Consider the following 144,179-nt stretch of genomic DNA (forward strand, 5'->3'; position numbering starts at 1 on the left):
CCACAGACTGGTTAGACGACATGTGATGCGAACACCTCTTGCGATATACGCAGGAGGGGTAGGTCATAATCTAATGCATCTAGTTTAGGGCTCCGAGCCTCTTTTCCCCTGGGAATGGTATGTTTTGATGTCTATCATAGTTGTTTCCAGGAGGATGTTATGCATAGTATTGTTTGATTTCATTAGGCCAAGAGGGCCATTTCCCTGTCTAGTGCGGGTGCGTTTAATTGGGTTTTTGTTTTAGTGTTGTGCTGGACAAATTTCGTGGTTAGTGGACTTTGGTGGAGCCTGGAGGAGCCTTTGCTGCGATGGAAGCTTCTTGTGGCCAATCCAGGTGATATTTCTCCTTTACGAGTACTTTTCTTTCCTGTTATATGTGTATTTGTACTTGTCAAGGGGATACATTTTTGCTGGGGACCGGCAACCAAGGCATGAAGTCCCAGGTTGGGGTTAAGTATGTTTGAGGGAGGTCGGAGTAGTCATTGCCTCCTGTAAAGACATTGTCAGGCATCGAAAGACCTATTTTAGAAGAAAGTCCTAGTGGCCTAATCTGCTAGCCTGCTAGGCAGCCGTTCTAGGAGTCCTTGTTAGTAGTGAGGCAGTTAGGGAAGCATGACAGAAGATAACAATGATGATGCCAGAAACTCTGTACATCTTAAAAGCTGAATATAAATACGAAGGTGTGTAAAAAGGGGTTTTAACCCCTATCCCAACCAAAGAAAAGAAATGAAATGGAAATGAATAGGCAGTTGCTCATTGCCTTGCGAAGGCCTGGTAGGTTCCTGGGGACGAGTCAGACCCGGGGCCGATACCTTGTCTTCCTAGGGGTGGCTTCTTGCTGGAAAAAAAATTGATAAAACAAGGACGGTTGGAGCGAAAATAAAAGTGAGCGGTAGAAAAGGATTAAGTGTCACCTTGCGAGGGCTTGGTAGGTTCTTGGGTGCCGAGACAGGTCCTGCGGCCGATGCCTTGTTCTCCTTGGGTCACTACGCTCAGCTCCCTCCTTTTTACATGCCCAAGTATGTTCATCCAATACAAACCCTAAAAGAAGACATGTACTGAAAGAAAATACTCTTTGATCAGGCTATAGGAGTCCTCGCCTTGTAGGAGCTCCTCGTTGTGTTGTCTTTAGTTGGTAAGTAGTGCAGGCTACCACTTAGGGCAACCTCTTTGATAGGTTTTTTAGTTTGGCTGTGTGGGAGCAGCTGGTTAGTGACTCACTTCGGATCTTCTATTAGGTGATGCTAGGCCTAATCCTTGTGGATGTCATGCCTTGGTTCTGTCCAGGGGTAGGGGGAGCATTGTGCTGAGTTTGATTATATAATTGTTTTGTATCAGTTTGATGCTTCTTTGGTTGTTTATGTGCAGATATGTTCGTGGATTCGACGGGCTGAGTCGCCCTATCCCCTGGTCGCCAATGAGAGCGGAATTTAGGTGACGGAAAGTGCTTAAAATAGCTAAAAATTATGAATATCAAGGGAAAAATATTCAATGTCAAAGGCGGCGGCTCGATCTAGGACGATTTTAAGCGCCAAAGTGCTTTAAAGGCGCCCGAGCGACACTTGTTGATTTTTCATAATTTTTCAGACAGTCGTGCGGGTTGACACGAGCTACTGGCCAATGCGGGATGCTAAGCCGGACGTCCAAGATTTTTCAGAGCTCGATTCCGAGACCGGACGGGGAAATGGCCAAGAAACCGGTCAAGATTTGAAAAGGTGGACCAAAGTTTGGCCAAATGGGCAAGTGACCCTTGGGAGCCCAATTTTAATGTAGCATGAAAGTTTCATGCATTAGGAGGAGAAAAAATCGTGAGGATGGAGGCGCCATCAGGCGGCCGAAAAATGCGCCATGATGTTGATGCCTCCATCTCCAACCTGCAAACAAACCCCCCCAATGATCATGGACATTCATTCCCCTCTGAATCCTGACTCTATCGCCGCCCTTCACTCGCGCAATGATGCCCTCTTTGAAGATCTCTGATTTCAGTCTTTCTCTCTCCTCCCTCTCTCTCTTCTAAAGGCAACTTCATGTGGGGAGAAGAAGGAAGAAGAAAGAATGGTGGAGGCTTGTCCGGCATGGATCGGATTGCTCCACGGGCTGGAAATGGTGATTGGTGATTGTGCTGGACGTGAAGTGCTGCTGATTTCCAAATCTACAGCCATGGACATGAAACCCGAAACACGCAAATAAGCGGTAATTTAAAATTTTCAAAGGAAATTTGAGCTTTTATGGCTTTTGATGGATGAAATGTTGTTCATATGGGATAAAAATTGTTCATGTTACTGTTTTCTATGAGTTCTTGCTGGTAATTATCAAAAAATCAGAAAAATATGCATTTTGTGGTTCAAAATAATATGCTAAAACACGTAAAACATGGAAAAACAAGGGAAAATGGGAGTTTTTGGCATAAAAATGGAGAAGTAAATAGGAACATCAACTAAAATTTCATTTTTCTGCAAGAAGGAACTAAGGGCCACAGCCCATAACCTATCTTGAATTTGCAGTAATTAAATAATGCATAAAAATAAGGAAAAATACAAGAAAATGGTGAAAAAATCCTAAAAAATATGGGAAAAATACATTTTGGGTTCCAAAAAATAAGGATAAATAAGAACAATGTTTGTGGATGTTTGTGGGGACTGAAGCATGAGGATTTTCCTCAGTTCAACCCCACTTTCTTGTGCTAGTGTGGTTTTTCCCGCTTTTTATACATAAAATGGTGTCAAAATACCCTATAAATCCATCCAACGATGCAATATTTAAATGGGGAAGGGTAGAGGAGTTGAAATATGTCTAAATGCCGTGTGAGATGATGGGAAAGTTGCTGATTTCTATGCATAGCATTTAGGACGGATGATAATTAAAATCAAGAGCTTAGTAGCACGTGGATCACCTCGGTGCTAAGCCCATGCAACGAAGTACAAACGGTAGTTGGAAACCATTAAAAGAATGTTTTCGCACTTGTGCACGATACTGTTTTGCTAAATGTTTGAGCACTAGGCATCCACCAAATGCATAGAGCATGAAAAGAATTTAAAAAATATCAGTGACCAGCTCCTGGACATGCATTGCAATTGGTTTATTAGAACATGACCTACGTTGAGAGGCAGTGAGGTACCCATGCTGTAGGTAGACGCGGGTCCCAAAGGGGAAAGCAAGTGAGGAAGAAATGGTACATTCCTGGACGCGCTTATTTGGTACCTTGAGTGGATTTTGTGCGAAATGTCTATATGTTGAGCGACGCATCGAGGGGCCAATCCCCAAGGTGTAGGAGAGTCGCAAAGGGTGACAGCATTCAGTCGTAGGAGGAACCCCATGTGTATGTGATTCGAGCCTTTTGGCTATGTAAAAGGGACTCCCTCTGAGGAGTAATATTGGGTTAGGATCAATTGGACTACAACGCATTACAAACACAATGTTTAGGAAGGCAGAGATTTTGATAGACGCTCCTGGCCGCGAGGCCGAGGGGTTGTCTTATGCGTAGTGACGAGGTCCGGCTAGTGCATGAGACAGTGCCGGCCCGTTTTTAGGTCCATCTGACATTGGTATAAAAGGAGAGGACTTGTAATTTTACACATCTTTTTGACACATTAATACAATTACAGTCATTCTCTCCCATCTGGCTCACAGCTTCTATGGCTTACCCTTCTTTCTTGTCTCTCTCTCTCTAAATCTAGTCTTTCTCTCTCCTCGTCACTCTTCTTCTCTCTCTTCTTGCAATCTTTCTCTCTCTTCTGTAGTCTTCTCTCTCCTCTCTCTCTCTCCCTAGTTCTCTCTCTGACAAGATTGTAAGAAGCTGAGAATAAGGATTTAGTGTAAATAACATTGACATTATGCCATTTCACACTGACATTGGTATAAAAGGACAGGACATGTAATTTTACACATCTTTTTGACACATTAATACAATTACAGTCTTTCTCTCCCATCTTGCTCACAGCTTCTATGGCTTCTCCCTCTTTCTTGTCTTTCTCTCTCAAAATCTAGTCTTTCTCTCTCCTCGTCACTCTTCTTCTCTCTCTTCCTGCAGTATTTCTCTCTCTTCTGCTGTCTTCTCTCTCCTCTTTCTCTCTCCCTAGTTCTCTCTCTGACAAGTGATATCAGAGCATTGGTCTTTGATCCATTCTTTTCTTCTATTGTGAGTCCTATTTTCCTCTATCAAAATCAATTTTAGACAAAAATTGTACAAGACAGTGACTAGTGGAGTGCTGTAGATCATCTACAGTTAGTAAGAGACTACATCTGGAGATATCCAAGGCCAGACATGGAGGAGGATGGCTTAAATGGCAGGTCGTCACATCAAATTTCATGCAAAAATGGAGGTAATTAGGGTAAAGAAGAGTTAACTGGGCTTTGTTTGGGGTTAAACTATGGTTACTTTTCAAAAGAGGTCTTCCTTTCCTCTTTCTCCAAGCTTTTGCCAAGCTTTCATGGAGTTTGCAACAGAGATCTTCTCCTAGATTTCAGCCATGAGGTTTTTACAGGCATTTCATGCTGGAAACTTTCTTTACTCTTCATTCTTAACAAGTGGAGCACCATTATTGAAGGCTTTGAAGAGGCTTTAGAGAGCAAACTTTTCTTCTTTTTCTCCTTCTTCAAGGATTCCTTCCAGCATCAATGGTGTTTTCAACAACCTCTCTTCACAAGTATTTTGTCTTCTTCAAACCCTAAAGACAGCAGGTAGCAATGAAGATTTTTCAAAAGCTAGAGGCAAAAATGGAAGAAACCAAATGCTTTGCATGGAAGTTGCAGTACACTGATACAGATTGACATACTTGAACAGTTTGGAGAGTATTGCAACAGTCCTGGAGACCAGATCCACAGTTTCAGGTTCCATCTTGGCCAAGAACAGTCTTCTATGGTTTACATACCTAGCAAATTTCCTCTCAAGATCTAGCACAGTGCTCCATTTCTTCTTGCCGACAAGCTTTCCAAGGTTATACGGCACAGTGTTCCATTGCTTCTTCCTGGCAAGATTTTCAAGAGTTGTGGAAGTTCTCTCTCCGATGATGAAGGAGGACATTTTGCTAGAATCTGAGGGCTTGGAAGCAATGTCAGACGCCTGCGTTACACCCAGTAAAAGCCTTGAAACAACAGTATTCTATAAATCCTCGACCATATTTTTCAGCATCTTCCTTTGCTGATAGCGTGAAGGCCTCATCAAAGTCAGCCTGAAGTTTATCTACAGTGGTCGAAAGGATCTTGGCGGAGTATTGTATTTACTAGATGAGACAACTGCTTCAACTTCCTCTCCTTTGCTTTAGAATTCATAGATTTGTACTTCGGGATTCATGTGTTCTTTCACGAAGAAAAAAAGCTCTTTCGATTATGGTAAAGTGGTTTAGCATTCTTCCCAGAGTGCCATCCCAAAGAACTGATAACACTGTGATTGCAAGACTGGTGTAGCTGGGAGTAAATCTCCTGAAATCTTTTTGATAGGCAAAGAAATTGAGGTTTGAGAAATGCTCCAAGTTATAGGCTATGATGACAAAGAGCACATCTGGATCTGAGGAATTGATGTGTCTGTTTTGAGAATCACAGTCGTGTGTAGGCTCTAATGATGATGCTTCCAGAGCATCTACATCCTCTAAGAGAATTGTCAGATTTTCGTCGGTCTATTCTTCTGCATCAACATCGTCTTGAGTGCAACACTTCATCTTCTTTATCGGCAATCCAATTGTTATTGTTGCCTTTCTCGCCTCTATGAAGCATCTACAGGGTTCAACAACAACAATTGGCATTCCAGTCTGCGCCCTTGAAGCCCGCTTATTTCCAGAGAAGCACGCAGAGTTGCAGAGCTAAAGTTAAAGATTTATTGCTTCATGAAAATATCAGAACCCGACCTTGAGAACTTTAAGGCCTAGGCAATTTGCTAATGACATCAAATCAGAATCATCCAAGATGGTATCAGTCAAATCGGCTCTTCTAGCGGAAGACAGGACTAGAAAACCTAGCTTTTGATATACAATGGCATGACTGCATCTTTAGACTGACCAATTCTAAGATAGACATTGGAAGGAAGACAAACAGAAGTCACAAGGAGGAAAAACAGACTGCTCCTTCAGCTGAGGATCACATTGTAGAAGTTTATTAAAAAAAAAAGGGTTGAGGATTTATCTCTCTGAATGCCGAGGGTCAGAGGTTCAATTGAGAAGCTAACAGTAGTTGCTGGATCACATCACACACAGAAACAAAAAGGGGTTACAGGAACAAATGCTGCCCTAGATCCTCAGTCTGATGAGGCCTATGATACTGATATGCTTGAAGGCTACAGAGAATGCCACTTTGAGCTAACTAATACCCAAGAGATCAACAAACAAGTTGTCCATATTAAGTGCAATCAACTGATGATGATGAAGATCATGAAGATGATTATAATGATGTCTGTACAGCTTGACTACGCTTCAGATCACTGAGCCTGTAGAACCTATAGAATTCTGATCAACATGTTTTAGCTCTCTTGTGGAAACAACAAGTGTTGAGCCAATCACCATCTGACCCAGGCATCTAAAGGCATTAGGAGTCTCATCAACAAATCAGAAATGGTCAGAGAATGGGAGATGTAACATGCTTTACATCAATAAAATGAAGAGATGTATTTCTTATACTTTGTGCACCTGGAGCACTTGATGTCATAAGGACAGTTATACTGAGTTTTCCAAGCATTACAAATCATTTACCCAAGATGTTGGAAGCAAGTTGGATATTTCAGAAGAGCTAAGTGGACTCTTTGATATCTACTTTCAAATTTGGAAAAACATTGTAAGAGCAATTTTGTCTCCTGACATACTACTTGAGCTGTAACATTTCTACAGCAGCAAGCATGTGTAGCTCAGGATTCTGAAGTAATAAAAGGCTTGGTAATGCTGAATTAACTAAAAAGGATGCAGTTTGCACTGGCTCTGGTTCAACTCCAATAGTTGCTCGGATGTCTAAAGATGCAGGGTTATAGATTTGGAGCACATGTTCATAGTGGTAGCATAACTGAAGAAGAAAGCAACTCAGCATAACTAAAGAAGACACAGAAACAGTTCTTCCACACTTGATGATGATTCCCTCATACTTGCAAGCTATGTCGTGAAATCTGTAGCTAAACCTTTCAGACTTCAAAAGGTCTTACCAAATGCAAGCTTGATACAATTGCAAATCAATCAGTGGATAGAGGTCCTAAAATTCACCAACACAGACAAGGACAGGAACAACATATCTCTTGTTTGTAAAGTTTGGTACAAGAACCATGAGATATCTCTGCATTCTTGAGGATTTATGATTCATGATATGGCTATAGCTGACTTCTGTCATGATTTGGAATATTTTCAAAGCAATTTGACTACAATGGCAGCTGAGATCAATAGCTTCAGCTCTAGTGAACAAGGTTGGCTTCAAACACAGGCTAATATTGACAAACTTGGAGTTTTAGTTGATCGGTGTATTGCTCTTATGAAGGCGGTTATAGAAAAAAGAGCAAGACCTAAATCAAATGCTTATGCTTATGGCCAACATGTATATGTCGATGGTACACTTGAATCAAATGCTTATGCTTATGGACAATATGTATATGCTGATGGTACACACTATGATCAACATGCATGTTATGAATATGAACAGCAACAACATGCAAATGAATATGAGCAGTATGCAAGTACATCTGGAAAGCATGTTAATGCTTATAAATATGATGTACCATATCATAATGCATAGTATCATTCCATTGAACCTTGGCAGCAGAATGGCTATTATGGACAACATGCTTATGCTTATGAGCATCCACCTCTTCAGCAACATAGTTATGATTATACTTGTGAAGCTTTCTTAGTTGAGCAGCCTAGTTCTTATGGATGTGACAGTAATGGTTATGCTTATCAGTACTCTCCTAGCTTTGATCAGCAGCAAGTTCATAACTACCATGGTACCCCATATCCCAATCAGTTCATACCTCATGATTACCCAAATGTAATGATGAGTTCTTTTCCAAGTGCTGATGATGAAGAAGAGAACAATGCGCAAGCTGAACAACAAGATTTGGATAATGAACAACATGATCAACAAGAGGATGAGCAAGAAGACCAAGAAGATGTACAAGCCCAAGAAGATGTACAAGAAGGGAACAATGAAGAGCAAGATGTACAAGCTGATGGCATCTTCGTTGATGAATTACATGAGGCACAAGATACAAGCTGATGGCATCTTCGTTGATGAATCACATGAAGCACTTGCAGATGTAGATGGTTATGCTGAAGGTTTTAGACTCTTAGAGAAACCTCATGATGATATTCTTGATCATCAGTTTACACTTAATCAAGGTTTACAACAGCCATTGAACGCATTTGATAATGAGTACCTTGATCATGGTTATGATGATTGGCACATGTCTAATGATGATATAATACATGATTTGGGCATACATGAATATGAAGATGGCATTGTGCTTCCCTATGATCCGGGAGATTATGGATGTGATCATGGACTTGATTATGGGGATACTTCATCGTATCCATTTGATCCTGGTGGATTGGAGCATGTGGTTGAGAGGCATTCTATTCTCTTGGACAATCATTATGACGGAATACCTTTTGATCCAGGAGGTTTTGAGCAGGATTTTGCACCTTCATTAGGCCAACGTCCATATTGGGATTCAGAATTTTCATCTTTGAGAGGCTTATTTGGCTGAAAATTAGTCCATTTATATCTGGTTCTACTACAGACAGTTTCTAGACAGCTTACTGTTTTGGTTCAGTTTTGATTCTGATTTGATTACAAAAGAAGGATATCTATATGAGTTGCAAGTATGTCTAATGAGTTTTCTTTTGACTCATAGCACACTTGATTTGGATATGCCCATCCCAAGATATCTCCATTTTACTACAGCACGTTCTGTAGTAGACAACAAGCTATCTATTTCTTGCAGGTGTCCTTTCTTAGAGTTACGATGGTTCAGTTTTCAGTTTTATCATTTCAAAATGGATGTTCATATGGCCTATTCACTTTTCGCACTTATGATCCTCACCATTACTTACTACAAACTAGTGTTTTTCCTATTTTTGTAGCCCTTGTATCAGAGTAGTACTCTGTTTCATCTATCCTTTTCTAGTCTTTCAGGTTTGTTTTTTAGGACAAAAACTTTTGGGAAGGGATGGATTGTAAGAAGCTGAGAATAAGGATTTAGTGTAAATAACATTGACATTATGCCATGTCACGCTGACATTGGTATAAAAGGACAGGACATGTAATTTTACACATCTTTTTGACACATTAATACAATTACAGTCTTTCTCTCCCATCTTGCTCACAGCTTCTATGGCTTCTCCCTCTTTCTTGTCTTTCTCTCTCTAAATCTAGTCTTTCTCTCTCCTCGTCACTCTTCTTCTCTCTCTTCTTGCAGTCTTTGTCTCTCTTCTGCAGTCTTCTCTCTCCTCTTTCTCTCTCCCTAGTTCTCTCTCTCACAATGCGTGCCTTCCGAGCACACGTTGATGTTCACACACAGCCTGGGTACCTTCTTTTATTAAAAAAAAAACCCATCAACACTCGAAAAAAAACACCTAAAATTCTTAAAAAATCATTTAAAAATTTATACAAATTCAATTTAAAAACAAAAAAATAGTTGAAATTTTCCTTACCAAATCAGAAAAGTTTTTGGTTTATCTTGTTGGTTATAATACAGAGAATTAATTACAGAAAATCTAAATACTTGAAAATTTATTGAAAATTTAATAATAATAATAATTAAATTCGTAAAAATCATAGAAAATTCCATCAATGCATTTGACTACTTTTGGAATATTTTTATAAGTTGAAAAGGCCTTGATACATAATCACCCTATTATTTTTAGGCCAAAATGTTAAATTTTTACCTAAATTCATAAAAATTTCATTTTAAATTCTAAAAATAGACTGAAAAATTAGTGAAAAATATGATCCATTGTTAAAGCCTGATGGTTCAATTTTCACTCAGGGTTGATTGTCGAAAGCTAGTTATTAAATTTGTGTTTAAAAAAACCATACTAAATCAAACATAAAAATTTAAAAAAACAAACCACGAAAAAAAACACCTAAATAATAATAAAAATGATACTAGCACCCAAATACTAATTGGAATTAACTAAACCAAATATGACTCAACTAACCTTGCCTTCATATTTCGTTTTTTAATGAATAAGGTATTTCATTTTTTTCAGTAGTGGCTTTTGCTTTTTTGTTGGACTCATTGCATCTTGGGATCCATCCATACGCCCTCAGTTTCTTGCACACACACCCATGTTAGGTATTTATATTTCCTGCTTTATTTATTTTTTTGGTCACCCCTTAACCATGGTTAATGGTTAAAATGAACTTAAATCACCCACTTTTCCACATGCACTTGCGCCAAACACACATTTTTCTAAATAATTAAAAGTGAACCACTCATTCACTTAGCACGCGCTTCGTATGCAACAGACACATCTAAGTTTATTAAAAATGAACCTACCGTCACAAAGCACGCACTATATAAAAAGTGCTAAACACACACTTAATTTTTAATCAATGAATATGCATTTAGAGACCTGAGTCTGGGTATCCGAGTTCAAGATCCATTAAAAGCATTGTTTTAATAAATTGTAATTAATATTTTAAGAAGGAACCATTGTTTTCTTATTTAGGTTTACAACCTAATAAAATTTCACTCATTGTTAATAATTTATTAAAACGAACCCTTCACTAAAATCATTATTCTCACTGCATTTTTTTCCCTTTTCAATAAATGTGCTTCGTGGGATGCGGACGCGTAGTCTTTCAAGTTGTTATTTCTTACAGAAGTTCTAGTTATGTCCTGAGTGGATTATTGAGGTATTATGGTGTGATTGTATGATACGATTACGGGTGCGGTCTATAGTTTTCTTTTCTGCCTGATACAAGGTCTCTGGTGCATGTTTATTGCATAGCATGAAGCTTTCAATCACATATGTGTAGAGGTCATGCCGAAATTTTTCTAGGATGTGGATTGTTTGGGGTGGTCCATCAGTTAGTCACGTTTGTGTGTGCTTATTCTAGTTGATTTGTTTTTTATGGCTATTTTGTTGTTTTGGAGACATTCCCTATGATTGTCTGTGTGTGTGGTGTGTGTATAATCTATCTGAATGGCGTCTCAAGCTCCTTCTCCAGTTCAGTACGTCACATTGGTCTCTCATGATTATTCTTTATTGTTGGAGTCTGAACTTATTGGCAAAGCAGGCTTAGCCAAGTTCATCGCACTCTCATTACCACTCATCCCAGAGGATGCTGATACTTGTGATTAGTTTCTAGCCTCTTACAGTAAGAGGTCTAGTCTTGTCAGAGGAACCATTGTCCAATTGATGCCTAAAAGTTTGGGCAAGGCTCTGTCTTTACCCTATCGGGGAGACTCTTTCCCTACTACTAGACAATTGTTCTCGAATGAGGATATCCTTAAATTGTTGCAAAATCAGACACAAGGTATGTTGGATCCCAAGAAAGTTCTTACTGCTTCTAGCATTAGTGTCTCCATGATCTCCAATCCTATGTGGAAGTAGCTATGCCAATTCCTTCAAGACAGGTTTATGCCTACCAAGACACCCTCTAATTACCTTTCAAAGGAGTTGTTTACAACTTCTAGAATAGTGTTAAAAGGCATAACGATTGATTGGAGTTCCTACCTTTTGTCCAAAATGGATCAACACTTTGTTAGAGCTACCAGGGGTAATGTAACTAATGTTACATTTGGATCCTATCTTTCTGTCTTTTTGGCATATGCTGCCCCTTCGAAGGAAGTTCCTACCTTGATAGTTGATCCACTAGATGCTCCTCCCCCTATTGAACAGTCTAATGTCATCATTGAGGATCTTGATCCTATCCATCATGTGGTAGTTCAGAGGAAACACTTAAAACGAGTGGCTGAATTAGCCCCAGCTCCTCCAGTCTCCGTTCTTGATCAATCTAGTAGTCACCTACTAGTTTTCCTCACAACACCGAATCTTTTCAGAGCACATCGTGTGGGTACTCTAGAGATTTCCATCCCTTCAGTGCAACACTTGGTAACTGGAGATGCAATTCCCTTCCTATGTTAAGATGTTTAGCGTTCTGTTGAGCTCTCAGTGATTGCATGTATCCAAGAGCTCTATCCCTCTTGCTATGATGAAGTCCAACAGACCAAAGAAGAGCCGACAAAAGCAAATGCAGAGCTAGCTTCTGCTCATGAATGGTTTTCTAATCTTTGTATCCAAATGGAGCAATAGACTAAGATCATCGATGCTCAGAAAATGGAAATTTCTAGTTTGCACACTCAGTTGACTGACACTAACACTCAAGTGATTAATGTAACTGAGAAACGAGATAGATTGTTGAAAGAATCTCATGAGCTTCAGGCTTTGCTAGCTACCCAGACGGAGGAGCTTAAAATAGAAAATAACACCTTAGACCAGAGCCGAAACCAAATTCAGCACCTTAACGAGCAACTGGTCTAGTCACATTCTTCTTCACATAGCCCTATTTTGCAACTAGTTTAACCCCTGCGGACTTGGCAGTTCTCCAAAGACAGGCCGCGTTATGTCCATTGCTTCAAGCTAAAGTGGAAAGATTGCAGTCCAGGATGGATTTATTATGGTCTATATTTGAGCAATTTCAGGAGTATGTTCCTCCCTACCATTCCTTTTTTGTCCACTATCAATTGCAAAATTTGGCCTTCTATATTAAGCTCTCAACGATGGATCTACCTCTTCAAGAGGATGGTTGTGGAGTGGAGCTTGGTTTTCTGATTTGTTGTGCCCTTTGTCTACCTAGTAGATACCTTGTTTTGCTAGAAAGGATATGCTGCCTTCAATTCTTTCAGAATCCTCCAAAATCTTTTGTAGATGAATCCTTATCCATGGATCAATTTCGTAATCATCAAGCTTTCAAGAGGGATCATCTTCACTCATACCCCTGAATGTATCTTTTATGCTTCTTAATGATATATCTATTTTTTGGAGGTACCATTCAGATGGTTTTTTTGTGTTTGTGATGTATTAATTTTTATGAAATGAGTTCGTATTGGTTGAATAATTTGTTCGAGAGCTCTCTTTTCAACTATTGACACTGATGGTGATGGTGGATGGAAAGCCTACGATGCAAAGCTGAAGAACCTCTTATATCCTTTACGAATTTGTCATGACCTTCTATTGTTTATACGATGTGTTAATGCATAACGATGTTTTCCTTTAGTTGTATTCTTTCTTAGATACAGGTGATAAGTTGGGGTTTGTGATTGGATGATTTTATGAAGTGCTATTGAAGACACAAGATCAAATTAAGATCTTTATTGAAATTATATTCTTCTTTTCCTTAGGTCGTGAGGACGTTTCATTTCTAAGTGTGGGGATATGTTGAGAGTGGAAAAAGACTGAATTTTTGACTGATTTTTATTGTTCTTGAGGCCTGAATGGTTGATTTTTAATGGATTTTGAGTGATGATTAGTTGTTTTGGAAGTGTTTGAAAGTGTTTTGGATGATATTAATCATGTTATGGAAGCTCATGATGATTTTCAGTAGAAATATGAAGCTTTGTAATGTTTTGATAGGTTCTATTGAGGTTTTGATTGGTTCTGATACCTTCTGTTTAGCTTCTATTTTGTTTTGATTTTCTTCTGTATGGAGCATGGATTGATGATTGATGAAGGTTGAAATATTTTGAAAGCTTATTGAATAGTTTTTGCTAGTTTGGAATAGTTTTAGTATGAGTTATGAGGTTTTGTTGTTCTTTGATGACCTTCTGTTAACCCTCTGTCTCTGTGAGGTTTGAAGTGAAGCTCCTCGTGCCGTATTTGTGGGTGTCTAATACGACACGATAGAAGTAAAGTGCAGGTTGAAAATGAGGTGCTCGCGTCGTATTTGCTAATGACATACGAATGACCGATTCGGTGCGATAGGAGTAAAGCACGGGTTGTAAATGAGGTACTCGCATCGTTTTTTATTATGACATATGGATGACTGATACAACGCGATAGGAGAAAAGCGCGAGTCTGAAATGAAGCTCCTTTCACCGTATTTGCGGATGACATATGGATGACTGATACGTCACAATAGGAGAAAAGTGTGGGTCTGAAATGAAGCTCCTCGCACCATATTTGCGGATCATATATGAATGACCGATACGGTGCGATAGAAGTAAAGCATAGTTTGGAAATGAAGCTACTCGTACTGTATTTGCACATGACCGATAGGCGCGAATACACTGAAGCACATGTTTAAAAGTCACCTACTCGTGTTGTATTTGCGAATGACCGATGCAGGATGATGCAACAATTGTTGATCTCGACGTTGCTGTATATTCGCACTTGTGGATTCCAAAAGTGAGCCATGTAAGTTGGCATCGATCTTTTATACCTACGGGATAGGTGACATGTGGCACTGTTTTATTGGCTAGGATTTGTGCAGGCCATCCATGTGGCTGTCTACGTGGCTTTCCATGTGGCAAATATTTTTTGGTCTATATAAACAAGTAATTAGATATTTATGATTTTTTTTGCAAATTATCAAGCCTAGCTAGAGTTGAGGTCCACTTTCAGTGTTTCATATGTCAATTTGCACCATTTCATGTACCCCTTGATACGAAGCGAGGAGGTATTGTTCTTGAGGTCGCTTGCCCAATTTTGTGCCATATCGTAGATCTGCAAATACAAATTGAGGAGGCATTGTTCATGAGGTCGAGTGCACACTTTTGCACCGTATCTTGCTTTCACTCATGTCTGAACCTAAGGATGTTACAGGCTCCCAAGAGCAGGTAACCCCTACTAAGAAAAGAAGAAGATTGTCATCAGGGTCAACAAGGGCTTTTGGTTGTGATGCCTTCTCCCTTGAAATTCCCACAGCTTCCTCCCCTTATTCAGTAGCAAGTGTGGGAATGCCTAGGAAGTCTCCAATCAAAGACAAGTCACCATTGAGGGTTTCTCAGATCACAGAAGTTTCTCCATTAGAAAGGCTCCTAGACTTTCTTCTTCAAAATGGCATGGAGTTATCTTATTACAAAACTACAAAGGATATTTTCAACACTGACTGGGATATTGACCATGTATTGAACTCATGCAAAAAGTTTTTCCTGGAGGAGTTTGCGAAGTTTGAAAGTATTGCATTTTCAATAGTTGAAAAGGATGCAAAGGAATATGTTCACATACCTATTGGAAGCTCACTTTCAGAGAAGGCTTTGTTTTCAAGAAAGTGTACATCTCATTCTCTTGACCGGTTTTGTATCTTAGATTTGTTTTGTTCTGCTCATTCTAGGAAATGCAGGCTAATGTCCAAAATAACTGCATTCATTGTGTTTACTCTTGTTAAATATCCTGTTAAATTTGATGAACAATAATTAGAGGGTCCAAAATGTTCCAACTTCTACCTTTTGGATGAGGTAGCAGATGACAAGGATGCAGAGGAATGTTTAGACCTTGAGTAAAAATCATATATTGCTTGCAAACTAGATGCTTTCCAATTCTAAGCTGAGACCATTATTGAAGAAAATCATGCAAATGCAGATCTTGTATGTGACTCTTCTTTTTATATTTTTGCTTCACTTCCAACTTTCCCTATCAAGGACAAGGAATATATACTGCTAAGCAGACATCCAAAGGCTCTTCAATCTTAGGGAGGATTATTGTTTAACCATCATTGTAGAGGCTTATGATGCTGCAAATGGCATTGTTGACGTAAAAAATGAATCGAAGAAGAGTTACTTAAACTTGACACCGAAATTACGAATGACAAGTCTATTGAAGCAGGGGAAGTTACTATATGTATATCCTCTACATCATGTGCATTCAAGGCCTATTTATAAATATCCTTATCTGTGAATTTTTCTTGGATAAAACATAACCCTTTTCTATTCAATCTATAAATAACCCCTTTGTATTATACCCTTTTGTATGTAAAAAATGTATAAAAATGATAATTTAAAAATACCTTATTTTGAATCCACGTGATGCACACATATATTCATGAGTAATTTACCCGAGAGGGGATGCCCTTTCTCTTTGTTTTTGTAAGGCAAAGAATGCTAAGAAAGAGTATGGGATTACTGAAGAGGAGTTCCACGGCCTTCAAGATCAACTTGGAATTTCCCATTTTGAAAGAGAAGAGTCGCAATATGTTAAAGAATTGGAAGGTACCAATGAGACACAATCATCAATAAACATATGGAATCCAACTAAGCTAGAGAATGATGAAAATCAATTGGTATTATTATCTCGAATTTTGTAAGATATACATTAATATGTTTGATTTGAACATTCATTTAACATTTATCTTTTTTTACAGTTGGAGATTGAAGATTTTGATAACTTCTTAGGATGGGGCAAAGGGACAAGAGTTGGTATTAGTTCACTCAAAGATGTTGCACTTGGCCATTACTTAGCAAGGATTGATCCGCATGTTTTCTTGGTATTTCATAACATCTTCTCAAAGGAAGCAACATGGCCTATACTATGTATCAAGGCACTTACAAGGCTACTTGGTTTCTCTGGGTTACAATATAATGCACACAAGGTGATGTTTTTGGAGAAGACTGTGGCAATTAGGATTTTTGGTTATGATCCTGATTTCTCTACTTCTGGAGCAGGATATTTTTTGGCCCTCTTATGCTTTAGTAGCAAGCCAAACTGATATAAAATTAATATTTAGCTACAAGAGAAGAAAAATTATGCGTTATAGAGGAAATATCCTAGAGGGGAAGGATGATGTAAAGGCTACTGAGAGCTAACTTGTACTTTTTTTTCTTGAAAAATACTATGAATTCTCAAGTTGAAGTATTCATTCTTTGAAGCTATCGTCGAAAAAACCAATTGAATAACTCCTCAAGAGCATTGCTTTTTGTAACTCCTCCTCCATGTCTTGTGCTTCGAAAACAACTTGTAGGTGCTTGATAGTGAGATTTTTCCATGCCTTGGTCGCTATAAGTTGCTAGGGGGCCTTGCCCCTCCACAAAGTAAGGCCCATGGATTTGAAAGATATGCTACAAATTCATAAGAATAATGATCATTTTATGCCAATGAAAATTTTATTGAAGAAAGCTTAGATTAAATATTCTCTCTTACCAAATAAAATGAGATATCTTTTTCTCCCCATGCCTCCTTTATTGCTTCAACAAGATTTGTAATCGAACATTTGAACTCTTCTAGATACGTATAGGTTTTCATTTGTTGCTTGAGGAGCTTTAGTAAGACATCGAGGCGTCTCCAAACCTCCATCCTTAGAAATGCAAGCTGTGATGTGGTTGCAATGTTTGTCGTTATCCCACACAGCTCTCTCCAATGCTCCCAAGTAGTGCTCATCTATTTTCCTATATGGTGATCTAAAAAATGTCTAGCTTTTCAGCCTCCCATTGAGACATCATCCAAGACATCTCTTGTTTTTCCTGAAAGTGTTGGATCTTTTCTTAAGTGAACTTGACTTCCACGAAAATCCATTTTGGAAAGTAATGCCTCACATTTGTCAATACACTCATCTGATAAAGAGAAAGGCTTAATTGAGTATGCATAGTCGAGATGCAACGTGAGAAGTTTATCAATAATTCTAATCTCTGCATGTAAAGTACATATATGAACATTTGTAAGAGGAATTGAAAGAATTGGATCCCGTATATCTTCATTGTTTTTTTTAAAACTTAAATCTATAGAGTCTCTAGTTGGGGCTCTTTTTACAGGGCACAAGTTACTCCAATCTATAGACCCAACACTTTCCATGCAATAAATACAAGGATATTTTGTATTTTCCCCATTACATATTCCAAGCATACATTTGATAGTTTTCAAGTTAGCGCTCATGTGCCATTCCACGTTAAAATTACTAACCCCATCAACAACCAAAATTTCTCCTTCACTTTGAGACTAATGTTTAGAATACATGTATGAGTAAACAACCATTTTAGTGTTTGATGATTCCCAATTGGTACATGAGCTGCACCAACCCACCAAATCTCCATCTCAGACTAGAACTTATGCATTGGTACTTGACCCCCACCATTGCTGTATTCCAATACCTTGTTCATGATGTAAATGCTAACTCTTTCCATCTTTTGTCCTTTTTGAATCTGTGCTTCATCTAACTTCAAGGAAAACTTCAAAACACCGTGACACTCCTCCAATGCAAGTCTATACATGTGAACCATTGGAATCTGCACTCTTCTTAGATTAACCCATATATTGTTAAATACATTGTATTCAAAACGAGATTTTCTTTTTGTCTTTTCATATGGCATAGATGCTTCAATATGAATGTATTCCTCGAAAACTTGTGGAATCTTACGATTCATGGCAATCCTTGCAACCCATACTCTTAGGGCTCGAGGTAACCCAAATGCAGTTATTCTACTACATTTTAGATTTTTAAACCATAATCTTGAGATAGGCCAATAACCTTTTTGACTAATGCCCACAGTATCACGTCTCTATAATTTCGTTTGGTTTTACGGTGTCCTTTAAGTCCTTCACCAATTCTTTAAGAGTTGGTCCTCTCAAATCCATATTCTGAGGTGACCTAAGAATCCTCAAAATGTCATTCTTATTCATGGTCTCTTTTGAAAAATTGATTCTCTCTTCACTCTCTCGAATATTAATACTTGACATGTTAGAGACATATTTCTTTGCAAGATTCAATCTTCTTTTCTTTACTCTCTCACACAAGCTAGTTATGTTTTTTAATGGTCTTTTTCTCTCTCTTAATCCTATTCCAATTTTCTTTAAGTGTGTTAGTTTGTCTTGTAATGACTTATTAGCATTTTCCAAAACTCAATCTTATTTGTAAGCTCAGAAATGTTTGTTTGTGCAATAAATAATGCTTTTCTTATTTCATTCATTTGAGCCATGTATGTGTAAGATCTAGAGTATAACCTTTTACAATAGCCAAGCATTCCATTGTAACCTTCCCCAACATATCTCACATAGTCATGAATATTTAAAAAATTAGGAGGTTTACCTATTGAAGGATCCTTGGGATAAATATTTCCATCCACCCACAAATCTATATGTTTCTTTCTTTGAGTTCGCAATCTGTTGGCCTCCATCTCATCTGTTAGTACTCGACGATGTATACTTCTCCAAGATGAATAAATTGGATCTAGTTGGATGGTAAGTTTGTATTTGCATGTGCTCGTATCTGTATTACTTGCAAAGGTATTGCTAAACATTTTAGCATTTCAACGATCACAGTGATAAGAAACTGAGCACAAAGAAGAGAATGGCAAAAGAGAATGGAGAAAGAGTGTGGAGAAAGAGCATGCGAAAAGAAGACCCGGGAGTAGACAAACCTCGATATAGGTGGAAATTTCTCAAAAATACAAATTCTCCCAAGTTCCAAGATAAAAAACGGTCGAAAAGGTGACCCTAACATAAATTAAAGATGAGGGATATTTAATGCTGAGCTCTTTAATGAATTCAATATTCTCTCATTAATCACATCTGAGCAACAAAATTGGTGTTTTCATTCTTTCAAACTCTCAACTAATTAGCAACTTAATCATTTTATTACAAGTGCCTTTTTTAAATTGTTTTTGGCCCTAATGTCCTCTACAAGTTGCACCAGAAGGTGAGTTTGTATCGTGAGTATGCTGGGTGGCTGGTAATTCTCAAAGAGATAGACCCCTATCTCCACCACTCCCCGCCTCTTGCAGATTCAATAGAGGATGTCTTGATCTCCTTTTGTGAGATCCATTGGCCTAAATTCGATAACTTGTAAATTGCCCCACATATTTTTGGAGTGAGGCATCCTGCAATCATGATTGGTAGTACAAACTGCCACAAATGAAGAAGCATTACGAACACCAACTAGACACTAAATAGCAAAATACGCAGGCTACATACAATTGAGGCTAGTACAAACCTGACATATCTTCTATCAATCATGGGATTTTAGCCTTGATAGTTGGTTGTCTTTAGAGAAAGCAGATCTAAGGAAATGCATCATACCCATTGGGGTGTGGATAGACATGATAATTTGCTTCAGAATGTGCTCCACTTTAGTGGACAAATAGAACCCAAGAACACCATATTGGGGAATATGGGAATTTCCCATAAGTTTGGGACATGTGGTCAAATCTTTGGATTTGTCATAACTTGAACACTATAACTCCAAATCGAGTGCTATATAGCTCAATAGATTCCATTTTTCAAGCAGTTTTCAATGATAGGTAACATCATATGGTTTTGAGAAACTTATGGGCATGTTATTCGAGTGCCACCTTTTTAGTATTCAAAAATAAAAATTAGGAGATTTCCAAACTCACTAATATTGTGTTCAAGGAGCACGAGGTAGTTGCAAGCGACCATCAGTGCTTGACTGTGGCCAATCGACTGTGCCCAAAGTGCCTCCATCTTGCCTACCTCCTTCAAATCCATTTGTGCCCCTGCACTGTCTCTCTTTCTTGTGATGTGGTTCCATAATAAGCTGTCCACATTCTTGAAAATATGTATGGGATCTAATAAATGGTTAATCTGTAAGTGGGTCCAATACAAAAACTCATAGAAAACTGAGAGTCACATTCCATTTGAATGTGACTCTGTGTGGACCATTTTCAACTCATATCAGCTTTGGATGTTCATTCATACTGGAGGTCTTCCAAGAAAATCTTTGGAGCTCCAAAAGGAACACCAAGGAAAAGGGGTTTCTACTGCAAGAAAATCTATATTGTAACATCAACAAGATTTTGTTTCATTCTTTTGAGAACCACAACAAGGAAAAGAACCAATCTTCACGCACGATCATAGTAGATATCTCCCACGGATCTAATAGAATCAACCATAATCTTCAACATCTTCATAGAGTCCATCAATAGAACAAGAAACACAAAAGAATATACCACTTTTGAATGGAAATAATTACATATGATTCATCTTCATTGTTGTCATAGTTTTCTCTCTCAATCTCTCATAGATAGATACATTGTTTTGATAGAATTGGCTATCTCTGACTCTCTCTCTCTCTCTCTCTCTCTCTCAATCATTAGTACATCCTCTCCTCACTATAATGCTCAATAATCATCCTCAATAATCCTTCTTAGGTCGTGGATGCACCTCCCAGGAGGCATGGGAGGTATGAAAGGGCACTAGAGCCACTACAGTGTCTCTTCATAGCTCACTACTGTCACTTCACTCCAGTCTGCTCTTGGTCTTCAACAGCTGCTTCTTCCATTTGTTTTAGCTCTTTTGAACTTAGATTCATCCTTTCCAAAATTTAGAAAGCTTTCCCAAAGTCACACCCTCATTCCACAGAATACTTACAGAAGATCTACATAATAGAACAAAAAGGCTAGGAAACTGAATCATCTCTTTTTCGCTTATCCTCAACAAGCGCTTTGACTCCCTAAGATTTCTCCATCATGGAAGAATTTGCAGGGAGAGCTTCTTCATTATGAACCTCAACCATATAAGCGTAGGTTGAAAATGAATCCATTGGTGCACTCCATCCAGTTCTCCCTCATATACTTTGACTTGCATCATCCAATAACACAATATTAGCCAATTCCCATTTTTTGAAGACTAAAAAGGTGGCACCCAGATAAAATGTCCATAAGTTTCTCAAAACCATATGATGTGACCTATCATTGGAAAGTGGTTGAAAAATGGAATCTATTGAGCTATAGAGCGCTCGATTTGAAGTTATAGTATTCAAGTTATGACAAACCCATGTTTTATGGGAAATTCCCATATTCCCCAATATGGTGTTCAATTCAGACTTTGTTATTTTTCTCTTTTCCATACAATCTAATACTTGTTTTGAAACATGATATTTTACTTCATCCATGTCTCCTTTATGAGCTTCATCAGTCCTTTCAATTCTCAACCCATATGTGGATGCATCTATGGCAACAAATGTTTGCCTTGCATCCATCTCTTCCAACCACTTCTACATGCCACCATTTCCAAAATCTGGCTATATTGGAAGACCAGTTTTTGTTGCATGTATTTTGCCATCTTTCCAAAAGACTAACCTTTTTGCTTCCACTTCACAGTAGACTATATAATCTCGCTTTTTATACTATAAACTATCACACCAATTGCATCTCCTCTTGTATCCTTCTTTGTATGGTCTTTGGGCTATTGTTGCCTGAGCCTTCTCTTCTACCTTATCATTCAATTTTTTGACATTGGTATAGACTTCTGTCAAATTCAGCCTCAGCTTTTCTCCTATCACGTCATATCAGTCATATCCAAATATGGCGCGAGTAGCTTGATTTCGAACCCGCACTTCACTTCTTGCATGTTGTATTTGTTGTTTCTGTTTGGGGTTTAAGGTTTCTTACTTATGGTTTTAAAATATTCTAACTTTTCTCATTTTCCAACAAGTTCATGGCTAGGACAAAGCAGATTGCAAGGAAGGTGTATATAGACAACAAAGAGAGTGAGGAAGAGACAAGGCTATCACCTTCTCAATCTTTCCCTCCTGAGACTCCACCTAACCCTAGTTGCCCTCAAACTCCTGCCATGGAATCTAAGAAATCTAGTGCAAAGACAATATCTTCTCCTAACCAGAGTAAGCTTCATCATGTACAGTCCTCCCCTACAACTGCCAAGTTTCCAACCTCCCTTAGAGCCCCTATTCAACAGATAGAGAAACCTAGACCCTCTTATACCCATGGAGAAGAAGACCTTTCCAAGTCCAAGAGAAAGATAAAGTTTAGATTTTATTATGTTCAAAAATATTTTACCGAGATAAGGAAGGCACAAAGAGCTACACAGCATGTGATTCCAAAGGCAACATTTATCAAAGTTGTCAAAGGTATTTCTTATAGATTATCAAGGGTGTCGATTGAAGTTGGCATGCCAAAAAAGGTAGCTTGTAGCCATTCTTTGCCTTTAGGAGGCTGTTGAAGACTTCGTTATTGATTTTATGAATGATGCTTACATTGCTAATGCCCACACTCATAGAGTGACTTTGATGAACAAAGACTTTAGTATGGTCATCAAAATCAGGTATAGGTTTGACAAGGTGAGGCCCTTGCCCACTACTGATAAAAAAGCATTTGAGATCCTTAAGGTTCCTCCAAAATTGTCTAGGAGAGTGAAATGGCCAGTGATTGAGGAGGTGACACATTTATACCCTACAAAGGCTATCCCCAAACAAGTGTTTGCCCATCAAGAACCCGAACAAGTGTCTACCCATCAAGAATGACCACAAGAGATTAGAGAGTTAGAGGATGAAGTTTGCAAGAGGAAAATTGATGTCCTTGGTCCTGTCAATTTGAAGAGAATGGAGGAGGTATACGTACAAATGGTTGTGAATGTCTCTTGCACTTCTTCAGAAGAATACTATCTTAGTATTTTCCCTGAGGAAAAATCCATGTTTGTTAAGAAATATATTCGATTGTCAAATTCATTAGTCTTTTGTTGCATAAGGTAAGGCTTTTTGACTCAATTTTTTTAAATATGGAATGATAGTCTTATTCATTGCAACCGAAATTCCTTTGTTTTTGCTATTAGTTTTAGGGAGTTGATTGCTCCTCTTAGCCACGAAATCTCTAAAACTATATTTATCATTAATCCACTATTATCAGTGGAATTGTTTTCAAGATCCCGTTCAAACATAGAATTATTTTTTAAAACATTCAATCCAATTACAAATTATTCAACCAAACCAAAGAAAAAAGCCACTATAAGGAGATTAGATATCTTTTTAGAAAGTGATGAAGAAGTTATAAAATTGAAAGAAGACAAATAGATGAAAATGGCAAGATCCTTGTATATCTACACTTCAATTTTGTAACTCTTCATTCAATGAAAACCTTTTTGTCAAATGTAAATGTTATCAATGTTTTCATGTTTATGGCTCAAAGCTTACAATTGTGGGAGGCAAGCAACTCATACAAGAGAAAGAGCGTTCAGCTCTTTTCCCAACTATTTTACCGTTTACTTTAAACTTATATTCTAGGTATGTATAGTCTAGCATCTCCAATTTATCCCTTATATCTTTAAGATTCCAATTGGAAGTGATATTTACCTCCTTTTCTACCTCCTTTTCTATAACTTGCACCTTCAGATTGAAGGGCGTGCAATCTGTATATGAATCCAAGGGAATCCACATGCCTAGTTTAAGTTTGTATCTCATATAATCAAACCCAAAGCAAGAGTTTTTCGTGCAAGGATTGGGGGCATACAATACACCTCATGGTGTCGCCCTTATGGTCAACTTCTCTAGATTTCCAAAGCTTTCCTATAATGTTATCTAGTTCTGTTTCTGCAAATTTTCTACTTAGCCAAGATACTTTTTTTCTCTATAAGTTTGCTATTTTGAAGCAAACCACAAATATATGTAAGGGGATAAACCATGACATGCGTATTCTTCTTGAGATCCTTCTAGCTATCATGGACATTTGAATATCTTGTGAATTTAAAACTATGCATGGTTGCCTTATTAGGAACCTCCCAAACAAGAGATGAGAGACTTGGCAATGGCAAATCCTCGATATGTCAATATGTCTCCTCTTTAGACGGAACCACATATTGTGCGTAATATATAAAAATTTTTCTCTCTCTAAAAGAACCGATGGTCTCATCAGCATATATAATGTCCGCAAACTCCTTATGAATCGCATTGAAAGTTCAACTCAAACTCTCCACTTGTTGATGGAAATATATCTACAACTAAGAATTTGATATTAATACTTGCTTAAATGGAAAAAAATATCATATATGTTATCAACTTATGACTTACAATGTGTCTGTTGGCAAACACATTTGTTATGAGACAAGTGCATATCCTTGGCCATGTAAACATGTAGCACTTTGACTAACCACTCTTTATGCATAATTTTGAAAGCAATGATACGCCCTTTCCAATTATGTTTTATGTCCTCACTTTTTCTTCTTTTGACCTTGAGAGCCTTTGCAAGAGTGCAACATGGTCACTCAATCGTTTATGCAAAAGGTTTTTGGCTCCCAATTTTTGTCTACTCCTTGGCTATAGACAATGCATGATTTTATTAAACGAGACGGATGCCTTTTGGAGCCATACTTAGATTGAATTCATAGAGAAAAGTGCTCACTGAGAAAGGCAAATGAGCAAAGAAAGAAGCTAACCGAGAAAGACAAATGAACAAAGAAGAAATACTGAAAAGACTAATGAAAATATATTGGGGGCGCCAAAAGATCCCGAATTTCAAAAAAGTCATTATTAACTTCACAACATCTTTATCATAACTGATTTTGTCAAATTTTACAAGTAAATAAGGACTTCAAGACTACCAAAACATGTCAGAGTTTGGAGATTTTGGCTAAAAGAGAGGAGAGAATCATGAAGTGGACTCTACTGTCTCCAAAAAGGAGGAGACAAGAATACCATATTCTTGCACACGTGGAAAACTCTCTTTGGCCCTTTCCTTAATCCCGTGATTAACAAAAGTGCATTTTTAAAAGCATTTTTGGCCCCAACGAAGTGAAGATTGTGGGACCCGTCCATGCACAATGGATGTTCTTCTTAGAGCACTTCGTGAAGGCTTTGTGTAACAATAAGCTCTGCCACAAGGTAGCATGGCTGAAGGTTGGTTGGTGTCAAAGGCATTAGTGCATATTTCACAGTGGGTGGCTACCAACTATGGATTTAGACAATAGTATGCTATGGTCACTAAAGGATGATGATACACTGACCACAGATGTGGTGGTTAGAAATGGGATAGAATAAAGGATGGATGCTGCAATGGAGAAGAAAGTGAATTGTTTTTGTATATTACATCATGCATCTATGGAGAGGTGTCTTGTTAGGTACCAGCAAGCCAGGAAAGATAAAGAAGAAGTGCGATAGGAATTTTGACGCAATATGCACCATCGACTGATTCGATATCCTAAGGGCATGGAGGAGATGTCACGATTTATGTCTATGCGATGGTTACACGAAACTTTGAACGTAGTTTCTCACAAAGGGGTGGAAGTCTCTACTGAGGAGTGGGAATTCTCGAGGGAATGTAGTCCGAAGGTGACCACATGTGTTATAGGCTATCGTATCTAGATTTTATATGCGACAACTAATCTAATCATTTCAATGTACAATACAAAATCTGTAGTGTAGTGTGGCCGTATGGGCGAAATTTTTGCGTTGAGCGCATCGATAAAATGCACTCCATAACAGATTGTGGTGTCATGGTAAAGTTTGAGCAAGAGAGTCGATGACGAGCCATGGATCCAAACACCATGATAGATGAGATGGAGTATTTTGGGAACTTGCAAAGTGTTATCTTAGTGAAATTACCATAGCTTCTTTATGATTATATTCAATGTACAATGGTTCAAAGTAGTATTGGAAGGAGCTAGGATAACCGTTCGGCAAGGTCCTTCTAGATTTCTAAAAATAGATTTAGAGAAAAGATGGACGAATCTGTGCAACATGTTTGTCTTGCCAGCCCATTGTGAATAGATGCATGACCTATTTTTTTAAACTTTTTCATGACAGAGAAAATCACAAATGTTGAATCACTCTTACATGTGATTTTGAACAAGTAATTTTCTATCCAAGCCTAGCATGTTTTGACATGAGCTCCTCAAAGTGCAAGAGTACATGATGAAAGAAATATTCCCAGTGTGATGAGGAGAGTATGCAGGTGGAGGGGTCGATATTGTGAAGGGTGGAGGTTGAAGAGGGAGCGTGTAGAGGAGGCAGACATGGATAATGATGATAGAAAGAAAGGAGGCCAAGAATTCTTTGAGAATGAAGTGGGCTCCTCCTTTTGTGGTGACCGATCTATAGACCTTCTAGTGTATGCGAAGTTGTGCCAAGAGATTGACATGAGACTATAGTCTAGGTCATACTTGTTGCATTCACCTACTCAATTCATTGATGAATCACTTTTAAGTATACTTTAGAATATGCATTTTAAGTAGCATTATTTTTTAAAGTTATATTATCGTGCTTTACTTAAATCTTTATATTGATTATACTAACATCACTTTTTGTCTATGCAGGTTACCTTTGATGATATTTGGAGAGCAGGATGAGTGGAGGGATGAGTGACGAGGAGTTGCAGGAGATTCTCACACGTATGTCTCCAGATCAGATGGCCCAATTTAGAGATATGGCAGACCAGGAGTTGTCTCAGACACCATTGGGACATTCTATGAGATTTAATTTGGCACGCTCTGATGCTTCGATTTCCAGTAGACGAGGTCGATGCTCTAGATTGGGCCCAGATGGAGGGAGTGGTTCTAGGGGATGTTGCAGAGATGTGGATGTTGTCAGCCCGCGATCAGCTCCAAATAGGGGTGCGACTCCTTGCTCTCATACATTTTCCAAAGAGGGTGACTCATGTGGGTGTTGTGGAGGCACTGATGCAATGTCTCTGTCTCCTCGTTCTGGTGGATATGTGTCACCTTCAGGATTTGTCACACCTGTGGGGACATCTACTCTAGTAACTTTGGCTTTTGCTCTCAGCCGTTGCAAGTGGCACCCCTATGGGTGCTACTCTGAGAGATACTACCCCCGTGGGTACACCAAATGTATAGGGGTCTCCTGGTTAATGCCCAAGAGCACGATCATAGGTGGGAGAGGATACACCTTAGACGTACCCCATAGGGGTATGGATACCTTGTAGATGACAAGACACGTGCTGTGATCATGAATGATGAGGGGAGGAGGGTGATGTCTCGCATGAGAGAGTTGTCTAACAAGTTTTTAGGTACAACGTCTTGGACCATTTGAATAATATACCCAAGGGGAGCAAGGACTATATAGTGGCATCCTTGCATGAGGAGTTCTTGATACCTACCATGGCAGAGAGGTTTTTCATTGGGTGGATGATGGAGTGTATGCATGCATACATATCACATAGATAATCAAATGCACGCAAGGCACTCAAGAGTTGCATCTCAAAGCCTGAGTGGCTAGATGCAAATGATTGTTAGAGACTCAAGGAGGAGGCTATAGATTCTCCAAGTAAAGAACCCTACTTTTTGCTCAAAAACCAAGAGAGAAATTTTGCCTAACATGAAGCAAGAAGACTAATTGGGTACAATCTCCCCCCATGCCTTGTGTGAGCGCTTCACAAAGCATGTATTTAATATATTTTTCATCTCCAAGCTCAAAAATAGCCCAAATTTACAATTAGCACGCTTTTGCTTTTGTGTTTGCTTTTGTCTAAATAAAGAATAAAGCGGTTGGGCACCCAAAGAGTTGGGCTGTGCTTAAGTACAATGTCCAATAACGAATATTTAAATCGTGTGTCTATGCTCATACAAAATAATAAATATATGTCAAGCGCTTTAATGAATAAGCATGTCAAAATAAATATTGGCGTTACACCTAAGATGTGCGCCCATCAAAAATGATAATTTCTTCTAAATAACTTAAATACACGTTATCGCCCAGTGCTTTCCATTTTCTTTATAGCACTCCATCACAAATCGTGATCCCACAAGCTTGGAGACTTGATATGTAAAGAGACATGATGTCACTGCACTCATCGATAGATTGTAAGCACACGGTAGTCCAATAAGTCAATCATATTTCTTGTCCATAATTACTATTTTTAAAACATACATTATGTATGGTAGACTGATGTCTAGTTGTTCATTTTGTAGAGTTTGATACTCCTTTGCATCGGGATGAGCTTTTTGATAGTGAGGATTTGTAACTCACGCTTGGATCCATGGAGCGCATACCCTCTTCTTTTTTGGTCCAGTGATCTATGCAAGCATCTTTTATATACTATTCCTTAGATGTACTTATCATCCTTTGTATAAAGTCGTATCTTGTGATAATTACACATAGAATTTCATGTTAGTTTTGCCTCTCCTCTCTCTCTCTGTGGTTCCATGTAATGTCATGAGTTTTCATCAGCGGTCTTGTACTTATTCTATGTATTAGTCTTGTGGATTCAAGTACATTTTGCACTCATCTTGGCAACCATTGCATACCCAACATGTAATTCATTTGTAGAATATTATATAGCACATGGTACTATATGTGGTAGGGCAGCTTGCCACAAATATTTTTTTTCTCTATAACCGTCGCTATTGGCATTACTAATTTCTCTTCATGCGTCGCTATTGCCGTCACAACTTACGTCACAAACTGTCACTATTTACATCGCAAAAGCGACTCAAATAGCGACACAAATAGCAATGGTTTTTGTGATGATTTTGTAGGGACGCTTATGCCGACGGTTTTAGCAATGACGGGGGACTTTTTTATGAACATTGTGTCACTTTGAATGTCGGTATGAGGCATGTATCTTGTAGTGATTTTATCCAAGGGAAATTCACATATAACGGTATTTATAAATAGGCCTTCAACTCATGTGATATAGAGAGTATACATATAGTAATCCCCCAAATCAGATAATTAGCAAAAATATTCATGGTATGTATTATAAGTTAAATTAATTTAAAAAACACATAATTTGGACTATGCACTAGAATATCAGATGGACATTGTCATAGGCACAACTCACAATGCATGTATGCATGTTGATGATCAATTTGTTATAGGCCTATGATCATCATCAATTCAAAAGTTTTTAAACCTACTTGAAGAGTGTATTTAACTTGACCTAAGCGATGAAATTTTCAATAGATTTCGTCTCAAACATCTTCTCAAGGGCTAGATAATTTTCAAGATTTTACTTTTTTGTCTTATTTTTTGTTTCATATTGGCCTTTGAGAATTGTCCATTAGTATCAACATGTTATATCAATGTTAATATTGAGGCTTTAATGCTGATTACAATTTGACACAAGGCATCTACATCCCTTTTACTCCACGCAATCATCATTGAGATTGGCCTGAATCATCACTTGTGGATCATTGGGATCTAGGTACATGATATGCTTCACATCTCAACCTTCTACAGTATCCCATAGCTTGTAATCACTTAAGATTTCCTTCATCTTAAATATCCATAGTGTGTACTCTATGGTATCAAGCTTCCCTTTGTTCCCCCATGCAAGAAATCAAACATGAGAGGGTAGGTTTGTAGAAGCTTGTGCCATCTCTCCAAATCTCACTCAAGTCCAATTAGTTAGAGCCTACACTTTGATAGCATGTAATAATACAAAATGTAGCACTACGAATATGGAAAATAAAAGACTTTGATTATTATTTTAAATTATTACAATAGATGGCTAACACTTCCTACTATGTGCTTCTATTAGGAAAATTTGATAGCACACAAGAAAACAACAAGAGAAAATTCTCTATCTATATATAGAAAATTGTGACTCGGCAACTAAAATGAGCTACAAGATGATATGCTAAATAGAGTATTGCATATATACTTCTTTGAGCATATGATTAAAATTGACCACCACAGGATGTATATTTGGTAGGTCCATAGATTATATATGGTATTTAGTGTAATGGCCCTTCAGGCTAGGAGGATGAGCCCCCATAGAACCCCCCATAGAGGGAGGCTCACCTCCCCTTAGCACCTCTTTCTAAGAAGCTTGGTGTGAAAGTACAGGTTGTAAAGGGTCTCCATATAAGAACCGAGTGTCATAATGACTCTACACATGTATGTAACAACCAAGCTAACAATGTACCTTGAATCTCTACAATGGTTTATTACTAGGTGAATGTACTGCTCATAAACACCTTCTCCTCACATGGGGTGCTCACAAAATAGATTCGGCAATACCTACGTAGTTACATGAGGGATGGTGCATTGATCTCCAACATTGAAGAAATAGCCCTTGTTGGAATGATGAGCTACTTGTTTATGAGAAACACCAACCACTTGTTGGAATGAAAATTGTGACTACCTAAGGTCCTAGTAGTATTGGAATGATTTGTTGAGTCTCAAGACACATTAGCCTTGTGAGAGTGGCTTTTAAGGTTGCAAGAAGTAACTCCTCTCTTGCTCTGTGGTATTCAAATCTCAATTTGATATCTCCCAATTTTTTCTCAAGTGTAAGATTCTTTAAAGACCTCAGATTGTCTCTTTATTTTGTCTTAAACAAAAAAAATCATAGTAACATGACTTTTTTGTGGTCTTTGTGTTTAGGATCATGTTATTGTTGTTCTTATCACTTCTCTTAAAAGGCTATTCATCTTTATGTTCTTCTTGGATTTGAGGGTGACAGCATAAGAGGCTCAAAACTTTCTCATTGTGTTGTGGTTCTATTTGTAAGAAATAGGATAGGCATTAAGTTTTTAGGTACTTTCTCCATTGGATATTCTCTTGTTCTTGATTGAATTGTAAGAAAAAAGATAATAAACTGAAGTTCTTCTTGTTCTCTATCCTGACTATTTGAGGCATTAGAGGTTGTTTCTTTGTGTTTTCTTGGGTCGAGTTGTAAGTGGTCCACTTTTTCTATTGAATTTGACATCTAGTCAAGATTGACTACCCTTACTAGGACTCCTTCACTTCACAGCATCAAGCTATAGAAAGAATTTTCATTATTTCTTGCTCACTTTTCATTTTCTTAAGGCTTCACTAAAAGGACCATCACTTAATTTTTTCTAAACTGTTTGGGTTGACTTTAGATAAGAAATTATGTCCTATCCATTCCATGAGTATCTTGAAATAAACATCAAAGATCTCAAAATGTTCATAGAGAAACTAGAGCTAGGTTGTATCATGAAAATAATATTATATCATACCACAAAACTTTAGATCTTAAAGTATCAACTTTTGTATGAGGGCCATAATTGAATTGAGGACTATGAAACATACTTGACCAACAAAGATCCCCAATATCCTTAGAGTATAAGGCTACAAAATAGGCATTCCTAAATAGATTCAAGGGTATAGAGACCTTGCAACACCTTTGAAAGAAGATGGATCTTTACTATTGAGAGGAACAATAACTCATTGCCAACATTCTACTCCATAAGAACATGAATATCTCATTGTTTGATATTTGGTGACATTGGCTCATCATATGCTCTCTCTCCTCAATCTATAAATACAAAGTCATGAGTATGTTTAGTGCACTTCCTCTCTATCTCTCTATCTCTCCACTACTCCCTCTCTCTCTTCTCTTTAGACTCAATGTGAGAAAACTCTCCCTCTTTTTCTCAATGTACCTCAATCAAGTGACAAAATTCTCATAATAGTAAGTTCTTAGCTTTTACAAACAACCATAATAAGTGGAATAGCCACATACGATACTCTCTTGCAAGGATTATTATCATCTTCTCTCTACTCTCTACTCTCTCTCTTCTCTCTTCTTTACTCTCCTCTCTCCTCTCTTTGCTTTTCTCTCTCTTCTCTACTATGAGTCTACTATCTTTTCTCTTTTCTCAATCCTCCCTCTACTCTCTCCTCTCTTTATTCTCTCTACATTACTTTCTCTCTATCTTTTCTTTTGAATCTCTTTACTCTCTTTAATTTTTCTCTCCCCTCTCCTCTCTCCTCTCTTCTCCCTTCTCTCTCTTCCCTTCTCTCTACTCTCTCCCCTCCCTAATATCTCTCTTCTCTCTACTTCTATTCTCTAGTCTCTTCTTCTCTCTCATATTCTATCTACTCTCTTTTTCTCTCTCCTCCTCTCTACTACTCTCTACTCTCCTCTCCCTCCCTCTCTCTTTATGTTCCCTTCTCTTCTCTCTCCTAGTCTCTACTCTCTCGTCTTCTTTTCTTTATCATTCTACTCTCTACTATCTTCTCTTCCCTTCTCTAACTTTTTTCTCTACTCTCTCTCCTCTTCTCTTTTCCACTATATTCTCTTTCTTCTTTATTTCCTTCTTAACTCTATTTTTTTATCTCTTCTCTTCTCTACTCCCTCTCTCTTCTCCCTACTTCCTCTCTTCTCTCTTCTTTTACTTGCAACTCTTTTCTTCTCTCCTCTCTCCTCTCTCTATCTTCTCTCTCCTTCTCTCTACTCTCTTCTCTTTTCCTTTCTACTCTCGTCCCTCCTCTCCTCTTTTTTATCTCTCCTCTCTCTGCTCCCTCTCTCTTCTCTCTCCTATTCTCTATTCTCTTTTTCTTTCTCCTCTCTTCTCCTTTTTTCTATCTCTATATTCTCTCTTCCCTCTCCTTTCCCTATCTTCTCCCCTCTCATTTCTTTCTAGTTCCTTTGTTCTCCTTTTTTTTCTCTATCTTTCTTCTCTTTTCTCTCTCATCTCTAGTTTCTTTCCATTTTCTCTCTCCTCTCTCTACTTTATTTTTTCTCTCTCTCCTCTCCTCTCTTCTCTATCTCTCTTCTCTCTCCTACTCTCTTTTCTCTTTTCTCCTCTCTCTATTCTCTTCTATGTTCTCTTTTCTCTCTGTTGTCTTCTCTCTCCTTCTACTCTCTACTCTCTTCTCTCTCTCTACTTTATCTCTCTTCCTTCTACTCCCACTCTTCTCTCTCTTCCTCTCTACTCTCTTCACTTCTCTCTCCTCTCTCTTTTTTTCTCTCTTTTCTCTTCTCTTTCCTCATTCCTCTCTCTATTTCCTTTACTCTTTTCTTACTCACCTTTTCAATAATTTATTGATTATTTGATTTATCATTATTATTGTATATTTATCATCTCTCCTTTTTTCTCCCTACTTCCTCTCTTCTCTCTGCTCTCTCTATTCCTCCCTCTCTTCTCACTCCTATCCCCTCTCTACTCCCCCTCCTCTCTTTTTAATCATTTTTCTCTTCACTCCCTCTACTACTCAAGGGATCACTCATGGATATATGTATATATCATGTGGGTTTAAAATAAACAATTATTAAAATATCAAATTTGTACATTTTTTACAAAAAGAAGGGCACAATAGAAAGGGATTATTTACAAATTGAATAGAAAAGTTATGTTTTATTTAGAAGAAAATCACAAATAAAGATATTTATATATGAACTTTGAATGCACATGATGTAGAGGATATGTGTATAGTGAATCCCCAAAACTCTACTCTAGATGATTCCTCTACTTTACTCTCTCTCTATTTTCTCTTTGCTCTCCTCTTTTCATCCTCTCTCTACTCCCTCTCTCTATTTTCTCTATTCTCTTTCCTCTCTCCTATATCTCTAGTTTCTCTCTTCTCTCTCTACTTTGTCTCTCCTCCCTACTCTCTTCCTACTTTCTACTCCCTCTACTCTCTTTTCTCTCTCTACTTTCTCTCTTCTCTCTAGGCTTTATCCTCTCTCTCCTCTCTTTCTCTCCCTACTTTCTCTCTTTCTCTACTCTACTTTCTCTCTTATTTCTCTCTCCTCTCTCCTCTTTGCACTAGCTGACTCTCTCTCTTCTCTCTACTCCCTCTCCTCTCTCTCTACTCTCTTTTCTCTCTCCTCTATCTACTTTACTTTGTCTTGACTCTCTACTCTCTACTATCACATCTCACCTCTCTCATCTCCTCTTTCTACACTACTTTCTCTCTCCTCTCTCTATCTTTTGTCCCCCTCTTCTCTCTCTTAACTCTCATGTGTTTTTTATTAAATAAATAAATAAAAATTTAATTAAAATCAATAATCAAATATTATTTAATATTAACTCATAATTTAAAAGTTGGTGTGCATACAAAGTATGCTCAAAGATATGGATGTCCATGCATGTGATGACAAATCACTTGCTCCAAACACTCTCCTTACTATGCCAAAGTAATTTTATGTATCAAAGTAATTTATATATTGCTCTTTTCTCTCTCCCTCCCTCTCTCTCTCTCTGTGAATATTCTCCCTCATCATCCTCTCTCTCTCTCCTCTTTTCATTTCCCTCCCTTCCTCTCCTTCTCTTTCTCTTCTTTCCCTCTCCCTCTCTCTCTCTTAATCCAACCCTAAACTGCAACAAAATACAAATTTTAATCACCGTAAATCTCTTGCTTCATGGTGTAGAAAGTGAGAAAAACACAAAAATCTTTGGTTAAATGTTTTTAAAATTGGTATGACCTTCAATGTGAATACCATCAATTTTATAATTGGTGATGGTATGGCCATCACTATATGTGTCGATAAACTCTAAGTAATTTTCATCAAACATATCCATGGATATTCATGCACATTCCAACATCGATAATTATTTTGAGCATGCACACATCAAAATGTTTCATTGGTATTCCCCTCATCGCTTGTAGTATGTTTGGAAAGACTATATCTCTTTAGATCTTGGATCCTCAATACATGTGTATCGAATGATATTTGATTGATAGTTATAAGCTAATAAGTTAATTTGTACTATCTATACCTAATATATTTTGTATTCTAGCTATGAGCTAATAATGTCATGAGAAATTCTGAATATTTTGTTTATTCCTTTCTTTTCTTGTTCTTGTTATGTGTATATATCTCTTTCTTTTAAATGATTAAGTAATAACTATGTTCCAACTTCATTGTTTCCTATTGATAACCTATTGGCCATTAACATGGTCTCTCTCTAGTCCACTTAATAGTACCCAATCTTTGGATTAGGCATTTATGGCTTGCTAATGGAATATGAGGAAAATCCTAGTGATTTGGATACCCACAATCTTATTGGAAATTTTATTTTTAGCCATGAATAGCTTAAATTGTTATAGGTGTGAGCCTAGTGCTTGGAATCTACAAGAAACATCCTTTGCATGTTGTGGGGTTTCAAACTCAATCTAAAGTATGGAAGAATTGAATGGTTGAACATCAAACAACAATATGATTTAAAGAGACACTAATTAGCCTAGCTAAATATATCCTAAAATTATTATGTTATCTTTTTAGCTTACATAATGACCCCTTTGTGATATTTCTAGCTATCATTTATCACTTGCTACTCTTTGTAGTTGCAATTTTTGAAACTTGATACTTATTATGGCTTCTAAAAATGGTGCTTTTGGTGATTAGCAACAACTATATGTCAAAAGTGCACATCATAGGTACATTATAGGTGCATTATGGTTTCTATTTTTCTCTTTCACTTGTGCAAATTTACGATGTAGCCCCATCGATGATCAAGTTAACGTTTGTTTTCTTCATGCATGACTATATGGTGAGGTCTTTTGGCTGGATGGCTTTTTAGGCTAGACTTTGGCAATGTGTGATTTTGTTCACTTAAATATCTCTACCACAAGACTTGCTTTTTTTAAAAAAGATGAATTGTATGGTAAGGTCTTGGAGGAAGAGTAGTGCCTTTTCCAAGTTCTTTGTGATCTATAAATTGATTTTACTCATGATCTTGTGGTTTGGATAGCTAGTCCATCCGTGCTAGTTTGTATAACAGATTGGTTTGGATGTGACCTCAATGCACTTATTGTAGCTTAGGGTTTTATTTGTGCAATCAATGTGTTTAATTATTTATTTCTTCATACACATGTTGCAATCTAGAAAGAAAATGCATGTGTAGAAGTTTAATTAATGAAAAATACATTCAAAATTTGCATGTACTTGCAATAATTTACTTATTGATGTGTCAGAAACTAGAGAGAGGGAAGCTAACCTCCATAGAGTACATGTAACATGTGTGTTGTAGAGACTATGTATAAGCACTAGGGATAGTGTATGTGCATACTAGAGATGTAATAAATAGAGAGAGATGATGCACATGTTGAGTCAAAATTCTACATAGATAGAAATTGGAAATTTTTAGAGAGAGAGTGTGTGAGGAAGAGAGAGAGAGAGCGAGAGAGAGAGAGTCAGTGTCAGTGAGAGAGAGAGAGAGAGAGAGAGAGAGAGAGTTTGTGTCTACAAGGAAGGATAATTGGTAGAGAAGAAAATGCACATAGAAAGTGTGTACATTTAAGAAGTATAAAGAGAGACAAAACATACCCAAATTAGTGATGAGCCGAAATCAGTAGGGTATACACTCATAATGATTTACAAGCACTACAATAGAATTGACGTAGAGATGCAATACCATGATGTGGGTTTACGGACATGTCTAAGCTTGCATGGAAATACCCATTTAAAATTTTGGCATCCAAACACTACTATATGTTCCTATAAACAGGATTATATCCACAATCTACAATTGTTGTTTTGCTAAATTTGATGCCAGGAGGCATATTACACGGTGGATTCCATGCCACGGTGGATTCCGTGAGGTTTTACAGTGGATTCCTTAAACTTTTATTGTTGGGGCTCATACACAGTGGATTCTTTGTGCAAGAAGTCAATGGGGATGCCTATCCTTTTCGGGCATTTTGTTAATTTAGTGTGTACATAGGTGATTCCATAGCGGGTGATTCTACAAAATACATATTTAAATTAATAAACGTTTATGAGTTTAGAGTGCGCACTCGTGATAAATTAAGGTTAGGATTGATTTCTAACCAATTAATTTAGTTAGCTGAAGACTGCTAGGTATTCACTTTTGTCGGTTTAATTGTATTATTTTACTAACGATTGTGAATGCTTCAGTTGATGTGTAGAGATAGTAGCAGTGGCGGTGGAAAGCATCGGAGGATAGCGTGTATTCGAGTTATCATCTATATTTTTATGGGCGCATATCTTAGGCATGGCGCCTATATTTTATCACGCCTATTTATCAAGGCGTTTGATATTTATTTATTATTTTTGTATACGCATGGGTGCATGATTTAGATATTTGTATTTGGACATTGTATTGGGTATGCCTGACTTCTTGGGTGGCCATTAGCTTTATCTCTATTTGGCACAAAAGCAAACTCAAAAGCTAAAGCGTGCTATTTTGTAATTTGGGCTATTATTTGAGCTTGAAGATTATTAATACATAAAATACATGCTTTGTGGAGCGCTCACACAAGGCATGGGGGGAGATTGCACCAAATTGGTCTCTTGTTCATGTCGTGCAAGCTTCTTACATTGATTTGTGTGCAAAAAGTAGAGTTTTTTTGTTCTTGGGGACCTTTTGACGCTCACAACGTGAGCTTACGTCATCCGATCTGTGCACCAGTGGTATTAGACGAAGCTGAGATCGAGAGCTTCCAATCGCTTATCATCTTGCGTGAAGGCGGAGCTCCTGGAATGATCGAGCTCTACAGTCAGTTTCATCGCGAACGGTCGATACCGGTGGCTTCCTGGCAGTCAAGAACCTCTATCTGCAACCTCTGATCGTGAAGGACCGCAGCCTGAGGAGGTGGAGGACCACTCCTACATCTCCTTCTCCAAGATGTTTTTTTTTCACAGTCAAGAGTAAGCTTCATCCATAACCAAAAGTTCAAAAGCTTAAGTTAAAGCTTATAAGCTTAATAGTAAGCTTTATAAAGCTTACTTCAACGAAAATTGGACGATCAGTAACGCGGCATGCTAACGACGGATTCGGTGTGAAAAAATGGCCCCCCCTTAAAATTCGTCGACAGTCAGCTTCAGTCTCCTTTCTTAAGTCTAAGTCACTTAAGGTTTACAAAAGCTTAATCATCTAAGTTCTACAAGTTAACTTACTTTTGCAAGTCCTGCAAGTCCACAGAAGTCAAAACATACTTATCTCAATTACTCCCATAAAGACTGTTCCTGCGGCGCTGAAGCACAGAATCACAAAATTGCTCCCTGGAAGACTCTGTTCACATACGCAGACTTGCTGAACTAGTTTCAACAAACGCAGAAGGTCATACGTAGTTTCTACGAAGACTATGAATCCTGCAAAAAACTGCAAAAGACAAAGACTGTAAAATCCAAACAAAAATCTATAAGCCTTGTATACCCGCCTTTGAGCTACGCTCATCCCGCTAATCAGATTTCGAGAGTGTGAGGTCTTTTGGATTTTACAGGATGATGGAACAAAAATTGGATTTGATTATGATGCAGCTTGATGAAGAATGAAGAGCCCGACAAGCTTTGCAAGTTCAATTGGCCAATTTGCAACGATCTACCACCGACAAAGATAGACCGCAACCCGAAGATCTTATCCGACATACCATCGATGCGACGCTCGAAGCTCAATCCATCCGCAAAGAAACAAAGATAAGTAAAAGAAATTTCAAATTTCGTACTTTCAATGGATCTCGAGATGGAAAGACTATACTTGCATTTATCAGTCAATTTGACAATTACTTTCATAAAGAGACATATGCTGAAAAAGACAAAATTAAATGTGTCACTAACCATTTAGTCGATCGAGCATCTCTATGGTGGACTGTGGTTCGCAAGAGTATTGATTGTCCCACTACCTGGGAGAGTTTCCAAAATAAGTTTTTGCAGAATTTCCTTTCTCCTCAATTCCATGAAAAAGCCATAAAGCAATGGGATCTTCTACAACAAAGAGAATGTGAATCTATTTCCCAATACACTGAACGTTTTTGGAATGCCCTATTGCAATTACGCATGCTTGAAGACGTACCTGAAGCGACTCACAAACGCAAGTTTATGTTTGGCTTACTTGGACATTACTATGCTGAAGTCAATATGTTCAAATCAACAACCCCTGAAGATGCAATTTCCTTGGCTCATGACACTGAAGACAAGATTCGAGGAAGAGACAAGTGTCCACAACAATTTCAAGAAAATGGTAACTATGGTTCCAAGCAATTCAATTCAAATTTTAGAAGATTCAATCAAAGTCGTTTTCTTCCATCTTCACTCCGTAAGTCTTGGACACGACCACCTACTTTGCCATCAAATACCAATCCAAACCTTAAGCCATCCTCACAGCCAAATCCCAATATTCCTAGACTTCCTGCCATTGCTAACAATGTAACTAAAACCAAACCCATAGTTTGTTACAAATGCCATCAACCTGGACATCTAGCAGCCAATTGCCAATTGAAGAAACCACTTGTCCATATCAATTATCTTGGAGCAATGGAAGAAGAAGAACGCGAGGAAATGCATGACTTTACGGAAGATGAAGACGACATTGGTACTCCTTCAGATACTTTGCCAGGTATGCCAACTCCACATTCTTTGTTAACAATGAAATGTTAGTGCATGGTAAAGAAAAGATTATTTTGCATGATGATGGTAGCACACATGATTTTATTTCTGCAAAGTTAGTGAAAGAATTGAATTTACAAACTATTTCTACACATTATCGCATTAAAGGAGCATTCCTAGGCACAAGATATAATGGAACACAAGAGGTGCATAACTTAGAAATTAAAATTGGTGAATACATTGAACGTAGAAATTTCCTAGTTGTACCTTTATAGTCTAGTGATATTATCCTAGGTATACCTTGGCGTCATCAGTATAATCCTGACATAGATTATTCCACGCATTCAATTAAAATTTATTTCCAAGGAAAACAAATTACATTGCATGGTATGCACTCTTCTAATAATTTTCCACTGCTTACCCATACTTAGGCTAAATGTGCATTACGTAAAAGTAGTACATCTTATTTAATTTGGGTGAATGAACTTCAAGCTAAAGAAAAACATATGCAGCCTAGGCATAAACAATTTCTTGCTCAATTTAAAGATTGTTTTGCTGATGATTTACCACCTGGACTACCACCTTCACGACCTGAAGATCACAAAATAGATTTAATTCCTGGTACACAACCACCATGTAAAGCACCATATAGACATAACCAAATTGAACATAAAGAAATTCAAAATCAAGTAGAGGAATTGCTAAACAAAGGATTAATTAGACCTAGTAGTTCTCCATTTGGCGCACCTGTTTTATTAGTAAAGAAAAAGAATAATACTTATCGCATGTGGATTGATTATCGTTCCCTGAATAAAATTACAGTTAAGAATAGATATCCAATTCCTAGGGTAGATGATCTTATGGATAAACTACAAGGTTCTGCCATATTCAGTAAGATAGATCTTAAATCTGGTTATCATCAAGTAAGATTGGATAAATCTGATATATTCAAAACTGCATTTAGAACACGATTTGGACATTATGAATTTCTAGTGATGCCTTTTGGATTAACTAATGCACCTATTACATTTAGTCGAATGATGAATCGCGTATTTTTGAAATATCAGCATTGTGTTATAGTATTATTTGATGATATATTGGTATTCAGTAAAAATGAGAATGAGCATTATGAACATCTGTCTTTAGTTTTCAAGTTGTTAAAAGATAATCAATTGTATGCTAATCCAGAAAAGAGTGAATTCTTTCAAACAGAAATTGAATATCTAGGTCATATTGTTTCATCAGAAGGTATTAAGGTTGACCCTAAAAAGATAGAAGCAATTTTGAATTGGCCCATACCCAAAAATGTGCATGAGTTACGTTCTTTTCTAGGTCTTGCTAGTTTTTACAGAAAGTTTGTGCAAAATTTTTCATTACTTGCTTTACCTTTGACTGAACTTTTAAAGAAATGTATTGTTTATAATTGGACTAAACATCAACAAAAATCTTTTGATTTATTGAAACATGCATTAACCCATGCTCCTGTATTACAACTACCTGATTTCAATAGACCATTCTTTTTAGTAGTTACTGATGCTAGTGGATCTGGAATAGGAGCCGTACTTATGCAAGATAATCATCCCATAGCCTACTCTAGCTGTAAACTGAAACCATCTGAACTTAAATATTCTACATATGATAAAGAATCACTAGCTGTAGTACAAGCCTTACGTCAATGGAAACATTACTTAATGGGTTCTGAATTTATGATTAAAACTGACAAACAAAGCATTAGACATCTCCTTAGTCAACCCCAAATATCTGACCGACATATCAAATGGGCAGCTTTCATTCAGAGTTTTCATCCTCTTATACAATATCAACCAGGAAAAGAGAATGTAGTAGCCGACGCTTTAAGTAGAAGACCAACAATTCATAATATTTCAGTCATATCATTTGATTCCCTTATCCCTATGAAAGATACTTATTACCAGGATATTACTTTTCAATCTGATTGGAATAAATTAGTTGCAAATAATTGGATTCCTATTGATTCTCTGTCTTACAATAATGGATTCATGTTTTATGAAAAGATATTATGTGTTACAATTCCATTTAGATCATTTGTTTTGAATGAGATTCATTGTCCTCCATATCAAGGTCATAGAGGTATTATATCTACTTTGCGTACATTGACTGAAGATTTTTATTGGCCACATATGGACACTGATGTATCTAACTTTGTTTCTGAATGTTTAGTTTGTCAAAGAGTTAAAAGACACCATGGTAAACAGTATGGTTTACTGATGCCATTATCTATTCCATCACGACCATGGGAACAGATTTCTATGGACTTTATTACTGGTTTACCTAACACTAAAGCTAACCATGATATGATTTGGACTGTTGTAGACATGTTTAGCAAACAAGCATATTTCATTCCATGCAAGAAAACTCTAACTGCATCTCAAGCAGCTCAACTGTTTTTGAAAACTGTTTTCATTAATCATGGTTTACCAAAAGTTATTATTTCTGATCGTGATTCTAGATTTTATAATAATTTTTGGATTACTTTATTTGCTAACTTAGGAACAAAGATTGATTTTTCATCTGCATTTCATCCTGAAATAAATGGTCAAACAGAAGCTACTAACAATACTATTTTAGATCTTTTACGTGCTTACACTATTTCAAAACCACACACATGGGGTATACATCTACATTTACTTCAGTTTGCATATAACAATACACCACATACAGCTACAAAGAAAGCACCATTTGAAGTTATTTATGGTTATAGATTGTCTACACCTATTGCATCACTATCAAATAAAATTCAGAGTGCTGATGATATTGCTAACATGCACGCTACTATTTTTGATGAAGTTAAAGATATGATTACCAAAGCCCAGCAATCATATACAAAACAAGCAAATAAGAAAAGACAGGCCATGAATTTCAAAGTTGATGATTATGTTTGGTTACGTATAGAAAAACGTAGATCACAAAGTGTAGATAAACATCCAGTTGTGAAATTAGCACCTAGATTCTATGGACCATTCAAGATCATACACAAAATCAATGACAATGCATTTAAACTAGAACTACCACCACATTGGAAAATTCACAACACCTTTCACATTAGCTTATTACGACCCTTTAGAGGCCAATTACTTGTACACCCTGTCTATGAAAACCCACCTTTGTTAGATGAAGAGACTGAAATCCTTGAACCTGAAGCTATTATAGATACTGACTTTATGACCACTAGAACTGGCCGTAGATATTCTAGATATTTGGTCAAGTTTAAAAACCATCCTGTTGAAGAGGTCCAATGGATGCACGCTAGAGACTTAAATGCTTTCCCCACTCTGTTAGCTCCACATTGAGCTAATAGCAATTGAGGACAATTGCTATCCCACCCCGGGGGTATGATGCCAGGAGGCATATTACACGGTGGATTCCGTGCCACGGTGAATTCCGTAAACTTTTATTACCAGGGCTCATACCCAAAGTGGATTCTTTGTGCGAGAAGTCGATGGGGATGCCTATCCTTTTCGGGCGTTTTGTTAATTTAGTGTGTACATGGGTGATTCCGCAAAATACATATTTAAATTAATAAACGTTTAGGGGTTTAGAGTGCGCACTCGTGATAAATTAAGGTTAGGATTGATTTTTAACCAATTAATTTATTTAGCTAAAGACTGCTAGGTATTCACTTTTGTCGGTTTAATTGTATTATTTTACTAACGATTGTGAATGCTTCAGTTGATGTGTAGAGATAGCAGCAGTGGCGGTAGAAAGCATTGGAGGATAGCGTGTATTCGAGTTATCATCTATATTTTGATGGGCATATATCTTAGGCATGGCGCCTATATTTTGTCGCGCCTATTTATCAAGGCGTTTGATATTTATTTATTATTTTTGTATGCGCATGGGCGCACGATTTAGATATTTGTATTTGGACATTGTATTGGGTATGCGTGACTTCTTGGGCGCCCATTAGCTTTATCTCTATTTGGCACAAAAGCAAACTCAAAAGCTAAAGCGTGCTATTTTGTAATTTGGGCTATTATTTGAGCTTGAAGATGATTTATACATAAAATACATGCTTTGTGGAGCGCTCACACAAGGCATGGGGGGAGATTGCACCCAATTGGTCTCTTGTTCATGTCATGCAAGCTTCTTACATTGATTTGTGTGCAAAAAGTAGAGTTCTTTTGTTCTTAGGGACCTTCTGACGCTCACTACGTGCGCTTACGGCATCCGATCTGTGCACCAAAATTAATCATGAATATATCTGCAACCAACTCTTAAAAGCCTATGGATAGGCTATTCTTGTATTCTTATTCTTTGTCATCATTGGAGGATAAAAAAACAAAGTACACACACACACACACACACACAAAGAAATAGGGAGGGGGGAGTGAGAGAGGAAGGATGAAAGGCCTTGAAGTTCACTTAGATTCATGCAAGAATGGGTCTTTTTTGAATAGTAGACATGTCGTTTCACATGGTTTTAAAGGTCTAGGATTCTTGCTTAATATGATTTCTGACATTAATTTAAATGTGGCTACTATAGATAGATATGTGCTATAGTTAACATGAAAAATCTATTAATAAGCCAAACACCACACACTTTGTATTGGAGAATAGAAAGAAGAGCCAAAGTCAAAACATCAAAGGTATTGTATGAGAGTGGGGATAGACGAGTAGGACATGGGTTAGAATGGGAATACCCAGTTATATTGACAGGGTATATAAGGTGTTGAAAGACCCAATTAGGGCATCAGTTTATCAATAATCAAGTCTCTTTTACCCTTCCTTCCAGCTTTCATGGCTTCCCTTCTCTTTCTCTCTTGTTTCCTATATTTCTCTCTCTTTTTCTAGTCTTTCTCCCTCTTCTTCTCTCATCTTCTTCTCCTTTCTCTCTCCTCTCTGCAGTCTCTTCCTTCTCTCCTTCTCTCTCTTAGGTCTCCTTCATTACAATTGGTATTAGAGCATTGGTCTTTGATCCATTTTTCCTTCTGTTTCAATCCAATTTTTCTCCATCAAAATCAATTCCAGACAAGTACTTGACAAAGACAATGACTAGTAGAGGGTTGCAGACCATCTACAGTTAGCAAGAGGCTACATCTTGAGATCTTCAAGGTCAGATATGGAGATGGGAGGTTAAAATAGCATGTCGTCATCAAAATTTCATGTAGTTTTTGGAGGTACTTGGTAAATTAGGGTTGCAGGCTTTAGTGAAGACTAAAATCTTGGTTACTTTTTCAAATAGTAGGGTTTCTTCTTTTCTTCTCAAGCTTCTTTTCAAGTTTTCATGGAGTGCTTTTCCAAAATCCCTTCATTCTTCTTTTGCCTATGAAGATCTTGCATCTAAGGTTCCAGCATGGGAGCTTATGCATCAAGAGCTTGAAGATGAACACCATATTGGAGGGAAGAATGGCCACCTAATGCAGCAACATCCTATACTTCCAACTTTTCCTTGTCATTAGGGATTTCTTGGAGTTCACCTCTGAAATCAGTCATATCAGAATGGCCAATTAGAATATGGTCCGAATTCAAAAGAAGAGCAAGGATCTATTTCAGTGTCTTATAATCATGATTGATACATTAGGGCCAAAAACACTTCAAAAGATGTTTTTTTGTTAATCACAGGATTAAGAAAAGGTTCAAAGAGAGTTTGCCACGTGTGCAAGAATATGGTATTCTTGTCTACTCTTTTTTGGAGATAGTAGAGTCCACTTTGTGATTCTCTCCTCCTTTTTAGCCAAAATCTCCAAAGTTTGACATGTTTTGGTAGTCCCGAAGTTCTTATTTACTTATAAAATCCGACAAATGACATAATAAAGTTGCTGTGAAGTTAATGAAGATTTTTATGAAAGTCAAAAACTTTTTGGCACCCAATATATTTTCATTAGTCTTCTTAATATTCATTTTTAGTTCATTCACCTTTCTCGGTGAACTTCTTTCCTTACTTTTTAGTTCATTCATCTTTCTCGATGAGCTTCTTTCTCTACAAATTTAATTTAAGTATGGCATCCAAAAGGCGCTCATCTAGTTTAGTAAACTCTTGCACAATCTATAGCCACAAAGCTGATGAAAATTGGGAGCCAAAGATCTTTAGCATAAACGATTAGGTTGCCATGCTACCCTCTTGCCAAGGACTCTCATAAGGTGAAAAGAACAAAAAGAGAGGATATTAAACATCACTAGAAGGGACGTATAATTTCTTTCAAAATTATGCGTGAAGGGTGGTTTATCAAACTGCAACATGTTTACATGGCAAAGGATATGCACTTGCCTCCAAATGAGCGTGTTTCATAGCAAACACATTGTAAGAATTGACTTGATAATATATGTAATTTTATTTCATTTAAGGAAGTACTAATAATGAATTCCTTGTTGTAGATATATTTCTGTCAAAAAGTACTGAATGGCAACCTATGAAAAGCTCAAGTGGAACCTTCCATGAGATTCATAAGGTGTTTGCTGACATTATCTATGCTGATCAAATTGTGGGTTCTTTTTCCGAGTGAAGGTTTTTTTAATATATTATGCATGTTTCGTGGCTTTGTGCACGAGAGTCGGAATCAACTAGTGTGATTCCCTATTCAAAATCAACTCAATACATTGCTCCCTTATCCACCACATATATGAGTTAGGGTAATCTTAGCACTACGAGAAAAAATGTAACAAGTTGGTAAACTAAAAAAGGGTCCCTAAAAAAACCAACAATATGAAAGAGACTTACATTCACCCCATCTATCTTGAGTATCTTTGAATCTATTATCTTGCAGACATTTGAAAGCACTCTCTTTCCACAAAATGTATGACTTTGCAATGGTAATTCTTGTTAGAGAGAGTTATATGATTTTTTAGGATCAACAATATCCTCCATATGTGGTGTCCAAGAAGGTAGTCACCAGCCTGCCAGCACTGCAAATGGAAACATGTAGCTAAAATAGACAATCAAATAAAATAAACAATTAATAAAAAAGCAAGCAGTATTCCATTCAATCCACATTCTTCTTTGGCCATGGATACCACTTAGTTCATGAGGATAATTTCTCTAGTGAGTGTATCAGATGTAATGAAAAAAATATGGTAGTTTGTGATGGAATCAAAAGCTTTGAAAGACATCGCTATGTTTGAGCCAGATCTCGAAAACAATTCCATTGAGAACAGTGGATCAACAATACATATAATTTTAGAGATTTATTGGCTAAGAGATGCAATCAACACCCTAAAGCTAATAGCAAAAATAAAGGCGTGTTATTTACAAGCAATAGTACAATCATTCTATATAGTAAAAATTTTTAGAGTCAAAATGCCTTACCTTATGCGACAATAAACTACAGAATCTAACAATTAAATATCCCTTTTACAACTAGCATGGACTTGTCCTCAAGAGATATGCTAAGATAGTCCTCTTCCTTAGAAATGCAAGTAACATTGATAACCATTTGCCCATACACCTCACCCATTCTCTTATAATTAACAGGGCCAAGCACATCGATTTTTCTCTGGCAAACATCATCCTCGGTATCTTATTCTACTAATAATATTAAAATCTTTGTTCATTAGGGTGATCTTATGAGCATGAGGAGCAACAATGTAAGCATAATTCAAAAAGTCAATAACAAAGTCTTCAACTGCCTCCTAAAGAGAAAGAATTGCTATAAGTTACCATTTCTTTTGTAGGCCAGTTTTAGTAAACATTCTTGAAAATCTATCACAAATATCCTTGATAACTTTGATAAAAGTTGTCTTTGAAATGACATGCTGTAAAGCTCTCTTGGCCTCCCTTATCTCAGTAAAAACACTTTTACATATACCTCACTAAAACACTTCTACATATAGTAAAACCTAGATCTATTCTTTCTCCTTGGCTTGTAAGGCTCACTTCCTTGAGCAGAAGAGGGTCTAGATTGTTTTGTTGGTTAATCAAGTACTCTAGGGGAGATTGGAACCTTGGCAGTTGTCTGCTTTGTCCTTGCCATCACTGTTGCCTGAGAGAAAATGACAAGAAGAGTAATAAAAAACTATTTATTGGTATGGTCAATAGTCGGGCATGGAGAGGATAAGTTGATAGGACGCAAGAACAGCAAAGCCAAATCTTCGTAGGGTCCTATTCGCGTCGTATCATGGAGCAGTTGATACGGCACGAGCATGGCAAAGCATAATGTTTGGTACTATACTTCTCGCTCCGTATCATGGATGACTTGATATGGTGCGAGAGTGGCACAACGAAATCTTCGTGTAGGGGTCCTCCTTGCTCTGTATCGTGGAGAAGTAAACATGTGTGTGAAAAGTATAATCCCCTTGTAATGTCTTATTTATTTTAAGACCTTAAACCTATTAAAAAAATGTCAAAAAAATTCCATAAAGTTATTAGGCTCTGATTTTTTTTAAATTAAGATTTTTTTGAGCTTGTTTGCTATTTTTAAAATATTTTTAAGCAAAAAGGGCCTAGACCTCTATTTGCGTCGTATCATAATATGCTCTTTTTGGGTGATTTTTTTCGCACCGTATCATAATATGCTCTTTTTGGGTGATTTTTTTCACGTCGTATCATAATATGCTCTTTTTGGGTGATTCTTTTTGCGCCGTATCATAATATGCTCTTTTTGGGTGATTTTTTGGGTGATTTTTGGGTCATTTTTAGGCCCTTTTTGCTTAAAAATAGTTTGAAAAGAGCAAACGAGCTCCAAAAAATCTTTTAAAAAATGTAAATTTTTTTCAGAGCCTAATAAATTTATGATTTTTAAAAGAATTTTTTTGATAGGTTTAAGGTCTCACAAAAAATAAGACATTACTATAGGGGGGTTTGTACTTTGCACGTGCATGTTTACTCCTCCACGATACGGAGCGAGGAGGATCCCTACAAAGATTTTGTTGTGCCACTCTCACGCCATATCAAGTCATCCACGATATGAAGCAAGAAGTATAGTACCAAACATTATGATTTGCCACGCTCATGTTGTATCAGTTGCTCCACGATATTGTGCGAATAGGACCTTGCGAAGATTTGGCTTTGCTGCTCTCGCATTGTATCAACTTATCCTCTCCATGTCGTATCGACCATACAAGAAAATAGTTTTTTATTACTATTCGTGTCATTTTCTTAGGCATCATTAATGACAAGGACAAAGTAGATAACTGCCAAGGTTCCAATCTCCCCTAGAGTACTTGATCAACCAACAAATCAATCTAGATTCTCTTCTGCTCAAGGAAGTGAGCCTTTGAAGACAAGGAGAAAGAATATATATTGCATTTTATTATAGCTTGATTTATAAAGGTATCTTATTGTGGATTAAGGGGGAGCATATATTTCATGCTTTGTAATCCAATGTGGCATTGAGGGAGGGGATTGTTGAGAGTGTATGCATGTGAATCTTTCTAATGCTATAGAGGATAAGAGAAGCTCAGTGTGAATGGTCTTGAGGGGAAGGGGAAACCATTATGATATGGTGTGAATGGGGGGGTTGCATGATGACCCAACCCCCCTATTTGCGGCACATCATGATGGCCTATTTTTTATGATTTTCTAATGCTTTTTTGGGGTTAGGGTTTCCCCTTCCCCTCAACGCCACCAAAAAATAGGCCATCATGATATGGCACAAATAGGGGGGTTGGGTGGCGTGACCCAACTCCCCTATTCGCGCCATATCATGATAGCCTTTTCTTTTGGGGTTAGGGTTTTTCCTTCCCCTCAAGACCATTCACACTCAGCTCCCCTTATCCCTTATTGTTAAGGAGGATCCTCTTCTCATTTTTTTCTTAAAAATAGCTTTAAAATAACAAATGAGCTAAAAAATTTCAAAAAAAATTCAAAAAAAATTTAGAGTCTAATTATTATCTCAAAGAATTTTGAAGAAACAAAAAAAGTAGCTATTGAAGACTTGAAGTGAAGACTAAAGTGATAGTGATAGTACTGAGCATTGAGAGGTCACTCTAGTATCTTTGGTGTCTCTTTATATCAAACATACTTGTTGCGAGATGTATCCACGACCAAGAGGGTGTTATTGAGTGTGATTCTTTATTATTCTCATGTACTATTAAGAGATAGCATATGTGAAAGAGACAATGTATAAGAGATATGATACTATGTGATGAATTCCATTCAAAGTTGATCATTTCTTTGTGTTCTTTTGGTTTTTTGGTGATTTCTATGGTGACCATTATCCTAAAGCTTAAAAATTTTTGAGTAATTCCTTTTTTAAAAAAAATTGTACCTATCATAACATAATTTGGATCCAAAATAGACTATCTTTTTAAATATATATTGCATTAGTATATATTTTCTATAGAAATTCTATATTCTTTAAGAGCTTTAAAAATATATAAGAGATATGAATAGTTATATATTTTTGAGATAATATATATTTTTAATAATTTATTTGCTAGTCATTCTATCAATTCACTAAATTTTTTTTATTTTAGAGAGAGTATCTTCTTGAAGAGTTATGAAATATAGTTTATCTTTACTAAATAGTATATTCTATCCTTTTAAGCTATATAAAAATATTAAAGAGATATTGAATAATTATATCTATTATCATGGGTTTCATATAATAATTTGACGACTCATTTATTCAACTCCATTGATTTATCAATAGTTTATTTTATTATATAAATGACTCCACTAATAAATTTTTTATTTAACTCCATTGACTTGTCAAAAGTTCATGTTATTTCATGTAGAGAACTTTGTATAACATCATATAATACTCTTTAAAATATTTTTAAAAAATAAATAAAATCATGAATACTATAGAGTAAAGGAGATCTATAATCACAAAGATTATTTTGATGGTTTTTCTTTTGTGAAATTGAGATATATTACATTTGAAAAAAGATATACAAGGATAAAGCATCAATAATGTAGTGATGCTTTCAATAATAAAATCACTCTGCATTATAATCAGAGTTCTGAGAGAAAGAAATAGAGTCAAGTCCTTTCTATTTCTTCTTACAAATCAAGGGAAGAGATCTTAAGAGATTTGCCAAGACATGATAGCATGAGTAGTATCATCCCATGACATCAAGCCACCATTTAGGCATTGAAATCTGAAAGTGCTAATAAGAATCGTAATTGAGGATATTGAAACCCGATAGTGCTATTAAGAATCATAGTTGAGGGTATGATGAGAAAAAAAACTCCTAAGAGCTAATATCAAGTAAGAAGTATTATTATTAGGTAAATATTTTTGTTTTCCAAAAATCAAAGTACTTCCTTTCTTCTAATTATAATATATTATCCTTGTCTTATCCATTAGTGCTTGCAAAAAAGTTGATATTACAACAATGTATAATGAAGATATTCTATTTTCAAGTGCCAAGATCAATGTGAAATTTTTCACTTTCTATTCTATTAGCTTGAGGTTTATCCTTAGTATATCTATCCCTACCAATTTGTATCAACACCATGCGACTCTTTTACCCATTTTCTTATCAATCAAATTGAAGAGACAGAAGAGAAACCTTGGATTTAGTTAACAAAATCTTACAGAATGGATGTCATAGGGGTCGAAGTAAAGATGTGGCTTGAATGTCCCAACCTAGTTGGATTTGCTAGAAAACTAACAAGATGACCTCGTTTCAGGTCCATGGAGAACCGTATCTCTATAGCTCAATCGGCAAGTAAGTGGTGTTGGTCCTCTGTGTAGATAATCTTTTGATTGTTGATCACCTTCTCAAGTTTTTGTGAAAGGAGACGGAGGGAGACGAAGGGAGACCAATGCAGACTGTTGGTAAGAACTGGACGTGATTTCGGTGAGAACTTTTACAACAGAGTAAAATTTGCTTTAAGAACTAAGAAACAAAGTGAAGAGGAGAGAACGACGATTCAAATGAATGTAGATGAAAGAAGAAGCGTGATTTTGGTGGGAAACATGATAATAGAATATTAAAAAAGAAAGAATAATGACCGAAAAGTGACCCTTGACATGAGTTAATGTCCTTAAGCATTTAATGTCTGACCTCTTAAATGAATAGTATATTCTCTCATTAATCACGTCTCAATGGCTAAATTTGGAGGGTTTATTCTTTTAAAACCTCAACTAATTAGTAACTTAATCATTTTCTTACAAGTGTCATTTTTGAAACATTTTTGGCCCTAATGATTGCATATTGTACAGTGCTGTAGATGTACAGAAGCTATTGTGAGGTTCCATGTCAGCTTTAGGAGATTCTTTCATCTCGGTAGAGATGTGCTTCTTCTTCCACATCTCCACAACCTTCTTTTCCCTCCATTGTATCTCTTGATGCTTGTGACTCCTCAGATGATTTATAGATTTCACCACATCACAGCTCTTCAAAGCTAGGATATCTACATGCATCCTCTCAATGGTCTGAAGCAAGAGCAGGAGAAGATTCTCACAAGCCTCATCTTTCCCTTGTAGTACAGATATGCATGGTGACATAATGATCCTCAGTGAAGATGAAGATCCATCATTTTGTGAACTAGGGGCTTCTGTGCCTAATGGAGGTAGTAGATCAGATTAGAAGCATCTTGGATATCAGGATTCTTTCCAGCCTCAGCAACAGCCACAACTACAGATATAGCTTCCAAATTATAGACATTGAAGGCTCGACCTTCCACATTCCCTGGAAAAACAATGTAAGGTAGTCCTGGATGTTTGCTTTCTTCAGCAAGTTGCCAAATAGGAACTCCAGGCAGTGCTTGCCCAACTAATTCAGCCCTACATGCCTCCATTGCTTTTGTTGCAAGATTCTCTGTGTCATCAAGAGGTCACAACTTGTCATAATAATAGTATCCTTCCCACCAACAAGTAATGCATTGGCAGTTGTAACAGCTCGATTGATTTCTGTTTTGTAGTCTTGGGAACATAGGAGCCCACAACCACAAGCCCTCCCTTTGGATTATGGTGGATGTTGAGATCAGAACCTCGATTGAGCATGAACTAACCAGACAAAGCAATGGAAAAATATTGAAAAGCTCTTCCTCACTACATGCTTTTGAGGGAACCATGACAAGGATCATAGCTGATCAGATAGTAATCTATGGGGGCATCATTTCCCGTGTTGTCTAAGATGATTTACTCATATAAGGACCTTTTAACAATGCTCGAAGGTACCAGGTAGTAGGGCAACTAGATGATGGGGATGGCAGAGCATCATTTCTGACACTGACATGCTTCTTAGTAGCACTGACATGCCTGAAGTAACATGCTTGAAGTAAGTCTCTGTTCTTCCTCTCTAGGAAGCACAATTTTAACTGTTGCAGGTGCAACTCGTTTATGTCTTGACACTTTGGCTTCATCATTGTTGAGTCTTAGAAAGGATACAGATGTAGGCAGTAGATTATGTACATTCTTCTAGCATAGAAGCAAGTTTCCACTCGAGAGCCTACCAACTCAGGCTCTGGAGCCTTACAATCATTTTGGAAGAAATGCCTCCTACAATGGCCGGAGCACTACTTGAGAAAGGAAAAATTTTGTTCTTTAGAGCACTGATGGCTTGCCATACTTAGAAATAATGATCCTTAATTGCCAATGAAGCCATTAGAGGCTTGATGTCAGCATTTAATGCAACCTGATCTTTAATTACAAGCAAAATACCAGGGATTTACTGACCCTCCAACCAAGACATAATACGAAAGGTTTTGCGTCTGGTCTAGCCATCCTCCACAACCTTAAGGGCCATGGCAACAGGAAATGTTGTACATCTTAATGTTGAATGCCACTAAGGCACAAGTGAAGAATGCAGAAAATGTTCCTACTATAGCCATTGTCAGCAAGAGTTGAGCCCCTTTTGCCTATGCTTGGTCCACATATCAAGATAGAAGTTGTACATGCTTATAAAGTCCATGAGCAATGGAGGGGAACATTCTGCCGAATTGTTCACTTCACCTCCTCAGGGTTTCGAAAGACAGAATGTTGTTGATGGCTTATCATCACTTGAATTGCATGGGGAGATTAGTGCATGGATATTGAGCCTACACTCCATTGATGACATAGAGCTCCTATCTGAGGATGCTGTTCATGAACCTTTTGAGGTTTCTCCATTTGCTACCATTTCAGAGAAAGGCTATGCAAATGAAGTACTATGGTCCACCAGTAGACCACCAATTAGCAAGCTAAGAAATAATGGTGAAAGTAGTCCTATGAGAATGGCCATCTTGGAGAAGGACATTATTGAGACAGCACAAACAACCTTGCAAGGATCAAAGTTGTGGTGCGAAAATGACCACTCAACAAAAAAGAGATAGCTCGAAAAGAAGAGGACATTGTGACAATTGATGGGAGTGGATGTTCACTTACTGTTCATGAGCCCAAGATGAAGGTGGGACCTTACAGTCTATGTAGAAAAACATGATTTTATGTTCCATGCTATGTTGGATGATCAAGTTTCTAATGATGAGGTCTATCAAGTAAATGTGGAGCCAAATATTCCAACCATATTCCAACGTACAAAGGCAACATGCTTTGCTTATGGGCAGAGAGGCAGTGGGAAGACTTTTGTCATGTAGCCTCTACCTCTAAGGGCTTGCCAAGGCATCTTGGATTTAATGTAGCACCCAATTTACAAGCATCAGGGAGTGCAATTATGGCTTAATTTTTTTGAGATCTATGGAGGGAAGCTGTATGATCTTTTAAATGAAAGAAGGAAGCTTTACATGAGGGAAGATGGTTGTTGACAAGTTTGTATTGTGAGCTTAAAGGAATTCCATGTCGCAAATGTTGATCTTGTAAAAGATTATAATGAAAGAGGTAATGCATCAAGGAGTACAGGATCAATTGGTGCCAATGAAGAGTCTTCAAGATCACATGCTATTTTGCAGTTGGTGATAAAAAATCATTCCAACAAGAAGGAATAAAGGGGAGGAGAGTTGGTTGGAAAGTTCTCTTTTATTGACTTGGCTAGTAGTGAACGTTGTCAGAGGGGTTTTTGTCAAAACGTCTAATCCATCGAGGATTAGAGATAGAAGGAAGTAGAGATAGGAGATGGAAGAGAAGAAAAAGAATAAACAAGAGGTAAACATGATAAAGACAAAGCACAATGAATTGAATCAATATGTATTGACAAAACCTAAATTTCTTTGTCTCGTACTAATCAGAAACAGAGAGGGTAAAACCCTAGGTGACTTGGTCCAGGATCTCCTAGCTCACTTCTTCTTCTTCTTCCAGTTCAAAGTGCAGTTTTCAACTTGTCAACAACGATCGCGACGAGCGCAATTTCGCCCCTTTGTCTTTTTTATGAAAAATCCCATAACTGGCTAAAAAAGCCCTTGATTTTTGCATGCCATCCTAATCTAGAAGTTTTTCTAGCTTTTTTCAATTTGTATAATAAATAATATAAAAAATAGACTAAAATTGTCCAAATATCTAGTATTTTTGGACCATCTATGCCACGAACACTAGCACTAATGACTTAGATCACATTGACTTTCTACATCAATAAAGAAGTCAGATGATGATGCACTCTAGAGTTTTTGACACTGTGCCCGCATAGTAGCACCACATCCACCCCCTCTAAACTTGCACATCCTTTGCTATGTGCCATTGATGCACCACCCAGGTCAAACGCCCATAGCTTGAACTTGTCACTTATCATGCATATAAGAAAGCATCCCCCTGGATCATAGATCAAAATACACGACATTTGTACAACTCTTGATCCATACCTAGTAACCCCCTCTAGGTTCATAAGGCCTTGGGTGCATATCATACACTAGAGGTTGTTGAATCTCCATATACACACTATCAATACACCTATCAACAAATACATAGAAACATGCTTACTCTTTCAAAGTCCATCGTATGGGAAGTTGCTTCTGATAACCTTTTCGCTCCTCATCCAACATAAACCAAGTCTCACTTGCCTTCAACACATTCTCACCATCACCGAAAATACTGAAACAATCCATATCTTGAAGCATCTTAGAATTGTCAATCAGGGCCTCTGACAAAACATTCGAAACATTTTCTAGCTAAAGCATTACATCTAACATCTTGTAAAGACATATCCTCGAGCTCATGAACTATTTCAGAAATAATAATTACTGTATCATCTTGCAAATCATGTGCATCCAACAAGTCACTAATCTATGTTTGAGTCCCTGCATCAAGTAAAACATGATCTTCACAAACCTCTTTAGATACATTAAGAAAATCTATAAGTGCAGTGCTTGAATATTCCAGTATAGGATCTTTTAAGGCATTCGTGGTTGTCTCAATATTAGGCTGCAGCTTATATCCTGGCTGCTTGCCCTTATTTTTGCCCTCTTGTTTGCTATTCTCTTTTTGCTCCTCCTGACTGACCTCTTCCATAACATGCTCAAGAGGTGGTTGATTTGTAGCTTTAGGCTGATCCACACTTCTTCTTGTCACTCTTTTAGATGTCCATGTATTATCTTCATCTCTCTTTCGTTTTTGTTCCACAAGTACATCTGTGTTTTGTCCTTTTGCTGAATATGCATCCACTAAATATGCATCTACCAGTGATTCCCAACCAGTTATGCCACGAATGTCTTGCCCTGCATGAGACATTTCACTATCAGTAACATTTCTCTTTTCAGCTTCATGTAAATCATGTGTCCATATTTAAGCCTTTGGACCAACCATCACTTGGCCATGCATTCTATCCAACTATAGACCAAAAGTTGAAGCATGTACCGATGCATAAGCATTTCGAACAGCCAAGTCCTCCAACAACTTGTGCATACCACCCTTTCCAAAATTTAAAGCAAGAGGCAATCCCATTTCTTGGGCATAGATCTTGCCATCTTTTCAAAAGACGAGCTATCGTGCCAAGACCTCCTAATAGGTAACACAATCCTTTCTCTTATGCTGCAAACTATTACACCACATACATCTTTTTCCTGGCTTGGGGGCTGCTGCCCATCCCCTATCCTCTTGTCCTTTTTCATCCAATTTTGCAACCTTCAATTATTGAAGATCCCGCATGCCTTTGACCAATTCATCCAAGACATCTTCCATAATAGAGGGAACAATAGCATGTACAGCCATAGGGTTAGCCACAAAAGTGGGTGGCTTATTGGATACTCAAACTGTTTTGCTCGTACAAGTGATGGGACCTAAAATGGGCCGGCACTGGCTAAGGCACTAGCTGAACCTCATGCCCTCAACAAACAACCCCACCTCACGGCCTCGCGGACCATGAGCATCTGTCGAGGAATACACTATCCTAAACACTAATTATTGCGTGTTTATAGTCTGTAGTCCAACGAATGTTCCCTTTCCCGTCTCCTCAGAGGGAGACTATACATATATCGGCAATAAAATGCCACATATCACAGACACAATGACACCCCACCAGCTGATTGCAGTGGCCCTACTATAGCTCTCCAACATCTTGGGGATTGGCCCCTCGATGCGCTACTTTCATATATAGACACATTCGAAATAAACTCCCCTCTTAGTGCCAATACATTTAACATTCCAGGAATGCACTTATCCTCCCCTTTAATCCATTGTCTAGACCTACAGCTAGGTTGCTCACTCTCTCTATGTGGGTCAAGTCCTAAAGAAACCAAGTGCTATGCATCCAAGAGCTTGTAATTGATACCATTTAACGATGCTTGATGCAAATGTGTATATGATTAAGTGCTCAAACAATTGTAAAATAGCCTCATGCATTGTGCAAATCCATTCTTTTCATGTTTCCATACACTAACGCATAATTGCTGAGATGAGAGAAGACACCGAGCCTTACACTCGTGCTGTACTTCCCTTTATTTAACTTAACGTCATCCTATATGAATAATGCAGCAAATACATCAGATTTTATATTATATTTCAGCACTCAAACTTCCCTCCTCTCATATCGTTTAAGGTTTTGCCTCGTTGCATAGGTAAAGGGGTGATTTTATGTGTACTTCGCATGAAATAAGCAGTTATAAATACTCACAAAAACATGTAAATGGGGATAATTAGAGGCAAACCCTCATGATTTATCCTCATTATACACTCACAAACATATCCATAATTTTTCATAATTTTTCTCGTCCGTTTCCTATTTTTTTCCCTTTTAAAGAGTATTTTTCTTATTTTTTCCTATTTATTATCAATAAAAATGGAAGAAAACTAGCATTATTTCAGAGATGTGGCTCTTGAGTCCTTAAACAGCAAACATGTAGATTTTATTGGTGTTTCGTTTCATGCTTTTCCGATTTTAAGCCCAAAAACCCCATTTTTCCTCTAAAAACCATGCTTTTCGGGTTTTTTCCATTTATTTTTGACACTTTAAGTGTATTTTTTCCTAAGTTTTTTATTATGAAAGACTAAAACCAATAGCAAATAACATGTCCATCAATTTTCAGCCCATATGAACATTGTTAACCTCATCAAATATGAAAAAAGAGCCATTTTCTTTATAAAAATATCATTATCGTGTATTTTTTTATTATTTCGGATTTTGAAACTTGTTATAGGTCTGCAAATTAGGGCTTTTTTGATGCTCAGCCTGCCTCCACACTGCAATCTTCAACCCACCTTCAATTTGGAAGCAATCCGATACCATGCCAAACGAGCATACATTAACCGGGCTTCATTCTTCTTCACACGCAGGAACTGCCCCTTGCAGGAGAGAGAGGTGTCAAGATTGTGGGAGAGAAGGAAGGAGTCTCACTTGTAGCTTTCTCACTTACACAATGGGGGAATACACACAAAGGTGGAGGCTGAAAACAGTTTTCCTCGTCTTAGTTGTGTAAGCCAAAAAAACTCTAGTACAAAGAAATAGAAGAATACTATATATGGGTCTCAAACCAAACTCAACTAACTAAGGTGGCATACTAATTGAGCCACGAACTAGAGTAGATAAGGATAGCTGTCATCTAGCTATTATTCATGGGCGGTGTACGAACCGCATCTGCAGCTAACAAGTCGGTGACATAAATGCACAACGGTCACCCTGGCATATCACGAGTGGAGCTCGATATCTCAACACTCCCCCTCGAGCTCAATCCCAATTCCTGCACACCAAGCAGGTCTCTGAACTTGCGCAGCTTCTCTGCGCCCAATGCCTTCGTAAATATGTCAGCTACCTGATCCTCTATGGTGACATAAACTAGATCAATAAGACCTAGTAAAACCCTCTCCCGCACATAGTGATAATGCACCTCAATGTGCTTTGTTCTAGCATGATAGATTGGGTTATGTGCCAAGTATATACTGCTTATGTTATCACAATAAATGGCAACTAGCCCATCTGTAGGCTGATGCATATCATAAAGTAGCTTATGCAACCAAGCTATCTCACATGCAGCCATTGGTGCACCCCTGTACTCAGCCTCTGTGCTCGACAAGGCAATTGTAGGCTGTTTCTTGCTACTCCAAGTGACTGGAGCACTCCCAAAAGAGAACACATATCCACTGGTAGATCGTCTATCAGAAATACTACTAGCCCAATCAGCATCAGTGTATTCATGCAACTGTATCTGAACCTCAGTCTCATAAAATAGTTCATACTGCAATGTGGACTTCACATACCTGAGTATGCGTCTAGCCGCATCCAAATGCGGTTTCCTTGGAGCCTGCATAAACTAACTTACCAATCCAACAGCATAGCTCAAATCTGTCCTGGTAATAGTCATATAAATCAAACTTCCTACTATGCGTCTGTACATAGTAGGGTCTTCCAGAAGCTCACCTGCATCTGCGCTTAGCTTCACATTCTGCTCCAAAGAAATTGAAATAGGCTTACAGCCTGTCATCCCATATTTGGACAGCATGTCCAATCCATACTGCCTCTGCAAGAGCCGTATCCCACTTGGTGATCTAATCACCTCAATGCCCAAGAAATAACGCAGCTCTCCCAAATCCTTCATCTCAAACTTCTGCTTCAATAGCATTTTCACATGAAGGATATCTTCATCACTGTCACCTGTCATAATCAAATCATCAACATAAATGACAAGTAGCATAATACCTTTCTCTGTTTTTCTCACATAAAGTGAGAAATCTGCCTTGGAAATTTGAAAGCCAATAGTGACAAGATATTGTCCTATCTTGTTAGACCATGCTCTAGGTGCTTGCTTCAAGCCATACAGGGCTTTCTTCAACCTGCAAACAAACTCAGGATGAACAGCATAACCTGGTGGCTGCTCCATATAGATCTCTTCTTGCAAATCACCATGCAAGAAGGCATTCTTTACGTCCATCTGATGTAAAGACCATCCCTTTGATGCAGCCATAGCAATGACTGCTCTTACAATTGCCATCCTTGCAACCAGACTGAATGTTTCTTCATAATCAATGCCATATGTTTGTGCATACCCCTTGACTACTAATCTTGCCTTGTATCTATTCATAGAACCATCTGCATTGTGCTTCACCTTATAAACCCACTTACAACCAATTGCATTCTTATCTTTAGGCAAAGGAACCAATTTCCATGTAGCATTTGCTTCCAAGGCATCCATTTCTTCATCCATGGCTTTCTCCCATTTTTCTTTTCCCATGGCTTGCTCAAAAGAAATGGGTTCTGGTTCCTGTATCACTTTGACCATATAGGCATAGTGAATGGTTGTAAATCCATCATATTTCAGCCTATCCACAGGATACCTAGCTCTTGTAGACCTGCGCAAAGTAGGTTCACTCCCTGGTGCTCTCAAAACATCCTTGGTCTTCCTTACTCCAGGTGTAACAATAGAAGGAATACCCAACTCATCATCAATGCTCTGTTCTGAGCCACTGGATTCACCATCCACATAAGAGTGACCTGCATTCACATCAACCATGGGCTGATCTACCTTCTCTTTTCCTTTTCATGAAACTTGCATACCACTATCTGCATTGTTTTGAGGAGATTGTCCTGATCTCAATCTGCCTATCCATGGCGAAGAATGTGAACCACTGCTAGAGGATGCTCCAGGTCCACTAATATCTTGTGACTGCTGCTGTGAATTCTATGCAGCATTACCATTTTTTGCATCTACATTATCAATCACATTTACTGGTTTATACCAGCTACTCATCTCATCAAAAACATCTCTGCTCACTGTAAACTTACGAGTAGAAGGGTTATAGCATCTATACCCTTTTTCTTGCAGAGAGTAACTAATAAAGATGCACTTCTTAGCTTTTGGATCCAACTTGGATCTCAACTCATCTGGCACATGAACATAGGCAATGCAACCAAAAATTTTCAAATGAGAAATATCTGGTTTCCTACCAGTATACCTCTCCTCTGGAGTCATGCCATGTATTGCTGCAGTGGGAGTCCTGTTCATTATGTAGACTGCTGTAGCAACTGCCTCAGCCCAGTAAAAATCTGGCAGGTCTTTTTCATTGAGCATGGCACGAGATACCTCTCCAATATGCCTGTTTTTTCTTTCTGCAATTCCATTTTGCTGTGGGGTATGACTACATGAATATTGTTGCTTTATGCCATGCTCCTGCAAGAACCTTGCAAACTCATTTGAGAGGTACTCTCCCCCTCCATCTGACCTTAGGCATTTTATTTGCAGGCCTGTTTCTTTTTCAACCATAGCTTTAAGAGTTTTGAAATGCCTAAAAACTTCACTTTTCTTCTTCATAAAATACACCCAAACTTTTCTGCTATAGTCATCAATAAAAGTGACAAAATAATGAAAGCCTCCAATAGATGCAGCTTTAGTAGTCCACACATCAGAGTGGATTAATTCCAATGGCTTCTTACTCTCTTGAACATATCTAGGAAGTGGTTTCCTTGCATGTTTTCCAAATTGACAGGCTTCACATACCTTATGCATTTCTCCAACCTTGAATTTAGGCAATCCTGCAACAATATTTTGGGCTTGCATTGATTTAAGTCGCTGTACATTAACATGACCAATGCATTTATGCCAAATATCAATATCTGCAACTACACTGGTCCCATGTGCAAACATTGCTGCACTCAATTCAGGCATGTCTGCATCCAACGTAAACATTATGCCCTTCTTCTTTCCTTTTGCTATCAAGCGACCTTTATTTTTCATATCCTCAACAAAGCATCCATGAGAATTAAATCTGACCTGCAAACCCTGCTCAACCATTTGACCAACAGAAACCAGGTTCTTGGTCATATTCGGGACATGAAATACATCCGAGAGGTATTTCTTTTTTCCATCCTGCATAGACAAAGGAAATTTTCCAATCTGCACAATAGGATGTGCAGTATCATCACCAGTCTCTACAAATCCTGGTTTTTTCATTTTCCTTGCATCCTGCATCCATTCTGCATGACCTGTCATGTGGTTTGATGCACCTGAGTCAACATACCACATATCATTGCTTTCTTTTGCACTTGTCACAGAATTGGTCATGTGCTCCACCATAAACAAATGCTCATTTCTGTCATCACCCTGTCTACTAGAAGATGTATAATTCCCTTGTTGCAAATTTCCATTCATGATGTCATTCTGCTTTTTATAGCAGTCTTTAGCCATATGACCCATTTTACCACAGTAGTAGCATTCAACATTTCTTTTTTTATTTTGGCCTCTTTGCCATCCACCACGACCTCTTTGGCTCCCCTTGCCTCTAGAGTTACCACATCCTCCTCCATAGGACTGGTTTTCTTGAGTTTGCTGCATATTTTGATTTCTACCACGGCCTCTAGATCGGCCTCCTCTACCTCTGCCTCTACCTCTTCCAGCATTTGAGTAGAAGACAGCTTCTTTTGAAGTTCCTCCTGAAGAAGATGCACCACCATGTCTCTGCTCCTTAGAAATTAGAAGAGCAATCAACTCCTCAAAATCAGGAAATCTTTCACGGACGGAAATCGATGTTCGGAGCTGTGCATAATCCTTTCCTAGACCATTCAAGGTCACAGAAACTAAATCATCATCTTCCACTGGCGACCCAATGGAAGCAAGTGCATCTGTAATCTTCTTCACCTTCATGTGGTAGTCATTGATGCTCATACTTTCTCTTTGCACATTGTGCAACTCTTGCTTGAGCTGCATTTTCCTGGCTTGCGTATTTGTGCTATACATTTTTGACAAAGTATCCCATGCCTCCTTTGGCGTACTTGCATCTTAAATATGCACAATCATAGAGTCTGAAATGCTGATAGACAGCCAGTACATAACTTTCCTGGCTCTCTCATGCCATCCTTTAAATGCCTGCATTTGCTGTTGATTGGGAACATCAGGAAGAACTAGTTCTTCTTCATTTCCTGCAATGAATTCCCAATATCCTTTTCCCATAAGGAAATTCGTCATACTAAACTTCCATGCTTGGAAGTTGTTCTTGTCAAGCTTTTCAGTGACAATCTATGAAAGAGAATCAGACGCCATTACTGAACATTGCAAAAAATTCTGTCACTGCAAAAAACACAGCTTCAGCCTCACAAGGGCAAATTTGCAAAACTGAGAAAGTGGTATTTGACCACATTGTCACTTCCTAGTGACGATTTTGCATCAACAGGCAACAAGGATGATTCTGTAACTCCCAATGTCTCTGGCACAGGCATACGATGCAATTTCTATAGTAATTTTTCACCGACTTGTAGAAAAGTAATCGCACAGCAAAAAATAGGTCATTTTCTCGAGTGCATGCGAAAAACTTCCGCCTCCAAAACAGGCACTGAAATGGCCTCGAATAAAAAAAACAGGGCAACCTAGGGCTAAAGCCCTTTCCCGCAGCATATACTGCCCTCTTGTTACACCGCGAAGGATCTCTCAATCTGAGACAATGCACTCTTGCACTTTCCGGCTGTGCTACCTGCAGAGACTTGCTCCCAAACTCAAAAAATGAAAGCAACATTGGTCCTCTTACCAGAACACCGCGAACTTGGTTTGCTTTCTTGAGCTCCTTACCACGAACCAGGCTCTGATACCATGTCAAGATTGTGGGAGGGAAGGAAGGAGTCTCACTTGTAGCTTTCTCACTTACACAATGGGGGAATACACACAAAGGTGGAGGCTGAAAATAGTTTTTCTCTTCTTAGTTGTGTAAGCCAAAAAGAACTCTAGTACAAAGAAATAGAAGAACCCTATATATGGGTCTCAAACCAAACTCAACTAACTAAGGTGGCATACTAACTGAGCCACGAACTAGAGTAGATAAGGATAGCTATCATCTAGCTATTATTCATGGGCGGTGTACCAACCGCATCTGCAGCTAACAAGTCGGTGACATAAATGCACAACGGTCACCCTGGCATATCACGAGTGGAGCTCGATATCTCAACAAGAGGGAGGAGAGAGAAAGACTAAAAAATGAGATTTTTAAATCCTCCATTAAAACGGGCAAGCTTACAGCCATCTTGTTCCTCTCTCTGCCCTGATCAAGAATCTCCCTCTCCAAACGGGTTTGAATCGGAAAGGCAACGAGCAAAAATGAGGAGGCGCATTGACGCTTCCCTCTGTTGGACAGTTTTTACATTAGTTTCAAGGCTTTTATTAATCCTAAGGTTTAAAACATTAAAATAACCGGTTCATCTTTTTGTGTTCACACTGTTCCACAAGTGGATTTTTCAATTTTGAAGGCCCAAACGAACTTCGATTTGCAATCCGATTGGACAAGTGGCTTCATGGCGTCGAACTCCATCAACCTGTCATCTCCCACACACTTTATGGCTTCTCGATCCAGTAGGTGCTTTATAACACCGAACCTTGCGCAGATTAAATAGAGGGTCAAACAACCTCCGAGGCCGATTCACGAATCGAGGCTTGTGTTGGATTCTTGATGTCGAAATGCATCTAGGAAAACTCTAGCTCAGCCATCCACCACCGTTTGATTTTTCATGAAAAATGGCTCTTAAACACCTCTTGGGCAGTTTCGGACTTCAAAACGAGCTTCAACGCTTCAAGAACGGGTCCAAATCAGGTCCTCAAATCTAGCTCTCATTGGCGACCATAGGATAGGGTGACTTAGCCTGTCGAATCCCACAAATAAATATACACATAAACACAACCACAAAGAGCATCAAGCTGATATAGAATAGATACACAACAAAACAAATCATAGCTCTCACCCTACCCCCTTGTCAAAACCAAGGCTGAAATCCATGAGGAGTAAAGCTAGCATAATCTGACAGAAAGTTGAAAGCTAGTCACTAACCAACTGCTCCAACACAACCAAGCTAAAAAGAACTAGCAAAGAGGTCATCCTTAGTGGTGGTTTGAACTACCTACCGAACTAAGGAAAACTCAACTAGGAGCTCCTACTAGGCGAGGACTCATATAGTTGGATCAACAAATATTATCTTTTAGCACATTGGGTCTTTTAGCCTCTTATTTTTCATACTTGAGCGTGTAAAAAGGAGGGAGCTAAGTGTAGTGACCCAAGGAGAGCAAGGCATCGGCCTTAGGTCCTGTCTAGGTACCCAAGAACCTACCAAGCCCACTGTCAAAGAGTTTACTGTTCATGATATAAATCATGGGATTCTTATGAACACAGAAGAGTTTCACTGGAAGTTATATGAGATATTTGCATACAAAATTCAGGCATTGTTATCCAATAACCACCTTAGTTATACAAGTTCGTTTGTATTTAGCATATAATTTTCAATTATACCATGTACATTTATGAAAAATAAGTCTATGGGAACCTACAACTTGGACATCTGGAAGTAATTGACAATCCGCAGGATAAATCACATTAATTCAAGTACAAAAATATGGTCAGAACACAAGAATGATGCCAAAAACTGTCAAAAGTCCACTAGGTCCACATGGGACCAGAAGTAACTGACTTAAGTGACCAGCAAGTGACCTAGGCTAGTCAAAAAGTGACCAGGGGACTGAGCAGGGAGCAACCCGCGTTTTTTGGCGTAAAATGCGGGCTACACTGTCTGAGGCAAACTGGAGAGAGATGGAGCTATGGTGCATGAAATGGAGCATGCAAACTGAAGATTAACAGGCCCAACTACTGAAGATGCAAACATGGTGAGAGCTCCACTTCTCTGCCTCTTTGGTTTGACGAAAATGCATGCTAAAACAGTCTATAAAAGAGGGAAATCTGAGAGAAGAGTATTCAGCCTACTCTTATGCACGACTTCTCTCATCTTGTTTACCTTATTCTTGGTCCAATGAAGCTCGACTTGTACCAAGTACTTGAGTGACTTTGGGGCAAGCAAAGGGTGAGGATATTGAAGACTTATGGACTGTTATGGGCTGTAATAACTAGTCATAAACAGGGCAGCCCACTCTTATGATCCATTTTTATGAGCAAACATGGGTTTTTTATGGTTGTAATGAAGGGAAATGACCTCTTTTCTTCAGGACATTGTTCATAGATGATCAAAAGTGCTTCTTGAGTTTATGCACTCATTTTGAACATGATTATGGGCTGGAATTTTCTGTTTTAAAACAGGGCTGAAGCTAAAATTATACTTTTTCAATTCATTTCATGTATCTTTGGCCCAAATCTTGGATGCATTTGAATCTATCAACAATATACTTGTTCCAAAGGATTGAAATCCATCTATGTACATGAAATAAATGCCATTAGAGCTTGCATTTGACATTCATAAATGAATTGGGAATCTGAAAATATCCTTTATGAAATGATATATGTATCCTGAGGCATTTGATGTAATCAAGTTAGTCTTATTCCTTCTGTTCATGTATGCTAAGTACATAGTGAGAAGGCTTGAACTCTTCTTCCGTACCTAAATCATTTCTAAATTCTGGATCTTATTAAAACCCAATCCATTTTTCCTTTCTGAATCTTGAATCCTAAACTCTTCTTCTGCACCAAAAGCCCCGGTGGTAGACCTTCAACTCTTAATGCGACGACAGTGGTGAACCGGACATGAAGGTCTGTTGCGGAAGAAGAAGTCCAATGGGAGAATCATCAAGCTCGGGAGGAGATGCTTTGCAACAGTTGGTTCGTCTAATGCAAGAGAGCCAACAACAACAGCTGCAATTTCAGCACTAGTTGCAATTGCAACAACAACGGAGACAAGAAGAAGAGCGGATTGATGCTGCTGCCATTAAGGCCTTAGAAGCAGTTGGGCATGAGCTCAAGCAATTTAATGGGAAAAATGTGTCCTCTTTTATCCGCCTCTACACTGACAAGATGGTCTGCTTTGGAGTTCCTCAACATGCCTGGAGCCATTACTTTGCCCGCCTAGCTGTGCATGGTCTCCAGGACCAAATTCATGGTCTTTCCCAAAAAGATGCTGGATGGACTGTGTTCAAAAAGGCTATTTGAGAAGAATTTTTCCTTGAAGATACTGGCCTTATGACAAAGAAAATCTTCACCGAATGGGTCGAAAGGCCCAATAAGGGTCTAACTACTACTGCTCTTCATCGAGAGTTTGAAAGCAAATTTGCCCAACTAGATCCTGATGACCAACAAGGTATGGAAAGTCAAAAGATTGAATTATTTTTAAAAGCTGCAGATTCTTCTCTTCAGGAGAAATTGACTGACCGACTTGAAGACCCTGACTTTGAGTCGAGATTAAAGACTGCTTGGAGTGATGTCACTGAAGTAGTTAATATGATTGCTCGAAGAGAGCGATTGCGCCTAAGATGGGGATCAACCCTTGTAACAACTGATTCTATGAAGGAGCCTGTTCCAGCTTCTCGACCTCTTGTCTCTATGGCCGAGCAATCAAGAAATTCTGTTGTTCCTTCTCCAAAGAAGGATGTCATGGACGAGTTAATTAAAAGCATGCGGGATCTCCATCTTAATTTAACAGAAATTAATTCTAAAGTAGAAAGGCTTGATGTTAAAGTAGAAGAAAGGGGTCGGTCAACTGCCCAAAGACCTGCACGAGAAGGCTTCAAAAGATGCTGCATTTGGTGTGATAGCCTTCAGCATGACAAGAGGTAGTGCAGTGCATTCTGTGAAGCTGAAGCACAAAAATTAGTCTTTTGGAAGGATGGTAAAATTCATGCAACCAAAACCGGGCTTCCTCTTGAGCCAAACTTCGGCAACGGTGGCATGAAGAAAAGATTGGAGGATTTGGCAACAAGAACGGCCTATGCAGCTGTTGATGTTGCAACTTATGGGTTGCAAATTGAGCCAACTAATGAAATTGTTAAAACATGTAAAATTAATGCAAAATCTAAAGTGTGGACGCAGGCCTTGGAACGCATGGAGCAAGGCAAGGCAACTAAGGATGATTTAACCACTGCCAGCCAATGTATTCGAGGAAGAACCGGATGGTCCGAGCCTGTGGATTCATTTTCAGCTTTTGCCCGGTTAGCTGAAATTAATAATCAAGAAGCCATGATAGAAGAAAAGAGAAGAAGAGAAGAAGATGTTGTCGGTCCTTCTTCTTCAGGACCGACTAAACGCATAACAAGAAGCAAACCAGACCAATAGAAGGCTGTTGAAAATCCGCCACCACCAGAATTTGACATTGGAGAAGCCCCTCAAGCAAAGAAAACGGAAGGAAAAAGAAAAAGCAAACATCCCAGTTACAAGTTGCAGTCTGACATAGAGACCGCAACGGATCTTAAACGGATCCTAGAAGAAAGGATTATTGAAAGCAGAATTGAATTTACATTAGGTGAAATTCCAGGTATTGCAAAATGAGGATTTCATGATGTAATAATTGATGTAAGTAAACGAAAAAGACCATATGTTGGTGAGGAAACTGAAGAATTGTACATGCTTTTGTGCAAGTACTTCATGTGTATTTGCAGGATGAAGAAAAGCTGAAAACCCAAGGGATTCGACTAGAGGCAATCAAAGAATTGATTGCAGCCATAGAAGCCAAAGAAGAAGACATTTATGAAGCAGAAGCTGAAGAATCCATAATGGTGGAAACTTCTCAATCTAAAGTGCAGCCCATGCATAAGAAAGAGACTCTTCTTCACAACATGCAAGAAGAAAGTGAAACTCACTTTATTCCAAGTAGTCACTATTCCCATACCCATTGGGCAAGGGCGACTACTGAAATTGTTGTTAAAATCGGTGAGAAAGAAACTCCATGCATTGCCCTTATAGACCATGGTTCAGAAATTAATGTTATGTCAAGAAGTCTCTATGAGAATGGTGGATGGCCCATTGATGTGGACCCAGGGTGGCGCATCAAGGCATCCAATAACTCTTCTGGCGATCTTTATGCAGCATGTCCTTATGTACAAGTTACTATTGGTAATGTAAAAGATGAATTTCATTTCTTTGTTCAAGATTCCTGCAGTTATCCAATCATTCTTGGACAACCATTTATTTCCGAATCTCGTTTTAGAGACAAAGGCTCTTGATGATGGTTCATCATATGCTCGGATAAGAAGCAAGGATAATGATAAAGCTGTTCAATTCCTAACTGTTTGTGTTAATCACCATCGGAATAGGGATTGATTAAGAGATCATCCTGTTCCTCCTAATGCCTGAGAATTTAAGGGTTTTCGGTAGCGGTGTTATAAGTGGAGGCTATGGCAGTGCATCATGTCACAAAAAAATGCCTCCACATATGAAGGAGGCAAGGCCAAAAACTGATTTGCAGGTTTTTTCAGCCAATGGTGTGGCCTGTTATAAACAGTCTTCAGCCATGAACAGGGCTGAAAGAAAGTATTTGAGTCATATGGAGCAAGAGCTGAAGCAAATTGATATTTTACCCAAAGATGAAGAAATTTCAGGACTATTTTATGGGCTGAATTATAATGATACAATGGTTGAAATTCATACAGCCATTCATGCAGAAAATCAAGCTGAAAATCAGTCCATACAGGTATGTACATTGGATATATATGACATAATTCAAGAATTTGCAAATTATGAAGCTTTTGGACAGCCAAACAAGGATGAAGCAAGAGTAGAAACAAAGTATAAAATAGCTGATAAGAAGGTCAAGCCGGTAGCTACTCCTCTACCACTTGAAAGCGAAGGACTGGCAGAAAGGGCTTCCAAACAACCAAGCCTTTGTGATCCTAAAGATATTGGTCACCAATTTACAGCAGAAAGTCTACAAAAGCTGAAAATTGGTGACAACTCTTTTCTCTTGCCAGCTGAAAAGCAAATCTTCATGCAGATGTTAAAGAACCACGGTAAAGCTTTTTCATTTCAGCCACATGAAATTGGTTGTGTAGATCCAAGCATTATGGCACCAATGGTAATTTTTACAGTCCCCCATGTGCCTTGGAATCTTAAACCAATTTCGGTTCCAAGGGCTCATTTGCCTAAATTATTGGAGCTTTTAAATGAAAAGATAAAAATGTGAATATTGGAGCCATCTTCAGCTTCATATTCCAACCGATGGTTTACCGTACCTAAGAAGAATGGATCTTTACGATTCATTCAAGATTTGCAACCCGTCAATAAAGTCACTATAAGAAATGTTGGATCAAGACCAATTGTGGATGAGTTCGCTGAAGCATTTGCAGGAAGGGCAATCTATTCCATGGAAGACTTATATTCAAGCTATGACCAATTTCAGCTTGCTTTGGAAAGTCGTGACATTACTACAATGAAGACGCCTCTTGGCGTAGTCCGCATGCGTACTCTACCTCAAGGGGCTACAAATTCAGTAGCTCACATGATGAATGCTATGCATAAAGTATTAAGGGATTATATTCCTCAATTGACTCTTCCTTTTCTTGATGATGTTCCAATCAAAGGATGTGAAGTTCATGAGAAAAATGAAGAACTCAATGAACTTGGATGTCGAAAGTTTGTTTTTGATCATATTAATGATTGTGCTCAAATCCTATCTAAATTAGAAGAAGTTCATCTTACTCTTTCAGGAGCTAAATCTATTTTTGGAGTTGCAGAAGTCCTTGTGGTTGGTCATATGTGTGGTCCATATGGCCGAAAGCCTTCTCCATCTAAAATAAATGCAATCAACAAAATGCAAGAAGAATGTACAAATGTTTCAGAAGTGAGAAGATTTCTTGGTGCATGTGTCTTCTACCTTATTTGGATACCACATTTTGCCCATGCTGCTGAAAGTCTTTATCAGCTTCTAAGAAAGGGCCAAAGGTTTCTATGGACAAAAGAACACACTCAGGCTATTTCGGAAACTCAAGAAAATGCTGACTTCAGCTCCCACTTTAAAGAGGGCTAACTACTCTAATGGATAGCCCATTATACTCACAGTGGACACAAGTCCTATTGGAATAGGATGGGCAGTTGGTCAAGACGACCTTGAAGGCAACAGATATGTAATCCGCTTTGGAGCAAAGGTTCTTAATGAACGACAAAGAAGGTATGCTCAAATTAAAAGAGAGCTTTGGGGAGTAGTAACTGCATTAAAATGTGACAGGGAGTACTTCATGGGCGCACATGTTATAGTTGAGACAGATTGCCTTCCACTCTTGGGCATGATAGCCAACTGTTCCACTCCTGACATAGCCATGCTAAGATGGATAGTCTATATTAAATCCTTAAATCCTGATTTGAAACATATTGCAGGTAGAGATAATCCAGTTGCTGACATGCTTTCACGTGCTAGATATATGGATGAAGAAGAAATGATGGATGAAGAAGAATCAGAGTTTATAAATGAAGCTGTTAATGCAGGTACAATAAAAATTACAGCAAGAACAACAGGTTCAGCTGTTAGAACAACTGTTACATCAGCAAGGAAGGATGAATCAACTAAAGAAGGACAATGGACAGCTAGTAAACAGCATATTCCATATTTTGTTATGGTTTGTTCACACTTTAAAGAAGAATATTATGCAGATGATTGGCTAAAAATTGGCCAATTTTTGAGTACTATGACAAAGAAGGAAGAATGGACCAATGAAGAGTTTAAGAGAATTAAGATAAAAGCCTATGGTTTTTTTCTTAAAGATGGCTACCTTTGGAGGCATGCAAAAAAGAAAGGAAGGGCGCCTGTTCGTGTCTTAGGTGACAAAAAGACACAAAGACAGGTCATGCAAGAATTCCATGAAAGCCTATTGGCTGGTCATAGAGGCATATGGGGTACTTTTGCCAAAATAAAAGAGAAATTTTGGTGGCAAAACATGTATAAAGACATTGAGCATTTTGTTGAGTCTTGTCATGTTTGTCAAATGTATTCTATGGTAAAGCATAGAGATGGGCTTTAGCCTACCTATCCTTTATCCATTCACTATAGATGGGTTATTGATTTAGTAACCATGCCTACAGGAATTTGGAACATGAGATATCTAGTACTTGCTAGAGAAGATCTCACAAATCAAGTGGAAGGAAAGGCCTTGACAATAAAGTCCATTCATGTTGTTTGTAGATTTTTACTTGAAGAAGTATTTTGCAGGTATGGATGTGTTGCTAAAGTAACTGCTGATAGAGGAGAATTGGATGCCGATGAAGCTCGCCATTTCTTTGCTCAATTGGGAATTAAGCTATCTCTTACTTCAGCCTACAATCCTGAAGGCAACGGTAAGAGTGAAAGAGGCCATCAACCAATTCTTAAAGCTTTAGCAAAATCATGCAAAGGAAAGTTGAAGGAATGGCCTAAAATGCTACCATTCGCATTATGGGCTGATAGAACAACCCATAGTGTAGTGACAGGATATATGCCAGCTGAACTCATGTATGGACAGCCACCTATTATGCCTATTGAGGAATCCATTGTCACATGGAGTATCTTGCCTTGGGATGAAGGCATGAATAGGGAAGAATTGCTATCTTTACGCATAAGGCAACTTGAAAGAAGGCCAGAAGATGTTAAAATAGCCATTGAAAGGCTAAAAACAGCAAGACTAAAGAATAAGAAGAGGTTTGACAAGCACCATTGACTCCGTCCAAGAGCTATTCAAGAGAATGACTGGGTTCTTGTTTATGATAGCAGCTTGGACAATCAACATAGTGCTCATAGGAAGTTAGCCAAGCGATGGTTTGGACCATATGTTGTAAAAGTAGTACATCATAATGCTACTTACTCTTTGGTTGAAATGGATGGGACCATGATAAAGACTCCAATAGCTGGGAAACGAATCAAACTCTTCAAATGAAGAGAATCTTCAACTTATGAACTTGATGACTTAGATATAAGCCCTCTACTTGAAGACATGCAGGAAGAAAACGACTTAGGGAATGAAGATGAAGAAGAAGACCCTCCTTGACCTATAATCTTATGAAATGGCACATGCCGGAGGATGTGCAGGTTAGGAGGGGGTGAATGTCAAAGAGTGTACTATTCATGATATAAATCATGGGATTCTTATGAACACAGAAGAGTTTCACTGGAAGTTATATGAGATATTTGCATACAAAATTCAGGCATTGTTATCCAATAACCACCTTAGTTATACAAGTTCCTTTGTATTTAGCATATAATTTTCAGTTATACCATGTACATTTATGAAAAATAAGTCTATGGGAACCTACAACTTGGACATCTAGAAGTAATTGACAATTTGCAGGATAAATCACATTAATTCAAGTACAAAAATATGGTCAGAACCCAAGAATGATGCCAAAAACTGTCAAAAGTCCACTAGGTCCACATGGGACTAGAAGTAACTGACTTAAGTGACCAGCAAGTGACCTAGGCTGGTCAAAAAGTGACCAGGAACTGAGCAGGGAGCAACCCGCATTTTTCGGCGCAAAATGCAGGCTGCACCGTCTAAGGCAAATTGGAGAGAGCTGGAGCTATGGTGCATGAAATGGAGCATGCAAATTGAAAATTAACAGGCCCAACTACTGAAGATGCAAACATGGTGAGAGCTCCACTTCTCTGCCTCTTTGGTCTGACGAAAATGCATGCTAAAACAGTCTATAAAAGAGGGAAATCTGAGAGAAGAGTATTCAGCCTGCTCTTATGCATGACTTCTCTCATCTTGTTTACCTTATTCTTGGTCCAATGAAGCCCGACTTGTACCCAAGTACTTGAGTGACTTTGGGGCAAGCAAAGGGTGAGGATATTGAAGACTTATGGACTGTTATGGGCTGTAATAACCAGTCATAAACAGGGCAGCCCATTCTTATGATCCATTTTTATGAGCAAACATGGGTTTTTTATGGTTGTAATGAAGGGAAATGACCTCTTTTCTTCAGAACATTGTTCATAGATTATCAAAAGTACTTCTTCTTGAGTTTACGCACTCATTTTGAACATGATTATGGGCTGGAATTTTCTGTTTTAAAACAGGGCTGAAGCTAAAATTATACTTTTTCAATTCATTTCATGTATCTTTGGCCCAAATCTTGGATGCATTTGATTCTATCAACAATATACTTGTTCCAAAGGATTGAAATCCATCTATGTACATGAAATAAATGCCATTAGAGCTTGCATTTGACATTCATAAATGAATTGGGAATATGAAAATATCCTTTATGAAATGATGTATGTATCCTGAGGCATTTGATGTAATCAAGTTAGTCTTATTCCTTCTGTTCATGTATGCTAAGTACATAGTGAGAAGGCTTGAACTCTTCTTCCGTACCTAAATCATTTCTAAAGTCCGGATCTTATTAAAACCCAATCCATTTTTCCTTTCTGAATCTTGAATCCTAAACTCTTCTTCTGCACCAAAAGCCCCGGTGGTAGACCTTCAACTCTTAACGCGACGACACCGCGCAAGGCGACACTTAATCCTTTTCTGACGCTCACTTTTATTTTTGCTCCAACCTTCTTTTATTCTTATTTTTCTGCTAGAAGCCACCCCTAGGAAGACAAGGCATCAGCCCCGGGTCTTGTCTTGTCCCCAAGAACCTACCAGGCCTTCATAAGGCGATAAACAATAACTCAAAGATTTTTCTTTTATTTTCCATTTCTATTTTTATAGGGGTTAGCACCCCTTTTTACACACCTCTGATATTCATATATTGTTTACCAGATATTTAGGGTTTTGTCTTTTTCCATCATTATTTTAGTAGGATTCTCTAACTGCCTCACAACTAACAGGAACTCCCACAATGGCCGCCTAGCAGGTCAGCAGAATAGGGTCACTAGAACTCCCATCTAAAACAAGTCTTACAATGCCTGACAATGCCTTGCAGGAGGCAATGACTACTCAGACCTCCCCCAGACATACAGAGCCTAATCCTGGGACTTCATGCCTTGAGTGTCGGTCCCCAACAAACAAAAGAAAGTAACCCTTACACGCACATACATCATTAATTGCTTAAGGGAAAAGACTCAAACAGGGGACAAAAGCACCTCGAATGGCCACAAGAAGCTCTTTGCAGCAAAGGCTCCCTCCACCAATGACTTCTTTAACCTGTATGAAGCAATCACTACAACAAAAACCCATTAACTGTACCTGCACCAAACAGACAAATGGCCCTCTTGGCCTAAAATGGATAGTTCATTCTAATCCATGCAATATATGATCTCCTTGGCATATACAACACATCGTATCAAACTAATCAGGATAGCAAGGATAGCATAAAATAGGAGGACTAGCCTCATGCTACTCATGCGAGTCAGTTAAAAGCTTGATCTTTGCTCTTTGTAGATCCACTAGCCCAAGCCTTTCTACTGATATCTCAGTAATAATGGCCATCTCTTCTTGGGTACTATGAGCTGAATGAGTGACATCATTAGGTTGATATATCTCATCCCCTTGATCGTCATTCAAACGGATTGCTTGTCCCAACTTTCCAGTAACTCCTCCTACAAGGAGAATCATGGATTTATGATCATTCAACTCTTCTCCAATCGGACCATTACATATGTCAATGAGATGATCCAAACTAGAAAGAGCTTCAAGCCAAGACCTATCACATAGATGCATCTCAGGGCAGCGGTCCCTATTGTCAGATGTCACATTATGGCCTTTAGTTGCATCCTCTTGGAAATTCATCAAAGCATGTCTACATGCAATTTGTGGCCCTTTATCTGACACACCAATAGTATTTTTAGGGGTTTTGGGCCTCCAAACCCATCTCGTATTCCTTTTCATATTCTTAGACTGCCTCATCTACCCACATTGGTCCAATGGACTCATTGTGGATTTATCACCATTACTAGATGGCCTCACAGCCTTATGGCTTCTATTTAGTATAGGTGGACCTTTGGCATGCCGCATCTTCTCTACACAAGATGTCTTTACTTGCCTTTGTCCACTCTACAACAACCGCTTAGCCATAGGAACCATGCTTTTACTAAAAGGAATAACATCTACTCGAAAGCATGATTCATCTATAAATTGGAAAGGTCTCTCAAGAGCCTTACTAGGAGCACAACTAGAACCACTCATAGAATGCTCATCTAACCTTGTAGACCAAATGGTTCTATCCATTCCACCATCACAACTACCTCACATGGAAGTGTTGCAAGCCTTGATGGGACTTACTGAGCTTGGAATCTTTTTATCCCCAGGGGGTATATTATCCCTACTATTGCCATTTTCTGCTTGGATATTTTGGCTACCAAGGTTCCTCTCATAGGCTCCCTTGGTATCAATAAGTGAGCTGTCTCCTTGTAGAAATGGTTGGAAGCTAGGATGCACTTGTACTGAGCGGGGAAAACTCCAAACGTTTTTTCAACATCTCTGAATATGTCCCTGATAATCAATGGCATGCATCTTTGCTTCACTTAATTACTTAGGATTCTGCAGTTCCACTTGGATTTGCATGTTAATCTCTAAGCCACTCAAAAAGAGCTCACATAGCACATCACCTGGCAATGCAGTAGCTCTTCTTGGCCAAAGCCTCAGAATATCATCAAAGGCTCTAGCATATTCTTTAACAGAAGGATAGGACTCTTGTCAAATCTGCATCAGCTGCCCTAAAACTTGCGTCATAGGCACATTGTTCTCATATTCATCTAAAAATCGATCACTCAACTCCTCAAAGGATTTAATAGACCCCCTTGGGAGGCTCCAGTACCATTTTGTAGCCTCTCCCTTTAGGGTACTTGAGAATACGAGCATCCGATGAATATCATTGAACCCACTTGCAAGGTAAGTTAGGTCGTATTCTCGTAAATGTACCATCGGATCCTTATTAACCAACCCATGAAACACTGGGAGATCCCTATAAGGAGGAGGGCATTTAGTCCTTTCCTTCGGGATCAGCACTGGGCCATTAAAATCCTCGTAATTATGGTCTAACCCTAGTGTCTTAGGGTCTCCAACCTCTTCCATTTCCACCTTTACTGGTGTAGGGAGGTTAATATTATCCTTAATATCCATTTTTTCCAACTCATAAAGTAGTCTAGGGAGACCTATAGCTCTTAGCATGTCATTCCAATCCTTTCTTAGAGGATCTTCCATATCATGCCCCTTCCTAGGTAGTTCCATGATGGATTTATCTAGGAGCTTTTGCCCCTCTATTAACGCCAAGTCGAGATGGTGGAAAAAGGAAGGAAAAAGCAAAAAAAAACATGGAAAAAGAGCAAAGACACGCAGGCCACCTCCAAAGCTAAGCGGGGGCAAAAAGCGTAATTTTAAATGAAAGGCACCTCAAAAAACTTGGAAAACTCTTGTAAAAGAGCGCCAGGCTCCCTCCTGTGCCAATTGTAAAATATTAGATGGGTGTAGGCTAGAGGCATAAGGCTAGAAGAGAGAAATGGAAAAGGACCTTGCCACAATGGCCGGTCATGTAAAAAAGGGATGGGTGCCCATGGGATTTTAGGGCTTGTATATAAAGTTCAAAAAATGAATGGAAGCTCATTCTTTGGTGTGTGGCTAACAAGAGCTCTTCTCTTCTTCTCTTCTCCTCATCTTCTTGCTTGTGTGTGCTCTTAAGAGAGGGAGTGTGAGAGTGTGAGGGAGTGAGTGTGTGAGAGTGAGGGATCAAGAGGGTGAAGCTCTTCACCATCTCCTCTTCTCTTCTTCTCTTCTCTTCTCTTTTCTCACGCGCGCGGCTATGGAGGATGGAGCTTGGAGATGGAGGAGGCTTGAGGATGCTTGAGCTCGCATCTAGGATCGTGGAGCTACTGGGGTGTGCGAGAGAGGAGGCAACTCGTATCAGCATCAAGGTAAGCTCACTACACTCATAGGATCGACGATGCGTCGGCTAGGTGAGAGATAGCCATTAGAGCTCGCTTGAAACTCTTGAAGTAATAAGCGGTCCGTGGGTCTTGACGGTTGAGCGTGAGCTCCCACTACATTTTGGTTTTGTTGCCGGGACCAACAGATTCAAGCTTGAGCACTTGCGTGCCTCATATTGAGCATCGAAGTAGGGGATTCATCCCCGAAACGGAGCTTGAGATAGGTAGGAGGTTTGGGTGTTTTTGATCTTCAAAACAAGTAAGTATTTTGGGACATTTTGTTTGTTTGATGATTGGGAAACATGGAGAAATTATTTCAGTTTTTTGCTTTCGATTCTTGTTGCATTTAGCGTAGGTTAGGATTAGGAAATCGCACCGGAGAAGGGTAGGGTTTACTGTTGCAAAACAGGGCAAAAATCGTGCAAAAAATGGTAAAAATCTCGCTGGTGATGCCTAAGATCAGCAAATGAGTTATTGGGGGTATCAACACCATACCCAAGAAGGGGTATAAGAGCCAAGAGGCCAAAGGAGAGCTCATTTGTGACCATTTCAATGAGAGAGAGAGAGAGAGAGAGAGAGAGAGCCATTGCACAATTCGATCCGACGCACCATTGACGAGCCTACCGCTCTATTTAGGTATATGAATCCCTTCCCCTATCCCCCTAGATAGGATCTGGAGGTTTATGCTTGCTATGATTGATTAAATCACAAGAATCGAGCAAAATCGACCTCTCGTTGTCATCATCGTGTCGCATTCGGTCCATCTGAGCGGTCGCTTCTGGGCCGAGTCCCAGAATCAGCCCTCGGCCCTCTTTCGTTCGGCCCACTTGACCCAAAACCCTAATCGGCCCTCAGCCCAGACCTACTCAGCCCGTCTAAGTCAACCATTCGGACCATCGACTAATTCGGCCCTCGGCCCTCCCTCGACCCGTCGTCCGAGCCAAACCGTCCGAGCCAACCTGTCCGAGTGACTTTGTCCGAGTCAGCGCCTCAGCCCGTCCAAGTGACCCACTCAGACCCTGCAATTCGGACCAACTGGACTGTGTAAATTTTTATCAAATTCTTAGAAATTTGACCTGACCCAGCTAGAGCTTAGCAGCAGCGCGAACTGTCAAAAGTCCTTTTGACGCTCAGAACTTGATTCAGGCACACGGAATAGACAAAATCGTAGGGAGCAGCCGTTTAGCAGCTGGAAGTAGGCAACAGCTAGACCCAGAGACCTAGATGCAAAGCGCTGAGCAGTTAAAACCTGATTGGCCAAAAACAAACAAGGCGACATATTAGAAAAACCCTGAACCCTGTCAAGGCAGCCGGAAAATTGACCAAGTGCACAAGAATGCACTTAAGGAAATTGAAAGCCTGATTGAGCACAAGTGCACGAGAAGCGATATGCACATTGAGTGGCCATAAATTGAGGACTGTATTCAATAACTGAAGGAACTCACTTAGATAAACCACTCAACGAACCCACCAGTAGGAGAGGACCCAAGACGTAGACAAACCATCAACGCGCAAAGTAGGACCAAGCAGGTGGTGTCAACGACGTGGATTTGACAAATCTACTCAACTTGATCAACAGCTTGGTGGAGCACGACAACATGACTATGGCAGAAGGAGGCTCAGACCATAGGTCTAATGAGGAACTCGACTTGAACGTCTTCCCGGAGGCTATTTAGCAGCAGCTGGTCAGTAGAAGCTACGATGAATATGCCCGGTACGAGCACCGCGGCAGGACATCAGACGCTATCATTGCAGACCTAGAGGAAGAGAGAAAACTAGCCCACAAGGCTTTGCAATGCATAGTCGAATACAATAGGGACCAACAAGCTAGGAGCCAAAGGCAAAGCACAGAGTTGCATGAGGTACAACGAGTGTTGAACTTAGCAGGTAGAAACCAAATAGATCACGAGAGAGCCCTAGAAGGAGACTTGATGTTGAGTGAGCTTCTCATGAAGCGACTGCTAGATAACACGGCAGCAGAGCAAAGTGCCGCGGCACTAGCGACATCGCTGCTCGAAGGATTAGGAGCGAGCCAAGGCTCAAAGAGCCAGTCTAAAATCCCTATTGTTGCCAAGCAACTCGACAAATACCAACCCCACAACGATCCATATAGCTTTGTAGAGCAGTTCAAGCAAGTCTGCGAAGCCAACGGCCTCAACGACCTGACTCAACGCTCTCAAGCGTTTGGGCTCTGCTTAGGTGACAAGGGAAGGACTTGGTATACAAGCCTAGATGCCGCAAAATGAGCCAACTTCAGTGGCCTCAAGGAAATGAACTACTCGATGACAGAAAGAGAAGGATTAGCCATGGTGTTTGCTGTGAAGAAATTCCGGCACTATCTATTGGCCACACCTTTTACCTTTTTTGTGGACCATCAAGCCCTACTCTATCTAGTAAACAAACCTTGCGCTACAGGACACATAGCTCGGTGGCTTCTTCTACTCTTAGAATTCGACTTCTCCGTGGTTGTACGAAAAGGAGAATAGCACTACATGGCTGACCATATGTCACACATTCCCACGGGAGAAGCTGTTAGACAAGGCATTGTTGACGAATTACTCGACGCCCATCTATTTAACTTGTCCAGTGAGAGAGATTTATTCAAGGCTAATCTAACGCCATATTGGGCGGATGACATAGTCCAAGTGCTTGAACACGGACTGCCTGATCGACCGATAGAAAAAGCCCGACTTAAGCGATTAATCCTTAAGATCCAGCCCTATCAGCTGATCGCAGGCCAACTTTATAGGCTGGGGCAAGACGGATTGTTGCGCAGATGTGTATGCGAACATGAGATACACGATGTGCTCTCAGAGGCACACAACGGCATTGCTAGAGGGCACTTTAGCAGAGATACGACAACAGAAAGGCATTGTAATCTCAACTGTGGTGGCCCACGCTTTTCCGCAATGCAACGCGATTCGTCAAGCATTGTGATGAGTGCCAACGGACAAAAGTCCTGATTCGCAAGGATCAGATGGAGTTGACCCCAGTTATTGCACGACAACCCTGCGAAAAATGGAAAATTGACTTCATAGGACCCATCAGCCTTGCGGCACAGTATTCACAGGCCAAGTACATCATTGTGGCCCCACGGACTACCTCACGAAATGGGCAGAGGCAAGAGCGACATGAAAAAACAATGCTAGGACAACTATCGAGTTCTTATGGGTGCAAGTGATCTCACAATTCGGCTTCCCCATCAAACTAGTTACTGACCAAGGCATGCACTTCATCAACGAAGTGATAGCGCATCTCCTGTCCACCTTTCTCATCATCCATCACAAATCCTCGCCATACTACCCTCAGGCAAATGGTCAGGCAGAATCCATGAATAAGATTCTTGTCAATGTCCTAACCAAGGTGGTCTCAGCCTCACGCAGTGACTGGGACAACAAGCTGATGGTAGCTTTGTGGGCTTACCACATAGCTTATAAAACGGCTGTCGGTCAAACCCCCTTCAGGCTGACCTATGGAACTAAAGCGGTTCTACCATTAGAATTCTTTGTTCCTAGCCTGAGAATAGTACTTCAAGAACGATGGGAAGGGAAGGAGGCATGGACGCAATGCCTGGTCGAACTCGAACGCCTCTCAGAGACTCGCCTTCTAGCCACCCATGTGCTTATATGTGAGAAGGCTCGACACAAGAGTTGGTTTGACAAGCATGTCAAGCAGTGCGACTTTGAACAGGGTGACTTAGTTCTCCTCTACTTAGTTAAAGGGCATAAGCAAAAAATGAAATTTAGAGGTCTTGGACCTTTCAAAGTTCGTGCGATCAGCCGTACAGGCAATGTCGAGCTCGAGATCTTAGACGGTGAGGACATAGGCTTCTTCAATGGCAGTCATGTCAAGAAGTACTACCCTCCCACCCATCCTTTGCACGAGCCCCCGATGTTAGAACCGCCTGTCAAGATACGAGTGGCCACAATCACTGAGATTGATGATGAGGATGAGGAAGCCGTAGAGCCCGCATACCTCCATATCATGGTCACTGCAAAACAAACATGCGCTTTCAACACTTTGAGCGACGAGGGAGCAGACTTCAATGTCTTAACTCAGGATCATTGGATTCAACTTGACAGACCACCACTTCAACCCACTAATGCGAAATTAAGTCCATATGGGGCCCATTCCTACGCACTTCTCGGCAAGTGCAGAGCCACCATTTCTATCGAGTCTGAGACTGTCCCAATGATTTTTTACGTGTTGCCAAATGCTAAAAACGCAGGCACGGAGTTGCTGTTGGGGTGAACTTTCAAAAAGCAGACTCACTGCAATGTTGATTATGAGTTGGAGTGTATCCACCTCGTAATAGGCAACGTTCTCATTGTCACAGCTTTCAGCAAGGGTTGCGCGACCTCATCACTGTCCGCAATGCCACCGGTAGAAATATCCGTAAACCAAGTCCAAGGAGGGGGGTAGTGTGCGGCCGTCACCTCCCAGATTTCATGAATCACGGCCCACAACAGCAAAAGCTAAGGCCCAACAGCCTAGATTTCAATGGCAGCCTAAGCAGCCACAACCGCCGCCTAGGAGTCGACGCTCCTATCCTCATAAAACCAAAAATTCTAAACCTAGGAGGCCAAGACGCAGTCACAAAAAGCGCCGCATGATCAAGCAAAGATGGGTCCCTAAAGCCCTCTTTCATACACAAGGCTACTACGTGGGCAACACCTGGCTATGAATCCCTAAGGCCTACATGGCCAAAGGCACTACTCATACGCCGCCCTCAAGCTTGATCAACCCAAGTCCCATAAACACTCCAAACCATAAGCCATAGTGCTCTCCAAAACCACAACCATCCGACTCATCCACGCCTAAACCCAAGAGAGTCACACAAGCCTATCAGCCCAAACAACAGACTCTGTCACAAAAGTCATCACCCAACCAAGTCAATCCGACTCCCCAAATCCAACCAGAATGCAGCAGTCCATCCGTCGTGGCTGCTCATAATCCACCCATAATCCAAGTAGCCCAACTGCAGACTCAAGAACACTCCCAACCGCAACTCTTCGTTGTCACAGGCTCTAGTTCTAGCAAACCTCGACCACCCGTCGGCCTTACGACCTCCTATGAATGCAAATCCTTTTTAGAGCTGGCCATCGATCTCGCTGAGGACACCGGGGATAACGTGGTGGAATGCATTAAATGACTAGACACCATCTTCATGTCGCTAGCACTAAGCTAGGACCGCTTGGACTTAGGACTATTGGAGGAACCCTTTGCAACTGAAGTTAAAACGATGCCGCGCTCCTGGGAGACCTTTGAATTCGCATTCGCAAAAGCTTCTCGCTCCGCTGCTGAATTGCTCAACAGAGAGATCTCCAAGGAGCAAGCCATCAAATAGCGCCTCATCACGTCATACGATCAGCGAACCACTTCTGCTATCACTAATCAAGAAATCATAGCGTTATCAAAGCTCCCTGATACTGACTCCCCATTCTTGAGGCATTGGTACACTCTTACGCTGCAATGGGAAGTTGAAGGGTGCCACATAATGACCAACGCTGAGCAACGTCGCGCTATCAAAACAACAGAATACGACCCCACATATGTCGCACCAACCTCGTAGAGTGTTAACCACTCTTCGGGGCTGATCCATGGAAGAACACATCAAAGGACACCCCTAACTCGATCGCTTGTTGACTGAGGAAGAGTTACACATTGCTAGCCATGTCAACTTTGGTGACCTCCTAACATATGTTCTCACATACATCACGCAAGTGGGGATTCGACCCTTTGATTTGGACCACGAAGCTCACTTAGAATACAATCCCCAGTTCTATGATTGGCTCCTTCACAAGTAAGTCCTACACCACCATGCCGAACACCCTTGCCCTTCTGAACCTAAATCCTAGGAAGGATTCTTCTCAAGCTGGAAGGGGAGGGGGTAAGGTGAATCAAATCAGGCCAATCAAATCAAAATTAGTAAAAACATAAACATATATTATGAAAAACGGATGGGGTAGGAAAAAGGGCATGGAAACTTTGAAGTAAAGGGCAAAAAGTCAAAGTCTGAAAAGGAAAATCTACATTGGTTCTTAATGAATTCATTCAAAAAGCATAGAGTTTTTCTTTTTTAGCAATCAGCAAGTTACTATGTGGAAAGAACTAATGAAAATTACGGTTTATGACAGGAACGTAAAATGTCGCAGGAAGAAAAAGGATGACGAAGGCCGCAAGAACGAGAAAGAGGACTTGGAAAGGGCCAAAAAAGAACCCCTTAAGAAGGCCAAGGAGAGGGAGAAGAAGAAGAAATAGGAAGAAGAAAAGGAAAAGGAGGAATTACAGAAGGCAAAGAAGGCATCAAAACAGGAGGCTGAGGAGAGAAAAAAGAAGGAAAAGGAAGAAAAAGACAAAAAGGAGGAGGCTACATGCTGGTCTATCGAACAACAAAGCAGGGCAGATGAATTGGGGAATCGGAGCTCGCAAAGAGAAGAAGGGCTTGGTTCTAGCACACAGTCGCCGGAAATCGTGCCGCTCGCTGTCATTGAGGGCAAGGGCAAAGCCCAATTCACCCAATTCCTCCCCTCATGGTGCCTCCCACCGAACCAACCACCATCACTCCCAGCATCTTGACCAGTGCCGATGTTTCAAATTTCGCGGCATGGATGCAATACTTCATCAACAAAGAAATGGCCCAAGGACAAAGCACCGAAACTACAACCACAGGGAAAAAGTGGCCAACCACTGATGCAGAATCAAGGCAAGACCCTAAACGGCAGAAGGTGGAAGCCTCGACATCACCAATCCACACAATGATGACGCCACCAGCTAACTACGACGAGTACATCGCCGATCTACTCTCCCAATTGGAGAAAGCTAAGGAGGAACGAAAGATAGCTGTGGCTGAGTTGGAGGCTGAAAAGGAGTCAGTAGCTGCCTTCCAACTCAACAAAACTAGAATGATAGCCATGCAACAAAGGGAGATCTCAGATCTCAAGCAAGAAGTGAAGGCTAAGGACGATAGGGAAGAGCACTGGAGGCAGCTACTAGACAATGAAATACAGGAACTTGTGAAAATGCAGAGAGAACACAAGCTCCTGATCATGCAGTAAGAGGAGCTCATTGCAAAAACCGCCAAAGTCGAAGCGCTTATGACTGAGCTCAATGCCAAGGACGAGGAAAGAAAACAGAACAAGGAGCAGCAGCAGAACAAGATCGCGATCAGCTGAACTCCAAAAAAGAAGAACATGAGAAACTTGTCAGAGAACGGGAAGACCAAGAACAAAGGCTCACGACCGTGGCTCTAAGGCAAGGAGAGAGCCTAGAAGAGATGAACAAGAGAGCAGAGGAGTGGGCCACGTAGAATGAAAGAAGGGTGAAGGCACTGGCAGGGTGCCTTGCTCTGGTGGAAAAAGAGAAGATCATCGTAGAGAACAAGGCAGAAGCCGCCCAGGTGGCCTTCGGTGCCCAACAAAAGGCCTTCCTCAACACAATCATGGACAGTACCCACCCAGAGGAGGGAGAATTGTTGGAGGTGGCACAAAAGAAGCTTAACATTGCACGCAGAGTCCTGCATGCAGGATTGCAGATGCCACCCCAACCTGCAGAGGTTAGACTGAGCTTGGAAGAGCAAAGGAAATAGCTACTGCTGGCCGGCCTAACCCCCCAGGAAATAGATTCCATAAGATTTGAAGAGGGAGCACAACAAGGAGGCCGGCAGGGGGAGGAAGCAAAACTCGAATTCAACATGGGCAGATTCAGAGAGGATGTGATCCCACAACCCCCCTCGCCGCAATCTCAAGAGCAGCAATAGGAGGACCCATCTGTAGAGAGACAAGTTGCACTTAAAGAGAGACGCAGGAAGTTAGTCAAAGAAGCCAGGAAGCAGTTAAGGGCCAAGCTAGCCGTGCAGCTGTCCACACCCCTCCCACCTTTCCCTGATGACATCCCAGCTGGATTCCACGCAGAGCTAGTGGTTTGGGAGAGACAAGAAAAAGAAAAGAATCCATTCACCTTTAGCTTTCTCCTGCCCAACAGCCTGCGGAGGGTCTTGCCGCTTAAGGTGATGGAGGAGGTGATCATGATTGGTGGCCGACTAGGGAAAAAGTGGCTCGAAGAGAGAGAGAAGACCCCCACCTCTTGGGGAACTGAAGAGGCTGACTACTGGCAAAACAAAGTTTTTGAAGTTCCACATATAGTACAGGGCTATAAAAGCCAACCCCTGTGGAGGAGGCGAGTATGCAACATTAGTATGCTCGCTTGGATGGCATTTTGTAACACGTTGCCCTTCAAGAGGAACAACCCCACATACATGGCATACCCTCGAAGGGTAGGTGTGGATTTTGATGCCACCCTCCATGGGCGTTACGACTTTCCCATTATCTATAACTCCAATGTATTATCCTTCGAACATGCCCTCCTCTTTAACTCAGAAAGCCTAGATGACTCTATGACACACTTCCTCCCAGATTTCTCTTCATGCCCCGATCCAGCTTTTGTAACTACATGTAACTACCTTAGATTACTTAAGCTATTACTTAAGCAGGACCCGACTCCACAAGAGCGCGGCCTGCCTCCCCTCTTCTTCGACCCTAACGCCATTGACAGCTGTGCCATGGCTCATCTAATGATGAGGGCTAGTCTCCTCCCCTCTTTTTGCCTAGCCCTCCTAGAAGACATGAATGACAGCCAGTTTACTAGATGCAATCACCCTTTCCTCTCCACCACCTCTCTCCACGTCTGCATGAATCTGAAAGGATACATGCAAAGCTACCAATTTTTTAGCAAATCCATCCAACCCCTTTCCCCTCCTCATTCAGATGAAGAGAATTAGGCCCTAGCTGTCATTCCACTACTGTAATTTAAAAAAAAAAAGAAAAAGTAAAGTAAAGTAAAGTAAAAGTGAAGAAAAGAATAGCATGAAAGGAAAAGCACAAAAAACACTCTCCACTGTGACTGGACAACATAGCCCACTTGCAGAAGCACTTACCACCACATAAAGCACAATCACTGCACCTAGGGGTTCTCAAGTTAGGCATCCCTGGTGGCTTCGGTCGGCCGGCTCCACTCCTAACCCCCCTCTCCCTTTTGCTCTCCCACTTCATGCTTAGGGCACATCAAGGGCAGGACATACCTAGGGAGGTAACACTCGCCTATGGTTAGACCTGTCACCCTAAGCCACTTGCACCGCACCTCCCTTGGTACAAATGGGGTCCTCAAGTGTGGGACATCACCCAGGCTTGCCTGCGGTAGGACCCACCTCCCCATTCCACTAGCACGAGCACAATGCACTAACACAATGAGGTAGGCACTCCCCTTAGGAACAGCACCGCACCTTCTCCTTTCAGACATCACAAAAAGCAACAAACCACCAACTTTGGAGGCCCCCATCAACCACGCAATATCCATTTGGCTTCTCCGACAAAAATCATTTCACAGCTTCCATAAGTACTTGATCTCCAAGTGGCCCTTACCTTTACACCACTTGGCCAATTGCCTGCCAACCTACAACAACACAGAAGTGCCATGGGACTGGCACCCGTCTAGGAGGGGGTAATGTTAACCCCAAGTCGAGATAGCAGAAAAAGAAAGAAAAAAGCAGAAAAAAACATGAAAAAAGAGCAAAGACACACAGGCGACCTCCAAAGCTAAGCCGGGGAAAAAAGCGCAATTTTAAATGAAAGGCGCCTCAAAAAACTTGAAAAACTCTTGTAAAAGAGCGCCAGGCTCCCTCCTCTGCCAATTGTAAAATATTAGATGGGTGTAGGCTGGAGGCATAAGGCTAGAAGAGGGAAATGGAAAAAGGACCTTGCCACAATAGCCGGTCATGTAAAAAAGGGATGGGTGCCCATGGGATTTTAGGGCTTGTATATAAAGTTCAAAAAATGAATGGAAGCTCATTCTTTGGTGTGTGGCTAACAAGAGCTCTCTTCTTCTTCTCTTCTCCTCATCTTCTTGCTTGTGTGTGCTCTTAAGAGAGGGAGTGTGAGAGTGTGAGGGAGTGAGTGTGTGAGAGTGAGGGATCAAGAGGATGAAGCTCTTCACCATCTCCTCTTCTCTTCTTCTCTTCTCTTCTCTTTTCTCGTGCGCACGGCTATGGAGGATGGATCTTGGAGATGGAGGAGGCTTGAGGATGCTTGAGCTCGCATCTAGGATCGTGGAGCTACCGGGATGTGCGAGAGAGGAGGCAACTCGTATCGGCATCAAGGTAAGCTTACTACACTCATAGGATTGACGGTGCATCGGCTAGGTGAGAGATAGCCATTAGAGCTCGCTTGAAACGCTTGAAGCAATAAGCGGTCCGTGGGTCTTGGCAGTTGAGCGTGAGCTCCCACTACACCCTCATCAAAAGCAAACTTATCCTTAGCATTTAGGTCCTGATTTAGGTCCTGGGGACCATCCCTTTTAAGCAATGGTTTTCCCTTTACAGCTAGGGCTTCTAACATCCTTGTGATACTTAAAATTTTGGCACGATGCCCCACCACATGGGATGTTTCAGCCATAACTGCACTCCACTGCGTGTCGAGTTTTTCCCATGGAAATACAGCTTTAGCATAATCACTTGTTGATGCCATGACCGCCATAGCTTCCAACATACTTATTCCATATCCTCTAGGTTGATGCATGATTATACATGATTTTTCTTGGGTAGAGACCACACCAAGATAAGCCTCGACCCATGCTATCGCTAAGTGGTTACTCTTCTCATCACCTAAATTATCTTATGTAGAGGATTTATGCTCTACATAACTAAGTCTATCATTAAGTTTTGTATAGGGAAAGCCAAGGTTTTCCATCCTTGAACAAACCCCATTTTATGGTTAGCTTAGCACACTCCTAATGGAAATTATAAACTTAGATCCCTTTACAACCTAGATTCGGAGACCGCTACTAATAGGAAGCTCCAGAAAAATGCACCACTTATGGGACCTAAAATGGGCCGTCACTGGCTAAGGCACTAGCTAGACCTCATGCCCTCAACAAACAACCCCACCTCACGACCTCACGGACCAGGATTGTCTTTCGAGGGATACACTATCCTAAACACTAATTATTGCGCGTTTATAGTCTGTAGTCCAATGAATGTTCCCTTTCCCGTCTCCTCAGAGGGAGATTATACATATATCGGCAATAAATGCCACATATCACAGACACAAGGGCACCCCACCGGCTAATTGCCGTGGCCCCACTGCAGCTCTCCTACATCTTGGGGATTGGCCCCTCGATGTGCTGCTTCTACATATAGATATATCCGAAACAAACTCTCCTCTTAGTGCCAATATATTTAATGTTCCAAAAATGCACTTATCCTCACTTATTCGTCCTTTTTAACCCACCGTCTAGACCTACAGCCAGGTTGCTCACTCTCTCTACGTGGGTCAAGTCCTAAAGAAATCAAGTGCTATGCATCCAAGAGCTTGTAATTGATACCATTTAACAATGCTTGATGCAAATGTGTATATGATTAAGTGCTCAAATAATTAAAAAATAGCCTCGTGCATTGTGCAAATCCATTCTTTTCATGTTTCCATACACTAACGCATAATTGCTGAGATGAGAGAAGACACCGATCCTTACACTCGTGCTGTACTTCCCTTTATTTAACTTAATGCCATTCTATATGAATAATGCAGCAAATACATCAGATTTTATATTATATTTCAGCACTCAAACTTCCCTCGTCCCATACTATCTAAGGTTTTGCATTGTTGCATAGGTAAAGGGGTGATTTTATGTGTATTTCGCATGAAATAAGTAGTAAATACTCACAAAAATATGTAAATGGGGATAATCTAAGGCAAACATTCATGCTTTATCCTCATTATACACTCACAAACACATCCATAATTTTCCTCGTCTGTTTCCTTTTTTTTTCCCTTTTAAAGAGTATTTTTTCCTATTCTTGCTTATTTATTATCGATAAAAATGAAATAAAATTAGCATTATTTTAGAGCTATGGCTCTTGAGTCCTTAAATAGCAAACGTGTAGATTTTATTGGTGTTTTATTTCATGCTTTTTCGATTTTAAGCCCAAAAACCCAAATTTTCCTTTAAAAACCATGCTTTTTGGGTTTTTCCCATTCATTTCCCACACTGTAAGTATATATTTTCCTGAGTTTTTTATTGTGAAAGACTAAAACCAACACCAAAAAACATGTGCATCAATTTTCAGCCCATATGAACATTGCTAACCTCATCAAATACGAAAAAAGAGCCATTTTCTTTGTAAAAATGTCATTACCGTGTATTTTTTAAATTATTTCGGGTTTTGAAACTTGTTGCAGGTTTGCAAATCAGGACTTGTTTGATGCTCAGCCTACCTCCACACTGCAATCTTTAGCCCACCTTCAATTTGGAAGCAATCCGGTACCATGCTAGACGAGCATTCATCCGGGCTTCATTCTTCTTCACTAGGAATTGCCCCTTGTAGGAGAGAGAGGGAGGAGAGAGAAAGACTAAAAAATGATATTTTTAAATCCTCCATTAAAATGGGCAAGCTTACAACCATCTTGTTCCTCTCTCTGCCTTGATCAAGAATCTCCCTCTCTCTCTACAAACGGGTTTGAATCGGAGAGGCAACGAGCAAAAATGAGGAGGTGCATTGCCGCTTCCCTCTGTTGGACAGTTTTTGCATTAGTTTCAAGGCTTTTATTAAGCCTAAGGTTTAAAACATTAAAATAACCGGTTCATCTTTTTGTATTCACACTCTCCCGTAAGTGGATTTTTCAATTTTGAAGGCCCAAACGAACTCCGATTTGCAATCCGATTGGACAGGTGGCTTCGTGGCGTCGAACTCCATCAACCTGGCCTCTCCCACACACTTTATGGCTATCCGATTTGGTAGTTGCTTTATAACACCAAACTTTGCGGGGATTAAATGGAGGGTCAAACGACTTCTGATTGATGAATCAAGGCTTGTATTGGATTCTTGATGTCAAAATGCATCTAGGAAAACTCTAGCTCTGCCATCCACCACCGTTTGATTTTTCATGAAAATTGGCTCTTTAATACCTCTCGGACACTTTTCAGCTCCAAAATGAGCTTCAACGCTTAAGAACGGGTCCAAATCAGATCCTAAAATCTAGCTCTCATTAGCAACCACCGAATAGGGCAACTGTGCTCGTCGAATCCCATGAACAAATCTGCACATAAACACAACCACAAAGAGCATCAAGCTGATACAAAATAGATACACATCATAGCTCTCACCCTATGCCCTTGTCAAAACCAAGGCATGAAATCCACAAGGAGTAGGGCTAGCATAATCTGAAAGCTAGTCACTGCTCCAACACAACCAAGCTAAAAAGAACCAGCAAAGAGGTCATCCTCAGTGGTGGTCTGAACTACCTACCAAACTAAGGACAACTTAACTAGGAGCTCCTACTAGGCAAGGACTCCTATAGTTGGATCAACAAATATTATCTTTTAGCACATTGGATCTTTTAACCTCTTATTTTCCATACTCGAGTGTGTAAAAAGGAGGGAGCTGAGCGTAGTGACCCAAGGAGAGCAAGGCATCGGCCTTAGGTCCTATCTTGGTACCCAAGAACCTACCAAGCCCGCGCAAGGTGACACTTAATCCTTTTCTAACGCTCACTTTTATTTTCGCTCCAACCTTCTTTTTTTCTTATTTTTCTGCTAGAAGCCACCCCTAGGAAGACAAGGCATCGGCCCCGGGTCTTGTATTGTCCCCAGGAACCTACCAGGCCTTCGCAAGGAGATAAACAACAACTCAAAAATTTTTCTTTTATTTTCCATTTCTATTTTTATAGGGGTTAGAACCCCTTTTTACACACCTCCATATATTCATATATTGTATATCACATATTTAGGGTTTTGTCTCTTTTCATCATTATTTTAGCAGGCTTCTCTAACTGCCTCACAACTACCAGGAACTCCCAGAACAGCGGCCTAGCAGGTCAGCAGAACATGATCACTAGAACTCCCATCTAAAACAGGTCTTACAATGCTTGACAATGCCTGACAATGCCTTGCAAGAGTCAATGACTATTCAAACCTCCCTCAGATATACAGAGCCTAATCTTGGGACTTCATGCCTTGAGTGTCGGTCCCCAACAAAGAAAAGAAAGTAACCCTTACACGCACATATATCATTAATTGCTTAAGGGAAAAGACTCAGAAAGGGGACCAAACCACCTGAAATGGCCACAAGAAGCTCCTTCGCAGCAAAGGCCCCCTCCAGCAACTTCGTTAACCTGTATGAAGCGATCACTACAACACAAACCCATTAGCTGTACCTGCACCAAACAGACGAATGGCAATCTTGGCCTAAAATGAATAGTTCATTCTAATCCATGCAATATATGATCTCCTTGGCATATACATCACATCATATCAAACTAATCAGGATAGCAAGGATAGCATAAAATAAGAGGACTAGCCTCATGCTACTCATGCGAGTCAGCTAAAAGCTTGATCTTTGCTCTTTGTCCACTAGCCCAAGCCTTTCTACTGATATCTCAGTAATAATGGCCATCTCTTCTTGGGTACTACGAGCTACTGAATGAATGACATCATTAGGTTGATATATCTCATCCCCTTGGTTTTCATTCAAACGGATCACTTGTCTTTCCAGTAACTCCTCCTACAAGGAGAATCATGGATTTATGATCATTCAACTCTTCTCTAATCGGACCATTACATATGTCAATGATACGATCCAAACTAGACAGAGCTTCAAGCCTAGACCCATCACATAGATGCATCTCAGGGCGGCGGTCTCTATTGTCAGATGTCACATTACGGCCTTTAGTTGCATCCTCTTGGGAACTCATCAAAGCATGTCTACATGCAATTCGTGGCCCTTCATTTGACACACCAATAGTATTTTTAGGGGTTTTGGGCCTCCAAACCCATCTCGTATTCCTTTTCATATTCTTAGATTGCATCATCTGCCCACATTGGTCCAATGGACTCATTGTGGATTTATCACCATTACCAGATGGCCTCATAGCCTTATGGCTTCTATTTAGTATAGGTGGACCTTTGGCATGCCGCATCTTCTCTACACAAGATGTCTTTACTTGCCTTTGTCCACTCTGCAACAACCGCTTAGCCATAGGAACCATGCTTTTACTAAAAGGAATAACAGCTACTCGAAAGCATGATTCATCTATAAATTGGAAAGGTCTCTCAAGAGCCTTACTAGGAGCACAACTAGAACCACTCATAGAATGCTCATCTAAGCTTGTAGACCAAATGGTTCTATCCATTCCACCGTCACAACTACCTCACATGGAAGTGTTGCAAGCCTTGATGGGACTTACTGAGCTTGGAATCTTTTTATCCCCAGGGGGCATATTATCCCTACTATTGCCATTTTCTGCTTGGAGATTTTGGCTACCAAGGTTCCTCTCATAGGCTACCTTGGTATCAACAAGTGAGCTGTCTCCTTGTAGAAATGGTTGGAAGCTAGGATGCACTTGTACTGAGCAGGGAAAACTCCAAAAGTTTTTCCAACATCTTTGAATATGTCCCTCATAATCAATGGCATGCATCTTTGCTTCCCTTAACGACTTAGGATTCCGCAGTCCCACTTGGATTTGCATGTTAATCTCTAAGACACTCAAAAAGAGCTCACATAGCACATCACCTGGCAATGCAGTAGCTCTTCTTGGCCAAAGCCTCAGAATATCATCAAAGGCTCTAGGGTATTCTTTAACATAAGGATAGGACTCTTGCCTAATCTGCATCAGTTGCCCTAAAACTTTGGTCATAGGCACCTTCTTCTCATATTCATCTAAAAATCGATTACTCAACTCCTCAAAGGATTTAATAGACCCCCTTGGGAGGCTCCAGTACCATTTTGTAGCCTCTCGCATTAGGGTACTTGAGAATACGAGCATCCGATGAATATCATTGAACCCACTTGCAAGGTAAGTTAGGTCGTACTCTCGTAAATGCACCATCCGATCCTCATTAACCAACCCATGAAACACTGGGAGATCCCTATAAGGAGGAGGGCATTTAGTCCTTTCCTTCGGGATCAGCACTGGGCCATTTAAATCCTCATAATCATGGCCTAACCCGAGTGTCTTAGGGTTTCCAACCTCTTCCATTTCCAGTTTTACTGGTGTAGGGAGGTTAATACTCGGGGGGGTCACTCATGAATATATGTATATATAACGTGAGTTCAAAATAAGGGGTTTTTAAAACACCATTTTTATACATTTTTGACATACAGAAGGGTGTCATATAAAGGGGTTACTTACAGATTGAATAGAAAAGGGTTTTGTTTTATTTAAGAAAAATTTACAGATTAGGGTATTTATAAATAGGCCATTAACACACGTTATATAGAGAATATATATATACTAAACCCCCCGAGGGTTAATATTATCCTTAATGTCCCTTTCTGCCAACTCATAAAGTGGTCTAGGGAGATCTATAGCTCTTAACATGTCATTTCAATCCTTTCTTAGAGGATCTTCTATGTATTGCCCCTTCCTAGGCAGCTCCATGATGGATTTATCTAGGAGCTTTTGCCCCTCATCAAAAGCAAACTTATCCTTAGCATTTAGGTCTTGGGGATCGTCCCTTTTAAGCAATGCTTTTCCCTTTACAGCTAGGGTTTCTAACATCCTTGTGATACTTAAAATTTTGGCACGATGCCCCACCACACGGAATGTTTCAGCCATAACTGTACTCCACTGTGTGTCGAGTTTTTCCCATGGCACTATGGCTTTAGCATAATCACTTGTTGATGCCATGACTGCCATAGCTTCCAACATACTTATTCCATGCCCTCTAGGTTGATGGATGGTTATACATGATTTCTCTTGGGTAGAGACCACACCAAGGAAAACCTTGGCCCATGCCATTGCATTAGAGGATGGGGTAACCACTAAGTGGTTACTCTTCTCATCACCTAAATTATCTTTTGTAGAGGACTCATGCTCTACATAACTAACTAAGTCCATCAGTAAGTTTTGTATAGGAAAAGCCAAGGTTTTCCATCCTTAAACAAACCCCATTTTATGGTTAGCTTAGCACACTCCTAATGAAAATTATAAACTTAGGTCCCTTTACAACCTAGATTTGGAGACCGCCACTTATAGACAGCTCCCGGCAAATGCACCCCTGATGGGACATAAAATGGGCCGGCACTAGCGAAGGCACTATCCAGACCTCATGCCCTCAATAGACAACCCCACCTCAAGGCCTCGCAGACCAGGATTGTGTGTCGAGGGGATACACTATCCTAAACACTAATTAATGTACATTTATAGTCTATAGTCCAATGAATGTTCCCTTTCCTGTCTCCTCAGAGGGAGATTATACATATATTAGCAATAAATGCCACATATCACAAACACAAGGGCACCCCATTGGCTGATTGCCGTGGCCCTACTGCAGCTCTCCTACATCTTGGGGATTGGCCCCTCGATGCGCTCCTTCCACATATAGACACATTCAAAACAAACTCCCCTCTTAGTGCCAATATATTTAATGTTCCAGAAATGCACTTATCCTCACTTATCCATCCCGTTGAACCCACCGTCTAGACCTACAGCCAAGTTGCTCACTCTCTCTACGTGGGTCAAGTCCTAAAGAAACCAAGTGCTATGCATCCAAGAGCTTGTAATTGATATCATTTAACGATTTTTGATGCAAATGTGTATATGATTAAGTGCTCAAACAGTTTAAAAAACAGCCTCGTGCATTGTGCAAATCCATTATTTTCATGTTTCCATACACTAACGCATAATTACTGAGATGAGAGAAGACACTGAGCCTTACACTCATACTGTACTTCCCTTTATTTAACTTAACGTCATCCTATATGAATAATGCAACAAATACATCAGATTTTATATTATATTTCAGCACTTAAACTTCCCTCTTCCCATATTGTTTAAGGTTTTGCCTCATTGCATAGGTAAAGGGGTGATTTTATGTGTATTTCACACGAGACAAGTAGTAAATACTTACAAAAACATGTAAATGGGGATAATCTAAGACAAACCCTCATCCTTTATCCTCATTATACACACAAACACGTCCATAATTTTCCTCGCTATTTTTTCCTCTTTTAAAGAGCATTTTTTTCTATTTTTCCTTATTTATTATAAAAAAAATGGAAGAAAATTATCATTATTTTAAAGCTGTGGCTCTTGAGTCCTTAAACAGCAAACATGTAGATTTTATTGGTATTTTGTTTCATGCTTTTCTGATTTTAAGCCCAAAAACCCCATTTTTCCTCTAAAAACCATGCTTTTTGGGATTTTCCCATTTATTTCCCACACTTTAAGTGTATATTTTCCTGAGTTTTCTATTATGAAAGACTAAAACCAATAGCAAACAACATCTCCATCAATTTTCAGCCCATATGAACATTGCTAACCTCATCAAATGCAAAAAAAGAGCCATTTTCTTTGTATAAATATCATTATCATGTATTATTTTATTATTTCAGGTTTTGAAACTCATTGTGGTCTGCAAATCAGGGCCTGTTTGATGCTCAACCCGCCTCCACACTGTAATCTTCATCCCACCTTTGATTTGGAAGCAATCCGGTACCATGCTGGACGAGCATTCATCAATTGGGCTTCATTCTTCTTCACACGCAAGGACTGCCTCTTGCAAGAGAGAGAGGGAGGAGAGAGAAATACTAAAAAATGAGATTTTAAAATCCTCCATTTAAAACGGGCAAGCTTGTAGCCATCTTGTTCCTCTCTCTGCTCTGATCAAGAATCTCCCTCTCTCTCCAAACGGGTTTGAATCAGAGAGGCGACGAGTAAAAATGAGGAGGCGCATTGACCCTTCCCTCTGTCTGACAGATTTTGCATTAGTTTCAAGGCTTTTATTAAGCCTAAGGTTTAAGACATTAAAATAAACGTTTCATCTTTTTGTGTTCACACTATCTTGCAAGTGGATTTTTTAATTTTGAAGGCCCAAACGAACTCCGATTTGCAATCCGATTGGACAAGTGGCTTCGTGGCGTCTAACTACATCAATCTGGCCTCTCCCATGCACTTTATGGCTTCCCAATCTGGTAGTTGCTTTATAACACCGAACCTTGCAGGGAGTAAATGGAGGGTCAAACGACCTCCAATTGATGAACCGAGACTTGTGTTGGATTCCTGATATCAAAATGCATCTATGAAAACTCTAGCTCGCCCATCTGCCACTGTTTGATTTTTCATGGAAATTGGCTCTTTAACACCTCTTTGGCACTTTCCTGCTCCAAAATGAGCTTCAACACTTCAAGAACGGGTCCAAATTGGGTCCTAAAATCCAGCTCTCACCAAGCTAGAGACATGTAATCCTTCTCTTCTTCTATGCTTTTTCACAAGTGCAGTAATAGCTTCCTTGACATGTCTCCACTCTGTTTTCAAACCTGTCTCTGTAGTCTGATCCTCCAGCAAATCATCAATCTTCTCTTGAAGCTCAAGATTTGCTGCTTGTAGAAACAATTCAATTTTTTGACTTACAAGAGCTTGCTGTTCTGCAAGATCCAACTGCTCAAATCGACTTTTAAATTCTCTTAATAATTCTATAGCCACAAGACCCTCATTGGGTTTTAAAACCCACTCCTGAAAAGTCTTGTGTGTAATCAAGCTGGTATCTTCAATGTAAAATTCTTCCATGAGTGTGTTCTTGAAAGCTACCCAGTCAGCATCTTGCATGTATAATTCAGTAATTCATGCTTTCAGTTCATGTATAGTGATCCAAACAAAATACCGACTCCATGCAAGTTGAGTCACTTCAAAGAATTCCATCTTTTGAGCATAGGCATGTATATATGTAGATACATTCCTGCCATTGAATAACTTTATCTCACACTCAACTACTTTCAAAGCATTCATCACAACACTTTTTGTTTGAGCAAAAGCCTACATCACCTGTTGTTGTTGTTGTACCTGCATAAGCATATTCATATTTTGTACCAACTGTTGCAAAACAGCACTGGAAATTGTACTTGAAGGTTCTTTCATCTTGTCTTTCCTTCTTCTGATGACCTTTCACGTCGGACTCACCAATGTTGAAGGGGTTTTTGTCGAAAGGTCGAATCCACCGGGGATCAGAGGTAGAAGGAAGTAGAGATAGGAGATGGAAGAGAAGAAAAAGAATAGACAAGAGGTAAACATGATAAAGACAAAGCACAATGAATTGAATCAATATATATTGACAGAACCTGAAATTCTTTGTCTAGCACTAATCAGAAACAATCTCCAGGCATTAGATCTCCTAGAGCTCCTTCATAGACAAAAAACGTGGATCAAAATAACAGCTCCTTCTTTGTTGCTCGGAACCTAAATCTGATGGCTTTGTTGGATTCGAAAGGGGGGTAAAACCACAAGATACCTGATCCAGGATCTCCCATCTCACTTCTTCTTCTTCTTCTTCTAGTTCAAAGTGCAGTTTTCAGCCTGTCAACATCGATCGCAATGTGTGTGATTTCGCCTATCTATCTTTTTTATGAAAAATCCCATAGCTAACTGAAAAAGCCCTTGCTTTTTGCATGTCATCCTAATCTAGAAGCTTTTCTAGATTTTTCAAAGTTTTATAATAAATAATATAAAAAATAGGCTAAAATTATCCAAATATATAGTATTTTTGGACCATCTATGCCACAGACACTAGCACTAATGACTTAGATCACATTGACTTTCTACATCAATAAAGAAGTCGTATGATGATGCACTCCAGAGTTTTTCACATTGTGACCGCATAGTGGCACGACAATGTGGGGTTGACACAACTGATAATGATCATCAAACAAGGATTATGGGTGCTGAAATTAACAAGAGTTTACTTGCTCTTAAAGAGTGCATTCGGGCACTAGACCATGAGCAATTCCATATTCCTTTTAGGGAAAGAAAATTGATAGAAGTTTTACGTGATTCTTATGTTGGTGACTCTTGAACTGTCATGATCTCATGCATTTCTCCAAATACTAGCTCTTGTGAGCACACTCTTAACACACTCAGATATGCAGACAGGGTGAAGGGTTTATCCAAGAACAACAATTCAAAGAGGAATCCTAGCCCAAATACAATTGTGCAAAGTCAAAGGGAGCTGGCAATCGATTCTCCTCCATTGCTATCACCTGAAAGTTCTAATCAGATCATGGATAACAGGGTTGCCGAGACTAGTAAGAGGCCTATTGATCAAGCAAACTGGCAAGGAGATTTTGATGGTTGGTTTGCAATAGAATCTACTCAGGGTCCTATAACCAGGGAAGAAAATAGAACAACATTGTCCTCTAATGATAAAAATCGAGTCATTTTGAGGGATGGCATGTCTAACAGCTTCAATTACCAATGTGATTCTTTAATTGACAGAGTTGACCAAGAGAGAGTTTCTCCTCCTAGACGCAAAACTATTAAGGGATGAAAAGACAGAAAAAATCGTGCATGGATTTCGACTTATGAAAGAAGAATTGATAACAATAGTGCAGTAGCAAGACAAGCTTCAAACAAGGAGGATAGTGTTCAAAACATTTCCAATTCCAAGTCCATGGATACTCCAGACATATTGGTTTCTCAAAATGGATATGATGGTCATATAACTACTATACTTGAGGAAGAAGAGGACTTAATTGTTGCCTATAGGTTGGAAGTGGAGGACTTGATGGAGAAAATACACCAACAAAGAGACAATAGTATCTGCAAAAACGAATCAATCCTGGCCCATAGTTCCAGTTCCTTTTCTCACTCTTGCCATCCCCAAATGAATGCATTGAATGTTGCTCTACAGTGACAAGAAGCTCTTTGAGCTGTGAGCCACAACCAATTGATTGAGAAACATAGTTAGTTCATGTCTAAGTTGGACCGAGTGATCTCAACCATCTTAGTCACCAACATGCAAACCATGGCAATCAATGACAAACTTGCAGCCCTACGACTCAAGTTTCTCAAATGGATACAATTAAAAGAACGGATCATCATGATTATGAGTAGCAACATGGGCATTCTCATGGACATTATGGGTACCTTGACCACTAGCATGGTTTGGATGTGCAAAGGTAGCATAGTGTGCCTACTTATGGTCAGCATGTATATGATGATTGTGCATATTTTGAGCAACAACATTCATCTAATGACTATGTATGTTCTTATGAAATACATTCTAGTCACATACATGGACAACCATCTCGACAACCTTATGCATATGGGAAACATCATACAAATGTATATGAGTATGTACATGCGGAGCAACAGCATCATCAACAACAGAGTGATTGATATCATCAGCCACTTGATCAGTACTGTGAGCAGCATGTGCATCCTTATGAGCAACATGATACTTCTCACAAACGATACCATGATGAGAGTATCTCATTACAGCTTCATGAGTAGGTGCCCCATCAGCCCAAGGCCCTTAACTTTGAATGCCAGTAGTAGCCATGCATGTGGGACTCATGAACATGAAATGCCTAGGGGTTGATGCAGTGAATGCTGTAGTGATTGCAACCTCATCTACTTCAATTCTACCTGGCATAGTAGTTTCCAATGAGTTTATGGACAAGTCAATGCATGCTACCGTATGGGTCAATAAGGATCTTGTGCAACCATCAGTGCTTGAAGATGACACTATGAATTACTTCTATGATATAGCAGATGCATTGGATCACAATTATCCTGTTGACACCATTGAAAGTACGGTGACCCATGCTTGTATGGATGGCCCTTATGCTCTTGATGCTTATCATGTAGGTTATCCATTTGATCACGAGGAAGGAATGGGTTTAGAAAAGCCCTATCTCGGTCAACATTTCACTAGTATAGCCCTCCCCCAACTTCAAGGGTGCAATTTTGACTGAGGATTAGCTAACTTTGCCCTAGTCCACACTGTAGACAACTTGCAGACAACACACTATTCTAGAATAGGTTTTACCCTTCATTAATGGCAATCAAGTGTCACCTATATGGGTTGAAAGTATGCTTCATGAGCTTTGTTTTGACTTGTCTCACACCTCAATCAAGGTTGCCCATATGAAGTTTTGATTAGTTTTTTCCAGCAGGCTTTTTCTGGATAGCATGTTGTCCACTATTTGTCAACCTCTAATTGTCATGAATTGGTGGCCAAACTCATACACTATCAACTTACACATGTTGTATGCATCATACACAAATTTGTATGCCCCAATTCCACATGAGGTTGTACTTCCCTATACCAATAATCTCCTTTGTAATGCTGAATAGAGTAGTACTCTGTGGTCCCCCTTCCCTTCTTGTGAGCCACATCAATAAGTCCTCTATTTTGTTTTTGTGGGAAAAAACCTTCGGGGTCGGGATGGAATGTAAGAGAGTGGGGATAGATGGGTAGGACATGGGTTAGCATGGGAATACCCAGTTACACTACGGGGTATATAAGGTGTTGAGAGACCTAATTAGGGCATCAGTTATCAATAATCAAGTCTCTTTCATCCTTCCTTCCAGCTTTCATGGCTTCCCTTCTCTTTCTCTCTTTTTTCTTGTCTTTCTCTCTCTTTTGCTAGTCTTTCTCTCTCTTCTTCTCTCATCTTCTTCTCCTTTCTCTTTCCTCTCTACAATCTCTTCCTTCTCTCCTTCTCTCTCTTAGGTCTCCTTCATTATAGGTATGGGTGCCAATTTTTAATATGATTATTGGTATTTATTGTTGTTAATTTATTATTGTGTTGATCAAGTGAGTAAGGGTGTCCATGTGAGCTGTTGCTTACCATCATTACGAAATTTTGGGAGATTATGTGAGGATGTGTTAACTATATGTGTGTGACATTTGTGTACTTAAACGGGGACGACCGAATATCCAATCCCTAAAGAAGTAAGTGATGGTTGTTTTATAAGCCGTGATATGTAAGCTATGAGGAGGAGTCTATTGTTATGATGTGGTGACATGGTTACTAATATGTTTAGAACAATCCAATAGCTTGAATTCCAAATTGGTAGTTATTAGGTAGTTCTCAAGTTATGCTTCTTATATGTATGTATATGTTTCTATACCTATACTTATGGCATGGATATACATACATATGTATACACTGGCTACAAATATCCTATGCATGTACATATGTATCTATTTATACATATATGCATGCAGCATAACTTCTGTGTATGTATGCATATAGTCTCTGCATGTGTATATGTGTATGCATATTCCTATGCATACACTAAGCATATGCATATGCATACATTATGTGTGTGCATAGTCTACATAGCCTCAACTATGCACATCCTATGCATGGTCCATGTCCATGTATAGCCTATGCATATGCACATAGCTTATGATTTCCTATCTATGCATATATGGGGCATATGCATATACACTATGTAGTTTGTACATATGAATATGTGTTGTTGGGGGATAAAAGAATGAAAGTTGGAACCATGGGAGTTTTAGAAATAAGGCTACAAAGAGTGGTGGTTGAAGAGTGGAAGAAGAGAGAAAGAAGAAATAAATCACACATCAAATGAATTTGAAGCCAAGCCTTTGTATTATTGTCAAGAACAATAGGCCCCATCAAATCAACCCTTGCTAGAAGAACTAATCAACTCAAATCATTTGCTCAATATAAACCCTGATCCTAAATAAGAAAATATCAAAACCTTGTTATACATAAACCTATGCAATAGGAAAAAACGTCAAATCTCAATACAAATTCATGAATTTTGATGGGAAAAGGTCAATTCCATCACTAGGAAGCAATATTAATCAATAGGAATGATCAAATATGAAGGAAACCCTATAAGCAATGGAATATAATAAAAAACCCTAAGGATAACAATCATATGCTAAGCTTGGCTACAACTTGTGTTCTCCATAACCTTCCATCGAAACTCTAAATACGGTTGTCCAGGTACTCAATTCATACAAAACAAACCTAATCAATATGCCATCATGGGAAAATTTGTGAAAATCCCCTCAAAATAGTTTAAAAACTTACTTTTTTAAAAACACATTAATTTTTTGTTTTTAAAAGGCCTAATGCCTTGTAGTACTCAAGATAACTCCTTGCATGTGTTCTAATCCACCCAAATTCTCATTAAGTTAATAAAACTTAATAATGAGAACTTATACTATTTTGGTAAATTAAAACTTAATAATGAGAACCTAGACTATTTTGGTAAATTAATTTTGATCCTAAAAAAAACTATTAGGACCATGAATAAGTATCTCATTATCATTTTATCTCAAATACTTATATAAATGTATTTTCCTTGCTTTTTCTTCATTGAACATGTAGGCATAGGGCATCCACCAAAATGTCAAGGAGGGTTATGTGTCAAGCCAAAAACCATAGGGGTTCAAGAAAAGGATTAAGAAAAATGGAAGATAAAAAGAATCCAAACGGATTCAATATATTGCTCTTGAAAGACATTGCACAATTGTAGCTATAACCTCAGGTTACAAACACTATGTCTAAGTCGATTGCTTAGACTAAACTCTTCCAAGAAGATAACTTGGACACTCTATGCAATCCAAAAGAATCCTACTATAGTAGTACAATGAGAAACACATCCCTTTGATAGCCCAAAGCATCCACCAATAGTAGGCAAGTAGAAACTGTAAGCAATAAACCCTGTATCAAAACCTTGAGGAGAACAATCTTCTCTTGAACTTAGTGCAACTTGTTTTTTCCCTATGTTTTTCATTCAAACTTAGAATATGGTCATCTAGTACTCAAATTAACCAAAACTGACCTTTTCTACCAGGTTGTGTGGATATAATTGTGAAAATCATTCCAAAAAAGTCGAAAATGCCACTCACACATTACTTTTAAAAATTTTACACTGTGACAGCTTGTAGCACTCAAGATAACTCCTTGTATGTGTTCTGATCCACCCAAAGTTGTCATTAAGTTAATAGAACTTAATCATGGATATTTACACTATTTTGGAGACCTAGACAAACATGTTCACGTCTTGAGTATATATCCAATAAGCATTTATTTGGGATATCTATATAGATATCTTTTCCTTGGTTTTCCTTCATTGAATGTGTAACCACACAATATCCACCCCCTTCAAACTTGCATATCCATCAATATGTGCCACCACTAATCATCATCTACAAGTTCAATTGCTAGTTCAAACTCTTCTTCTTTTGCTCCAAGTTTCTTATCTTCTACAAGCTCTTCTTCTTCGTTCTCTACAATGTCATCTTATGGTGTATCATCCATCAACTCTTCCATTGCACATTCTTTTTCTTCAGCCTTTTTGAATGATTTGATCCTCTTATGTGCCATGGGTAAGCTCAAGTCCTATCTAGCTACGTAAACACATATGTTGCATTCTCATAGGTGCACTTAACAAGAGATAAGGCCTAAACCATCTAATTATCATGCTCCTGATAGTGATATTCTCTCCTTATATCACAATCTTGCCTTTTTGAGTCTCTGCAACATTGCTCTCTAAACATCTTCTGATCTTCTCTCAAGCTATTGAATTCTTAAAACTAAAAGTTTTTCTCTAGTCGTTTAATCCTGCTATGGTAGCATACTCTAAGTAAGGACATTGGTTTCTATGGGCATCATTGGCTTCTATCCACATATAAGTTTTCCAACCATATACCCGATAGTCACACTATGTGTGATTTGGTCTGCCCATAGCGCATAAGGTAACAACCATGACCAAGTCTTTGATCTTTGCTCTGCAAGCTTTAGCAAAAGCCTTGACTATAAGGGGATGTTCTTTTTTACTCTTTCCATTCCCCTCTGGGTTATAGGCTGACTTGATACCAAGCCTAGAGAAAAAGTATTTGCTTCATCAAATTAGGGGAGTTTTGAGGTCTCAAAAATGCCTTTTAGGAGATAGAGAGAGAGTGCTCTAAACCAATAGGATCAAAGCCTTCGTAATAAAACTTATTTTATAAAATATAAAAAATTATTTTACAAAAATATATATATAATAATAATACAAATTTGTAGTATCAATATCTATTTTTAGCCTCTTGTATTTGTGATATGATATTATTTGCATTAATGACATACAATCTTGGCCACTTTTATTTAATGATATGCTTGTATTAATGATAATGAATGGTTTAATCTAATTTCAATTTGGTAAAAAGCTTGGCACTTATTTTTTGTCTCCTTTCTTTTATCTCTCTCATATTTTTTCATCCTTTCTGGTAGCCTAGTCCTCTCTCTCTCTCTCTCTCTCTCTCTCTCTCTCTCTCTCTCTCTCTCTTTGTGGGAAGTTAGTATATGTATATCCCCTACATCACGTGCATTCAATGCCTATTTATAAATATCCTTAACTGTGAATTTTTCTTGAATAAAACATAATCCCTTTCTATTCAATTTGTAGGTAACCCCTTTATATTACACCCTTCTGTATGTAAAAAATGTATAAAAATGGTATTTTAAAAATATCTTATTTTGAGCCTACGTGATGCACACATATATTCATGAGTAACTTACTTGAGCTCTCTCTCTACCATGGATACAAAAAGTTGACCTTCAACAAGGCGTCCAAGCTCCCAAATCACATCCATACCAATGTTTAATTGATTCCAAAAACATGGAAGATGGATTCCTACTATCACTAGCAAAGGTAGTTAAATCACCGTGAAATAGGAAAAATGTGGGAAAAGATGAAGATATGAGAGCTCGTTTATCTTTACTAGAAAGGTTAGAATCCAGGATTTCAAGCTTGGAGTAAATAAGAATAACATAAAAGAGATACTAGTGCAATATGTGTTTATGCATAGAGAGCTATATTTAGAACCTGGAACTTCAAATCTTTCAATGCATAGACTAAATTGTAAGAATTTTATTCTTAAAGTCTTTCTTTATTGAACTTGGTTTTAAGTTTTTCCATTATAACATTTGTTTGTTTGTCTTGCAGATGTTTACCCCTCTAATCTTGAGAAATGTCAACTGGTCAAGTCTATTGTGATGTTATTGATGTTATGCATGGTTTGATTGGAGAAGAAATATACAAAGGTAGAAAGAAGACAGAGCTTGTAGAGAATTGAAATTATTTTATGACCATTCTTATATTGTCCCCATTTAGCGCAACCAATGGGGATCAATATCCCTCGTTCCTTTGCTAATTTTTTCAAGCTTTGAGTGGCCTTTGCCAAGTCCAGCTACTAGTGAGGGCTATACATGTAAAACATTTTCTAAGATATAGAGAGCATTAAAACCTAATATCTCAAGTAGGCTAAGCAAAGTTACTTTCTTCATGCCTATTAATATATTTATTGACTTTTTTTCTAATGCTGAGATAAGAAGATCAAAGGCCATGCTTTCAATGAAGAGACTAATATATGATCATGGCATATAATTTGTTAATAAGGGGTGGGATAGTAGGACATAATGAAAAATTATATGTAAGATAGATCAAGACTCTATAACTTGTAAATATATGATTGCTACTCAAAATTTCATCCTTAGCCTTTATTATGGATGGCATTATGTTGGTGGTAGTCTGGTTGCTTTAGACCATAGTCTTGATAATTTTAGCGAACATCCTATAGTGGATCTTGATATTTGGTTCAATGAGGACATTATTGCAATTCTAAAGGTTAGATAATCATGCACGCTACATCAAGTGAGGATAGATTTACAGAATAAAGATATTGAACTACCATACTCATTTGTGTTTGAACTTAATAACAAATGAGAAAGTTTTTATATCATATTATATCCACTTAGGTGTATATCTAATTCCATTTTCTTATTAAAAAACATTTGTAATATATTTTTTGCAGATATCAAATGAGAGGAGAGAGAAGAATATACAATGCAAAGATATTGAAGAAAATGTCTCTTTACTATCAATATAAAATACATGTATAAATTTTGTGGCAAATTTTGTCAGTCATCTCCATGACTTATACATACAAGGGCTTACAAGCAATGATGCAAAGCTACTTCTTTTTTTGAGAACTTTTCTTATTAGGAGAAGAAACATTGTTTCTAGGAGTCATTTTACCTTTCTTTGATGCTTTGGTTGTCTTAGGTGTTGAAGGAATAACTTCACCTGTTCTAGTTACATGCATCTCCTCTCCTTCATGGTCCAATCCCCCACTATTGATCATTCTTGCCAATTGCATAGAATTGACCATTATGTACTTCATGACCTTTGCTCTTATATACCAAACATGCTCAATATTTTTCAAAAGAAATTACATTTCTAAGACTTTAACACCTTGTATACTAGGTGATGAAATCTTACCTTGTGTGCTAGGTGCTAGAGAAATTTGAGCTATGATAAAGTTACCTTGTGCTGTTTTTTAGAGCGGGAAAAGATCTTAGTCTTTGAAGAATCTTTTATGGTTCAAGAATTGGTTTTAAAAGGACATTTCTTCACACGTGTGGCGGTCATAATGCGCTATTTACTTCACACATGTGGTGGGTATACAATTGTTTTCTCAAAACTTGTGCCACATGTCATTGACATTTTCAAACATGACAGCATCTTTATGGCACCATTTTTTGGGTGAATATGAGTGTTTTTAGCCTCTTCTTTTTCATTCTCAATACAGTCTTTTGAATCAATGGCATGGTACCTTTCTGAATAAATACACGGTGAACTATCGATAACAATATACACAAACTGAGGCTCGTGTTTGTGCAAATTTTTCTTCCATGCATTTTTTTTCTTTTCCACAACAATATCCTTTGTGCATTGCAAGCCGAAAGTACGTGTACTCCTAACAAAACCCATTCATTATTAGAAAGCAATACATTTCTCAAGTAACAAACTCCTCTTTGTCATTTTTTTCTACAGGCTTTGAAAAATAATTGAATGAGCTATTTTTAGGTATTGAAAATGATTAAATCATTTATTTTTCTTATAAAATGATTCAATGCCTTATGAAATGCGATAATATTAATCCGCAATGCCCTTTTGACCCCCATTTTATCGCATTTTATAAGTCTTCCAGATTAAGTTTGCCTGATGAACCATGGAATTTCATGCCTACTTTGTTGCCAAAAGACTCGATTCACCTTTCATAAGGCACTCCTATTTTGATTTCATTCGATTAAAAGTTGTAATGAAAATGAATTTAAACATGTATGATATGTTATGCAAGCATTTGTAAATGTGAAGTATGATATATGGATTTAGACATACAAGATGAGTGGAATAAAGTGTCATTATGGCCCATTGTTCTGTGTATGGTGGTCCAAGAGGAGGAAGAGGACATTGAAGCCTTGCTCAAGTTACCTTAATGAGCATGCTTCACATCAAAAGGGTAAACTTCAAAGCTAAGAGTGAGTACCTCACAAAATATCAAAAAGTCAAAAATGGCATGAAGGGATTGATGGAATTTGTCTAGCAATCTTGCTTTAATCTTGTACATATGTAAAATGATGTGGTTCTGATATTCAATGTGCATTAGCTTAGAAAAATTAAAAATTATTTTTCAAATATGAGAAAATGTGGATTGGTACTTTGTATTCCTAAAATTGTCTTGTTGTTTCAGAATTTAGTTCTGTGAGTAATTAGGATGACTAGAAGTAAGATTTCTCTAGAGGGAATGGATGAAGAGGATCTAGAGGATACGTGTGATGAGAAACTCTTTGATTTCCTCCATGCAACTGGAAATTCATGTAGATTTATTTACATCAAGGATATGCTCAATGTTTCCTTTGATTTGCAAGAGCTCTCAAAGGATCTTGAAGACAAATTGAAGGATTATAGGGAGTCTTATGATAGACATGTGCAAGGCCTAGAGATTGAGGCATTTGTTAATTATACTAATGTAGTGGAAGCTACCAATGTTGCTAGTATAACTTTGCAAACATTTTTTACCCTTATTGATGAGGAAGTATTCAATAAGTGGCAAGTAGATTACCCCTTTCATTAGAATCAGCATCAATGTCTTCTTGTCCACAAGGATGTTGGATTTCTTGTATATCTTTAGTATATGGACAGTTGTTCTTTAGATACAATACAAGAGAAGAAGATAGAGGATATTGCAAGTAAAGATAAAGAGTTTGAAGAGAAGGGGAAAATGTTTCAAGAGGATGTTGAAAACCAACTAGTGCAAGGATTTGATGTTGCTTTGTTTAAAACTAAGAGCATTACAAAAGTGGAAGAAAATGAGATATAGTTGAGCGCAGAGATTGAAGAAGGTCCTCTTGAATGTGTCCCAACATTTCCCAGTTACCTCATCAATAAAAAGAGATATGTATTGCTAAATGCTATTCAGCATCTTTTTGATCTCAAAGAATATTACTGCTTAGCAAGCCTTGCAGCATGTGGGACCAAAATGATAAGATTTTTATAGATTATGAACAGGAATTTCTAGCAAGTCTTGATGTTGAGGGAGAGAATTTTCAAGACAACTCTGTAGCCTTGCATTCATGTATTAATCAAATCATGAAATATGAAAAGGAAGGGCTACCTACTACAGAGAAAGATTTCTTACACAAATTTAGCAGAGACTTGGTATTGATGATATGGGGTATGATGTCGGGACCTAAAATGGGTTGGACACTGGCTCTAAGGCTCTAGTAGGGCCTTTATGCTCAACCAAAACACCCCACAGTCTCATGGCTAGGAGCGTCCGAAAGCTACACCATTGATCTAATCAAATAAGCATGTGTAGCATTTATAGTCCAATAAATAACCCTTCCCATACTCCTCATAGGGAGCCCCTACACATATTGGTATTGTACACCACACATAAAATAGACAGGGAGCACCCATTGACTAATTACCACGACCCCTCTATAGCTCTCCTACACCTCAGGGATTGGCCCCGAGATGTGTCGTGAACACATAGAGCATGTATGATACATAATCCTCTCTTTTAAATAATCCTTCCAGGAGATACAAGATAATCCTCACTAAGTAAGTCCCCTAAAGGAAACGAACCACTAATCGTTGTTGTCGTGTTAAGGGTTGAAGATCTACCACCGGGGCTTTAGTGCAGAAGAGGAGTTTAGGATTCAAAGTTCAGGAAGGGGAAATAGATTGAGGTTTAATAAGATCCGGGATTTAGAAATGATTTAGGTACGGAAGAAGAATTTAGGCTTTTTTCTCTATGTATTTAGCATACATGAACGGAAGAAATAACTCTATCTTGATAACATCAAATGCCTCTGGATACATACATCATATCATAAAGGACATTTTCAAATTCTCAGTTCAATTATGAATATCAAATGCAAGTTCTAAATCATTTTGTAACCAAATTTTACGCAATAATACATCTTTTTCCTTCATCTCTCTCTAGCTTTTCATGTCCTTTCATGGCTTCTAGCCATCTCTCTTCTTCTTTCCAGTATTTCTCTCTCCATTTCTAGTCTTTCTCTCTCCTTGTCACTCTATTTCTCTCTCTTCTACACTTCTTCTTATATCTCTTTTGTAATCTTCTCTCTCTCCAGTTCACTTCTTGACAAGTGGTATAAGAGCGTTGGTCTTTGATCAAAATTTCCTTCTTTTTGAGTCCAATTTTTCACCATAAAAACCAATTTTAGACAGGTACTATAGGTACTTGACATAAACAGTGACTAGTAGAGGTTTCCAGGTCATCTATAGTTAGTAGGAGACTATATTTGGAGATCTTAAAGGTCAGATATGGCAGTGGAAGGCTAAAATAGTAGGTCATCTCATCAAACTTTCATGCAATGTTTTGAGGTAAATAGGTTAAATGGGAGTTAACTGGGCTTAGTTTGGAAACAAACTATGGTTACTTTGAAAAGAGAGGGTTCTCTTTTTCCTTTCTTGGAGCATCCTGCAGATTTCATGGAGTCTACCATCAAGATCTCTTTATAACTCTCAAATCCCTGCTCTTTCTAGCCAAGCAACACATGATATAGCTTCCTTACTTCAAGATCTTCTAGATGATAACCCATTTGTCACTTGAGAGCTCAGTTATGGAGCCAGGAATAGCCCTAAAAAATGCGGTGTATTTTTCACGCTAATTCCAGCGTATGTCCCCTATTGTACATGCTGATTCCTTAGCTCCTCACATTACTTCAGACCTTTGGGAAGTGAAATTCTTCAACAAACTCTCAAGATTGTACTCCATCTTTGAATCTTTAGCCTTTTTGTAAACCCTAGATGAATAGTGCATGGCAGCCATGAAAGCTTCAGCCCACACTTTCCATTGTCATCAATTTCTTGACGATTCTTCATCATTTCAGCCGGTGGGATCATTTCAATAGGACTCTTCAAGAAATTGCAAGGATTAAGCACAAATGGATTTATAAACCTCTTATAGACTCATTCAAATAGGTTAGGTTGTAGAGAGTTTCAGTTAGCCAACTTTGGGCTATCATATCTTTTTCTGACCTGCTCTGAAAATTACTATTAAGTGCTCTATTCAAAGAGAAAAGTGTTAGCTTCAATTTGGATTAAAAAAATTGTCGATCGAAGCTTTCAGTCAAAAGTTACGACTGATTTAGTACCTATAGGTACTATATGAATACACTTTCCACAGGCACGTAAATAGAGTATTATGGGTCTAATTAGATATGTTGGTACTAATAGGTTGGATATTCCTTTCGTAGACATTATTGGTACTTTGGCACATTCTTTTATGGCTTATGATGACTCTTAAATGGCATTGGAAGTAATAGATGTGAGTTTGGTTGTCCCCATCAATTGCAACCACATACCTCTCAGTTGGTTCAGCAAGGTGTAATGCAGGCTCTTATCAATTTCTATGATAACAGTATCTGAAAAGGATGTATATGTAATGTTGAAGCTAAACACATGTTGTTGGGATTACAAACCATGGAAAAACTGGGGCTTCAAGTTGATTTTTGGGCATTAGTGAAGTATTTTTGCAGTAGTCTTTTGCAGTCTTTTCAAGGCAAGGATGCATTACATTGGTTGCTATCATTGCTTAATCAATCATCTCATCAACACTTAGAATATGCATTGGTATTGCTTACTACTCTCTTTGTTGAGATTGATGCTAATCAGTGGGCTATGATGGTTCATACACCTCCATTGGTTAGTAAGCCATCACGAGCTTTATTAGAAGGAAAGCTAGCATTGGAAATCTTGGATGTTGATATGCTTTCATTGGTCAAACTTATTGGGAAATGTTCTACCAAGATAGAGGAATATGCTACCTTCATCTTGATTTGTCTTTGTATTCACCATGAGGATATTTGCCATTGTGTAAAGATGGCTATTAATCTTTTGTTGAAATATGCTTCATGGGAAAAGAAAATGCTTGCATTAATTGCTACTTGGTGCAATCACTTCAAGGATAGTGCTCAACCTACTCTACAAGATGTGATTACTTCTTTGAAATATTTTGATGCTGGTCTTATGTCTAAATCTGCAGAAGTAAATCATGGGCAACAAGTATACTTTGCACAAAGCCAGGATGAATATAATTATTCCATAGATCTTGGACATCAAATCAATGGAAATCAACCAACTGCAATGCTGAATTCTTTGTTTCTTCAAGGTAATGATGATACTAAAGTGTAAAATGGGTTCTATAATGATGATACTGAAGTGGAAAATGGGTTCTATGATGGGCAAGAGGAAGATCATGAAGATTAACCATATAAAGAAGACCAAGCTAATCAGCAAGTTGATGCTCTAGTAGAAGACAATGTATATGAAGATCACTTAGTAAGAGATCAACCTTTTGGACCATTTGAGGAGGAATATCTGCATGTTGAAAATGAAGATTTTGAAGTTCTTGATCATGCTTATGATGGATTAGTGGAGGATATGCATCAGTTCACACTCAATCAGCTCAATCAGGAATTACATCAACTAGAAGAGGAGTTGGATGCATATGATCATGGTTATGAAAACTTGGATAATGCTTTTGATTATTGGTATGCTGATAATGAGGATATACATGAGATTCATGATGGTTATAATATGATGGATGATGAATATGATTATGGGGATCTTTCTTTCTACCCATTTGACCTAGTGGTCAAGATTATGAGTTTGATGACAAATCTTCTCCTCTTGATCATTATTATGATGGTATAACTTTTGACCTAGGAGGCTTTGGGCAAGATTTTGCACCATTATTAGGCCAACATCCATATTAGGGTTCAAAATCTTTATCTTTCACAGGTTTATTTGGCTGAAAACTAGTCATTCTATCTCTTGTTCTACTACAAATAGTTTATGGACAACTTACTATTTTGGCTCAATTTCAATTCTAATTTGATTACGAAGGAGCAATACCTTTATGGGCTGAAAGTATATCTGATGAGCTTTCTTTTGACTCATAGCACACTTGATTTGGATGTGCCCATCAAAATATATCTCAATTTTACTACAATAAGGTTAGTAGTAGTTAGCAAGCTGCCTATTGTTTGTAGATGTCCTTTTTGGAGTTATGGTGGTTTAGTTTTTAGTTTTATTATTTCACATGGATGCCCATATGGTCTATTCACTTTTCCACTTTTTATTACATCCATTTCTTAGTACATATTAGTGCTTTTCCTATTTTTGTAGCCACTTGTATCAGAGTAGTACTCTGATTTTCTTTACATATAGCCATTGCAAACAATCCACCAATATTTTTAAGGACAAAACCTTCTTTGAGTGGAGATAGAATGTAAGAGATGAAAAATAGGGTATATAGGGGTAGGTATAAAAGGTGTATCATTTTGTAACCAGTTTTAACACAATAATACATCTTTGTCCTTTATCTCTCTCTAGCTTCTCATGTCCTTTCATGGCTTATAGCCATCTCTCTTTTTCTTTCCAGTCTTTCTCTCTCCATTTCTAGTATTTCTCTCTCCTCATCGCTCTATTTCTCTCTCTTTTGTACTTCTTCTATCTCTTTTGTAGTTTTCTCTCTCCTCTTTTTCTCTCTTGAGTTCAGTTCTTGACATGCATTGATCAGTTTGGTGCCTCTTCTCTGCCCCGCAACACCCTCTCTCTCAATTCATGATGGGAGGGGCAACTTTTTCTGATCAATGCCATTTGAAAAAATATCAGTCCCCTAACCCCCATAATTGAAATTTTTTTAAAGATTGGCCCTTTTGGGCCTTCCCTAAAGGCCATGCCCACTTCATTTTGGCCCAATTTTGATCTTCTCGGTGCCAACTTCAATTTCTTCCTCATCTAGTGACCAATTCGAGATCTACAAAATCCTATGCATCCAGCTTGAGGTCCTAAACGGCCACGATGTCATCTTACTTCGATTCAACACTCAAAAATGCATTCCTGTCTTCCACAGTCACTTAAAATCATCGGCTGCGTTTTCTACTTCTATCGGGCTTTGAATTTTGCATAAAATTTGAATCATTTTGCTCTTTTTCAGCATGTCCTCGGTGTTTAAAATCCCACTCTCATTGACATCCATGGGATATGGTGACTCAACCCATCAAATCCCGTGAGTTGATCTACACAAACAACAACCATAAAAAGCATCAAGCTGCCACAAAATAGAATACACAACAAACCACAAACATAGCTCTCACCCTACCCCCTGAGAAGATCAAGGCCTGAAACCCACAAGGGAGAGGTGCAGCATAATCTGACAGAAATCCAGAGCAAGTTGATAACCAACTACTCCAACACAGACTAGCTAAAAAGCACCATCAAAGAAGTCACCCTAGGTGATGGCATGAACTAACTACCCAACTTAGGACAATAGAACTAGGAACTTCTATTAGGCAATGACTTTTATAGTCTAGTCAACATATATTTTCATTTTATGATTTTTTCCTTCAAGTTTCCATATGCAAGCGTGTAAAAAGGAGGGAGCTAAGTATGGTGACCCAAGGAAAATAGGGCATTAGCCTCAAGTCCTAACTTGATACCCAAGAACCTGCTAAGCATTCACAAGGTGACACTTAATCCTTTTCTTGCGCTCACTTTTATTTTCACTCCAACCTTCCTTAGTACTTTTTTCAACTAGGTACCACCCCTAGGAAGGCAAGGCATCGGCCACCATGGGTTCTCAGACTCGTTCCTAAGAACCTATCAGGCCCTCGCAAGGCAATGATTAAGTGCTCTTAAGAAAATTTCATCTTTTTTCATTTCTATTTGAGAGGTTAGAACCCCTTTTTACACACCTCTGTATTTTTATATTTCAAGTATATTAAAATTTTTCTCTTTTTTTAATTTTGGTAGGCTTCTCTAATTGCCTCACTACTAGCAAAAGCTCCTAAAGACAATTGCCTAGCAGGCTAGTAGAACAGGGTTGCTAGGACTACCTTCTAAAATAATTCTTAGAATGTTTGTTTTGGGAAGAAGCGGACAACTGCTTAGACCTACCTCAGGCATGCCTAACCTTACCCTGGGACTTCATCCTTGATTGTCGATCCCCAAAAAAAGAAAAATTCCCCACAAGTATATAAAAACATATAGCATAGAGAGAAAGTACTCGTAAATGAAAAATATTACCTGGAATTGGCCACAAGAAGCTTTTGCACAACAAAAGGCTTCCCTAGGTTCCGTTGAATCTATATAGCACATCACTAAAACAAAACAATTAACCCCGCCCGCATTAGATAGACACATGGCCCTCTTGGCCTAATGAAATATAGCACTTTACTGTAAAATAATTGGCCCTCTTGGCCTAACGACCATTCAACAACGTACTACTAACAAACCCTTGGTTTCGACATAACTCTACTAAAACATAAGACCCCAACCAAGGTTGAGGGCTCCTCCAACCCTACACTAAGTGCATCAGGTTATTGGCTAATCCCCTTACATAAATAGCAAGGGGTATTTTAAGAATATGTCGGCCAAAATAGGACGTATCAACATGAAATCCCCAAAGTAGCTTGATCTAATATTAGGAGGCAATTGTAAGAGCACCCTAGGTTTACAATTGAAAAAGATATCCTCAACAAAAGAATAATTGGCTAGAAAATCTACAAAGCGATTCTAGTGTCAGGGAATAAGCTGGCAAGTCACTTCCATAAACATATGCATCATATCCAAGGCTGCATGGTGGTACATCCAACAGAATAGGTTCCCTCATACTATAAGTCCCATTCAATTGATTGATCACTATTTGGGAGTCACCTTTTACTAATAACCGACGGATACCACCATGTCCTCAGTCCCATGATTAAGGCCTTGCATTTTTCCATGTTACCCGTAAAAGCAATACCAAGAGATGCTTCCATTTTCATAACAACTCTATGCCGGGGATCTTTAAAAACCACACCAACACTCGCATACTTAGCACGTCCTAGTAGGTCCTCTAGAAGCTCCATCAAAATACAAAGTATAGACCCAATCTTCATTGATAGACCACGCCATACTGATAAGCTCATGTGTACTTATGATAATCAAAGTTGAGTCGAGAGAGAGGATCTATAACAAGTACAATCCCTCTTTCCTTGCTGGATTGATAGGGACAATCATAAGAATCCTTTGACAATGGTGGTAGTAGAACTTAATATCCCATGTGAAAGATTCACCTTACCACTCAATAACTTGATAGCCTTTACTCCATCAGATCACTCGACCTTGGTGATAATGCTGCTCTAAATACAAATGGTCAAGATATGGAATGTTTCTTTCTATCTGATCATCTTAGTATCTATTGCAAGTTAAAGTTGAATCCTAAAGGACCTGCATAGGCACCAAGCCCAATGTTAGCCCTTACACATAGTAAGGCTTAAAATGATTCAAGTTTACCTTATTTTTAAACCTCACCCCCTACAAGCCTTCTAGAAGGGCTATAGAGCCATTCTTTTCTATACGGACAATTTTATACGGCCCATCCCACTTGGGTTCTAGTTTACTAGGAAATAGCTCACGATGAGCACCATACTGCAACAGCAAAGCTGACCCTTCACAAATTTATATTTCTTAGCTCAAAGTTCATGAAGCACTTTCATTCTCTTCTTCCCTACCTCTTGATGTAATAGAGCCTACAATCAAAGTTCATCAAGATGCGCAAGAGAAATAAATCTTTCCCACTATGGAGCAAATCACATAGTAGACAACTCTATTTCCAATGGTAAGACACACTCTTCCCCATATACTAGCTTGAACGGGGTGTGGCCTATAGCTCTCTTAAATGTCGTATTGTAAGCCCAAATTGCTATATACAATTTCTTATCCCACTTTCGTCTACTTTTAGATACTATATTGGATAAGAATCCTACAAGCTATTTATTCGTACTCTCAACTTCGCCATTTTTTTGCAGACTATATTAGGTGGTTTTATTGTGTTTAATATTCAAAGCTTCCATTAAGGCTACTATAAGCTTATTCACAAAGTGTGTCCCTCGTTCAGACATTAACTCCTTAGGTGGACAAAAATGACAAATACTTTTCTCTATAATAAGACTAGATGTTTGCTTAGCGTTATCCTTCATCGTTGCTCGAGCTTCAGACCACTTCAAAAAGTAGTCCGTCACTACAATGATATAACACTTTCGCATAGCTAAATTGGAAGGCATCCGTAGAATGTTGTTAGATGTAGGAGCAATGGGCTTGTCATAGAAATCTCTCTCAAATATCATGCAATAATGCCTATTCAACCACTCAAATATAATGCAAGTAGGAACCCACATCGCATAAATCAATCTAATTGGAATGGAAAATACATCAGGTGTGCTAGAGACCAAGCAAAAATTCCCTTAGTGGAAAAATAAGTAGATAAGTATTGCATTGTGGACAATGCATATATCTTTATCAAACAATTCAAGCAAGCCTATTAGGCTAATAATCTTCTTGGCAATGCCAACAAGCATAAGCCTTTAGACTAACCTAATTGTTTGACTCATGAACATTGAGTAGTTAGAGAAAGAGAGCATGAGATATCACATCTCAAAATTTCAAAGTTTGTATTAGTGGATCCCTACTTAGAAAGAGACCCATTTCTAGGGAAATCAGGAAATCTTTCATCAAGGGCATCTACAATGAAAGAATCTATGAGACCTTATCTAGGAACACTAAGCTCGATTGCTCTAACATCAATAGTGTTTTGGGTGAGGCTATCCATATGGACAAACTCCACTACAAATGTAGTAAAGGTAAAAGGCCATATGGATCCCATTAGGATATATATGCACATCCTACAAGATAGGGTTTCACAGAGTCCAAGGAGAACTTACACTGGCTAGAGGGGCGTTGTTTATACACAACAAAATTTGTGTTTTCTAGGATATTTGCAACAAGAGCTAAAATTTTCAAGTTATAACAGAGAAGCTAGAGTATAGAGACAGTATGAGTATGTTGACCAAAAGGCCAGATTACCTTTGGATAATGTTGATGATTTGCCAATGATGGATATGAATAAGATTGGAGTCATGGGATTGTCTGATGATCAACCAGTCAAAGATGATCTGGATGCTATGATCATGTACGACAAGCCACTGGATGTAGAGATGATATATGAAGACATACCTACTTTGATTCATCCATATGATCTAGTAGGACGTTGTGATAACCTATGTCAACTTACCTACTTGTCATATTACCCAGATGATTACTCATATGATCCTAGTGGAAACAATATTGTAAGTGGTAAACAAGTTGGCACATGCCGGAGGATGTGTAGGTTTGGAGGGGGCAGATGTTGTAGTGTTGCACATCCACACATGGAAAAACTACAAAATCTCTACAAAATTTACAGAAAACAGGATTGTGTTTTAGTAGAATAGTCTGAAATATCTAGTATCATGTTTAGATGACTTGATTCCCACTTTAGATGGATCCAAACATATATAGGGACTTATTTTGAAGGGAACAGGTCGTCCAAGACAAAAGATGGAGAAAAATAGCACGATTTACGAAAATTATTTTTTTTTCTATTTTTGATGGATTTTCACAATTCTTCTCGCGTTGGCTTGTTGAATAGATGCGTTCTGATCGTTTTGAGTGCCAGACGACTATATTTGGAGTTTATAGGACGAAGTTATGATCCAAACAAGTTGCAAACAAGAATAGGGCAGAAAAAAACGAAAATAGTGAAAAGTAGTAAAAAAAAAGCGTAAGCTTTAAAGCTGAGCGCCTTAAGCTTTTATGAGTGCAAGGGAGTGGAGAAAAACTATAAAAAGGGAGAACAATGAGAGGAGGGCCATCATCAAAATCAAGTGTGTGCAAGGCTTGAGGTTAAGCTCGAATCCCTCGCCTTCTTCGAGGATCATCATCAAATTTTGGAGAGAAGGCTTGAGGTCGAGCTTGAGCTCCTTGCCTACATTGAAGTTTTGTCATTGCGAGTCGCTATGAAGCTTGGTGCCCCTTGTCTTCCTCGATTCCACCTTCTTCTCTTCTTTCTCAAATTGATTTTGATCATATCCAAAAAGTCTTTTAATCATGTATCTTGCATATATCTTAATTCAAGAATTTGTTTTTCTCATTCGACTTGAAACTAAACTCTTCTAGATAATTACTTTATGTTGAGTTCTCCCATCTCAAAGCATCCCTGCGGTGAGCGACTTTCATGAACCCCCCGTGCGAATCCCGTGCGACACCGGGATGGTGCATGCAGGTAGCAAACAATTCATCAGGGGATCTTTATGCGACTTGTCCAAATGTACCCGTGAAGATGCTAAGATCAATGAATATCATTTTTTTGTGCAGGATTCATGTAGTTATCCAGTGATTTTGGGGTAGCCCTATATTTCGGAATCAAGGCTAGAAACAAAATCCTTGGATGATGGTTCTTCATATGCTCGGGCTCGGAGTAAAGAAAATACAAAGGTAGTACAGTTTCTCACTTTTGTGTGAATCATCCCTACAATCAGGATAGGTTGCAAGATAATCCTATGCCACCTAATGTACGAGAGTTTAAGGGTTTTTAGACAACACTATTGTAAGTGGAGGCTATGGCAGTGCCTCTAGGAAGATAACTATGCCTCCAAGAAAGGGGAAAACTATGTTTCTGTCTTGATTGTAGGAATGGACAGCATGTAGTCTTGGTAGTTTTAAGAATATTTCAAGCATGTGCAGGGTTGAAAAGAAATATGTAGGATGGGCTAAAAACGATCTTAAGACATATGGTTTAATGGCTGAAAATGAAGATATTTCAAGGCTGTTTTCAGGGTTGGTTGATGTTGATACAATGGCTGAAATTTCTACAGAAATTAATGCTAAAAATAGGGCAAAAAAAGAAGTTATTTATGTTAACACTTTAGACATGTATGAAGTCATTCAAGAGTTTCCTAAGCATGAACATGAGAATATGGAAGAAAAAGTGGAAGAAGATGAAGACATTAACATGACAGAGGATATTTCTTCTGACAATGTAGATTTATAATACTTTGGCACATGCTGGAGGATGTGCAAGTTAAGAGGAGGTGGATGTTGTGTTGCTATGCGCACATAATGTGAAAAACTTTAGAGTGCATCATCATTCATCTTTCTTATTGATCAAGAGAGCCAATGCCATATTAGGCATTAATGTTAGTGCCTGTTGTGTGGATGGTTAAAAAATACTAGAATTTTGGACAAGTTTAGACAATTTTTAATATTTTAGATATTATCTCTTGTAAATATCCAAAAAATTGTAAACAACTTCTAGAATAGGATGACATGTAGAAGAAAGCAAGTAGCTTTCATCCATTTTGGGAGGATTTTGTGTAAAAGGAAGGATTGGCAAAATTGCATGATGCACAATCCCACTTTTTAGGTAGTGAGAAGTACTCTGAACTGGGAGATGAAGGAGTGATCTGGCAGAATTCGGGTCAGGTGTCCTAGTATTTTACCCCCCTTTCGGAGCCAATGGAAGCATCAGATTGGCGGTCTAAGTAGCATAGGGGAAGTTATTATTTCATGCGCTTTTTTGTCTACAAGAGATTATCTTCTCATAATGCTGAAATAAATTAACAAGCTTCACCTCTTTGAGTATTCTTCTACATCTTGTATTTCTTTAAGGCCCTTCTCTTCCATCTACTCCTCTCCCTGAATCTCCCTTCATCCTACTATCTCTTACCCCCGTGGTAGACTTTCAACCCCAAATGCTCTGAGAACATGTGAATAAAGTCCCTTATGTACCAACTTCTACTAAGGTGCCATTGGATAGATTGAAAATGCTTTTGATTAAGTAGATTGATTGAATGATTGAATAATTAGTTGGTTATTATTACTTCTCGCAACAATGAAGGGTAAAGAGTAGTTTCTGTCTACCCTTGACTATTCTTAAATTATTGTGTATTTAGGAGGGGATTCCAACTTACAATGTCCTTAGAATACGGAAATGAATTATCCATTAGGAACTAATAATGATTATCCCCTTAAAGGACAAAACTATTAGGAGTAAGGGTAGATGCCTTGCTCATGGATGTTAATGTGTTGTAAACTAAAATGTTGCATCATTTAGAGAAAAGCTAATGACCCTTGAAAAGTATGAGGAAGGTTTGAGAAGTATTGCATCCTAAACACAAGGGGGACTATCATATATCACTTAAGGTGAGTATACTCTAAGAAGAAAGAGGTTTTTGATTATATATTCTCTTAAATTGTTTTGGTTTCAATAAAATGTTTAAGATATGTGTGTTGCTTAGAAAAGAGATGGTTTCCTAGTTGGAAATAGACTGATTGCCTAGTTTGTGAATTTTGGAAAGAGATAATGTGCCCACCTGAGCAACTTCTTGGATATATCCTAGATCACCCCCATTATCAATGGTAGAGCCCTTCACTAAGGGGCTAGATTTGTCCGCAATGGGTGTGAGGATGTGGCCTCAAATGCGAGAGGTGTCTCTATAGGGAGGACATTAGACTGGGATGAAAAAAGGGTTACTAATTAGGGGTGCTAGGACAGGTTTGGTTACCTCAGATTATCAAGCATGTCCATTGTGTAGGCCATAGTTAGACTCCCGAAGGTTATCATAAATCCATTGACTTCCAAACCTTGCACATGTCTATCATAAAAACATCTGTACTCCTTAAGTTTATCTTCAAGATCCTCCAATAACTCCTTCAAATCAAAAGGAACATTGAAAATTTCCCTGATATAGCCAAACTTGGAAGAATTTCCAGTGGTGTGTAAGAAATCAAAGAGCCTATCATCAAATGTCTCCATTAGCTCCTCCTCATCCATTCCTTCCAGAGATAGCTTCCTCTTTGTCATCTTGACCAAGAAAAGATTTATCCTTGAAAACAAAGCATAATAGCAACAATATCCAATAAAACAAGATGGAACCACGGAAAGAGACCCCAAAATTCCATTTTTCAAGACAAAAAAATCAAAAAAGGAAAAAAAAATTTAGTTGACCGGTGAAACGCGAAAATTAAAGTGTCCAAGGCAAATGCCTGTGAAGAAATCGTGTTTCATCGGACACTACCTTGAAGACGAAAATTATTTCAATATCTCACCGGTGAAACGTGATACTTAGCAAAATATCACTAACAGGGACATTATTTCGCATTTCACCGGTCAAAAGATGTAAATCAAGAAGAGAAACATGAACTATAAATTAATTCTATGGAAACACAGAAATTTATGATAAAATCCTTTCTGGAAAAGCTATGCTGCTTTTAATAGATACAAAGCACATAACATCTGTAATTATTTAAGTGTTATTAAAAATTCTTTCTATATTAATCAAATTTATTTTGTTAAAATACTTGTAATAAAAAAAAATTGTTACCTATAAAAGATTGTTGAACTGCTCTTCACACAGGAAGCAAGGACCTTGAAGGGAAGTCAAGACGAAATTTTGACAGAAAAGAAGACAATGTCGGAGAAATGGCTTCGAAATGCTTTTATATTGACCGTTAAGCATGTGGTGATAGTTCCAATGAAAAAGTTCGTGTAATGATGGAAAAATAAACGGGACCGCAAATTTGGATGAAATTTCCAATATTTTTGCATGCACGAAATGCCTCAGAATACGTGCACACGTGTCTCACTTAATACACCGTATCAAACTCCTCAAAATACGTGCGCACTCCCTTTTTTCAAAAATACGTCACACATGTGTTACATAACACTTTTCCAAGTAATGCTTGTACCATAGATTAAAAAATTCCGGTAAGCGAGAATACGTCACATGTGTGTTACTTAACACTTTGCCAAGAACTTTGAGTCCATGCAAATTCACCGCCTTCGCCTTTCACCGCATTTCCAGCAAGCAGAAAACATTGCTACTCTGCCTTTACCTTTGGTGTTCCTTCCAATCTCCAAGCATTTCATTGCTTCCCCAACAAAGGAAACCTTCGAGCATATTCTCGTCATTAGGCTGAGATTGTGAAGAATAAGCTAAAAAGAAGGTATGGTTTTCTGCATCTTGCTTTTCAATAACAGGCTCCATTCAATGCATTCTTTTGATACTTTTCATTAATCCTTTATGCTATTATGAGCTTATCAGCACCACAAAAGAATTTTTTCCACTGTGGGAGCATTCCTTAATGTTGGGGAGATTTAAGGACATCTTCAAACTTCTTCCCTAATTCTATGGATATTTTATGTAATTTTAAAAGCTTTCATTAGATCAAAGCTCTTTTTTCTTGGTTTTGTCGATTTCTTTGCTATTCATGAGTTATCCGATGAAACGCGAAAAGAACGTGCTTCAAGGATGCCTCTTGTCTTAAATTCGCGTTTTACTGGACACAATGGACAACAAGTCTGGTGAAACGCGAAAAGAAGTAGCTGCAAGGAGGCACCTTGCTTGACACTCGCGTTTCACTAGGCACGCTCGAGAAAAATTCAGCTGAAGTGCGAAAATGACATGCAGCATGGATACCTCTTGTCTGAGACTCGCGTTTTGCTGGACATGCTGGAGAAGAAGTAACATGTCTTTTTTTGTCAGATGGCTAGGACTAAGGCAACAGCAAGAAAGGACAAGATCGATCCTAGGGATTTAACATCAAAGATTCATCAGTCTTCAAAGCCTCAGAAGCTCTCTAGAAAGTCAAAGCCAAAGAGAAAGTTTTCTCAAAATGTCAGGTGCCTAAGGTATCAAGATTGTGGGAGAGAAGGAAGGAGTCTCACTTGTAGCTTTCTTGCTTGCACAATGGGGGAATACACACAAAGGTGGAGGCTGAAAACAGTTTTCCTCTTCTTAGTTGTGTAAGCCAAAAGAACTCTAGTACATAGAAATAGAAGAACCCTATATATGGGTCTCAAACCAAACTCAACTAACTAAGGTGGCATACTAACTGAGCCACGAACTAGAGTAGATAAGGATAGCTATCATCTAGCTATTATTCATGGGCGGTGTACCAACCGTATCTGCAACTGACAAGTCGGTGACATAAATGCACAACGGTCACCCTGGCATATCACGAGTGGAACTCGATATCTCAACACTCCCCCTCGAGCTCAATCCCAATTCCTGCACACCAAGCAGGTCTCTGAACTTGCGCAGCTTCTCTGCACCCAATGCCTTCGTGAATATGTTAGCTACCTGATCCTCTGTGCTGACATAAACTAGATCAATAAGACCTAGTAAAACCCTCTCCCGCACATAGTGATAATGCACCTCAATGTGCTTTGTTCTAGCATGATAGACTGGGTTATTTTCCAAGTGTATACTACTCATGTTGTCACAATAAATGACAAATGGCCCATCTGTAGGCTGATGCATATCATAAAGTAGCTTATGCAACCAAGCTACCTCACATGCAGCCATTGCTGCACCCCTGTACTCAGCCTCTGTGCTCGACAAGGCAACTGTAGGCTGTTTCTTGCTGCTCCAAGTGACTGCAGCACTTCCAAAAGAGAACACATATCCACTGGTAGATCCTCTATCAGAAATACTACCAACCCAATCAGCATCAGTGTATCCATGCAACTGTATCTGAACCCCAATCTCATAAAATAGTCCATACTGCAATGTGGACTTCACATATCTGAGTATGCATCTAGCCACATCCAAATGCGGTTTCCTTGGAGCCTGCATAAACTGACTTACCAATCCAACAACATAGCTCAAATCTGGCCTGGTAATAGTCATATAAATCAAGCTTCCTACTATGCGTCTGTACATAGTAGGGTCTTCCAGAAGCTCACCTGCATCTGTGCTCAGCTTCACATTCTGCTCCAAAAGAACTGAAATAGGCTTACAGCCTGTCATCCCATATTTGGACAGCATGTCCAATCCATACTGCCTCTGCAAGAGCTGTATCCCACTTGGTGATCTAATCACCTCAATGCCCAAGAAATAACGCAGCTCTCCCAAATCCTTCATCTCAAACTTCTGCTTCAATAGCATTTTCACATGAAGGATATCTTCATCATCATTGTCACCTATCATAATCAAATCATCAACATAAATGACAAGTAGCATAATACATTTCTCTGTTTTTCTCACATAAAGTGAGAAATCTGCCTTGGAAATCTGAAAGCCAATAGTGACAAGATACTGTCCTATCTTGTCAGACCATGCTTTAGGTGCTTGCTTCAAGCCATACAAGGCTTTCTTCAACCTGCAAACAAACTCAGGATGAACAGCATGCACATAACCTGGTGGCTGCTCCATATAGACCTCTTCTTGCAAATCACCATGCAAGAAGGCATTCTTTACATCCATCTGATGTAAATACCATTCCTTTGATGCAGCCATAGCAATGACTACTCTTACGGTTGCCATCCTTGCAACCGGACTGAATGTTTCTTCATAATCAATGCCATATGTTTGTGCATACCCCTTGACTACTAATCTTGCCTTGTATCTGTTCACAGAACCATCTGCATTGTGCTTCACCTTATAAACCCACTTACAGCCAATTGCATTCTTACCTTTAGGCAAAGGTACCAACTCCCATGTAGCATTTGCTTCCAAGGCATCCATTTCTTCATCCATGGCTTTCTCCCATTTTTCTTTTCCCATGGCTTGCTCAAAAGAAGTGGGTTCTGGTTCTGTATCACTTTGACCATATATGCATAGTGGATGGCTGTAAATCCATCATATTTCAGCCTATCCACAGGATACCTAGCTCTGGTAGACCTATGCAAAGTAGGCTCACTTCCAGGTGCTCTCAAAACATCCCTGGTCTTCCTTACTCCAGGTGTAACAATAGAGGGGATACCCAACTCATCATCAATGCTCTGTTCTAAGCCACTGGATTCACCATCCACATAAGAGTGACCTGCATTCACATCAAACATGGGCTGATTTACCTTCTCTTTTTCTTTTCGTGATACCTGCATACCACTATCTGCATTGCTTTGAGAAGATTCTCCTGATCTCAATCTGCTGTCCATGGCGAAGAATGTGAATCACTGCTAGAGGACGCTCCAGGTCCACTAATATCTTGTGACTGCTCCCGTGAATTCTGTGCAGCATTACCATTTTGTGCATCTACATTATCAATCACATTTACTGGTTTATACCAGCTACTCATCTCATAAAAAACAACATCTCTGCTCACTGTAAACTTACGAGTGGAAGGGTTATAGCATCTATACCCTTTCTGCTACAAAGAGTAACCAATAAAGATGCACTTCTCAGCTTTTGGATCCAACTTGGATCTCAACTCATCTGGCACATGAACATAGGCAATGCAGCCAAAAATCTTCAAATGAGAAATATCTGGTTTCCTACCAGTATACCTCTCCTCTGGAGTCATCCCATGTATTTCTGCAGTGGGAGTCATGTTAATTATGTAGACTGCTGTAGCAATTGCCTCAGCCCAATAGAAATCTGGCAGGTCTTTTTCATTGAGCATGGCACGAGATACCTCTCCAATATGCCTATTTTTCCTTTTTGTAATTCCATTTTGTTGTGGGGTGTGATTGCATGAATATTGCTGCTTTATGCCATGCTCCTGCAGGAACCTTGCAAACTCATTTGAGAGGTACTCTCCCCCTCCATCTAACCTTAGGCATTTTATTTGCAGGCCTATTTCTTTTTCAACCATAGCTTTAAGAGTTTTGAAATGCCCAAAAAATTCACTTTTCTTTTTCATATAATACATCCAAACTTTTCTGCTATAGTCATCAATAAAAGTGACAAAATAATGACAGCCTCCAAGAGATGCAACTTTAGTAGTCCACACATCAGAGTGGATTAATTCCAATGGCTTCTTACTCTCTTGAACATGTCTAGGAAATGGTTTCCTTGCCTATTTTCCAAACTGACAGGCTTCACATACCTTATGCATTTCTGCAACCTTGAATTTAGGCAATCCTACAACAATATTTTGGGCCTGCATTGATTTAAGTCGCTGTACATTAACATGACCAACGCGTTTATGCCAGATATCAACATCTACAACTACACCAGTCTCATGTACAAACATTGCTGCACTCAATTCAGGCATGTCTGCATCCAATGTAAACATTCTGCCCTTCTTCTTTCCTTTTGCTATCAAGCGACCTTTATTTTTCATATCCTCAACAAAGCATCCATGAGGATTAAATCTGACCTGCAAGCCCTGCTCAACCATTTGACCAACAAAAACCAGATTCTTGGTGATATTCAGGACATGAAATACATCTGACAGGTATTTCTTTTTCCCATCCTGCATAGACAAAGGAATTTTTCCAATCTGCACAATAGGATGTGCAGTATCATCATCAGCCTCCATAAATCCTGGTTTTTCCATTTTTCTTGCATCCTCCATCCATTCTGCATGACCTGTCATGTGGTTTGATGCACCTGAGTCAACATACCATACATCGTTGCTTTCTTCTGCACTTGTCACAGAATTGTTCATGTGCTGCACCATAAACAAATGCTCATTTCTGTCATCACCTTGTCTACTAGAAGATGCATAATTCCCTTGTTGCAATTTTCCATTCATGATGTCATTCTACTTTTTATAGCAGTCTTTAGCCATATGACCCATTTTACCACAGTAGTAGCATTCAACATTGCTGTTTGCATTTTGCCCTCTTTGCCATCCACCACGACCTCTTTGGCTCCCCCTGCCTCTAGAGTTACCATGTCCTCCTCCATAGGACTTGTTTTCTTGAGTCTGCTGCATATTCTGATTTCTACCACGGCCTCCAGATCAACCTCCTCTACCTCTGCCTCTACCTCTTCCAGCATTTGAGTAGAAGACAGCTTCTTTTGAAGTTCCTCCTGAAGAAGATGCACCACCATTTCTCTGCTTCTCAGAAATTAGAAGAGCAATCAACTCCTCAAAATTAGGAAATCTTTCACGGACGGAAATGGATGTTTGGAACTGTGCATAATCCTTTCCTAGACCATTCAAGGTTACGGAAACTAAATCATCATCTTCCACTGGCGACCCAATGGAAGCAAGTGCATCTGCGATCTTCTTCACCTTCATGTGATAGTCATTGATGCTCATACTTTCTCTTTGCACATTGTGCAATTCTTGCTTGAGCTGCATTTTCCTGGCTTGCGTATTTGTGCTATACATTTTGGCCAGAGTATCCCATGCCTCCTTTGGCGTACTTGCATCCTGAATATGCACAATCATAGAGTCTGAAATACTGATAGACAGCCAGTACATAACTTTTCTGGCTCTCTCATGCCATGCTTTAAATGCCTGCATTTGCTGTTGATTGTGGGAACATCAAGAAGAACTGGTTCTTCTTCATTTCCTGCAACAAATTCCCAATATCCTTTTCCCATAAGGAAATTTGTCATTCTAAACTTCCATGCTTGGAAGTTGTTCTTGTCAAGCTTTTCAGTGACAATCTGTGAAAGAGAATCAGACGCCATTATAGAACACTGCAAAAAATTCTGTCACTGCAAAGAACACAGCTTCAGCCTCACAAGGGAAAATCTACAAAACTGACGAAAGTGGTATTTGACCACACAGTCACTTCCTAATGATGATTTTGCATCAACAGGCAACAAGGATGATTCTGTAACTCCCAATGTCTCTGCACACAAGCATACGATGCAATTTATGTGGTAACTTTTCACCGACCTGTAGAACAGTGGTCGCACAGCATAAAACTGGGCCTTTTCTTGAGTGCGTGCAGAAAACTTCCGCCTCCAAAACAGGCCCCGAAATGGCCTCAAATAAAAAAAACAGGGTCATCAAGGGCTAAAACCCTCTCCCGCAGCATATAGTGCCCTCTTGCTTCACCGCGAAGGGCGTCTCAACCTGAGACAATGCACTCTTGCACTTTTCGATTGTGCTACCTGCAGAGACTTGCTCCCAAAACAGAAAAATGGAAGCAACACTGATCCTCTTACCAGAACACCGTGAACTTGGCTTGCTTTCTTGAGCTCCTTACCACGAACAAGGCTCTGATACCATGTCAAGATTGTGGGAGAGAAGGAAGGAGTCTCACTTGTAGCTTTCTTGCTTGCACAATGGGGGAATATACACAAAGGTGGAGGTTGAAAACAGTTTTCCTCTTCTTAGTTGTGTAAGCCAAAAGAACTCTAGTACATAGAAATAGAAGAACCCTATATATGGGTCTCAAACCAAACTCAACTAACTAAGGTGGCATACTAACTGAGCCACGAACTAGAGTAGATAAGGATAGTTGTCATCTAGCTATTATTCATGGGTGGTGTACCAACCGCATCTGCAACTGACAAGTCGGTGACATAAATGCACAACGGTCACCCTGGCATATCACGAGTGGAGCTCGATATCTCAACATAAGGGAGATTAGGAAGGCAGTAAAGGCTCTTGACAATGCAATTCCAAAGTTGTCTCTTCAGAGGCTTGTCAGGGAAATTTGTGACAAATATAGTTTGGATAGTTTCAGATGGACAAGAACAGCTCTTAATTGTATACAAGAAGCCACAGAGGATTTTTTAGTTGAGTTTTTTCAAGATGCCTATATTTGTGCTGCTCATGCTCATAGGCTCACACTCATGGACAAGGACATGGTAATTCTTAGGAGGCTAAGATATAGATTTTCAAAGGTCCTTGATCCAATTCCCCTCACTGATGTGAAGACATTTAATATCCTTAATGTGCCCCAAGCTAGGAGAAAGAAAGATGATTCTGGTCTCAGGGTTGAGGATGTCACCCATGAGAGGGATACAAGGCAACATGAAAAAGAGGAGAAAGCTAAAGAGGAACAGGCAGATAAATGGAGAGAGTATAGGAGGCAAAGGGTTGAAGAAAGGGAAACAGAGCAACTAGAGTCCTTTGAAAATGAGCTAGCCACCCTTCTTGAAGCAGCTAATCCAAAAGGATTCAATGTGTTTTGTTTCTTACCTGGTGACTTAGGTAAAAGAACTGAGGTTATCTCCTTTGATGCTGTATGTGTTCAGATTCTTAAGGATAAAAGAAGAGAAGTAAATGTCAGTATTATTCTTGTTGGCCTAAGTTATATCCATCCATAATTACTTATACTTTTTGATATTTTTTTAACAATAAGATTTTTCTTGTTTATACTCACTATTTCTATGCCTTTTCTAGGTGTATAATGCATGAGTTTCCTTTGGATATACAACAAAAAATTGAGGTTCTTGATCCATCTATCTCATTCTTTATGAGGAACGAGCTTGATACAAGTTTTATTGAGCACTGGTTCAATCTGATTGACTTCGATACTTTGGAGCTCCTTATAATTCCATATAATGAAAAGTAAGTGATTCAATATTCTATTAGAGTTTTTGAGATTTTATCCTACTAATTTGTTGAGATATGATTTCTTTTAGTTCTCATTGGAGCTTGATTGCAATAGACCTTGTGGATAAGCAATGTTTTTTAATCAACTCTATGAAAGGAAGCCATGGAAATGCTAAATTGTAAGTTATATTATCCAAGGGCTCCTTGATATTTCAATTCTTTTTTTTGTAAGTACTCTAAATTTCAACATATTTTATATATAGAGGTGCCAAAAGATTAATTTGAAGAGCTAGAGAAAAGACCCCCTATGCCGTCTGATTTGCTTGCAACAATGCAATATAGACAAGTTGCGGTAAGTTATTCATTAAAATAATTGAAACATGAGTTTATTCTATGAACTATCATCCGTCCTCTTTATAGTTTTACTTTGTGTTGGTGGTTGCAGTGTCCCCATCAGGATGATAGCCATTCTTGTGGGTGGCTGGAGGGTGATTGCAAATGCTAGAAGAATGGTTAACTTTGTTTATCTTAATGATGATAAACATGTAAAGGTAATATGAAAGATGCTAAACTTTAAGATAGATATTAATTGCAAATAGTCCATTGATGATAAAAATATAGTCTATTGTAAGAACAATAATGAACTAAAACTCTTTTTTCTATAAATGTGTGACAGTTTTCGAAGGATTGCTATACATCTGAGCATGTTTGGTACATCAGAGTAAAGCTCTTGAATTATATAATGGTCAATTGTATACATCCACCAACAGAGATTGGTGGGGATCTGCACCATGAAGAAGATGCGGTGCCTATAACCACGGAAGGCGAAGCCACATCTTCAACACCTTCTATACCCAAGACATCAAAGAAAGGCAAAAGGACTCCTAGAAATGATAGTTCTCCAAAAAAGAAATAGCTTTGCCATATCGCCTTGTAAGCCTTCATATATAGAAATTTGCCCTTCAGCCCTTGTATATCTCATAGAGATGGCAGATAGACATCTGCTACAAAATTTGTACATATATTTTATATTGATAGTAAAGATATCTTTTCTTGAATGTCCTTGCAGTGTATATTATTTTCTATCCTTTTCGATATCTGCAAAAAATAAATTACAAATGTTAGTTAGTTAGAAAGTGAGATCTTGATATACATCTAAGTAGATATAATATGATGTGAAAACTTACTCGTTTCTTGTCAAGTTGGAATACAAAGGAGCATGGTAGTTCAATGTCTTCATTTTGTAAATCCATCCTCACTTGATGTAGCGTACATGATTTTCTGATCTTTAAGATTGCAATAATATCCTTGTTGAACCAAATATCAAGATCCACTATACGATCTTTGCTGAAATCATTAAGATTCTGGTCTAAAGCAACTAGACTACTACCAACAAAATGCCATCGACTATAGTAAAAGCTAAGGATAAGATTCTGAGTAGCAATCATATATTTACAAGCTATAGAGTCTTGATCTATCTTACATATAATTTTTCCTTCTGTCCTTGTATCCCATCCTTCATCAACAAATTGTATGATATGATCATATGTTAGTCTCTTCACTGAAAGCATGTTTTTTGTTATTCTTATCTCCATATTAGAGAAGAAATCAATAAATATATTAATAGGCATAAATAAAGTAACTTTGCTTAGCCTACTTAAGATATTAGATTTTAGTGCTTTCTGGATCTCAGAAAATATCTTACATCTATAGCCCTCACTAGTAGCTGGACTTGGCAAAGGCCACTCAAAGCTTGAAAAATCTGGCAAAGGAAGGAGTTCTATTGATCCCCATTGGCAGCGCTGCATAGGAATAACATAAGAATGGTCATAAAAGAATATTCCATTCTCTGCAAGCTCTGTCTTCTTTCTGCCTCTATACATTTCTTCTCCAATTGAACCATGTATAACATCAATAACATCAATAATAGATTCCACTGGTTGCCATTCCTCAAGATTAGAGGGATAGATATCTACAAGACAAACAAATATTATAATGGAAAAACCTAAACCATGTTTAAGAAAGGAAAAACTTTAAGAATCAAATTCTTACAATTTGGTCTATGCATTGGAAGCTTTGAAGATCCAGGTTTCAAACACATCTCTCTATGCATGAACACATGTTGCACTAGTACCTCTTTGATGCTATTCTTATTTGCTCCAAGCTTAAAATCTCAGATTCTGCCCTTCCAAGCAGAGATAAACGAGCTCTCATGTCTTTGCCTTTTTCCACATTTTGCTTATTGCATGGTGATCCAACTATCTTTGCTAATGATAGTAGGAATCCATCTTCCATCAATTTGGAATGAGTTAAACACTGATATGGATGTGATTTGGGACCTTGGACGCCTTGTTGAAGGTCGAATTTCTGTGACCATGGTAGAAGAGAGAGAGACATGCACAGAGAGAGAGAGAGAGAGAGAGAGAGAGAGAAGAGAGAGAGAGAGAGAGAGAGAGAGAGAGAGAGAGAGAAAGAGAGAGAGAGAGAGAGAGAGAGAGAGAGAGAGAGAACTAGGCTACCATAACGGAGGGAAAAACAATAGAGGAATAAAAGAAAGGAGGGAAAAAACTGAGCGCCATGCTTTTCACCAATTTGAATTTCGATTACATCAGTCATTATCATTAATCTAGAAACATCATTAAATAAAAGTAGCCGAGACTCTATGCCATTAATGCAAAAGATGTCATAATCATGAATATAAGAGACTAAAAATACATAATAAAAATTCAAATTCGTAAAATTATTATATTTATATATTTTTGTAAAATGATTTTTGAATTTTTTTTAATAGAAGTTCCGTTACAGAGGCTTTGCTCTTATTGGTCTAGAGCACTCTCTCTCCACATCCTAAAAGGCATTTTCGAGACCTCAAAACTCCCCTAATGCAAGTTTTTTGGCACAATGTCTTGGACCATTGGAAGAACATACCCGAGGAAAGCAAGGACTGCATAGTAGCATCCTTGCATGAGGAGTTTCTAGTACCCACTACGGTAGAGAGATTTTTCACAGGCTAGATGATGGAGTGCATACGTGTGTACATATCAAAAAGACAATTGGATGCACACAAGGCACTCAAGAGTGGCATCTCAAAGCTCGAGTGGCTAGACGCAGATGACTGGCAGAGACTCAAAGAGGAGGCTACAGATTCTCCAAGACGTTGGTGATTGTAGCGGGAGGCAACGAGGGCACGAGTGGAGACAAGAGTGGTCCATAATCTTGGGAGTGGAGTCTATAGGACTTATCCGAAGGAATTTGTAAGTTTTTTATTTTTCATTTTCGCTTTTTTATTTGCAATGTCACTTGTACTGACAATTGTGTTTCTAACAATTGTATTCTATTTTCTTTGCAACACTTCATTACAAATCATGATCCCATGGGCCTGGAGACTCAATATGCAGAGAGACATGGTCTCATTGCAATAATCGATAGATTATATGCACGAGGTGGCCCAATAAGTCACTCATCTTTCTTGTCCATAGTTACTATTCTTATTAAAATGCATTATGTATGGTGGATTGATGTGTAGTTGTTCATTTTGCATCAAACTCCGTTCGATGCTCCTTTATGTCGGGACGAGATTTGGGATGGTGAGGATCTATAGCTCATGCTTGGACTCTCATGGAGTGCACATCCTCTTCCTTTTTGGTCTTGTGATTTATGGAGGCATCTTCTATGTACTATGTTATTATCATCCTTTGTATCTTGCCATAATTGCATGAGTTTTCATCAGCAATCTTATATTCATTCTATGTATCAGTCTTGTGGGTTCAAATACATTTTGCGCTCATCTTGATGACCATTACACACTTAACATGTAATCCATTTGTAGAATATAAATATAAGGGAATCTTGCTGCTTTTTTTTTCTTTGTAATTGTCACTATTAGTGTCGCAAATTTAATGCACACATCATTATTGGCATCTCACGTATCACAAACCGTTTCAATTTGTGTAGCAAAACCGATGAAAATTGCGATGCTAATACTAACACAAATTGCGATGGTTTCATGGAGATGCTAATACCTATGCACCCAGGGAATGGTATCACAAGTTTGATACTTTCATGCATTCATAAGATATGGATCTATGTCTTTATACAAAGAAGGCCCATGATAGTAGCCCTATGATGTTTGTATTATACATTGATGACATGTTGATTGTTAAGAGTATTCATGATGAGCTGGATGCTTTGAAGACTCAACTCAAGAAGAGCTTTGAGATCAAGACTGTGGGTCATGATTCTCACATACTTGGTATGCACATAACATAGAATTGCTCTAAGGGACTTCTCTACTTATCACAAAAGGAGTGTATTACCGAAGTACTTGAGAGGTTCCATAAGCGCGATGGTAAGGTGATTGGCATCCCTTTACCTTCTCATGTGAAGGTGAGCTAAAAAAATTATCCCCACTTTGATGATGTGTGGGCTAAGATGGCCAAGATCCCATATGCATCTCTGGTGGGTAGCTTGATGTATGCCATGATAGCCACTAAATCTGACATAGCATTTGTAGTAGGAGTTGTGGATTATTATATGGCAAGACTTGGCATGTGACATTGGGATGCATGAATGATATCATGAGATACCTTAAGGGAACAATAGACTTGTGTCTTTGCTATTGTAGCCAAGACACTAGAATCACGCATTACATAGATTCAAATGATGAATGATATAAAGATAGTAGGAAATCCACATCTAGCTATATATTTTCCTTTACTAGACGTACTATTTCTTGGATGTCTAGAATGAAAAAATGTAATATTTTCTTGTCTACTATTGAGGCTGAGTACATTGTAGCCATTGAGGCTTGCAAGGAGGCCCTATAGTTAGACCACTTACTTGCGGACCTTGGTAACAGAGATGTGACTTCCACATTGCATTTGGACTCTATGTGTGCATCCATTTGGTATGTAATATAGTCTTTCCTATAAATACCAAGTATATTGAGATCCCTTTGCCACTTTATTAGTGAGATGGTTGAGGATAAGCAAATAGATCTTCTCAAGTGGAATGTTATGTCATGTAAGATGAGATGGAGTCTATTCCTCATCCAAGTGTCATTATATGGATACATTGTACTTTGTCATTTTTTCTTGTTTTCTTCTCACTTAGAAACATTTTCCTTTAAGTGGAAGGTTGTTAGGGTGTAAAGGCCATCTCTGCTTAGCTGCCCACATTTACTTTATACTTAGTGCCCACACACTTGTACATAGTAGGTGGAGGCTACCCATCACAGTCACTTTATTCTTTATTTGTACTATGGTAATAGAATAAGGGAAGGGAGGTTACATATTGTGACTATTGGAGCTTTCACATATGGTCTTTCTATCTCTTCTTGATTCATGATGATAGTAATAGCATACCTATTTGTATGTGCATTCTTGATCTTTACTACTATAATTGTTAAAATGTATCTAGGTTGGCAAGGGCATCCAAAGTTTCACAAACCTTCTATTGAGTGATTGGAAAAATCACTCTAGTAATCCATTGCCATACCATCAAGTCTCTAGGGTAAGTCAAAAGGCACACCACTAATACTTTTGCTTGTGTGAGGAGATTGAGGATTGTGTTCTCATCAATGTACTTGACTGAGTTGAGCTCTCAAACAATGTGATCTTCTTCTTGATTTCCCAGATAGTAAGCCTTAATGAAATCATCCTTGAGAGATTCCCAAGTCACAAAGTGGTTCTTTGAAAATTGGCTATATCACTTATCCACAATGTCCTCTAGGGTCATAGAGGGAAAGAGCATAATAAACACATCTTTTCTATCTACCCCTCTATTTTGACATAAGCTGTGAAATCGATGGACATGGTCTTTAGGATCTTCAATGGCTAGCCCCTTGAAGGTGGAAATCCTTATATTTATTCTTCCTAGTTCCTTGTGAAGAGGCTCAAGGGCATCAGTTTATGCCTGTGCTAGCCATTTTGGTCTTACTTATGTTTTGGTACAAGGGAGAGCTTCTCAAGAGTTGACACTCATTCAAACCTCAAAGAGGAGTTTCAAGAGTGGAAATGGAGCTACCTTAACGGATTTTCTAACGCAGGTTGTAGATACACACTTCAAAACTTCCAATGATTAGCAACTTGGAGAGTTGAGTCCCACTGTGATCACCAAATTATAGGGGTTTTTGTTGTGTATCCGTGTGCATATAAAGTGTGGGGGGATTCCTCAAAGCAATATGATTGCCCTAAAATCAATGAAAACACCTCAAAATTCCTTAACATTTCTCGTGAATGCTAATGAAAAGAGAAATGGGAAGGTCTCACAAAAGAGGGGAGAGAATTCTATAGGAAAGGGAAAGGGGAGTCTAGAGAGAAGAGGAGAAATGTTGCAGACAATTTAGATAGAGAAGTTTGGATGCAAAAAGTTTAAAAATAGATAATTCTAGGGAAGGGATCTCCATTTCTAACATGAAAACCAATAGAGACAAGATACTATGCTATCATTTCATACCATGAACTTAGTGCATATTTCCACCCATGAAAGCCTTTGCGTAGCCTACATACATAATCATGGTGAATCATGCTCTCATAACCTTGTGGATGCTCCATGTACACTTCTTCTTGCAACTCACCATGCAAGTATGTATTTTTTATATCCATTTGATGCAAGATCCAACCTTTTTCTAGACCATATGCAATGATAGCTCTTACAATTACAATCTTTGCTATCGGAGCAAATGTTTTCTCATAATTAATCCCATAATATCTTTGTGTATCCTTCAGCAAATGAGTCTTTCTTTATACCTACTCACACTTCTATTTTCATTATGTGTCACTTTGTAAACCCACTTGTAGCCTATAGCTTTCTTTCCCTTAGGTAGTGGCAATAAATACCAAGTCTAATTTCTATCCAATGTAGCCATTTCTTCATCCATGGCTCTCTCCCTACACATGAGCAATAGCTTTCTTACAAAAAGCGGGCTCCATTGATTTTATAACCTTCTCCATATATGCATAATGGTGAGCAACATAACCATCATATGTCAACCTGTTTACAAGATATCTTACTCTTGTTGACATTTGTACTTGTAGAGCGCTTTGTGACCCCTTTACATTAGCCTTGGATTTTCTTATGCTAGATGTGTGAACAATTGGAATACCAAGCTCCTCATCCATACTTTGATCTAAACCATCAGGTTCACAATCTATATATGAATAACATGCAGAAACATCTAGCACACAAAGTGGCTCGACCATTTTTTCTTTCCCATTGTGTAAAATGTTTTATGCACTTCTAGAAGTACTACTTGCATGAAACTTGTCACTCCATGGTCTCTTAATAGATCTACTAGAAGAGGACTCTTGTGGCCTACTCAATGTCTGTGATTGTGGATCTACATTTTTTTCAATCACCTTTTTTTAAAACATAATCTACAACAATGTGTCTTTTAGTTCTAACTTTTTTCTTAGATCATCAAGAACATGTACATATGCAATGCATCCAAATACTTTATGTGACAAATCTATTATTGCTAGAAACTTCTCCTCTAGTATCATATCATGCAATGCAATAGTGTGACTCATGTACATAAACACATATGTAGAGATTACCTCAGCCCAATAATAATGGCCTTTAGCCATCAAGGCTCATGCAATTTTTGCAATGTGCATATTCTTCCTTTCAATAGCACTATTCTATTGAGGAGTATACTTACATGTAATCTATATTTTACTTCCATGATATTTCAAAAAATTATTAAATTTATTAGAGATGTAGTCTCCCCCTCTATCTGACCTCAAGCACTTGATCTACACATGTTTCTTTCTCAACCATATTTTCAAAATCTTGAAATTGAGAGAACATCTCACTTTTCTCCTTCATGAAATACACCCAAATCTTCATGTAATAATGAATAAAGGTTACACAATACTTACATCCAACTATTGATGTAGCATTTGTAGGACCCCACACATCTTAATGTTCAACATCAAGTTTACATCTAAATGCATGCTTAAATATTTATCATGAGAAAATGCATGCCTTCTCTAGTTTTCAATTTGGCATGCTTCACTGACTTTCTGCTTATCAGTAACTTTGAAGTTAAAAAAGCTTGTCTGAATTTCAAATGACTACATATCGTTTAAACACTACACATTTACATAGTCAATACATTCTTTCCACAAGCTTGCCTTTACATTCATTCCTAAAATCTTCTACAAAGTAGCCACTTTGATTAAGCTTGCAATCCCTGCTCATTTTTCCAATAAAAACCAAGTTCATTGTGATGTTAGGCACATGTAACATATGAGCCAAACACACAGCTTTTCCATCCTGAATAGACAATGAGACACTCCTAACATGAGCAATAGGATGCACTAGATTGTCACCTATTTTCACAAAACTGGGCATTTTAGAATTTTTAATTTCTGTAGTCCATTCTCCATGAGATGTCATATGGTTAGAGGCACTTGAATCCACATGCCATATACCATCATTCATCATTACTATTGATGTATCTACATTATTGCATTCATCATATACTGTGTAAAAGATAACTTCTCATTATCAACCTAATTACTAGTAGATGAATAAATGTTATGTTATCTTCTCCCATTACTATTATTTCTACCTCTTCTCTTATCTGTATAGTCATATGCAATATGACCTTTTTGACTAGAGTTATAGCACTCTTTGTTATCATAACATGCATTTTTCTACCATGTGCTCTATGGCTTTCCTTGCCTTGGGATTTGTTGAGAGTATAGGCATATGAACCCTCCTTATGCAGGAGTGGATAAGGGTAGATAGGTGTGAATGGTCCTGAGGGGAAGGAAAAACTCTAAACCTAACCAATTGGGGCTATATAAATAGCCCATGGGGTCTGCATCAACCTTTGAGTGAGAGTGACCCAAGTTGTACTTTCATGAGCAACTAAATAAGTAAGACTTGTTCTTATACTTGTGAGCTCTTCTCTCCCTCTTGTGCACACTTTAATCTTGGGTTTCGCTCTAATTTTCACATGGTATCAGATCCACCTTTGATCCTTTAGCTTCCCTCAGCCTCATTTACTTGCTATACTTTGCATATAGGTTTCACTCTTATTTTAAATGTTAAAAGGTACAATGGCACAGAGTAATCCGGCATCACTATCTTATCATTGCAACAATGTTATTAGTGGAGAGAAGATCATGGAAAGAATATTTGAGCACATTCACAATGTGAAATGCTTGTGCACTTAGAGTCATCCAATTTGCATTACATTGCATCGACATGGTAAAGAGAATTACCTCCGATATGCATATCACTTGATTGCAAATTATTAATCCACGATGAGTGTGAGGTTCCCTAAGCTATAGGGTTAGTATTATTGTTTCCTTTGGGGAATGATTGGTAAGGATTAAATTATCTTTTGGAACATTTATTAAAATAGAGGAGTATGTTGCGCACGTGCTTTATGTTGAAACGATGCATCCTAGGACTAATCCTTGGGGTGTAGGAGAGCTGTAGTGGTGCTTCCTTTGTTTGTGCTACGAGGTTCTAGCCACTAATATGTTTGGATACTCATTTTTCTTGGAGTCGGGAAGGGCATAACATTGGACTATAATCTAGAGATGGTATCTACAAACACAATCTTTGAATAAACTAATTCATAATGTCTATATGCTCATGGCTGCAAGGCCGTGGGGTTGTTTAGGTGAGTTTAGGAGGCCTAGCTAGAGCCCTAGAGCTAGTATCAGGTTGGTTTTTTATCCCGACATGTGGTGCATTTGCTGGGAGCTACTCTAATAAGTGGCAGTTCTCAAATCTTAGTTGACTAGGCACTAGCCAATTAGTTTATGCCAAAGAGCATCAAGGTTGACCCATTATTTCTTGATAAACACCATCATTGAGCCAAGATTCAAAAACAAGAAAGAATCGAAAGGGCTAGCCAGCAGGCTAAAATCATTAGGAGACATTCCCCACAATGTAGCAACTTGATACCCCCATGAGGGAGAGGTCTTAGTGACCCTAGTGTCACAAACAGTCCATTAGAAGGAGGAGGAAGCTTTAGTGCACCCCTTATCCCAATAAGTTAGCCAAATGCAAGTAAAGTTATAGTTATATCATTACAAACTCCTACAACAAATCCGATTATCGTTATGGTGTAGCCTATTGCAATTCCTATAGGAATGACAGATTTTCTAGCTTTAGGATTAGTAGAGACGGATGCAGAGCTCCACATTAGTGAGTTCTATAAACTCATGTTTAACTGTCAAATTTAGGATGAGGGACATCTAATTATGTTCTTTAACATGACCCTAAAAGGAAGGTCTACAATGTGGTATCATGGCTTAGAAGTGAGTACCATAACCACAATTGATTTATTCTTTGTAGCCTTCCAAAGGGAATTTGCCCTTGAAAGAGGTGGACAATATTGGCTACATGTTCTAAATGTGACACGTCAAGAGCACCATGAAAATGCTCGAGCATATGCCAAGTAGCAAGCCTCTATCCCTATTCCACTGCTACCCAATTGCAAAACTTCTTGCATGGATTAGACTTCAATATCCAAGTGCAATTGAGTAGTGTCCCTTTAGCGGATATAGATACTACTATAACTTGAACAAAGAAACTAGAGTCGTGTTTACAAGCAGTTGAAAATCTAAATTCAAGCCTTATTCCTAGATATAATTTGGGATTGGTCAGTGGAGATCAAGGTGTGATCAATATCCCTGTGACCAACCCGAATGGTCAAGGACACATGACGTAGAAAGTTCCTTTGTTGCAGCTCCTCCAAATGTCGTTAAGCCAGCAGCGAGCCAAAGAGTTCCTCTTGTAAACCAAGGGTTAGTGTGCAGATAGCGACTTCTTTGTAAGTTGTGCAACCTAGTGAGAGAGTAGCTTCGGAATCCACTGGTTATGAATCCTCTGCATCAAATATTGTAGAGAAAGTAAAAGATATTATGAAACATTATATGGATATGATAATTGAGGAATACAATCAGATCATCATAGATGTTAATTTCTTAAAGTGGGGGATCTTATTTTTGCAAGATTTGATTTTCGTTCTTTTGCAATCAATCTTGTTTTTTTGTGCAACATAGTGATCATACATGGTTTTCATACATACATTCATAGCACGATTACTAATTGATAGTCATACAAACTATAACCATGAAGTGACATAAAAATAAAATAGTAATTCTTCATTATTACTAAAATAGTATGAAAATTTGTATTTACATGAACACACATCAAGAAAATAAGACCAACGTGGCATATTCTTAACATAACCAACCAAATCAAATATCCTAATGCATGTGATCCCTTGGGCATCACCTCCTTTGTGGTAGCAAGCATTTCTCAACATGATATATTGACCACCCTCAATTGGGCTTCCACATGAAATTTAAGGCAAAGTAATGATAGGGAAAGAAAAACCAATATAGTCACATGCCAAAAATATAGTTGAATGATATGGTGTCAACACAACCAACCACAAAGCATAATGTCAAACTAAACAATGTACTAAGTTCTCATGGCACACTCCCACCAACCATAGAGTCACATGGAATACTCAAAGATCAAACTATACTCATGTGATGAAGTACATAATAAACATCTAAATATAGCAACAAAATGAGATGTCTAGAGTCTCTCAAAAAATCCTCTCTCCCTCAGCACAGTACTGGTCCACACACAAGGGCGGACAAACATTCCCCATAGAGCATGTCATCTAGCTCTAGACACATGTAGTGTCACATCTTCTTTTCACAACCCCCATACCCTAAAAACACATCTAAAACATAGTCGTAGTGCTCTATAAATGTAGCCAATAAGCATCTAACCATATCACCAATTAAGATACAAAACGTTTGCAACCATGCAAGTAGAAACAATGAGATAACTATACAAGGAAAGGTGAGAGCAAAAGCATGCAAAACTACTTACTGATTAAAAGGATGAAACCTCTCTGCCCCAGCTCTAAGAATAACACCATTAATATCTGTGTGGGAAAGACACAATCATCTAGCATTTAGCTACAATACACTGGAAACAACCTCTTTGAAATTTTCTCCCCATCCTCTCTATTGTAGCAAGATACAACATGACTAGCACGATGCCAAAGGCACACAGTAAGATCATGTACCTATTCATGAGTGGAAATAGAATATGTGATCCAAGTTTACATTCAAAGAACACAAACCTTGTTTGAAACATATAGCAATATTTATAAAGTATCCAACTTTGTTATCTTATTGCCTCTCTAGTAATATTATGCTGATAAGCCTTGGAATTATACATGAGCATCCAAGTGCGGTGAAGAACAAGCCCCACTCTTAATGTATCCACAATGAACTCACCTATATGGTCTACCAAGCACATACTAATGAGGAATCCCTTGTTGGAAAAATACTCACGAGCAAGATCAATGCAACCAGTAACTAGACCCATTGAGAATGTATTTCGCTTGGGAATAGTCATGTCCTCTAAAAGAAACACGAGTCATAACATATGGGAAGTGATTTTGATGTAAACCTTATACGAGAGAAAATGTAGCTTACCCAATGGAGCAGGACCTAGAGCATCCACAAGTAAGCTCGTAGGAAAATATGAAAATATCAATCGAGCCACCTCTCAACATGGAATGCCATCTTTGCTATAAAGATGTGTCTTTTGTTGATGCCAGGAGGCATATTCCACGGTGGATTCCGTGAGGTTTTACGGTGGATTTCGTAAACTTAGATGACCGGGGCTCATACGCAAAGAGGATTCTTTGTGCGAGAAGTTGATGGGGACGCCTGTCCTTTTCGGGCGTTTCATTAATTTAGTGTGTACATGGGTGATTCCATAGCGGGTGATTCCGCAAAATGCATATTAAATTAATAAACGTTTATGAGTTTAGAGTGCGCACTCGTAATAAATTAAGGTTAGGATTTATTTCTAACCTGTTGATTTATTTATGTAGCTGAAGACTGCTAGGTATTCACTTTTGTCGGTTTAATTGTGTTATTTTACTAACGATTGTGAATGCTTCAGTTGATGTGTAGAGATAGCAGCAGTGGCGGAGGAAAGCATTGGAGTCTAGCGGGTTTCCGACCTTTGGATATATTTTGATAGGCGCCACGCCTATATTTTGATTATGTCTATAGAGACATCGACTATTTATTATTATTTTGTATGCGCTTATGCGCCTGGATATGTTATTTTTATTTGGACATTGAGATTGGGCGTGCCAGACTCTTTGGGCACCGTCCATTAGCTTTATTTTCCTATTTTTGGTAGAAAGCAAACTCAAAAGCTAAAAGCTTGTCATATTTTTGTAATTGGGCTATTTTTGAGCAAAAAGATTGGAAATATATATTAAATACATGCTTTGTGAAGCGCTCACACAAGGCATGGGGGAGATTCAACCCAATTTGTCTCTTGTCTCATGTCGTGCTTGTTTTTACATTGGTCTTTGTGCTAAAAAGTAGAGTGCTTTGTTCTTGGGGACCTTTGGGAATTCACTACGTGAGCTACCTGCGCCCGATCTGCGCACCAGTGGTATCAGAGCGGAGCAGAGATCAAGGGCTTCCAATCGCTACCAATCTCGGGCGAAGGCGGAGCTCCAGGAACAAACGGGCTCTACAGTCAATCTCGTCGCGAACCGTCGATACAGGCAGACTTCTGGCGATCAAGAACCCCTGTTTCCACTCTCAGATCGCGAAGGACCACTCTCTGTCGGCGGAGGACCACTCCCTCAACTCCATGAACAAGTCGTGATCAACCAGTGAGAAATTTCTTATCTATTTCATCAAAAAGCTTAGTTTTAAGCTTAAGAAGCTTATTAGCTTCATAATCTTCAAATCGTAATCAACAAGAGAAGCTCCGAAATTTTCGGCGGAATCAAAAACGGCCCCCCCCCCACGATCAGAAAAACGGCGGCCTTCTTCTTATTATTAAGCTTTAAGCTTAACTAATTAAGCTTAAATCCTACTCTACTCTGCAAGTTCTACTGGGCAGACAAGTCTGTAAACTCTCGGTCACGCACTCCAGAAGACAAGTTTCGCAAGTCGACACTAATCAAGTACTGCAAGTTCTGCAAATCGGCTAAGTCCAGCAAGTCAACAACCCTACAAGTCTGTTAAGTCTGCAACTCTGCAAGTCAGACTAAATCAGAACTGACTAACGCTCGAAACTCCTAGAAGACTTGTTCGTTTGCAAAAACTCAGAACTGGAAAGTTGTTCGCAGCAAGCTGTTTTATCTATCTGCAAGTTCGTTGAAGTACTTTCAGCAAACGGAGACAGAAATATTTCAGAATTTCTGAAAATTGAAGAAGAAAATACCCAAAAATACATAGCCTTGTAACCCCAAATTTGAGCTACGCTCATCCCGCTAACTGATTTTGAGTGAGAAAAGGTTTGTTGAGTTTTACAGGATGACTACCCCACATATGGATGATCCTATGGCTGAAGACGACCTACCCGAGCCTACCATGGAACAAAAGCTGGATCTTATCATGTTGCAATTAGACGAAGAGCGAAGAGCTAGGCAAGCCTTGCAAGCGCAATTGACAAAGCTACAAGGAGCGTCCACTGATAAAGAAGAACCTCAAGCTGAAGATTTGATACGCCGTACCATCGACGCCACTCTTGAAGCACAAACCATTCGCAAGGAATCCAAGATAAGTAAACGAAGTTTCAAGTTTCGCACTTTCAATGGCATAAGAGAAGGAAAGACTGTTTTATCATTCATTAGCCAGTTTGATGACTATTTCCATGAGGAAACTTATCCTGAGAAAGATAAAATCAAGTGTGTTACTAATCATCTGATAGATAGA

The 144,179-nt window shown here is 38.8% G+C and overlaps 1 pseudogene; it reads left to right on the forward strand.

The window, feature by feature from the left end:
• Nucleotides 1–53,198: 53,198 nt before the first annotated feature.
• LOC148012306 (kinesin-like protein KIN-13A pseudogene) lies at nucleotides 53,199–98,929 on the forward strand (annotated as a pseudogene).
• The last annotated feature ends 45,250 nt before the right edge of the window (nucleotides 98,930–144,179 follow it).

Source organism: Lygodium microphyllum, chromosome 27, assembly GCF_053477565.2.
Source record: "Lygodium microphyllum isolate KBCC chromosome 27, Lygodium_microphyllum_v1.1.10, whole genome shotgun sequence".
NCBI lineage: Eukaryota > Viridiplantae > Streptophyta > Polypodiopsida > Schizaeales > Lygodiaceae > Lygodium > Lygodium microphyllum.